This window comes from Taudactylus pleione, unplaced genomic scaffold (assembly GCF_031769625.1).
Source record: "Taudactylus pleione unplaced genomic scaffold, aTauple2 ptg000218l, whole genome shotgun sequence".
NCBI lineage: Eukaryota > Metazoa > Chordata > Amphibia > Anura > Myobatrachidae > Taudactylus > Taudactylus pleione.
This window is the reverse complement of record NW_028284620.1, coordinates 5,546,221-5,690,399: the sequence shown is the minus strand read 5'-3', so window position 1 is coordinate 5,690,399 and position 144,179 is coordinate 5,546,221. Positions and strand designations below refer to the sequence as shown.

The following is a 144,179-nucleotide window of genomic DNA, read 5'->3' as shown; positions in this document are numbered from 1 at the left end:
GTGTGCTTTCATATCTAACTAACATAGAACCGATATATATGGCCTACTTTCCGATATAACTAACATAGAAACAATCTATATGGTGTGCTTTCCTCTCTAACTACCATAAAACCAATCTATATGGTCTACTTTTTGATCTAACTACCATAGAACCAATCTATTTGGTGTGCTTTCCAATCTATCTACATAGAAACAATCTATATGGTGTGCTTTCCGATCTAACTAACATAGAAACAATCTATATGCTTTCTGATCTATCTAACATAGACACAATCTATATGGTGTGCTTTCTGATCTATCTAACATAGAAACAATCTATATGGCCTACTTTCTGATCTAACTACCATAGAACCAATCTATATGGTGTGCTTTCTGATCTATCTAACATAGAAACAATCTATATGGCCTACTTTCTAATCTAACTAACATAGAGCCAATCTATATGGTGTGCTTTCCGATCTATCTAACATAGAAACAATCTATATGGTGTGCTTTCCTAACTAACTAACTAACTAACTAACTAACTAACTAACTAACTAACTAACTAACTAACATAGAACCAATATATATGGCCTACTTTCTGATATAACCAACATAGAACCAATCTATATGGTGTGCTTTCCTATCTAATTAACATAGAACCAATCTATATGGTGTGCTTTCCTATCTAATTAACATAGAACCAATCTATATGGCCTACTTTTGCAGGTTTGGCAGATGCATCAGAGAGTGACCGTAGTGGAAATAAACATGTACTGCAACATCAAAGTCCAATCAACTTTCAATTTAGGGCGAAGCCTTTCAGTGAAAACTGTTTGTTCTAGTCTCATGTTCAGTATGAGCTTTATGTAAAAAGCGGACTTCACAGCGTGTTTCAGGTGAATATTTAAAGCAGCACTCACATTAAGTGTAAAGCCTGGCATGATTTACACGTTATGTGAAGTGTTGTTTTACATTTTTACCTGAAACCCATGAGAAGTGGCAGCTTGTAAAAGTGCAGCTTCATAAATATAGCCCTAAGTCTTAAATTAATCATGAGAGTGAGGAAGCAGGTGTAACTGTTTATGTAACATTTTTGTCATACCTCGAAATGTGTTTACCAGGGAACTATGGCTAGTATATGCAATATGTATCCCATTATATTGATTCAAACACGTCATTGGTTAATGCGCAGTTTTACACTACAGTATGTGTACCATATTTATTTCTTGCATCAACATACCCGCAGGAGTGTGGACAGATAACATTGACTATCAAACTTTAAAAAAAGTGTAAACATTAAGGGCTTGATTCACGGTTGGATGGAAGTGGAAATCCCGTGGATATCTGCATACTGCGCAGATGCCATGTGGATGTGTGAGACACGGCGTTGGCACACGCATAAAGATAACAAGTGAAGACGGTCTGTCCATGGAGCACTCTTTCAGTGAAATAGGTGTTTATGGGCATGCGGACACACAGAACTGTACTGTCTCATGGGACTGCAGTGCACAGTATGTGCAATCTGACTTCCGTGCTTGATTGTAGCGTGGAGAGGGCGATCTGTTTCAGAGGGAGCTTTTGCATCCAGCATGAGGTGGTTACAAGTCCAGATACTGATGATGGCGCCTGTAGAGGATTAAACAGTGGGCGGGAGGGTCTTCCACATGCAGACACACAGATTTTTGGCAGAACGGGTGGATTCTCTCATTAGCATAAGGAAGTAAGTAGGCTGCCACCACTGCACGGAAAAGTGTCCACGATGCATGCAACCCAGAATTAAGCTGTAAGGGGTATATTTATTAAGGTGCAGGTTTTTAGAAGTGGAGATGTTGCCCATAGCAACCAATCAGATTCTTATTACATTTATCTAGCCCCTTCTAGAAGATAATAGCTAGAATCTGATTGATTGCCATGGGCAACATCTCCATTTCTAAAAAACATCACTTTAGTAAATATACTCCTAAGTCTTTACGGCTACTATTATTTACTTACACAATCCTCAAATTAGTACTACTATAATTTTTGTTTACATGACGGGTAAATGTCGTTTGCACATCGTGCGTGAACCTCAGCCACTCATTTGTAATTGTCCTCCTGTTGTTACTCTTCTCTGCTGTTTACTTGCTCACTGCATGGAAATGTCTTTGCACTCACCAATAGAGATTTGTCAAGAAATCAAATAATGATCCATACGGGTTCTGCAAATATTTTTCCTGCCTACAGTATTTATTTTGCAAAGTAATAAGCGCTTGAACAATCAATAGAACTAAAGTTAGGTAGAAGCTCACTTGGGCCATTAACTCACGAATAATTGTTAGAAAAAAGCACATTACTGCGCTCATTGATTTAGAAATAAATATGCTTCACAAATATAGCACTAGTTATCTTTTTAGAGACAGAGGATAGAACAATTAAAAAAAAGAGAGTTTAGTTGTAATGCCAGAAAAGTAATTTTACTTCCCTTTACGTATAGATTTTTTAAATTCAAAACAACGGTGTCATATCGAGATACCTGTGTTATTGTAGCTAATTGTAGCAAATAATGGTGAGATGACATATAACTAAATATGTTATTGTTAATGGATTATATATTTATGATTGAATTGGTGGATTACAGAAATGTCAATATTTTTACCACCAACAGATAATAACCTATTTACTCACAATGTAGTTGTAGCATTTGTTTAAGTACTTTTCTAATACTAGGGAATAAAGAAATCTGGCGCTAAACAAATGCGAACGATCATTCAAAAATTCAGTATTTTAGATATAACTGCAAATATTGTATTTAAGACCGCTGCTTCAAACCAAAACAGAAAAAGTACTCCTGTGTATAGGGGCACACCTCTACATAAAATATACCTTTTAATGAATTAATCTAAAATCCTGGAATCAATATATGATACACACAGAACACACATGAGATCCTCAGCAAGATCCAGATGTAATGTGACAGTACAGACAGAAAAAAGAAAAGAAAACAATGTACATTAATAATAATCACACTTAAAAATGTTAAATAGACGTTGAAACAAGCATCTGAGCACAAAGTGCCAGTGAGTGTAATAGATCACCACAGCCATGGGTAACGGCGAAGATATAAGAAAACATACATAAAGTGACAGAAAATACATACATTTAAAATTGCACCAAGACCAAGGCAATCTGCCCTAAATAATCTAAATATGCATGTATCATACAGTTGAGGCGTCCCTCAGATAGTTTGGGAAATGTTTGACCTATTCAATATCTGGTGTAAATTTAGACTATAATTCGGCTGCTGCTGTAAAAGATGAAAATAGACTGTGCATTTACATGCACTGGGATCTGCTTTCCCCAGTCCTGCAAAGCATCAGACTATGAATGAGAGTCCCGTGCAATGGCACAGTGAAGAAACAGTAGACCTGTTTTCTGCTGCCAGCACTAAGATTCTGGGCTAAACCCTGTTGCAAAGCATTGCAGAGTGTTAGCCTAGATCGCGGCTAGTAAGAGAACAGGAGAAGAGAATAAAATACCTGTAGTTAAGTGATGATAGAGTTCCCAAAGGGGCAGATGGTCAAATGGTGCAGGGGTCCTCTGTGCGCACAGGGGAACCCTGTGAGCAGTGCCGAAGTGGTGTTTCGCCGGGGGATTTTTCAAGGCACCGCTCGTCTGTAAATTTTATGTAGAGGTGTGCCCCTCTCTCGGATGCAAATGCAGAAGGAGCTGTCAGACATCTCCTTGCTGCATTTGCGATCCCAGCACTGTGACCGATGTCGCAGGCTGGGGTTACCATCGCTACCACCGCTACCGATGATCGCTCCTTTGGTCAGGCTGTGGGAGCTGAAGCCTCCAGCAGCCTGATCGGGGGCTGGTCACTTAAGTTCCACAACTAACTTGTAGTTCCACAACTAAAGAAATACGTAAATAAACAAACATACACCGTGAATGTAAAATGTTATTAAAAAATTACATTCACACTCACACTCACACTCACACTAACCTAGTATCCGAAGTAATCCATAGGGGTGTACCTGAAAAAAAAAATCCATACTCACATCTCTTATGCGTAGATCACGTCCACTTGTCCAAGTAGGCAATCCAGGGGTTAAAATAAAAAAACGCAAAAAAAACCGATCCATGCCGGACTGAGCAAAGGTATGTGTGTACACATACCTTTGCTCCGCGTAAATGACCGGGGCACACGTGTGCCCCGTCAGTGAAGGGGCCACCAGCCAATCAGGGAGCATCTCCGTCGGAGCAGCTCCCTGATTAGCTGAATGCAGCCAGCCTGTGTCTCCCATAGACTTCTATGGTGAGAAATCCCCATTGAAGTCTATGGTGGGAACCGCTACATCGTAGCCGCAAGATTAAAAGAGGTTAATCTTGTGGTTACATCAATGATACAATGTCGCAACATTTCTCCAAATACCAGCATGCAGGTAAGTACTTGTGGTTCTACAACTAAAGACAATATGGAAACTTAATTTTTACACTTTACAATAACACTATCAACCCGGCACCCACGGCCATAGGGTGCCGGGGATAGGCCTGGGCTATCAGTCTAGGCCTGGGGTGCCCTGGAGAGGGGTACCCCTTTATTGGGGGGGTACCCAACTCCCCAGGGATCCCCAGCCTGGACTGACTAGCGGTTGGGGATAATGCTTTGGCCGGGAAACACGTGAAAGGTTTTCCCTGGCTGTGGCATTATCCCCCTGCTAGAAAGAGTTCGGTGCTGGTTCTGTAATTTTCAGGGGACCCCTACTCGTTTTGTCCCCTGATTTTCCAGAACCAGCTCAGCAAAGCCCTGTGCTGGTTCTTAATATATTTTTAGAACCAGAACAGGCTTTATAAAGCCCGGGGATGGTTATGCTTTTGGAGAGGGGGTGCACTTTTTTATTATTTAAAAACATTTAACATAAGTACACACAGAAACATGTACATATCTCATGGATATGTGCATGTTTCAGTGTTAATCTGACCTGCTCAGGATGTACTCGCTAGCCTGAAGCAGGTCTATTATTTGGGGACTTTTGGTAATCTTTTTTTTGCTAATCTGAAGCAGACACTCTATTACATTGGGCGAGTTGATTGCTTTCAATGTGAAAACATCTGGATGCGAGTTTGAGAATGGAGAGTTTTAGTAACTCTGAAAAATGCGAGTTTTAGTGAACAGACACCCTATTACATTGGAGAGTTGTGAAAAATTGCGAGTTTAGCACCAAACTTGCAATTTACCAAAACAGACTACCTATTACATTTGGCCCTATATGGTAATAGAAATTCAGAGATATTAGTTGAATGTATTTGCAAATACATGGGAGGCTGCTAGGCCACGTCACGGGTTCTCTGTCACTAGCAGTCCCTAACACTAAGGAGTTCTAGTAGTGCTAGTTGGAGTTCCCAGGGGTGATTCCCAGGTAAGCTGGCTCTCAATTTCTATGCATTTATGTACGTGCCTTTATCATGAGGCCTTACATTTGACAAAATATATATGTGCCTTTATCATGAGGCATTACATTTGACAAAATGTATATGTGCCTTTATCATGAGGCCTTATAATTGGTATATATTACATTTGGGGTGAGCGTTTGAGCATAGGGCCCCCGAGGCTGCTCTGGCTGGGCCTCCTCAGGGCATCACAACTTGATACACATAGTTACTTTTCACATCACCTTTTATGTTTGTTTTTTATTCATGTCATTTTTTCATATATATTTACCCCTTTTTCAACATTTATTAACTACTCGCACACATCTATACTTTACACTGCACTGTCACTGTTTTTCCATTTTCGTGTGATGCCCTGGGGGGGTCCTGGGCTGGATGTTTTTTTGGGGAGCACTGCACCCTGGAAGTGAACCCCTTAGTGTTAGGGACTGCTAGTGACAGAGAAGCCGTGACGTGGCCTAGCAGCTTCCCATGTATTTGCAAGTACATGCAACTATCTATCTCTGAATTTCTATTACCATATAGTCTTCATATATTGTTGCAAGTATAATTCAGTGTGCTGAGGAACAATAGGGGGTTAACCCCCTCCCCTTTTTCTACTTGGTATGACCCCTCCTTTTCATGCACCTGAAAAGTACTGCTAGATTGATTGAGCAGCTGTAATTTTTTGACTGACATCTGTGTACCTTATTGCACACTATGCACTGTACAAGCAGTACTAATGTATCTGTGTACTGCATTGCACATTACCAATATTATACCCCTTTTGGTGTGTTCCCCCGTAGGAGAAAAATCCCAAGGCTTATATGTAGATCAGCTGTAATCACCAGACATTGTTACTCAGCGCAATGAAAAATATATATGTTTTTCGTGTATGGGTAGGAGGGTACTACATGCCCTCATATGCTCAATTTCACACCTGTACATGTGAGGCATCCACATTTGCATGAAGGGTGCATATCAACTGTGATCACCAGACAATGCTATGTGAAATATATGTCTTCTGTATATGGATGGGATAGTGCTATGTGCCCTCTTACATTGAATATTGCACCTGTACATGTGGGGGCACAAACATTTGAAAGATGGGGGGCCATTTTTCAAATGATGTGGCTCCCTTGTAGCGTTTGTCAGATGATCCCCTGTGATAACCAGACAATAGTAACCGGTGCTACTGCAGCGTATGTAGAAGGTAGGGGGGGAGGTGCTGGCCTTGGGCCCCCGCCGGGCCCCTCCAGCAAGCCCGGGCAATTTGTACCCGCTCCTCCCCCTCTCAGCACCCCTGTACCCCAGAGCAAACTATGGGGATGACTGATGTGAGGGCTGACCACCAGAAAACATTATATATTTCAGATATATTCTACTTCAGTGGTTCTCAAACTCGGTCCTCAGGATCCCACACAGTTCATGTTTTCCAGGTCTCCTGGCAGGTGCTCTGGTGTAGTCATTACTCACTGACACATTTTAAAAGATCCATAGGAGGAGCTAATTATTTCGCTTGTGATTCTGTGAGTAGACCTAGGAAACATGCACTGTTTGGGGTCCTGAGGACCAAGTTTGAGAACCTGTGTTCTACTTTATGCATTGTTACAGTCAAGTGACCTTTAATTCTTCCCATAAACATGGTAAAACAGCAGTTTCCATATATTTTAAGGGCAGAATTATTTGATAAATAGGCCCCCTGAATAGGTTGAGTTGCTCAGCAGCTGATCACATAATTTTACACCTTCTTCAGCCAAAAACCATCCTGGCTCCAATTTCCTCTCATAGTATTATGATCATGTACTCGGCCAAGCTCTTGAAATTTAACAGCATCACTTCAATCTTTGGAGACTTTTTTTTGTGAGATCAGGGCAAATTTATTTTCTGCTCTGTAGATGTTTGGTACTTTAAGCTTCATGTATTAACTTCTGTTAAACCTTTCCAACTTTTATATTTCCCTTTGAATGCCAGAATAAATTGTTGTAATTTCTCTAAGACTCCATTACTTTTGATAATAAGTTTTGCCATTTAATTATATGAATTCCTGTCAGAAGCTAGTTTGACATTTGCTATTTGCTGACAACTGTTCATGGCTTTTAGATAGCAAATTCTATAGGGAATATTGGTGCTGCTACGAAAAATGGCTTGTCTGATAAAACCCAATTGACTGTTTTGTCACTTTGCTCAATTTAATTTTTTATACACGGTAAATTGCTTCTGATTATTTCATTTCTGATAACTGCAGTGGGTATGCGTTATGCAATTTATTATAGTTATTATTATTCTGAAAGTTGTTATGTGGGGCTTACTAGTTCACTTTCTGTGGACTTTGACAACTTATCATCCATTATGTCACTGTCATTCATTTTACTGGTGTTCTGTAAATAGTCAAAATATTTATTTAACATCTATGCATTATCTGAGACATAACATGCATTTTTAATTATTTCTATTAATTTAGTTGCATAAAATATATTATTCTTTGCATACAGTTCCACTCATCTACTTATGTAAATCAGCATGTTTTTGTATCACAGCTCATTTCCCCCTTTATAGAATTTACTGACATTAGCCTGTGTTGCCTTTAGAAGACATATTACCTGACACCCAGATGTCCCAATTTGGTGGAAGACTACAACTTTTTATTTGTTACAAGGGGTAACCTGACAGGAAAGAACCCATGGTCATGGTGTAAAAGGGCATTGCATGTCTGGCACAAACTGTGATTAATATTTTAATAACAAGTTATTTAAGTGTCTGGTGTCTCCTGGTAAAAACAAAACAAAAAACTTAAAAATAAAAATAAAACTAGAAAAATGGAGGTTGAAAAAAGGTCAAAAGGAGTTATAGAAAGCCCAGTTTCTGTAACCCCTTACAACCTTGAATCCTATTTTATGGGATTAGTCAAATGGGGTAAAATTAACCATTATGCAAATTATGACTTTTTTTTTAAATTTGCTTGTTTTTTCCTTTTTAAAAAAAAAAATAATAATAACAAAAGCTCTCTCTATCAACATGAAACAAAAATATGTGTTCTTAAAACAAAATGTGTTGATTAGATTAATCAATTAAACAACAATTATAGTGAAACCATGAAAATGGGTCTGTCATAGAGGTGTAACTCAACTCCAGTTTTAAATCTAACATCTTTATTGAACAGTCCTTTAAGAAAACAAAAGTAGTAATTGTGTATGCATCAGAACATAAAAATGAGGATGAATAGTTAGCTTTTGGTGGCACATGGGAAATCAGACAGCTCTCTGACTGCCAGGTTAAGATAAGGTCTGTGGGAGACAGGTTTTAAAAAATAAGTAAATAAATAAATAACATATAACAATGGTGGAAGGTAAGTGCATTTTGTTTAAATGAATATTAATTTAAATAATTTTTTATGCCTTTAATATTAATATTTTTATTTGTCACTGCATTAAAAATATAGTGGTTAAGAGTATATGGATCACAATTTTATTATAAGTAACAAACTGACCTTGATATTGTTGAGAATCACATTTTTCTGCTGCAGTTTTCTTTTTAGCAGCAGTGATTATTGTTCAACCTCCTTTCCCTCACCGCGGGTATGTGTGCTCCCGATACACGTGGTATCCAATTAAAAAAAAGTGGTTGCGGGGTTTTCAGCTCTGAAAACCCGCACCTTGAAAAAAAATAAATAAATAAATTCTGCACTTACCTGCCCCGGGGTCTCCGGTGGTCTCCATGGCTCCCGGTGGCCTCCCCTCTATCTTCTCACTGTAGAGGGGGCTGCTGGGAGTCCAGGGGGCTACTAGGATGCTCCAGGGGTTGGTGGAAAGGGCTAGGGCTGCTGGGAGATGTAGTTCTCCCAGCACCCATTCCAGGAGGCACATAGACCCTGGGGGGCCACACACACTGGGGGTCACACACACACACACTTACTCATACACACTTACAAACACTAACATACACTCACACACACTGACATACTCACCCTGCTGCAGAAGACCCAGCTTCCAATGCTGGATGCAGAAGAAGATGCAGAAGACAGCACTGCAGAAAGTAAGTAATTATGGACTAATTAAGATAATTGGAATCTTCCAATTGCTTAATTAGTCCTCAGGGGGGGTGCCGCCAAGGTCCCAGAGCAAGTCCTGCTGAGTTTGCCTAAAATTAATGATTTTAGGAAAAATCACACTTGCTCTGGAGGTGCGAGAATAAAAATCTCCCGGAGCACCCACCCTGAGGACTAATTAAGCAATTGAAAGATTCCAAATAGCTTAATTAGTCCATAATTAATTACCTTCTGCAGTTCTGTCTTCTGCATCTTCTTCTGCATCCAGCGTCGGAAGCCAGGTCTTCTGCAGCAGGGTGAGTATGTCAGTGTGTGTGTTTGTTAGTGTTTGTAAGTGTGTAAGAGTAAGTGTGTGTGTATGAGTGCTGTATGTGTCTGTGACCCCTGGTGTGTGGCCCTCCAGTGTCTATGTGCCCCCTAGACTGGGCACTGGGAGAACTACATCTCCCAGCAGCCCTTGCCCCTTCCACCAGCCTCCCAGCAGCCCCAGGAACTCCCAGCAGCCCCCTCTTCAGTGAGAAGAGTGGATGCCACCGGGAACTGCAGAGACCACCGGAGACCCCCGTGCAAGTTGACTTATTCACTGCTCTGTCATAATTTTTAGAAGCAGATACAGAAATGTTAATGGTTCCCAATGAAAATATTAAGGGAATGTAAAAAATGTTTAGGTTGAAAAGAATTTTAAGATGCTGTTGATATTCTTTTCTTAATTACTTGATATATTTGAACACAAATATTATAGGAGCGGAAAATAAAATATTTATTTATTTATGAAAGAGATTTAACAGTTACTTTTTTTTTTAAGAGAAATATCTCGGTATATGAAACATACAACAACAAGAGAATTATATATATGTTCAAGAAATATATGTGCTTCTGCTTAATATTTACTTACTTGCAACTTCATAATAATTAATTGAAAAATTGTTCGTAGGCAAAAAAATTGCAACAAAACAATTATGTTACACAAATCAATTTAATAGCACATCAATTTGATAAGACTCAATAAAGTGCAATTCATGTGCAATTTTGTACCTCCTACGTTGTTTAATTATAAAAAGTGGTATAATATGTTAAGACCTTAAAAACATGTTTGCAAATATAATAAAGAATTTATGCAAGGGGAAAACAGTGATGTACAATGGATGAGATAGTAAGATGCCATAAAAACAGCAATAATATACAACATTTTATTCAATTCAACACAACATTTTAAAAAGAAATTTTCATCATCTATATCTTTTTTCAGGTGTTTATTAACAGAAAAATTATTCTTTATTATTAAAATATTTATTCTTTAAAAATGAAAAATCAAGTCTAAATAATATGATACAGCTACTAAGCTAGTATATCCCTCAAACAAATGCAGCACATTATAGGATGCTGAATTGAGAATTTACTGTGAACTATGCACTTCATATCTTTGAATGCATTTGTAAAACCATTAACAGTAAAATTGTATTATTTGTTGGAAACTTTCAAAGGATTATTAATCACAACATGTGATTATGTATGAGAATCTGCAATACCATGACACTGAAATCTTAAACCAATTTGAAGAATTTGCCTGCTGGACAATATTTTCAGCTATGGTATGCAAAATGATATTAGTAATCTGCTGAGGTGAAAGTAGTCTAATTTTAGAATATATGAGTATAAACAATAAAGGCATGGTTTTCCAAAGATGCTGAATACTGTAATTCTGCAATGCACCTTCCTAATCTTGCTGGCTGATTGCACAGGTTACATGTTTAAGCAATATTCCTAAACTATGTCATTATATTAATTTTTTTTAAGTAATGAATCTTAAATCCATACCTTTGCACTTATGGACTACACGGAATCAATCATTTATTTTTAGGAAGGTCCATGTAAGAGAAATAATTTGCTAAATTAGATATTTTCTAAAACGTCTCTCTCTCTCTCCCTTAAACTTTCACTCCATTGTAGTATAGTGCTAGTGAACATTTATTTAATTTTTATTTATTAATACAGTAGTTATTTATATAGTGCACACATATCACATGACACTTTTTACAGAGAATATTTCAGTCATTCACATCAGCACCAGACCCAGTGGAGCTTAAAATCTATATTCCCCATCACATGAAGACATATAGACTATATTTAATTTATTTCTCAGCAGCCAATTAACCTAGGGAGCACCCAGGAGAAAACCACGCAAATATGAGAGAACATACAGTACTAGTGCCACACAGATCGGCCATGACCGGGAATTGAACAAGACCTGAGTGCTTTGGGGCAGTAATGTTACCCTCGATACCAACCATGCTGTACTGCTATACTTCCCACATAATGTGTTGTACTGCTAGGTATACATTAGAATACAATATATGAGTTTGCTCATTAGCACTATACTATAATGAGCTTATATATTCCTGCTGGTGTTGTTGTTATAAGTTAGATAAAATACAGTGTATTTTGTCATATACAATTGCAGACATTACTTGTGCTGAGTGTGCCTGACATCATATTGTCTATGCAGCAATACATTCAAGTGCATGGACAAGTGAATGCATTGGGGTGAACTCAGCACAAGTAATGTGCCACCAGACATCGCTGCCATGTTCGTTAGTTCACGTCCACCATATACAATGGCTGCTACCGTGTCAATGTTCTTGTGCAACTATATGGGTGTAAGGCAAAACCTGAACATGATGTGCATCAACTTTGCCTGTAATTAAACAAAGTGGTGGAAGAAAGTATCATAAAAATTGTATCAATTATTTTTTCAAAAACTAATAAAAGGTGTAAAAGGCATCCACTGGAAAAACATATTAGCCATTTGCATATGTACAACAACTCTATATTTTTCAATTTCATTATGTTTTTTAACTTACTCTTTTACAGGAATGTAAGACCAGCTGCACTATTGGTATATGGATGACAATTACCTGACAGAGATAGTCCCTATATAATCAAGTGTCTGCCCTCGGCATCATGCACTTTGCATTGCTACATAATGTAACCTTTGCATTACTAAATAACAGTGCTGTATTTTGAAATTATTATTTTTTTCTTACCAATGTAAAACCAGTGATTTTCAACTATTACAGCAAAATTGAATCTTAAAAGACAAGTCAATCCCAACATCAAAGGACACAGTTTTGCATAAGCCATTAGAGCAACATTAAGGTTTTTGATGAAAGACTAAACTTAAGTCAGTGACATTCATCCACAGTGTTCTCAATAGGAGGGTGTCTTTTATTCGCCTTTAGCTGTAATAGCAATCAAGAACATGATGACACTAATATGCTAAGAAAGAACCTCAGAGTTTAAAATAATATCTCAATTATTAATGAGTACACTGACAGAAGCAGAATGTGCTTTCTCCTCATAATGGTAATAGATAGACAAATGTATAACACACAAATTATCACCATAAAAAACATTTAGAAAATTTTTAACATTAATGAGGTTAGGAACTAGTATAGGGCAATAAGGCCTGGCTCAAAGTCAGCATTACAATTCATCACATAGATGTTCAGTAGGGTCCAGCTCAGGGCTCTGTGCAGGTTAATCAGTTCTATTTTTTTAATTGGCAACATATATCGGCAGGAAGTGGTCTCCTGGCAGCTGCCAAACCCTGATCTGTCCATCAAACTGCCAGGTTGGGAAGCCTGACCTTTCACTCCAGACAACGCATTTCCACTGCTCCAATGGCAGAGTGCTTTACACCACTGCAGCCAACATGTGGCATTTCAAATGACGATCTGTAGCTTGTGTGTAGCTGCTCAGTCATGGAAACCATTCAAGCTAGAATTGTTGCCTTCTAGCTTTTGAATTGAAGATACAGTAGTGACATTTAGATAATTATTTTAAGGGGTTCAGATACTGCACTTAATGTTCTTAAAAATTAAGATTTACTGTATAATCATCCAATAACACTGAACTGGAATATATTTGCCCACTTCTTTGTGAAGCTGTGGGATCTCTAGGAGGTGAGTGTGTCACAGTACTGTCAGGATTGCAAGTTAAGTTAATTATTTCGTCCTGTACAAAAGCAAGTTGGTATTAGAAACCACAGGCACAGGCTACTCTACCCATGTTTTCTTAGAGCTCATCTCTTCTCTCCTCCCTAGAATTTTGGTAACAACAATTAAATCAATGTCTTTACACCCACACTCCGCACTTTTCGCCTCTTATTTCTAATAAGTAAACTTATTTTTCCCATTGCCCTTATATTCAACAGGGCTGTACAATAATAGTACTCACCATCTGCATCACAGAGATGTGAGCTCTCTCTACCTCTCACTGTGGGTGACGTATATCAAATATTGGAGAGAGATAAAGCACCAACCAATCAGATTCTGTTATTTTTCTAGCACAGTATGTAAAATGACAGAAGCTGATTGGTTGGTACTTTATCTCTCTCCAAGATTTGATAAATCTCCTCCCATATAACAGAACATTGTACGAAAAGTCTATTAGACTCATAATGGTTACACAGTAAATATGGTCTAAGACAAGCATTATCATCACACAGCAGTTAACTTATTAACCTAGCAAAATAAGCTACTGTAGGTTAGAACATCCTTTTATGTCTTAAGGAAGAGAATCACCAAGAACATAAATAGAGACAGGGCAGCTTGTATCCATGGACGCCAAGACTTGAAGACGGGTGACTAGCTCTCCATCTTAGGGCCGTATTCATTTAGCTGCGATAAGTCCGTTTTTGCGGAAAAGTATCGCGAGTGACGTCATTTCGCCATGCAAAAAGTTTCCTCCGTATTCAATTCCAAAGACTTTTCGCCGGTGCGGAAACTCAATGCAATGGGAGATGTGAAAAAGTTTCTCCTATGAATAGGTGCCGAAAAAAAGTGCAGAATTGGGGTTTTGGGGTGCAAAGTTGCGGGAACCCCACTGCACCCTTGGGACAGTCCCCCAAAGGTAAACTGCGTTAATAAAAGTTTAAAAAAGTTTTTAGATCACCCCAAAAAAGTACTTTTGTTTTGGGGCAAAAAAGTCCAAAGTTGGGGAACAAGCTTAAAAAGTATCAAAATAGACCTCAGGGGGGTCCCCAAGGATGCCCCAGGTGTTTTTAAGTTTGCAGGTGCTTGTGGCAGGTGGATTTTTAACGTTTTTAAAATTACACTTTAGCAATTTAAAAATATGCTAGCACCCATTTTTAGGTACTCCAAATTTGCTGGGACTAGTTATTTTGAGCCTAAAAAATTGCTAAATGGCTATTTAGCAGAGATGCTAAATAGCAGCTATTGAGAGCATTTAAGTACCCCAAATACCTTCAGCAGGGCTATTCCGGGGTATCTACAGTGATCCCCAATGTCAGTCCATCTTTTGGGGGGTGTCAAGCTGATTTCCCCAAATCTGACAGTACTTTTTGCATGTTACAGCTCCCGTTTCTTAATTGAATACGGTGAAAAGCGGGCACGCTCGCGATCCTTTTTCGCATTGAAAACAGGTGAAGTAGACGAAAAGTCCAGCATGTGATAAGTACGTGACTTTTCGCCATGAATTGAATATGCCCCTTAGTTACTTAGCTATAATGACTATCTGTTGGGACCTAAAGTGCCAGGCAGGCACTGTAAGTAATTTGCGCATGGTGCAGATGAGCAGCCATGATGATGGATAAGTCCTTCATGCCGATACTATCTCACTCGAGTTGTTTTGGTTTCTAGTAAGTATTTCCACCTTTACAGTGTATATTATAACATATATCAGGAGACAGTTGAATTTGCCTCATACCAGACTTTGTTGGAAAACAAGCCCTGAGCAGCCTCTGAAAATGAGCACTTGTATAATCACAGGACCATACCTACTCAGAGTAAGGTTTCAGCATCTGTTTATTTCCTCGCAGCTCCACAACTTGTTTTGACCTTAGAGCAGTGGTCCCAAACTGTGTGCCGTGGTACCCTGGGGTGCCTCAGGACACTTGCAGGGGTGCCTCAGCTTGGTGGTCCAGAACCAAATCTAGTTATTTATGGTCAATGTAATGTAAATATGTGGACAAACAGAAGCTCAAACCTGTCCACCACCACATAACTGACCCTAAGGATGACAGGTCAGCACAATTTACTTTATAAGTTTTTTATCTGAATTTCTCATTAACAAACTTTTAGCTTAGGGGTGCCTTGAAAGCATTCCTGATACTCTAGGGTGCCGTGATTCAAAAAAGTTTGAGAGCCACTGGCTTAGAGTCTTTGTCAAGGCAACAGGGGTGTTATTTTCTCTTCCTATTTACAGTATGCTAAAACTACCCAATCAAATTCACAAAAGAGCGTAGAGTGGAAGAGGAAATGACACTATCCCATTGAATGCAACCAACTGTTTTGTACACATTTTGCAACAATGTTTGAACCAACACTGATTAAGGCCCTCTTGTATCAGTAATTCGATTAACTGAAGAACATCATTGAATATGTGATTTGTGCTTTTACAGCCCCAGTTCAGTAATAATAGTAATTTTTTTTATTTGTGTGTGTTTTTCTATGGAGTCCTGTCTATTGTTATTTTATTATGAATTAAAACAACTTTCTGCAAAGTTGACACATTTCCTGGATACTGTCCATGTCAGACATTGCTTATCTGTCTTTTGCCTTAATTTCTGCTAGTTGTAAATCTGCATTCCCCCTGTTCTGATATCATTACTAGTAATATGGGACCAAGTAGTGCTGCAATCCCCAGGTACAAATAATACATTAATTCTATAAATAATAATCAAACCCCAAAATATGCAATGTACCTTTCACACCACCATTTTTACTAGTAGCAGTCAGCAGGATGCAAAGAGCCTGCATGGATTGACATATTAAAAAAGAGGTGGACAACCTGCTTGATTGTAGCATTGGTGTCGCTTTGGAGAAATTCCTTTGACTTTTATCTAAATTTTTTTTACAAATTCTTTTTTCATTTCATTTATTTTATGTGTTTTTATAATCCTATATCTGTGTTTTGAAATATTGTTTGGTTGTTAGAAATCCAATTTTAAAAAAAAAATATTTCACCACTTGAGTACTAAAACTTTTACAATTTTTATTTGAGGAACACCAAGCTCATTTTTAGATCTGACAACAGGTCATTTATTTTTATTAAATAACCTACAGTATTACCTAAGGATTATTGGGATTACACATGTCCATGGGCTGAACATAACAACCAAATAGAAATTTGTTTCACTAGTCTTAAGGCTAACATTCTGCCAAGAACTATTATAGCAAGGCAGTCAAAAATGCCTTATTTTCTGTTATTCATCATTGACATTGGGCACATAAAGGAATGTCCATGGCACTTTGAGGCTCAAAAATCAGAGGAAAATGCAGTGGACATCAAAAAAACATCTCTTTGTTTCAAACAGTGTAGATTTTGTCCAATGCATGAAGGCTACCTATCATAAATGAGTTGAATAGAAAATTTATTTGTTTCTAATTGTATCTACATTCACCAGGTATATACAGTGTATCTTTTGTTTTTACTTTAAATACATCTTTGAAGAACTACTATGACAAAACAGCCCATCAAAAGGTGTATTTACAGTTACCCCAAAAAAAAAAAATCTCTCTGGGAACCAGGTTGAAAGCTCCTAAGATTCTAGACATGCCCTACTTACTCTATTCTGCCCATAAATGCCCCTGCAGCCATGGAGGCACATACATTTGAAAGTCTGAATACCCCTCTTTGTAGCGATGTGGTCCCCAAGTAGCTATTGTCTGATGATAACCTGACAAAATTACCCTGTGCTACAGAAAACACTTAATTTCTGTAATGAAAAAGGGTAATTTTATCTTTCAAATGATGTGGAGCCTTATCTATTATCCAGTTATCATCTTCATCATCAACTACATCAGTACACAACATGTACACAGGAGCTACATCCATGAAGAGTTTCATTAAATTAAAGGGTGCAGAGAATTACACTACATAGAAATTTGCAATGGAGATGCAATTAAAGTGTGAAAGCTTGTGAAAAATTACAGTTGACCCAGGTGACAGTCCAAGCCCATATGCTATAGAAAGAGCCATGGGTATGATAGGATTAAGTGTTGAACAGCACATGTACTATCAAACATCAGAAAATGTCAGATAAACACATGTAGACAGCACTTCAGGCAACATATAATCTGAGGCGTGTATTATATAATATTAAGTTTAGTGAATGCAGAAGTATGAGTGACTACATTGATAAAATTATGTCCATATCTAAGCAGTTAAAACCTGTAGGAGTCCAAGTAGATGACAAAGAGATTGCCATTGCAATGCTATAGAACTTAACACTTACGTTTGACTTTCCTATTAGTAACGTAAGAAGCTAACACAGCCAAGCTAACTACAGAAACTGAACAATATAAAAAGGAAAAGGGGAATTGGGAAATAGGACCCTGCACAGGATAATGATTATAAATTAGTCTATAAACCAACTGTATCGCGTTATTATTCAGAGTTTAATTGCATAAATAACAGTGTGTTGGTGGTGCTCCCAGGAATATATGAAAGTATATATGTATTGTATCGTATTGCAAGAGCAAAAAAGAAGAAATTCCTTTTGTACAATTGTAGTGGTTGTAATTATTAAAACTTAACTTTTATTACCTACTTATATATAATATGATATACACTGATGAGAATGATAGTATGTTTTGGGCGAATATAATTATCTATAAATCTCCTAGATAATATAATATCTATATCTAGGTATTCCCCTCCAGATGTTTGATAAGTCAGCTGAAGTTTATGAAATACAAAATATACTGCTCAGCCAAGATAGTAAAAAACTGCAACATTGTTGTCAAATCATGGTTAGAGAAGGCATGCACCTGTAAAATAAATGATGTATCCTACTGGGTTGTTAATTCAAAAGGTAATAAATCAAAACACTTAATAAAAATCTGGTCAGGTCAAGTGATGGTACCACACATCTGATAAATACTCAATAGTCAAACAATCCTATCAAGCACATATCATATGATCATGAGAATCAGAGGTCAATATCATCGGTATAATCAACCAGAAAATTTTGTAACATCACAGTTGATCATTTGTATTGCATATGACCCTTATAGTCCATATTAATACATGCAGAGCATTAACCCAACAGATTAATTTGCAAAGATTGTATAAGCAAAGTATAATATTATCAAATTACCAACAATGATGAATCAATCTTTGAATAGTAGCATCACTCAATATGTTAATTTAGCCGACACAATAACCATGATATTTTTCACAAAATGAAATCATTAGTCAGCAATAAGCATGTATAAAAAATAAAAATAAAACTATGTGAGTTACCTATAATAAGTAACATCCGAACACTACTAAATTAGAACACAAATCAATTAAATCACTGTATAGATAAAGATTTAGTAAGACATTTTAAGTGTTCCTCACTTCTACTTTTACCTGTTATTCGATTCCTACGTAGTGAACAGGTAATGAGAGAGTGAGACAACTAATGTCTATAGAAAGAAAGATATAGTGGTATTGTGTTAAAGGTCTTTGTAGTGGGAGTTAGATAATCCCTGGTGCCAATTGGTATTGCAGGTGTTAAATTCACCCAGACCAGTCAGAAAAAAACACTTGAAAAAAGTAAAAAGAATAACAGTGTGTGCAATACGATACAATACATAACTACAGAGACTGTCAAGCTACAAAAGTTGGGACATACACTACCCACTTTAAAATAGAATTAAAGTCACAGAAATCAAAGATGTGATTTATATACCAGATATGGGGACAAACCTCGTAGCGCATAAGTATCCTAGAGCAAAGAGATTAAAGAGTCCGGTTTGCAAAAGGAAAGTGCTTTATACTGAACAAAAGAGGGACTGTAATAAAAACATGTACAGAAGGCCGTCATTTATATGTCCTTGTGTCACAGTTGGAGTCTGAGAATTACCTGACTCAGGTGTTGAAGTGGATTCAGCGGAGACCGGCTTGACTGGAACCATCGTTGAGGTAAATAGCTCTATTTGTATAAGAATTATATGGCAGTGAGAACTGCCTTTGATGATAAATGACAGGAACAGGTAACGCTGGAGTGGAGCCAGAGGGACACTTGGAGGAACTGGACTGGGACCGGCAGGAAGGCTTGCTGAGCTGGATGGGATATCAGTAGGTAGACTTGGTGCAGCTGGGAAGCAGTATGGGGAATGAACTTGGAATTGGCTCCGGACTGGAGTAATGTAGATTGAACTTGGAACTTGGTATAGACTCCGGACTGGAGCAATATGGAACGAACTTGAAGCTTGGCGTTGGCTCCGGACTGGAGCAATATGAAATGAACTTTGAACTTGGAGTTGGATCTGACTCCGGACTGGAGTAGATTGTAATGGATAGCTTGGCACTTGGAACTTGGATCTGACTCCGGACTGGAGTAGAGCAGAATGGGTAACTTGGAACTTGGATCTGACTCTGGACTGGAGTAGAGTGGAATGGGTAACTTGTAACTGACTGCACTGGAGTAGCATGGAATGAACTTGTAACTTGGAACTGACTCCGCACTGGAGTAGCGTGGAATGAAATTGTAACTTGGAACTGACTCTGGACTGGAGTAGAGTGGAATGGGTAACTTGAAACTTGTAACTTGGAACTGACTCCGCACTGGAGTTGCATGGAATGAACTTGTAACTTAGAAGCAAAGGTTTCACACTAGGAACGCAGGAACACAGGTCATGATGCAGCAGGACCTCTGGATATGCCTGGTATTGCTGTTAGCAGGATTTCTGAATATGCCAGGTATTGCTGTAAGCAGGATTTCTGGATATACCAGGTATTGCAATTAGCAGGATTTCTGGATTTACCAGGTATTGCTGTAAGCAGGATTTCTGGATATACCAGGTATTGCTGTAAGCAGGATTTCTGGATTTACCAGGTATTGCTGTAAGCAGGATTTCCAGATGAACTGGTCTAGGAACCAGCAGGAGCAGGAGCCTGGGATAAGTAGCACGAACTATACACCACGGGAAGTAACAAGATGTTCAGGCCCTGAGTGCTATCAGAGGAGGATCTTTATACTCTGGGTCTGGCAGGAATTGATGGATAAGGTCAGGTGGTCTGGTAGTAGCAGTCTGAGTGGTGGAGGGCACAACATGCAGAGGGAGCAATCATCTCTGCAGTACTGAGAGTCAGAACTACACCTGCAATTCCAATCAAGACTAGCAGTGTTCACAGACAGAGGAGGGCCCAGGTGAATAATCACTGTGGAGAGCACAGTCCAAATGCATACACAACACAGAAGTGTTACAGCCAGTATGATTTAAAGCAGATCTCCCAGGCGAATTGCACACACAGATCCATGGAGCAGCTGGCAGAGGTAAGTCTCAAGGCAAAAGGTAAAAACTAGCCAGGGTTGTGACACCTTGACACGCAACAGTGTTATGTGATAAGGACCTTTGATAAGTCACCTTGGCTATGACAATGTCCAGAAACTACTGAATGGGATGGTTACAGGAATATCAGTGACTGATACAGAATCACCCCTGTGTGAAAGCTGTATAACAGGTAAACAAAGCTATTGTTCATTTACAAAATCAGCAATCAGAGCTGAGGCACCCCTGGAAATTGTTGCATACAGATGTGTGTATTCAGGTGGAAGTTAAATCAATAAGTGAATACAGATACTTCATATTGTTCATCAATAATTTCACAAATCAATTTGTCAACAGCATAACAACACTGTATTTCAAAAACATGGTCCATTTGTAGCCATAACACAGTGTGGCTTATCTGATGTTTTGAACACTTACCTTTTTTATGTAGGGTTTTTTTTTTAAGTGTTTGTCTTGATACCATTACAGTATATATTATTACACCAATGCTTCTTGATCTTTTCCATATTGAATATATAATATACTGTATAATATACTGTATATAAAACTGACAATACACTGATGTAGAACCAGTTGTTTTTATAAAAATAGTTCAAGTACACATACGTATGCATATACAATATACAAAGCAATACGTAATGTGACAACTTGAATAAACCATGTCTAGCAGGTGTGGTAAAGCTGTAGGTTTCTTAGTCACCACAACTCAGTGGCTACTGCACAGCATATGTCAGGTCTTCCTCAACAGCAGGTTACCAATATTTTTATAATAAAGCAATCGCAGCAGTGGGTTTACACCTTTGGTCACAGCCCATGTACACAAGATCAGTAGACCCTCCTGGTCCCAGCACCCTGATGCTAACCACACTCCCAACCAGCCTATCACCTAGCCGACTTGATCAGCATCAGCAGCTCTGAAGCTTGTTCTCAGGAGAACTTTAAGCCAAGCTCTCAGGTGCTGACTATTACCTGGCTGTTAATCTCAGTAAGCTGCAAGATTTGCACAGACCTGTCAAACACCCTCCACCCAGGTAACCAGGCGGTGAGTATTTCCCAACTCACTCTGTACCTGAAAACCATCCTGGGCCAATCTACTCAGTTGTGGCTCCATGGCCCTCCTGTCACATACCTTCCCCCTGAGCTTCAACTCCTTTGGTGAAGCTGACAGACTTCCTGGCGAACTCACCAGTTCCCCTACTCAGATGTTAAGCCACATTTGTGATCCACCTTCTTTGCTTCCTTCACCATGGGACTCTCCAGGGGAACCTGAGGTGCACACTTTTTGGACAGGGCATCTGCATTACCTAGCTTTCTTCCCGACCTATGTTGTACCACGGAATGAAATAGTTCTAATGCCAGAAACAAACGGGTTACTCTGGCATTAACCTCTTTGTTGTTATGCATCCAGAGGCGCATGGTCTGTTACCAACAGAAACTCTCTTTCCAATAAATAGTATTGTAGGGATTCTATAGTCCACTTAATGGCCAGATATTCCTGTCCCACTGTAGTATATCTCCTTTCATGCAGTAACAACTTACGGCTGAGGTACAGGATAGGTCTTTCTTCTCCCTCTACCTCTTGGGGACAATACTGCTCTAAAACCTGTTCCAGAGGTGTCAGTCTGAAGAATAAACTTATTTTAAAAGATTAGACTTGCAACACCGGAGCGGAAAACAATGCTCCTTTCAAATCTTTCTAAGCTGCCTCCATAGCACCAGTTCAGACTATTTTATCTGGATTCTTTTTCTTTAACCATTCAGTTAGTGGTGCTGCTTTGGTAACAAAATCCTGAATGAACTTGCGATAGAAACCCACTAACCCGAGAAACGTCCTAAGTTGTGTTTTCCTTTCTGATTAAGGCATGAGGATACAGCCTCCACTTTATTATATTGGGGCTTTACCTGTCCATGGCCAACCACATATCCAAGGTACATACCTTGACGTACCGATGTCACATTTCTCAGGGTTATCAGTAAACCCATGCACCCAGAGGGAGTCAAGACCAGCTTCCACATCTGAGAGCCACAAACGTGCACACGCATCATGCCACGGTATGCTATGGCGCATCCCCGATTGCGGGAGTGGGTCTCCATTCAGTCCTATGGAGACGCAAGTGTACATCTCCGATCGTGGGAGTGTGTCTTCCATATATTCGTATGGAGACGCAAATGCACATCTCCAATCATGGGAGTCCATCTCACCACTGGCATGGTGCGAGATGCTGAACTATGGACAAGGATGCAGCTGGGCATATCTGTAAAGGAGGTACCCTGATCGGTTAAGACCTCCTAACCATCAATACTTGAGCATAGGTACTAGATTTAATATTTCTCAGTGGTAGTGCTTCAGGATATCTAGTTGCATAATCTAATATCACCAGTATGTTTTGGTGACCTCGAGCTGACTTCTCAGCCAGAGTAACCAGATCCATTCCAATCCATTTGAATTGGATTGAAATGACCATCAGGGGTACCAAGGGAGCTTTAAGTAGTGGCCTGGGGTTGTCTTCTGACTGATTGAACATTCCTGGCAATATTTCTTTACCGCTACATATATGCCAGGCTAAAAAAACCTACATTGTATTCACTGAAGAATTTTTCTACCTCCAGATGTCCTCTCCAAAGCTGCATATGAGCACCTTAAGTACGGATGGTTCATGTACCCAGGGAACCAACAACTTGTCTACCTTTTTACATTGCACATAGGCAACCCTATACAATAAGTCACCTTTCAAGGCAAAATATAGGGTGTCCTCTGGAGGTAGGGCAGTCCTCATCTTGTCATTTAGCTCAACCACATTTTGGAAAGCATTCCCCAAGTGACTATAATTTTTGTTGAGCCTGTGAAAAGTCTTGCAAAGACACGTCCTTTTCTAAGGGGGACCAGTCATTGTCTGAACCATTTTCCTCTGCCCATTCTGTGGCCATTTCTGGTTTTGCTATGCATTTAAAGGAGGGACGGATGATATGTCAGCCAATTCCTTGTCTTCTGAACTGTTACTGGGTCTTCTGTTCTCCTCTGTTCCCACTTCATGAACATATTCAAAGGTACTGGATTCTAAGGGCGTCTTTCCCTGACTGTTGGTCTCTGGCTTACCTGCATTGGCCCAGCCGGCCAACATTTCCAGTAACAAGGGAAAATCCAGTCCCAATATCAAGGGGGGTATGAATTGTAATACACGTCCATTAACTATCAGTGGAAATTGCACTCTGGAATATTCTTCCGTGGCCCTAGTACACACTGTAGGGGTGACAGGACCAGCAAAGAGGTGACAGGACAGAGAGGGAAGGATAGGCCAGAGATGACAGTCCCAGGACAGCAGAGACAAAACTGGGACAGAGGTGAAAGGGCCAGGACAGAGGTAACAGGAACAGGACCAGGACAAAGGGTACAGGACCTACACAGAGGTGACAGGGACAGTGAGGGCAGGGGTGACAGGGCAAGGAGAGAACAGAGGGGACAACAGAGAGGGTTCACAGGAAAAGGACAGAGGTGACAGAGCCATGAAGCAGCGACAAAACCCAGACAGAGGTGATAGGAACTGGACCAGGACAAAGAGGACAGGGACAGGATAGTGGCAGGACAGAATAGAGGGGTCAGAAAATAGGGGTGACAGGGACAGGTCAGAGGTGACAGGGACAAGAAAGAGGTGACAGGGCAGGCAAGAGGTGACAGGGCAGGCAAGAGGGGACAGGACAGAAGTGACAGTGCTAGGACAGAAAAGACAAGTACAGGACCAGGACAGGGGTGACAGGGCAAGGTCAGAACAGAGGGCATAGGAGAGAGGGGTCACAGGGACAGGACAGAGGTGATAGAGCCAGGACAGAACAGAGGTGTAACAAGGACTGGACAGAGGTGACAGGGACAGGACAGAACAGAGGTGTAACAAGGACAGGACAGAGGTGACAGAGCCAGGACAGAACAGAGGTGTAATAAGGACAGGACAGAGGTGACAGGGACAGGACAGTGGGGACTGGCCAGGAGAGCATTGACAGGACCAGGACAGAGGTGACAGGAACAGAACAGAGGGGATAGGGTCAGGACAGGAAAGAGGGGGAACAGGACAGAGGTGACAGGGACAAGAAAGAGGTGATGGACAGGACAGTGGGGACTGGCCAGAACAGCATTGACAGGACCAGGTCAGAGGTGACGGACAGGACAGTGGGGATTGGCCAGGACAGCATTGACAGGACCAGGTCAGGGTGACAGGCCAGGACAGAGGAGACAGGACCAGGACAGAGGTGACAGGCCCTGACAGAGGAGACAGGACTGGGACCAGGACAGTGGGGACAGGGGTGACAGGGCCAGGACAGAGAGGACATGAGAAAGGTGTGACATTAACAGGACAGAGGTGACAGGGTCAGGACAAAAATGACAGAGCCAGGATAGAAGGGACAGCACTGGTGGGAGGAGGTAGTTGGCAGGTGCACTCACTGTATATATTGTAACTGATGGTGTAATCCATCCCTCCAGCCCAACTAACCACTTGTGCCATTGGGGGGACAGTGGTGAAGAACCACTCAGGGCAGGCTCAGCTCGCTCATTCAGATTGACAGCACATCAGGTCAGGTGCAGCAGGGAGGAGAGGAGAGGAAGGAGGGGACCTGGCCAGGATGGAATTTAGCAAGGGGTGGGATTGTGTAAAGAGCCACTAAGGCTCTGCCACGCTTCTCTGCAGCAGGCTGCCACTGACTGTCAAAAGTTCGACAGGCGCAGCCAGCAGCAAAAACAATGGACACAGCAGTAGCTCTAGGGAGAGTGCCTCTCCAGCCGGGCACCTCCCTGAAATATATGTTAAGCTGAGTGGGTTGTGCCAGCCCTGACAGCAGGTTACCAATATTTTTATAATAAAGCAATCACAGCAGTGGGTTTACACCTTCGGTCACAGCTGATGCACTCAAGATCAGTGAACCCTACTGTTACTAGCACACTGATGCTAACTACACTCCTACCCAGCCTATTGTTTGACCGATTGTTCAGTATCAGGAGCCCTGAACCTCATTCTCAGGGGAACTTTAAACCAAGCTCTCTCAGGTGCTGATTATTACCTGGCTGTTGATCTCAGCAAGCTGCAAGACCTGGACCAGACCTGCCAAACACCCTTCACCCAGGTAACCAGGCGATGAGTATGTCCTAACTCACTGCACCTGAAAACCATCCTGGGCCAATCTACTCAGCTGTGGCTCTGTGACCCTCCTGCCAATGGAAATATATAAATACTTGCAATTTGGACCTGGAATACATTGGGTTGCCCCTCTCTCCTTCTGTCTCCGGGCTGCTGTTATACATACTCTGTGCTTGGGCTGCAGGCCTCCACACTCTCCCCGTTCACCCCTGGCCGCAAACTTGTCCTGTCTCCTTTGTGGTGATGGGAGTCATTCAGGGATGTGCAGTCGGGGTAGGCACCTGACATACTCCCTCCCCTATACATATATACATGTGCGCCATTGGGGATAGACATATATATATATATATATATATATACACTGTATATATACTGTATGTATATATAATATATATATTTAGAAAAATGTAGAAAAGAGAATACAAGTAAACATATGGTGGATTGCATGCCAGTGCTTTATTGCACCTTTGTTTGAAACCTTGGGTTTTTTACACCTTCTATCTGAAAACCTGATATGTCAGTTGTTTGTTCTTATTAGCATCAAATAGGCTAATAGTATAAGAACAATTTGATTAGACACTGCAAATGAAGCACAACTAAATTTACTACAATCAGCTATTTTCCAGGCCTGTCAGTGGCAGAATGAATTAGCTGTAGGTGTGAATGTCTTTAGGTAGTCATTTGATAAAGATTTCAAGCAGAATTTACATAAACAGCAGTTAAACGTTAATTAAGTATAAAAGCCTTGTAGACTGTTTCAAGGATTGAGCAATCTTTGCTAAATTAAATGGAGTGTTCATTTGACTTTCTTGACTAATTCTGCTAACTTATTTTAGTACATACTGTATTGTACTTTCTCATTCATTCATCAAGTTAGGACATTTGTAATAGATTCCAATCACAATGATGCATGTTTGGGAAAACATTTTATTTTTTACTATATCAGAGCTTACTTTAAATATTCTGCTATTTACTAATGATGGGACTGAGGACCTGATTCAGAGATGGGCGCCGTGCTGATGATTTAGCAATGTTATCCTACTGCACATACACAAAAAGACTTGAGATCCCATGCTGCGCACGCAATCCAATGTAATAGATGCCATTCACAACTGTGTATGGAGTCGCTAACGCCATGAGAAGGGATTTGTATCAGGGTGGAGACTGGGAGGTGACCTAAAGTGATTGCAATTAGTGTGTTTCATGACGTCATAGGGGAGTGTCACAGGCGTGTCCGGGAATGCTGCTGCGTTCCCAATCACACATCCAATGCTTCAGAGACCATGTTTAGTTGGGTTAGAGGAGAGTAGCTAGAGTAAACCCTAGGCTTTTGTTCTTAAGTACAGAGTGTAATTATTCTGAAAATATGGTTAGGGGGTGGGGCACCAGTCCCTTACTTTGCCACGGGCATTATGTGTATAAGGGGCACTACTATGGACATTATGTGTATAAGAGACACTACTACTGTGGGCATTACGTGTAAGGGGCACTACTGTGGACATTGGACCTGATTCAGACCCGGTCGATAAGTTGAGCTTGCTCGCTCTTAGCGATTTTCACCCATCTGCGCATGCATATAATTCGCAGTGGGCGTGCGCAAGCCAGTCATTGCGATCTGATTTTGGTTGCACATAAGCCACTATCAAGTTGCTGCTTAGAGTGACAGATAGTGCCATTTGTGGGTGGTAACAGGGGAAGGTGCTTGTTAACGGAGGAGTGGAAGTGCGAACGCAGGCATGTCAGGCCGCCAAAAACACAGTTTAAAGGGCGTGCATAATTAGGCAAGTAGCGTCATTGTACACGTCACCTGAATGTATTTCAGCCAGCACTGATCGCTGTGCTTGCGGCGGGTTAAGGCAACCCCAAGGGCTGCGAGCAGCTCCGATGGCTCACGATGGTCCCGATTAATCCAACATTTCCCGGAGATGATGTGTGTTGTGAGCGCACTTTGCCGTAGCTTGCTAAAACATAGTGGGCGTCCTTACGTGACGCAGTGCGAGCACTTCATTTAAATATCCAGCCCCTTTTTGGCAGCGAGCGGCCGCAACTTGTGAGTGGGTCTGAATGAGCTCCATTATGTGTATAAGGGGCAGTGGAGTCACAAAAGGGTTGCGGGGGGTGCGGGCCGCACCAAGTGTCACCTTCCAAGGGGGTGACACCAAAAGCCTCACAACTCATGCCCGCAGCCCACCCCCACTACATTCCTGTGCGCACACCCCGCACATGTTGCCACATCAACAGTCCTGCCCGCACCCGCCAGTCCGCTGCCCGCTACCACCCATGCCGCGGAGGCGGGGGCCGTCATCATTGGTTTTCTGCCGTCCCCCTGTTAGACACTGTGACTAGAGAACCAGGGCAGCTGGAGAATGGTCTGTCACTCAGGCCCGTCTAGCACTCCTCCCCTCTGGTCACCATTGCCGATCTCTCTTTCCCACAAGAGGGAGCCAGCACCTGGGGCTGGGCTGCCAGAAACCCTGAGACGAGGACTGGGAAGGAGTGGGAGATGCCTGCACCGCTATCACAGGTGAGAGTGCTGGCTGGGGGCCAGGAGAGAGTGCTGCTGCGGGAACACACTTCCACCGTTGGACACATGCACTGGTCTACCCTCACTTAGTATCTTCCCTGGTTACCTAGCCTCTGCCCTGGGAGTTCACCCCTCCACTACTTTTCCTCCTCTCTGCCTCTCTCTGCTTTCTCACTGGTCAGAAGGGGACTTGTGTGAACCGCATAGCACACTGCCCAGGAAGAATGCTTCAAATGCAGCACAGTAAGTAGTGCAGTAATCTCACCCCCTATGTCTGCAGTTCTGTCTATGGGCCTGATTCAGCAAGGATCGCAATTGCAAAGCTGCATGCAGGCTATAGATATGATGTATGCACGCAGGCAGCTTTGCAATGGCGATCCTTGAAATATTGCATATGCAGCAGGAGGTGTTTGACACCCCCTACTGCATTTTCAATCCCAGCAATGCGACAGAGGTAGCAATGCTGAATCAGGCCCTTTGTCTCTCTCTATATTATGTACAGTAGCTTTGTATGTGTGATGTTTCCCTCCCCTCCACATGGGTGATTCTGCCCACTCCTCCATGAGTGCCTCTACCCCTTCCACTCCTCATGAGTGCCTCTGTCACACACACCATACCCATGTGTCCCTCTGCTTTCTTTTACCCACCCATGTGTCTCTGCCCAACACTCCATTTCCTAAGTGTACCTATGCCCTTCTTTACCACCTCATGAGTGCCTCTGCCCCTCCTCCACTCCACATGTGTGTCTCTGCCCCCTGTAACTTTTTTCTTCCTCTTTTCACATTATCCCATCTTTCTCCATATCCCATCTGTTCACAAACATTATCCTCCTACCTGCTCCCACATTCACTTTGCTATTATTCCACCAGACACCAAGTTGTCTTCCACTTTTGCCCTCTTTATGTGTTTCCATCCTCATCTTCTGAATGTTGTACAGAGAACCATGGCTGCTGATCAGAAGAGGCATGGATGAACACAACCACGTTTGGTGCCACATAATTGAACCTAAGGATGGCAGGTTGGCACAATTCTCCTTATTAAATCACACAGCACTCCACGCTTGGGAAGGGTGTTTGAGGGGGTCAAGGGGTGGGGCTCTTCATGATCCACTGGTACTGGGCACCATGATTCCTGATAGCAGCCCTGGGGGGAGGTGCGGGCGGACTGGGGGTGGTAGTATTTTGGTCCAGTCCGTCGGACCGTCGTCTCTTCTCTACCAAGGTCCCAGAATGGAGGGCATTCTGGGAAGAGCACTGCAGTGTGAGTGCTGGGCTGGTCAGGGGAGAGAGAGAGGTGAGTGGAGCTGCATACCTTGGTCCTGATTTTTTTTGGGGTGAAAGAGGGGGGTGTCACCGTGAGTTACAGCATCAGGTGACACCCATTCTAGTGACGCCTCTGATAAGGTGCACTACTACTGTGGACATTATGTGTATAAAGGACACTACTACTGTTTTTATCATGTGTAACTGGCACTAATTGGACATTATGTGTACAATGGGCACTACCGTTTGATTCTGGATATAACATGGCGTCAAAAATATTTATTTTTATTTTGTAAGTAGGAGACAATATACTATTGTAGGAAATTATATAAAAGTGAGTAAGGGTTACCAGGATTTACTTATCAAGTGCATAATATAGAGTTCATACTATAGGTAGATGTCAGGATGAATGAGTGTTGCTAAATTGTATGGTGAAATCAGTCAACAGTCATAGGATTCTTGAGAAAAATTATGTGGTTATTACAGGAACAAATACAGGAAATGGTCTGATACTGATTGCCATGGTGTCTTCTGCTTACTGTGGCAGAAAGAGCACTTGATTTTGAAAAGTTTTGCTATGTGAGCATTACTGTTGACTTGTAAAATATTCTGATTGAATTTTAAACACCCAAAAGGCAGATTTGAATAAAATATTATTGCTTTTTACAAACTTAGGGCCTGATTCAGCATGGATCGCAATTGCAACTGCGTACGCAGATTGACCGATTGTTGTGTACTGCGCATGCACGTCACTGCGCATGTGCGCCGATCGCAGAGTGAGTGACAGGCTGTGAGCATTTGGGGGTGACGGGGGAGTGGATGCACAAATGCAGGCGTGCCTGTCCTTTGGAGCACCGTTGCATGGACGTGATTAAATTAGCCACTGCGATTGCCTACGCAGCTTGAGTGCTCACTGTGTGCGATGAGACTTGCAAATTCTGAGACAGGTCAGAGCTGCTGTAATCGTGTGTGAGGGGCCGATGTTCTGTGATGTTACCGATGTATGCGCAGAACTGTGAGGTATTACGGATGTGAGAGGGCAGCAGTTGGCGTCTCTATGCTGGCTGAACGGTGGCAGACATTAGCATATTTTTTCAGCTTCATTGCATGCGATTACACAGGGGTTAGGGTTAGGCACTAGGGGGAGGGTTTAGGTTAGGCACCAGGTAGGTTAGGTTTAGGGGTGGGGTTAGGTAAGGATACTCATCTCTTCACATCGGGATTGTAACCTGGTCGGGATGCCGGCATCAAGATTCTGACCGCCAGGATCCCGAGCGCCGGCATCCCGTACCCAACCCATGTGTTTAGTAATCTAGGTTCAGTAGGGTGAGTGATTATGTGTTACATACTGAATTACCATAGCACTCCTCCCATATATCATATAAAAATGAATGCCTTAAGTGCAATACACAATCATATTTCCTTCACAGCCCATAATTATTTTCAGCAAATATCTAGAACACAAACTTGTTCTTTAAAAATGTAAAATAACCAGCAGTGGCTCCTGCCCTCTTACCTGAGGGGGGCTGCAGCTGCTTCTAGTCTGACCGTGGCCGGCTGGGTCCCAGTGCCTGCACAATGAATCTGGCAGGCGCCGGGACCAGCACATGCACATGAGTGGTGTTGGCGCATCACATGCGCATAACACCGTTTTCTGGGGACTGACTTGTTTGCAGTTAAGAGAAGCCCTGTAGGGCTGCTCGAAGGGCAGAGCAGGGGCTTCTATACTGCCTGTCCTTAACATGGCTGGCAGGTGACGCTTCCAATGGGAAGCCACCTCCAGTCACAGTGTAGCCAGTTGAATCACGGACTGCACTGGCTCACTGAAGTGGAGGATTTTACTGGGGGGGGGGGGGGGCTGCAGTCTGACAGCCCCTAGGTGAAATCCGCCACTGAAAATAACCCTACTTCAAAAAAAGAAAGTAGTGTATGTAATATGTACACATAATGATAACACTGCATAAAAGTATTAAGATCTGCAAATAAGGGACATCTGTGTAATCATATTTAGCTAATCTGTGATTTTCCTGATCTACAGTTTACATAATTTTGATATCTCAGTTTAGTTATCTCAGTTTAGTTATCTCAGTTTAGTTTCAGGAAGGCACTTCTCCCCAAAATACCCTTGCTCTGTTGTGAATGGCCCTTGTCAGGTCCCCTGTGTAATACTAATAACTTGCTTGGCAAAAGTTTGTGATGCAGGTTTGATACTTGCAAGTAAATCTAGGGCCAGTGCAGTATTAATTTTGACAAGGATTTTAAATTTAGTTTTAGTCATAGTCTCTTATTTAAAATTAAACACAGATTTCCCCGTAATTTTTATCATTAAAAATTATTATATTATCATTTTTTTCGTTACAATTTAGTCCTCAACAATAGTCAAAATTTACATCGACAAATTAACACTGGCCGAGAGGGGGGGGGAGCGAGTACTAATTATCCAGGCCTGGGCTTGTTGGAGGGGCCAGGCGGGGGCCCAGGTCCAATGACGCCCCTCCTCCCTCTTACCTGTCAACAACCTGGCACATGCTGAGCAGCAGCAGCAGTTTCCTCTCCTCTGCCTGTGTGGGAGCGATCAAACTGATCATGCTCCCCCTGGATTTGCCCTTGGCTGAGGAGCTCAAGAGCGACCTTCACTTCAGTATGCGGCACTGCAAATAGTTATTTTTATTTTGTTTTATTTTCTAAGGCGGGAGTAGCCATGCCTTCCATGACTAGGCTAGCCCCTGCCCCCCCCCCCCCAGAGTAACGGAGCCCAGGCCGGTTCTCCACGGCCCTGGGTAAGGGACTCACATGGGTGTATCTCTATTGGGTGCAGGGAGTGTGGTGAGAGCAAGTCTCTGGCTAAAGAGGGCCCACACCACATACCCATAGATGATACTTACCTGTCCCTCGGTGCTTCATAAATCACCAAGAAAATGGCACAGGTGCCATGTTCCCAGAGATCTGAGCATGCTCAGTAGACTCTGGTACACTGCTGGAGTCTACTCAACGAATGTGCCTGCAAGAGAGGAATGTCCCACAGAGACTATGCACTGGACCTCTGTCTCTCTTAATCCATCTCTGGGAACTCACTTTATAGTCTGGCATATTCTCCTAGAGTATATCTGTGTGAAATCACACTTTTTTACTCCTCAATACTTAGTTGTTCCCACCAGGACATTTGTCTCAATTGCCAGCAACAAACCTTGCATGCTCTGGGCAGTTGAGACCATACAGTACTTGCCGACACTGGCAACACTCAGGGCCTCATTTATCATTGAGTTTTATCATTCATGACGAGTGATAAAACTTAATGCGTATGATAATGGTGCTCCAGCCAATCAGCTCCCAACTGTCATCTGTTTGAAAAATTGCAGTTGGGAGCTGATTGGCTGGAGCACCATTTATCATACACAACAAGTTTTATCACTCATTGTGAATGATAAAATTTGTTGATAAATAAGGCCCTCAGTCTGGGAGAAAAGGAGGCAGGTGTATGGGACAGTGGTGGAGCAATGCGAATCGTAACATTTCAGCCCTTCCCCTAAGGGCTGTATTGTTGGAATTACTACTGTTGATTGCACTGCTTTGGGAAGGGCCTTGATGATGTGGTGCATAGTGAATCATGTCATTAACCCCAGCATCCTGCCCACTAAATTGGCAGACCGCTGGGTGCAGAAGATTTGCACACTGTACTAGGACCCGGGAGACTCTGTCCCAAATTTGGGAGTGTTTCAGAGTTTCCAGGAGACTGGGCAAGTATGGTTCCCCCCCCCATATACACGCACTCTAATCATGAGCATTGTGTGAACAGATTTTCTCAAACAAGAGATAGATTCCCTAATATCCCTCCCTAACACCCTTCCGTTCTCTCTACAACCTGCAATAACTGGAAGCTGCTGACAGGAAATCACTGTCTATCTCCCAATTACACTCTCTGCCATCACTCTCCAACATCCTTCCAACCGCTTCAAGCCTTTCAAACTACACCTCCGTCCTTTGCACCTTTGCTTTGGTAGAATGACTATGAATTATAGAAAAGCAGAATGGGTTTACAGAAAACCAAACACACCCAAACTATGGTGTTCTAACTCGGATCATTTTGAGGTTCTGAGTAGAACCAAGTCCTGACTTGGGTCTTCTCAACAAGTTCGAAACTTGGATCTAAAAACTGCATCTTGCGTCTTTTGAATTGCATGTACTGTAAGTCCCTCCCTCGTGATTTCAGGTGCTGTGAGGTGGGCAAAATTGACAGGAAATGCCTGGAAATTAATTCTATGATGTTAATAATAATATAGGAACAAAAACAAGTTGCATGATTTTAGCTTTTTTTATAACATTTTAAAGATATCCAAAACCAAAACTGAAACTGAACTAAAACACTTGAGGGTGGTTTTGCCAAAAGCAATACTCAATGACTATTTAGAACTAAAATACGTGGATCCGCACAAATCTCTACTATGAATTTTTGTGACAAAGGCAAAGATAGTGGCAAAATGTAAGTGTAAAAGTTGAAGGACGACCAAGGTTTAAGTACTGCCAGTGTTTCATTTATTTCAACCTTGTTGAGAACTATGGGGCTCATGCAGAGAAGAATGTTCACCCTTTTGCGTAGCATATCTTGTGTGAACACAAACTGGACATGTTAAGAAAATTAAATCTACATTTATGACAATAGAGACTTAATGGAGGTCTGAAAGGGTATTCTCACTTAGAAAAACTCCAGTAAGGGCATGCTCACCCAAAGGCAGCTCAATCAGACCTGCAAGTAAGCGTATATGCTTCTAGCAGGAGATGTACCTTTTGCACCTAGTATAGGACAGGTGCAATACATGATTGCTACTTCAACAACATTGAAAGACTGGATGTCAGGTCTAGCATTACTGCCTTGTCTCCGGATTTCAGTGTGCGAAGAAAAACAACCTGTTGCCTAGAGAGGTACCCGTCTCCTCTTCTGTGACCCAGCGGTGCCCTGCTATGGTGCTGATTATTTCTGATTTCCTTGGCCAACAAACCTATGTCCAGATATGTATTTACATGTGGGTCTGCCATAGTGCACAGTTAAGCATTCATACTTTTACATTACTTTGCTTGATCTGCGTGTATACTGTACCTGAGACTTCCCTACCCTATTCTGCCTCTCTAAATGTAAGGATGTGTAAGTACCAAATCTGTATACATATATACAATACAGCATGAGCCCTTAATTTACCATTTTTTTTAATTATTTTTTTCCTGTAGATCATGTCTACCAACTGTCACTATATAGACAGCACATTCCCGATTGGACCAGAGAGCTGGGAGGTATATCCAATTCAATGTGCTCCTGCCATGGTACATGCATCAGAAAAGGTAGTCTTTGTTGGAATATGGGAAACACTACTGCACTGTCTCCATCCATGGCCCATAAGGTGAAGTTTACAGCCTTTGCCAAGATGGCAACCTTCTGTAATTCTATGCATGCGTGGCACCATCTTGTTGCTCTGTATGATCGCCACCGTGGGACACAGATGTTTTCCACTTAGCTCTATGAGATCCTGCTATATACCAGAAGATACCCGCACCAACAGCATACTGCTACAGCTTATTCAAGCAATGCTACCCTGGTGACCTGTATCTTCCACACAAGGGGCTTGATTCACTACGGAATGTAACTGCGAATGCAATAGCGATTACACCCGCAGTTCAACTGTGATAGTATGCTAATCCATTGCGCTCGCAATGCCGCCACTGCACTACATAAGGACGCCCACTTTACATTACACACATCCGTAATGTTTAGCAAGACTGCAAAACCATTTCTACAATCGAATACCATCGCAGCATCACGCACACTTACACAAGCTCTGACCTTATTCAGATATTGCTAACTTCAGAGCACGCTATCAGGCCTCAGCCTGTGTAGGCCATCTCAGTAGATAAATTTAAGCATGCCCCTGCATTGGCGTTCAAACACACTGGCATGCCTAGGTTCACCCTACCACCCCCTGTTACCACCCACAAATGGCATTTCCTGTCAATCACTTTGCAATGGGTCTGCATAGCCGCTGCGATTGCAGTCCCGATTTCAATCGCTAGTTCGCGCACTGCGATACATACGCAGTACTACAACAATAGGCCAATTGCGTGCGTATTAGCAACTGCATTCCTTGCTGAATCAGGTCTATGCTTCACTCAATGCTAAGAGTCTGTGAATGCATAACTGTGAGTACGGCTGTACTAATCACATTACTGCTAAATAAACCAACCCACTGGTTAAGTACTGGGCTGTTGCGTGACTCAGAGGGATCCACTGGAGTATACTATTACTCTGCCATACCATCACCAATAGTATATAAATTTTTCAACAGGTTGTTTACGCAATCCTGGCACTGATAATGGCAGCAGTCAGAATCCCGCCAGCGTAATCCCAATGGTGGAAATCCTTATGCATGCGGTAAGTATTCTAACCCTTTCCCCAAATCTAACCCACCTCTTCCGCAGCCTAACCCTTTCCTCTCGCAGTCTATCCCTAACTCCCCTGCAGCCTAACCCTCCTCTCCTGCAACCTAACCCTAACCCCCCCCCCCTAGTCCCTAACCCTATCCCTAATACTCACCGTTAGGATCGCAGCCGTTGGGATTCTGGAGCCAGGCTCCTGACTGCTTCAGAATTCCAGCATCGGGATCAGGGGCATTTTTAGAGAGGAGGGGGCCCATGTGCAGTCTCTGTCACAGGCTCCCTCCTCTCAGTCCGGCGGCTAGCAGCGCACTGAGCGCAGCACGGCCAGCGCCACGCTTATAGACTCTGGGCATTAGAGTGTGCCCAGAGTCTATAGAGCATAAGCAGGTCACCGGGAAAATGGGCGCAGCGGCCATTTTCCCTACACTGTGCATGCGCAAAAAAAGGCGTCGACGTGGGACTCCGGAGAGGTAAATATAATATGGGTGCAGGGTGTAGACCCAGGGGCCTGTGTGCACCACACACCCTGCACCCATTATTAATACGCCCCTGACTGGGATTCTGTCCGCTGGCATTGCTTGCGCAGGGATGACAACTACATCCCATTCCAACAGTCTTAGTGGAGCAGAAAGGGAAAGGTGGTGCTTGACCAATCCCACTGTCGTGACCACACTGAAGTGACAATGAAGCGACTTCCCGTGCTCAGGATGATGTGTTGGGAATTATGGGTATTTGTTTAGCGGTTTGTACCAGTGAGGATAATATATTACTGCACTTCATACAGTATTAATAACAAAGCCAGTGATTTTATGTGAACAACAGAGTCTTACCAATTTCCCCTACTTGTGGTTTTGTACAATACATAGAGTAACGTTTCTATTTGCCCATTGCATCGCATTCCATAGTGTGACGGTTCCTGGTTGAGAACTAAATCACAGATAATACATATTAATTATCTGTCACCCTTCTGAAGTATTTATGGTTTTGTTCTTTTCTGTGCATTTTAATCCAAAGTTCTACTGAGTTTTATTTGTCATATCACAGCGAAAAGTACTCTAGTTGTGACAGAATTAGATTTCATGTCTAAAATTATGCAGCCTCTGATTTAAGATGTGACCAAGCTTCTCCAACGTAATGTTTTCTCGTGTACAATGTGGTAAATTTTGACCTTGTCAGACATAGACATCTGAATTATGATTCATGTCCTGTGATAAATATTATGTCTACAATATTAAATTCAGTCTGTGTTATGCTGTACACTTTGTAATATCAAATCTTGTAAGTGTCATGTTTATCCATCATCAAGCTGTATTTTTACCATGCACTTTATTCTCACACCTAGGCTTTCAGGAGCACTTTATCTGTGTTTATGGGCATTAAATCTAGTGTCCTTATAAATAAATATTATTAACAATAAGGATATAATAATACTCCAGTACGGCAAAATAACATTTACAACTGTACCTTATTTAGATAATTTAAAAACATACTGAAAGTAATACACATATACGTTTCACTAATTGAAGGCAATGAAATCCCCTATGCCTTATTGCTATTTATTGTAATCAGCTGCAACAGACTGAAGGAACATTGCATATTATTTGGCCAAAGAGCAGAGGATGCCATTCATTTTATTATAACGGGTTCTATTTATGATATTTATTTTATAAAAAAAACACATTTGGTGAAAATAATATAGAGCTTCTCCAGATTTTTAAGAAGCCCCCAGGCTAGTAATAACTTTAGCCAACTGCCTCTGGGGTTCCTCATGCTTTGCTAATATTATTTATCAAAGACTGCAGCAATGCATTTACTGTCAGCTGTCCTATTGTTGTTGCATCTGCAGTGACACCACAGAGGAAAATATACTTTACTAGTAAAGCAAAGTATTATTTAAATGTGCTTATTATATTACAGTAAATCTGCTACTTGAAGCCTCAAGTCTGGTTATGTATGTGCAGATTGGACAGGACTGACCAGTAATGCAGCAAGTGTCTTCTTACCACTGCCAGTCAGTATTGCCAGGGAGCTGAGCATCCCACAGCTGCTCCCATGAAGTTCTATTGTTATGCTGCAGCGATAGAGACATTTCTCCACAAATTGGTTGATACCTGTATTGGTGATACTTTTAATGAATGCTATAATATGTGAATGCTGTCGTCATAGAGCTCTGCTGTTCTTGTGCCAATTCTCACAGCAGCTCTCACCTGTGTAATTATGGTAACTATTATGCATGACCTCTGTGGAACCATCTCCTCCTTCTCAGTCACAACCCTCGAAAGGGAAATGCACTGAAATACTCACACTCTGAAGTCTATCATGGGATCTTGGAACTTTTCTGCTTCTTCTGTGGACTCAATAGCTACCCCATACATCACACATATTGATGAATCATGCACCTCTGACGGTAAGCTTTATTATGTTGTTTCATACATGTGATCAGGAAGGGACAACCATAGTATTCTAATTCAGAAACCTGAGCAGCCTGGTCCTAGTAATAACTGGAATCCACTATAGAAAAATGAGGTGCTGTCAGGCTACATGCTTTCTGCAAATGTTGATTGCAGAATAAAATCTCACAAGAAGAAGGAATAGCTTCAATGAGCCTGCTCAGTAGATATTCCTGTGATACTCCCTTATTTAAGCTGTCCCTTGTTCTCCATAATTAGTGCACTACTAAAGGAGCCACCTTTCTTACATTCAGTGCATAGTTAGTAACTAGTCTTTATACAGTATCTATCTCTGTAAAAACTACAGTTCCTGATTTTGGATATATGCTTTCCTGACCCTTAGCTTCCCTTTACTAGACATACTGAGATTCCCTGGAGATACTCCTGCCTCGGCCAAATTCCCGGGATTTCGCGTATGTCTGAAAGGTACCTACCTGGGAACACGTTCCCGTGTAGCAGACCCTGCAATTGACAAGGGAATTTCCCAAGACTACCCGGGTCATGTCTGAATGGTGATACCCGGGATTTTACTCCTGGGCTGCACCAAGCAGCTTTTACATTGAGTGGGCAGCGCTGAGCATCCTATAGGAAACTCAGCGCTGCCGCTCCACCACCCCTGGCACCGATGGCTGTGGCGCTGGTCACCAGGACATGCAACCTCGGCGGGGTTCTCATCAGGCACAGAGGACCCCAGCCGGATGCCAGGGACTCAGGTAAGGGAGCTGCATTGGTGCGGCTTCAACAGCTTGATCTGGAGACCACCGGCGGGACTCTGACACAGCAGATGGCTGGGCTGCCTGCATTCCTGCTGGACCAGAGGGGCAAATAGATATTGGAGGCTCTATTGTGATTGACCTGCTGCATGATGATGACATCATCAGTGGCAGCCAAAGAGGGAACAGCAGAGACGCTGGACATACCCGTGATATAAGGTGGAATAGGTGAGGAGAGGGGACAGGCGAGGAGTGGCAGAGTGCAGAGGAGAGGCAGGTGCTGTGTAAAAATCTTAAAAAATGAAAAACCTGGCTCTCTGTACATATATCTGAAAGGTGTCTACCCGGGAATTTCCCCAGTAGAAGTTGTAGTGTGATAGGGGGGGTCTCGACCAAATACGCGAGATTTTGTACGGGAGAAAATCCCGGGTCTGAGCAAGAAATTTCCCGGGTCGTATGTCTGAAAAGGGTTTTAGTTGATTTTCTATTTTTCTTTTGGATTCCTGACCTCTGCATTATTCTTTACTGTCTTGTCTCCTCAGAGTCTCTACATGCTCCACAGTATCTCTGCTGCACCTTCAATGGGTGAGCATTTGCCACAGTCCACTGAGTCTATATACGTGCTGCAGCCTATGTAAAACTCTGCTATACCCCAAGTCTGTAACAAGCTTACACAGTTCACTGGGTCTCTGACTTTACTGTAGCCTCTGCAGTGTTTCTCTACCTGTGATCATCTACCACGTGTTCCAGCTCCAAGCCCGTATACAGGTGTCACGCCACCACATTTTTCTCAAGCCTATCAGGTGTCCACACAGTTGTCTGTATATCGACCTCTCCAGAATGCTTGTTCTGCCTGGAGACTATCCATTGGGCTCCATCCACTACTAACTGCACATAAAACCTCTGTTCAACCCAGTATCTGGTCCAGAGTCATTGGTTATATGACAGGACTAGTGGAATAATACTATAGATTCTTGTTCTTTTCTGCTGATGAAGCTACTGTATTAATAATATAAAGAGAGGCTAAGAATAAAGCCAATGCTAAAAAAGGGGATCTGAAGAACCTTAAAAATTAAATCCATCTCTAAAGTGATGATAATATAAGATATATATGAATATAGAGAATAATGAGAAATACTTAATTGAAGGGAAGAGCAAGATATCTATTCATGGTTGAAAATGAGAGTGACAGAGAGCAAATTAAATAAGTTTTTCTGAACCAATAATCACCAAAATTGTGAGATTCCTTATAACAGGGGTTCCCAACCACAGTCCACAAGGCACACTAACAGTCCAGGTTTTTAGGGGAGCCATACTTGCACACAGGTCTGTTAATTACCATAGTTATTTTGATTTAACCATCTGTGCTCAAGCATGGATATCACTAAAACTTGGACTGTTGGTGTGCCTTGAGGACAAAGGTTGGGAAACGCTGCCTTATAAATACTGTAAGAGTATTAAATTACCAATTAAACAGAAAGAAATTTTTTATATTAGAGCAAAGAAAGACTACAATTGCCAATAAGAGACATGGACATAGGCAACAAATTGAAAAAGGTTTTCAATCAGAGATGTATTAAGATTTAAAAAAAAAAAATAGGCAGAGTCAAGCTGGTGACGAGAGACAAGAGAGGATCTGATGCTTGGCAAGCTGAAGAGTGGCGCCAACCCCTGCTTGGAAGGACCGGTGCACACCCTATTCCACCAGGATGTTGAGCATAGTTGGTAGGCGAGTGCTAGGCTGGTAGCCCATGGTTAGGAGGACACTAGGCCCATGGGTGATTAGATCAGTCACTAGGCTCGTGAGCATATCTATCATACCTACCAACTGTTACGCTTTTTGAGGATCGTCCCACCCACAAACTACAGCGTCCTGAGGAAGAGAGGGGAAGTTGAGGGAGCACTCTCACATGAATGGTTTGCATAGGAGAGCTCTGGGTAAATAGATGTTCATGTTTGCCCAGCATCTTCACACTGTAGAAAGAGCATGGGGACAATAGAAACAATGCAATAGCAGCACTGATATAAGTAAAAAAAACAATTTAATATAATGAACAATGAATAGTAACTAAAAACTCAGTACTGAGAAATTCAACAGATTATAAAATCATCACATGAACATATGTGATATATGTGCACAAAATGCATTCATAAAAGGCACTGGGTAATGCAGCATGACAAATGGACATGCACCGTATATAAAGTCATAAAGGGGATGGCAAAGTCCAGTATTAGTGTAGGTATATTACCAGCCTGTAATCATGATAGTGAGGAGTTCTTTAAATAGCGATGGTCTTCATACACATTGATGGTCCAACGCAAACAGATGAAGCCTCGTGGTGACCAGATGCTGGATAAATTGCACAAAGTCCCAAAATCAAAACAGTGGCCCTCATTCAGAGCCATACGCTCTGAGCAGAGCGCACGCTCTGAATGAGGGCCGGGCTCCATTTTCATGGAGCGTCCTCCTGGACGCTCGTATAGCTGTGGGTCACCACCCACAGGCTATACGAGCGTGCATTTTGATGGCCGCGATGGTCGTGACCATCGCGACCATCGAAATTGCGAGCCGGAGCCTGCGGTTGAGGTTTTCAACCGCAAGCTCCGGAGTGATTTTGGCTCTATCAGAGCCAAAATCACTCCCACTGACATCACTAGTGATGTCAGTGGGCCGGCTTCTGATGGGAGGCGTTCCCATGGGAACGCCCCCGTCAGGGAGGCACGCCCCCGGCACGCCCACCAAAGGGGGCGTGCTGTCAATCAACATTGACAGCACGCCCCCTTTGATCGGACACAACGAGCGAAGGAAAGTCCTTCGCTCGTCGTGTCTGGCGCATGCGCACGACGGAGCTCCCTCCGTCGTGCGCATGCTCAGTGCAGACCGTCGACCCACTTGCGAGCGGACAGTCGCTCGCGAGTGGGTCTGAATCAGGCCCAGTGTCCCAAAGGGTAACAGGGTGCTGAAATCCAAAAGGATGAGTGCCAAATACCAGGGTGAATACCACCAACGCATTTCGCTGCACTAGGGCAACTATATATCTCTGGGAGTGCTGGATATGCGCCCAGAGTGATGGAAAAAGGGGTGTGTCACGAGGCCATGCCTCCTTCCATGAGACCACATACTCTTCTTGGGCACAGGGGAGGGGGGGGTGGTCGCGCACCAGCTAAAATCTTGCCTAGGCCATCATAATGGTCAGGGCTGGCCCTGACTGTGGACATAGTGAGGGTCGACCTGATGACCAAATCCCCAGTCTCTCATAATAATGAGGGCCTGATCCAAAGTTACTCAACATCATTCAGATTTTTTAGAGAAATGTCTGAAACAATTGAATCAGCAAGCAATTTACTCTGACAAATATGGAGAGTTATAGATACAGAGAGAGAAGAGAGTACGAGAGTGGCCAAAACAGAAAGACCACTGGTTACTAGTGGGATATTTAATTATCATTTAAAAAACTGATAGGTGGCAAATTACCTTTATTAATCTTAAGAAAAATACAATCAAAAGCTTTCCATTATATTGGATTCTAAAGATCAAGAGAGTTTAGATTTATTAAGAACATTGTGTGAAGAAAGTATCATCATAGATAATGATTCTAAAATGGAAGCGATTTTAATGTATTATGTTAATAATCCTTTATCATCTAAGGGTAATAAATCTGTCATATAACTGTAGAATTTAAATCATCTTCTAAAATGTTTCACTTTCAACATAAAACAGCCTTTTGTGAGAGCTCTTATAAAATATGTAGGGTATACTTTCATAATATTAGTTCTAAAACTTTCCAAAGGAATACAAAATGTAATCTAAGTAAAGATGAAAATAAAGCCTCCAAGGAGATGACAGTGGATAATAATATGATTATTGAAAGCTGCTGGTAAATGGAGAGGAAATGGTATAGTAGATAAATGAGATTACTAGACTAATCATTTTTTATATGATCTTTTATATATAAATACTAGTATAACAGACCTGGTACATGCTGGGTCACCTCAATCTATGCCCTCATTCAGGACCTCATTCAGAGTCGGTCGTTGCGGCCGCACGGTCGTACGCCACCGATGTTCGCTAAACTGTGCATGCATAAAGTTCGCAATGCGCGAGCGCAAAATAGCTGCTACGATCACAAATTTCTCTCTCCTTGAACACAGCCAGGTCGGTAGTTTGAGTGACAGAATGAGGCGTTTGTGGGTGGTAACAGGGGAAGGTGCTTGAAAACGGGGGAGTGGAGATCCGAACGCAGGCGTGCCTAATTATGCGAACGGCGTTTTATGGGAGTGCATAATTAACAAAGTAGTGTCATGGCACACGTGACATGGGTGGTTTGTACACTGACCTGATCGTAGTGCTTAAGAGAGGGTGTGGTCAACCAGTTCCGATAGTCTCGATTAATCCTTATATGGCCGGAGATGACGTGTAATGCGTACGAGAAGGGGGCGTATTTTTTGTCTTACGGCCGCATCCTCCCCTTGGTCGGCCAGCTAACAATCCGATCTTAAGGACGCAACTTGCGAGTGCATCATTTGCATATCCGGCCCCTTTTCCCTTACGACCGTGCGGCCGCAACGATTGACTCTGAATGAGGTCCTCAGTCCCGCCCCATCTATGCCCACCCCACCCTCTTTCTATTGTTCCCCTTGTCTCGGCTGTGATACCGACCCTGTTGCGGCTCAAATCATCCCTTTCATCTTATTGACCCGCCCCCTTCCTGCTCCCAAACTTAACTCAGCAGCTAGTCCTTCTCTTCCAGGTCTGCCCCATCTCCCTCTGTCACAGTGGGAGATATTGGGGTGTGCATTCAAGCTTCCACTGTTTGCACATTGTGGAAGTGGGACAGCCTTACACAAATGACCCGATTAATCTTGATTCCTCCTGGTCTCTGATTTCTCCTCCACCCAATTAGATCTAGTCACTTCTAGGTCAGCAGAGAGGACAGAGTCCACTATTCTCTTTTGTGGACTAAGCGGGTGATTCAGTAGTGGACGGAATTGCAAAGTTGCACGCAAACAGCTTTTCAACTCCGTCCTTGCAAATATGCAAATGCATCAGGAGGTGCCTGACACCCTCTGCTGCAGTTGTGATCTTAGGACTGCGACCGAGGTCGCAGGCCGGAATAACCATTGCAACCATAGGTCGCAATGGTGGCTGGCTTGGGAGGCCAGGAAACAAATGGGGTCATATTGCATTAATTATGCATGCTATGTAAACATATTTTATATTGATTATATTTATATATAATAAATATTCTAACATACTACACTTGGCCTTGTTTTGGGTATTTTCTGGTGGAAGGGTCTAATAACAGGATCAGAAGGAATTTAAAAAGACATTCATCCACAGAGGAATAATTGTTTTAATGATCTGGTGCAAATAATTTTTTTTCCATCTCTTCATTTGTACAAGAAGATTCCTTGGTGGTGAACTCATAAGACGTATTAAGAACTACAGATAAGCCCAATGAATTTGCTAAGACATTTATATAAATTAAGTTATTGATCTGAATAATATATGCAAAGAACACCATTGAGTGTAGACATTTTTAGAAAATGTGTTATTATTTTAGATCCTGGACTGACGGGATCGGTATGATTTACCGGCCGCAAATCCTGACAGCGGAAGCCCGGCAGAGGTGAAGATCCTGACAGCAGCTAAGGTGAGTACATACTAACCTAACCCACCCTCCCCCAACCCTAACCCTCCCTTAGGGTTGCCTAACCCTAACCTCCCCCCAGTGGCAGAACTCCCAGAGACAATGGAGTCATTTGTCGCCGGGCACCAGGCTCCATTGTCATCCGGGCCGGCCACTGCTGAATAGGAGCTGCATGGAGAAGGAGCGCTACAGATCGGCGCTCCACCTCCAGTGGCGCATCTACGGAGGATACAGAGGGTGTATCTTTCATTTGCCGGGTGCCCGCTGAGTGTGTTACCAGCGGGCCCCCGCTCCTTCATTTCTCCTCCCCCCCGGCACAAGCGGCAGCTGGAGCTCACTCCTGAGCTCCGGGTCCCCCAGTGCACTATGGGAGTGATGTCATAATGTCACTCCCATAGTTCCGAGGAACGGGCACTGGGGACGGAAGGCAGCAGGCACTGGAGCGGGGTTTAAGTTTTTTTTTTTTGGTATGTGTGTGTGTGAGCGTGCACAATACTGGGGGCAGTTACAGGGGGCACAATACTGGGGGCATTACAGGGGGCTTACTACTGGGAGCACTACAAGGGGCTTAATACTGGGGCATTACAGGGGGCTTACTACTGGGGGCAATACAGGGAGCTTTATACTGGGGGCACTACAGGAAGCTTAATACTGGGGGCACTACAAGGGGCTTAATACTGGGGTATTACAGGGGGCACTACAGGGGGCATAATACTGGGGCATTACAGGGGGCTTACTACTGGGGGCATTACAGGGGGCTTACTACTGGGGGGACTACAGGGGGTTTAATACTGGAGGCACTACTGGGGGCACTACAGGGGGCTTCATACTGGGGGCTTACTACTGGGAGCACTACAGGGGGTTTAATACTGGGGGCTTACTACAAGGGGCTTATTACTGGCGGCATCATATGGGGGCACTACAGGGGGCATTACAGGGGCCTTACTACTGGGGGCATCATATGGGGGCATCATATGGGGGCACTACAGTGGCATTACTACTGGTGGCATCATATGGGGGTACTACAGGGTCCTAACTATTGGGAGCACTACAAGGGCCTTACTACTGGGGGCACTTCATAGGGGGACCACTACTGGAGGTACTGCATAGGGGGACCACTACTGGAGGCACTGCATACGGGGACCACTACTGGAGGCACTGCATAGGGGGACCATTACTGGGGAGTACTACATAGGTGGGCACTGCATAGGGGGACTTCTACTGAGGGAACTGCATAGGGGGACCACAACTGGGGGCATTGTATAAAAGGAACTGCATAGGGGGGCGGTGGCAGCTGGGGCTGTGGGGGGTCAAGTTTAATTTGGGGGGGGCACCAACATTTATCTATTTATCTTGCCTCCGGGCACCTGGGATGAAGTTATGCCACTGGCTCCCCCCCAAAGTACCTAACCCCCCTCTAAGTGCCTAAACCTAACCCCCCCTTCCCCGCTTCCTAAACCTAAGTCTCCCGGGGGGGGGCTGCCTAACCCTAACCTCCCCCGGGAGTGTAAAACCATAACCCCCCCTTCCCCTAGCCTAACCCTAACCCTCCTGGGTGGCTGCCTAACCGTAAGTCTAACCTAATGTGCGGCTGTCCGCGCCCCGGCTTATCCTCGATCAGGATGCCGGGCTTCGGCCTCCCGGCGTAGGTGAAATGACAGGAGTTGGGATTTCGACGCCTGTCATTTGACCCTTGCCGGGATTAGACAGTCGGGAAGCTGATGGTCGGGATTTATACCGTCGGCATCCCGACTGCATACTGGACTGACAGGTGATCTGTCTGGAGGAACTTCTTACCTATATGGTTGATTGCTGTCTAAGAATTTATCTACATATAGCACATGAGAAGGAAGGAAATTCTGGTTGTTATACTTGTAAATATCCCATCTTTTTCAATTTAAAAGAGCCACCATTTTCAGTCACAAAGCAAAATGGTTGCCATAGCTAACTTTAGTGGTAAACTGAGAATCACACAGCTCTCTTTACTGCCTTTGTTGTCATTGACAGAAACCTAGTCAAACCTGTTTTTAGTTTAAAAAAGGTACTAGACAAATCAGTGCCCACAGGTTGAGTATGACATCCCGATGGTCAAAATCCCGGCAGTCAAATTATGACACCAAAATCCCGTTCGGACCTAAATCCCGACAACCATAATCCCGACATGGACTAAATATTGATAATCAACATGCTGACAGTCAAAATACTGACAGGTCGCTATACCGACATGGACAAAATACCGACATAAACAAAATCCCAACACATCAAAATCCCAGCAATGACAAAATCCTGACATTCAAAATACCAACACATCAAAATCCCGACAATTGATTTATGCTCCATACGGGTGGCAATTGTGCAACAAAAGAAAAAAAATACCTACAAATGCTTCCTCTTCCTAGACATAGCCTAGGTGGGCTACAGCAGGAATGATTCTTATTTCAATTCTAATATGGGAACCAGCAGATTTATATAAAATAATTCAATTTATGTTTGCATTTAAATACATTCTATATTCTCTACTCTCTCTCACGTGTATGACACTTCAATACATTATTAATTATGTATAATGCTACCATGCTACCAGCATCGGAGCAGGGATCACCGTGGCCTGCACCACCCCAGCTCCCAAACACGTGATATCATGTGAGGGGGCAGGGCCGCTGGCAGGGGAAAGAGTACAGCTGCCCGAATGTTACGGGCGGCTCTACACACTGCACAGTGCGTACCCGGAGCATCCTTTATATGCTCCGAGCAGCACTGCAGCAGTGCTCTGGGGTGGTGAAAGTAGGATGGAGCAGGTACTAATTACCTGAATCCAGGCTTGTTGGAAGGGCCCAGGTACAACTTCCATCCCACTAACCTGTCAGCAGCCTCTTTCCCCCATACACGCCGCTGTGTTATGGGCTGCAGTCGGGCCAGGGAGGCTGCTGCCGCTGAGCAGTGGCAGCAGTCTCCACTTTTCTCTGAATGGGGGGGGGGACTGTGTGATCACCCTGATCGTGCCCCCACCCTGGATTTTCCCCTGGCCGAGGGGCTCACAGCGCCCCTTTTTTCGCACTGCTGCAAATATTTTTTACTATATTCTAAAGAGGGGCATGGCCACGCCTCCCACAATTAGATCATGCCCCTGAAAAGTCCCAGGATCCAGATCTCTAGGGGCAGTGGCGTAACTTCTTCCCAGACACCCGGAGGCAAGTTATAATTTGGTGCCCCCACTCCCCCGTCACAGCCGCTGACACTGTAATGTAGCAATTCGCATGCAGGCTATAGATAGACGAAGGAACCAGCTGATGGTCTGACATGGAGCTCTCCTCTAGTGTCTTGTGGCTTCTCAGTGCTGGGAAGAGGTGCCATGTATTGGGCGGCTGTGACGGTACACTCTGGGTACATAGTTACAGCCCTAAGTGGGGTGAATATATTGTGGACAATGGTGGAGGTGCCCCTTCAGAGCTGGAGCCCGGCGGCAGGCGCCTCCATTGTCTCCCATAGTGAGTCTGCCCCTGTCTAGGGGCCTGGCAGCATTACTGGCTGTAGGGTGCCCGGCTAGCCAGATGCAGGCACGTTGCTAGCCAGATTTAGATACCCTGCTAGCCAGATGCAGAGGCCGTGGATCATGAGTATACATTCTTTCATGTCTGATGTATGTCTGGCACAAATGCTGCTACATAATAGTCGGGGCATATTTGTTACAAAAAGAGCCCAGCTCCCGAAAATAAAGAAGTGAAGTGATCACTTTATTTCTGTGTATCAGAAGTGGCCAGGCCACTGCACATGGATGGTTACCCAGCTGCACATGCAAATTGCTCCTTTTTTGCGCTTTTTTATTATTTGCTCCTAACACTGAATCAGGCCTAATACATACTACATTAGAGCTTACTGAACATTCCTAGGGGACGATTCAATTGTTAGCACCAGTGGCTGTCAGTGTTGAATAGTTGCTCTGTTTGGGCGTGAACAGCCGCTGGCACTATCATTTCTGCTAGCCCCAAGCACACATGTGTGAAAAGTCCATGGTTTGGGCGCTCTAACCAGGACTTTAGATGGGTTTAGCCGTTTCATGCGGCTAAATCCGGTCTAATTAGACATGACTAGAGCGATAATTAATGGACGACCAAAAACAATTGAATCGCCCCAAAATTTACTAAAATGTGATGAGTGAAGGTTTATAGGGGTATATTTACTAAAGTGAGAGATTAAAGAAGTGAGTTTTAGAAGAGTTGTTGCCCATAGCAACCAATCAGATTCTACTTAACATTTAACTAGTACCTTCTAGAAGATAATAGCTAGAATCTGATTGGTTGCTATGGGCAACATCTCTTCTAAAACTCACTTCTAAAATCTCTGACTTACCCCCTAGAGCAGTGTTGGCTAACCTTGACACTCCAGCTGTTGTGGAACTATATATCCCAGCATGCCCTGCCACAGTTTTAGCATGCCCTAATAGCAAAACTGTAGCAGTGCATGCTGGGTTATGTAGTTCCATAACAGCTGGAGTGTCAAGGTTAGCCAACACTGCCCTAGAGTTTGCTTACGCAATGAATGTGACTAGAGCTCACTCACACTGACTAACAGACCATCGCTGAGTCATTTCCTCCACATAAACCAAAAAAGTCACAGAGAAAACTTGCACTTTTGTATACAAGTTTAAGACGTTTTATACATTTCTTCCAACTCTTTATTTCAACCTGAATTAAAGGTGAGGCTTTCAATATTTGTATTTTACAGAAGTGGATAGACCTGTATCACTTATTTGTTATACTGACAATTAGTTACAGAAATGAAAGATAAAGGAAAGAACAGAAATAGAATAATGCTTTGTTACAGTAGCTGAGTCTGGTACTTAATGGGCAGCTGTCCGAAGGTAGAATCATAACATATTCTTATATTACAGCTTGTTAAATGGCAAAGTGGTCAAAAGCATCTGAAAATGAGGAGGACGTTAATTCCCTTATTCAATTTGAGAATTCACATTGTGATAATTTGTCCCCAAAATCCCCAGCACTGCCAAGTAAGTACTGAAGTATTGCTGTGAAGTGTTGTTAAATTATTAACTTTACTAACTTCTAATGTGACATACAGATAAGTTCATCCTTTATTTACACTATGACAGACTTTATAATCAATTCAGTGTCTCATAGACCAGTGTTGTCTATATAATGTAGTAGATGCAACCTGTATCCACAATAGGGTTAAAAAGAGAACCCTAATGACACAAGAATCTAAAAATCACTAGTGAATTTACAATATCAGTTCATATAATAGTGCTTGTATAATACGCCCGCAGGATACAGGGTTTCTTTTTTGTTATTCCCTATTGTTATTGCGATTTTACTGAGAATGTTTAGATCTCTGTATTATTAAGCTATTCGTTTTAGGTTTATTATTTTACTGATGTATAAATGTATAGATGTAAGTTAATTGAGCTACTGTACACTAAATTGTGTTACCTTTATTCTTAATTTATAGTTAGTTTTTAGATTTTAGACCACTAGGACAGCAACACCAGGTAACAATGTCTAATTATGAGTGTTATATGCATAAAGTACATACATTGATTGCTTGTTTTACAGTAGCCAATTGATTGTTTTTGTGGTTGAAAATATCTGGATGACTATTTCAAGCTGCCTTAAAATGTGAATATTACTTTAGCATTGCATTTTATATAATAATGTACTAATAAATCAACAATAAAATGTTATTTCTTCTAGCCTTATATAATAATGTACTAATAAATCAACAATAAAATAATATCTTATTTCTTCATACTTTAGGTAAAACTATAGAAACAATTGAAAGAAAACTGAAGATAGCAATTATTGCACTTGTGCTTCTATATTGTATTGTCCTGGGTCTTCTAATATTTACACTCAGACAACAAGGTAAAAAGATAACCTATAATTTAGCAATTTCACTGATGGGTTATTTATGTAGGTGCTAAAGTACACAAGTGCATAGCAATCAATCAATCAATCAATCAATCAATCAATCAATAATTCACTTTGAGAAATAAAATGCAAGATATACCAATTAAATTAAATGGCTGGTTGGTTGCTGTGAATTATTGCACCTAAGGACATTATCACCTTTGTAATACCCCTTTTACACCAGAGCTAAAACCCGGGTTATTGCAGGTTTAACCCGGGTAGTTCCTTAGTGTAAAAAGGTAAAGGGTTGGATTGCCGGGTCGAGTGACCCGGCAATCCAACCAAGGTAAATTGCAGGGTTTAACATGGGAATAACCCGTGAAACCCTGCTGTGTGTATGGCGCACTCCGGGTCACTCCATTGGTCCGGCTTCAGTGGCGCTTGGAGATGACGTCATCTCCAAGCGTCCACTTCAATGCCCTAAAAGCCGGGTCAATGTAGACCCGGCTCGGGTGTGAACGGCGCCAACTCTGGAATATCCTGGGTCGGCGCCGGGGAAATTCCGGGTCTGATCCGGGATGGAACTCTGTTCCAACTCTGGGCCAGACCTGGAATTTCGGTGTAAAAGCGGTATGAGTAAATAAACCTCATTGTAACCATATATGGATCATCTACAAGGCAAAGGTAAGATATATAGCTATTAATTATATATGAATGATCTCTGCTTACCGCAGACACAAGGGTAGATGCAGACACGTGATGGATATGTCTGATCAACATCTGTCTAATAACGTCTCTCTGGTATATAAAAGATGCATGCTCTGGCAGTGCTAGTGTTAAAATATAAACTTGTAGGAAAATACATCATGTAGAGTTGCACTGAACAGCACATTCACAATACAGGTTTCTAGACTGGACTTCATACTAGATTTGTACTTGTTAGAATTATATCACTGCACACGGATTTTAGGGGAAACAAATGTTGTAATGCTTTGAGAACCTTATGCCCTGCAGCCGGCAGCAACAATACACATTTGAAATGGGGCTGGAAATGATACTTTGATGGGAAAAGGGGGTGTATTGTCACAAAACTTTGCAGATTGAAGTGCATTAATAAATGAGGGGACTGTGAATTTCCATGCGTGTGTGAATTGAGGACTGTAAAATCAGGGATTGATAATATATACATTTAGTGTATGCAGGTAAAACTTTTAAATAATGTCTTTCCTCTTCTCTTTTGAAGGTCATAGCTCTCATTCTGATAAACAAGTGGGTGGAAAAATTGTAGAAAATAATGGGGAAGAAGAAAAAAAAGAGGATGATAAAACTGTTATTCTAAACCAGCTTATTGAAAACTTCTCCAACAGTAAAAAAGAAATTTCAATGAACTCAGCAAAACTGCATTTGTTATATGAAACATTAAATAACAGCATATCACAGAGTCAAGTACAGGACAAATTTGTGCAAAACATTCAGACAGCTGTAGAACACTTAACAACTACACTGGATGACAGTCAAATGAAAATGGAATATATAAATACAACATTTACTGAAAATGTTTATATACTACGAGAGGTAAGAATTGCAAAATAATCTTCACACTGCAAAAGTAATTATGTTCCTTGAGAACAATATGGGCATTGCCTGCATGTATAAGTACTTTAAGTCAATGCAGGCCCTATGTTTTATTCAAATAAGGCTTAGATATGTTGAACAAGTAGTGTTATATTTTAGTTTTATTTTATTAAGGTGCGATTTCCATTGATGTCTTTAAAGTGGGAAATGTACTAAGCCTTGAAAAATGATAAAGATGAAAGTGATAAAGTACCAACCAATCAGCTCCTGTTCCTTTACAGGCTGTAGGGGAGATGTATTAAGCTCTGGAAAGTGATAAATTGGAGAGTGATAAACTACCAGCTATTCAGCTCCTAACTGTTATGTTACAGACTGTATTTGAAAAATGACAGTTAGGAGCTGATTGGTTGGTAGTTTATCACTCTCCAATTGATCACTTTCCAGAGCTTAGTTTATCTGTCCCTGTGTTTGAAGAATGGCAGTTAGTAGCTAATTGGTTGGTACTATCACTGTCCACTTTATCACTTTTCAAGACTTAGGCCCTGATTCAGAGCCGGACGCACTGACCAGAGCGCTCGCTCTGAATCAGGGCCCACGTCCATTAATATGGAGCGTCCTCCTGGACGCTCGTATAGCTGTGGGTCACCACCCACAGCATATACGAGCGTGCAAAATGATGGTCGCGATGGTCTTGACCATCGCGACCATCGAAACTGCGAGCAAAAGCCTGCGGTTGGGTTTTTCAACCGCAAGGCCAGGAGTGATTTTGGTTCTATCAGAGCCAAAATCACTCCCACTGACATCACTAGTGATGTCAGTGGGGCTGGCTTCAGACGGTAGGCGTTCCCTTGGGAACACCTCCGTCTGGCAGGCACGCCCCCGGTACGCCCACCAAAGGGGGCGTGCTGTCAGTCACCATCGACAGCACGCCCCCTTTGATGAGACACTCCGAGCGAAGGAAAGTCCTTTGCTCGTCGGGTCTCGCGCATGCACACGACGGAGCTCCCTCAGCCGAAGCTGCTCAGCCGGGTTTTATGACCGGACCGGCCCATCAGGCCATTGGCTCTTTTGCCATTTGGCAGAAAATTATTGAAATGTTTTCTAATTTCTATTATTATTTTACTGGGATTACAATATAAGTATATGAGTGGCTGCAGAAATGGACCTCAATGATATATAGTAGTTTTTCTTTAACCAACATGTGTCGCCAAATTGGATACAGGTCTGTCCATTTGGTATTCAGGTGAAATGTCTGTATATTAATGTGTGGTCACCTTGAAATACAGGTTTCAATATACAAAAATAGATATAGATTTAAAAAAACGTGTAAAATTCTCTTTGGGGATGGAATATATTGTGGTGATAAATTGCCATTGTAGAGTTTCAGTAATCTCATAGAATGACGAAATCAGAAATCAGAGAGGTATCTCCGACATGTGCTGCAGTCCCTCCAGCCGCACCCCCATAGTTACTATAGGGACTATTGTGCTGCCGGATTTACTAAGCTTCAGAAAACCTTTTCCTGCTGATGACGCATGCGCCAGCCAACGGCCATGCATGCTCATTGGCTGCCAAATACCTGAACTAGGAAGCAGTGAGATAGCGTTACGCGATGGACACTTATCGTAACCTGTCTCCTTGCAAGAGCATTTTAGTAAGTTTGCGTGAAAAAATATTTATTTTCACATTGCGAATTTGGACAAAAAATATTTATCACATATGCATTAAAAGGTTTGTGATAAATATGCCTCATAAAATTAAACAATGTAAAAGAAACCCATTTTTCCAAAACTGCCTTCAAAGTTGTATCAAACAGTGACATTGAAGAGAATACAGTCACACAAAAACAAATCCTAGAACTCGTCTTTATGAGTTGTCAGCTGCCACTTGCCCCTTTTATCAATAGTTTGTGTCTGACCACAAGGTCGCTGTTTGTTATTTTTGGAGGTGGTCTCGATATACAAGTTATAATATCTTGGTGTGAACATGTTAGCAATGTTTTTAATTCTGATACACTTATGCCATTAATGTGATGTATCCTTACAAAATTATTTATTCTCTTCCATTCTTCTCTGAATTGCCGACGCATGATCCATTGTTATCTGGATACCTTTTAAATGCATGTTCTACAGATATCACGTCAGGAAGTACAAGCAAATAAGGATGTGCTTTTAAAAGTGATTTTTTTATTTTTTATTTAATCATTTTTAATTTTATTCTTTAACCATTTGTGTTTATAGGAGGTTGTGCAAAAGAGTGCATATTTTCAGAATGCATCTGTAGACATATCTGATGTAAAACAACGATACATTACCCTGGAACAAAAAATTAAAGAGGAAGTGAAAACACTTAGTAAAATCACTAATGACCTGCAGTTAAAAGATTGGGAACATTCAATCACATTGAAAAATTTAACAACAATTCAAGGTAAAGTATTTCAAAAAAGATCTTAAGGGTACTGATGGAAAGCAGTTAGTCTAAATTATTTGTTATTAATTATTTACTAATTATTATTTAGAAAAACAAATGAAGCTTTCACAACCATACAACAACAATGTATCATTTGTAGATGAACTTTATGAGCAAGCTACAACATATGATTCTACCTAGCTATGGGTCTAATTCAGCTTGCTTTTCTGTGTAGGTATTAATTATTAATACTAGTACCATGTCACCTAGCTTCAATGATTGATTAACTGCTGTTTTGTCATAATATTTTTTTTGTCGACTTTGGGCGAGTTGCATTTTCTGTTGCAGAAGAGGCTCTTTGTTATATACTGGTAGAGTTGGGGCACAAACTACACTACATTGGGTTCTGAGGCCAACTGCCCCTCCCAACCTTCCTTTAACAGATAGAGGATACCTTGAGGCTGCCTACCAAAAAAAAGTTTAAAGGCACTAAATCCTATAGTTGTTTGAGGTACGTCTCTAATAGCAAACATAAGTATGGGAGCAGTCACGGCTGGATTGGCCATCTGGCACTTCTAGCACTTGCTAGGACAGATGGTCTCTGGGCCGGTTTGCGGAGGGCAGAAGTATCCCCACCCTCCACCGCACGCCACCGGATACATGGTATTAGCTCCGGGGGAGGGAAGGGGTGGCAACAGTGGGCCGGGAAGAGAGGGGCTTGTGCTGTGAGGCCAGGCCTCCGTGACTCACGGCATGCCCCCCTTGAAACTAAACTACACCCCCTTCATGAGCGCGTGTGCACAGGGCTGACTGCCAGAGCTGATGTACAGCCCCAGTCAATCCCTGAGAGCAGTAGATCCCTGTCTCGCTTGTCTTGAGCTACAGCCCGCCATATTATCTGTTTCAGGGTGTGGTTGAACCTCTCAACCAAGCCATCCATCTGTGGGTTATACACAGAAGTTGTAAGTTTCTTCACACCTATCAATTTGCACATATCCTTCATAAGCTTTGACACAAAGGGCCTCATTCAGAGGCAGTCGTAGGATGCAAGTGGTCGTTCTGAAACAGGGCGGCCGCTTGCATCCTGAACGGCCGCCTCCATGTCTGTCGTTAGGCTGTGGGTTAACACCCACAGCTCTAACGAACGCTAAGGGTGATGGACCATCGGGGCTAACGACGAGACCCTAAGGTAGGGTCTCGTCAATCTTAAGCCCCAGGGAGCTTCCTGCTCTGTTTGAGCAGGAAGCTCCCCACTGACATCACTGATGATGTCAGTGGGGCCGCCTCCAAATGGCAAGCATTCCGACAGGAACGCCTCCGTTTGGCCGGGCACGCCGCGGCCCGCCCAGCAAATGGAGTGAGCTGTCACTCAACATTGACATCTCTCCCCATCTGCTACGAGACCCCTAATGACATGATCACCTGTCGTTAGCCAGGTCTCGCGCATGCGCACGTGGAAGCTGGCTCCGTCGTGCGCATGCGCACTGGAGCAACATCGACCCGGTTGTGAGCTCGTAGAGCTAACGACCGGGTCTGAATAAGCTCCAAAGTGCTTTACCTGGTTGGTAAGTATTTCCTTCGGTATGCCCAAACAGGAATACATCATTAATAGCTCTCGGGCTATAGTACTAGACTTGATGTTTCTTAATGGGATGGCCTCCGGATACCTGATAGCATACTTGAGTATCAACAATATATATTGGTGTCCCCAGGCGGATTTGTCAAAGGGCCCTACTATGCCCATTCCAATCCATTCAAAGAGAATAAAAATGACAGGCAGGGAATCCAATGGTGCACGGAAATGTGGGCGGGGGCTAGTTCTTTGGCAGACAGGGCACTCACGACAATACTTTTGAACTGCCTGTTGTACTCTTTGCAGGGTATTTTCTTCCCCCAAATGACTTCCCCATAGTCGTGTATGAGCCACCTGAAGAACTAGTCCTACATGTGCCTGGGGTACTAACAACTGATACACTTTGATAACCCGCAAGTATGCTACCCGATACAACTAATCACCTTTCAGAACAAAGTAAGGGGTTCCCCCAGGGGACATTGTTAAAGGAATTCAACAAATTATTGTCATTCAATTGGTCACATCCAAAGTCTGATAATGACACCCCCGGACAGTCCGAAACCCAGTAACCCTCATTGCCATTCATTTCCTGGAGTTCTGAAGTAGGGGTCTGTTGTTTTGGTGACAGTTCCCTATGTCCAGGAAAACTCTGTATTGGAAGGAGGGTTGTTTGTTTGAACAACTGGGGACTGCATCTCCTCCCAGAAATAAATAATCTCCCTAAGAAATGGGAAGTCTTGACCAAAAATCAAAGGATAAGGCGACTGGGGAGCCACGCCAGCTACCAACTGTACCTCCCTTCCTTGTCAACTCAGTGGGAGTCTTATGCAGGAGGACTCTTCCACTGTTCCATATACGCACACAACTTTCACAGGCGGTAGGTCCCGTGTGAGCTACTGGGGACACCAGGTCAGCCGAGATCATGGATAACTCACTCCTGGTGTCCCAGTGGCCACTTGCTAGCATCAGGAGCACTGACCACTCTCTCTAGCTCAGCTAAATAGGGAAGCTTCTTTCTGCAGTATGCAGGGTGTAATCCACCCCTGCTTCCAGGGCACCCTGGTTTTTGGACTTCGGGATGGAGTTTCCCCACTAACCTCTCTCAGACTACACCTAGGTTTAAGATTGTAATAGTGGGTTTTCCCACCCGGGTAGATCTTAGATATTTAATGTTTCCATTTTTATCTCACCTCTCCAGTAACCCATTAACCCTTCACCTCTATAGTGTCACGACCAGGGTTTCTCGGCACGGCGGTCAGCTGGTGATGCCTGTGAGGACGCTATGGCGAGGGGCGTCTGGCGGTGGTGCTGGTATCTGGCAGGGAGCATTGGCTGTATGTGGTCCTGTGCAGGCATGTTGTCATTCTGGGCTGGTTAGGCCTGGCGTCGTTTCCGTTCCGCTCCGGCATGGGTGCTGCCATCTTGCCTCTGGCCATGTGACCTAGTCGCCCTATCCTGGTGTGTCACCTGCTCTCTCTCTCGCCTGTCACGGCAGAGCACTGGGTATTTAAGGGAGTTCAGAGCTCCCTTCCATTGCCAGTGCAACGTGTTTTTCAGCGGAAGCTGAGAGAGAGAGTTCCTGAGCTCATACACCAGTCATTGGAATTCCTGTCTAGCCTGCTTCACCTTGCCTACTCCAACTCCGTTGGATTCCCCTGCCTCCTCCAATTGCCTCTCCCTTGCCTGAGTACCTCAGTCTCCTGTACCCTGCACCTTGCCTCCACTTGCATTCCACTGGATCTTGTTTTCTTCAGCCTGCACTTCACTTCAGCCTCACAAAACCTGGAATACTGGACTGTCTTCTGCCTGTCACTACCTGGACTTTTTCCCATTGCCTCACTACAGTTCCAAGTGCATCTTATTACTACCTGGACTTTATGTTGTCATTTCCATGTCTACTAAACCACTCATTAAAATTTCCATGTTCTCTTTTAAGCCTGCTTCAGTGTCTGCTCCTAATACCACCCCGGGTCCACAACAAAACCAGAACCTCACAGTTTGCACTGGCCCCATGGACTCGGCCACGGGACAGGAGTCTGGAGCAGATTTATTCCGGTTCATCGCAGGCCGTTTGGAAAACCTGGAAGCTATGCAGCACCAAATGGCTCAATTCCTGCAAGAAATGACTAAACAACAGGATAATTTGCAAACCTCTTTATCCATCCCTAGTGTAACAGTAGTTACACCCACTTCTTTGTCTGAAAATACAGGTTGCATCAACTTGGTTACACCTTCCTATGTCAAGTAAATTTAACGGCAACCCCAAGTTTTGTCGGGGGTTCCTGAATCAGTGCGATATACACTTCACCTTATAGCCTGATAATTTTCCCACTGCAAGAACTAAAGTGGCCTACATCGTGTCACTGTTGTCCGACTCAGCCTTGGATTGGGCTTTCCCACACTGGGAGCATTCAGATTCTCTACTAGATAACTATACCAACTTTGTAACATCATTCAGGAGGATTTTTGATGAGCCTGGGCGTACTGTATCAGCCTCATCTAGTATTATGACACTGAAACAAGGAACCCGTCCTTTCAGCCAGTATGCCGTACAGTTTCAGATTTTAGCATCAGAGCTCAAGTGCAATATGGAAGCCCTCACCTTGGCCTTTTGGCTTGGGCTTTCTGATCGACTGAAGGATGATCTGGTCACCCGTGAGCTTCCTACTACTTTGGACGATATCATTTCTCTCTGTAACAAGATCGATTTATGCTTCAGAGAATGTCAGGCTGAGAGGCATAGAGCTGAATGGCAGAGGTCAGTTGCTCCTCCCTCTAATGCCCGTTCTCCCCCTCCTTCTACAGATGAAGAGCCAATGCAGGTGAATCATACCCATCTCTCCAAAGAGGAATGTCAGAGAAGAAAATTAAAAAACCTTTGCCTGTACTGTGGAGAAATTGGATCACCTGGTGGCCTCCTGTTCCCGTAAGTCGGGAAACGTCCGTTCCTAACTGACCCTGGGGACATCAAGTTAGGAGTAATGACCCAGGGCCTGATTCACTCGTAAGCGGCCGCTCGTTCGCTCCGAGCGATGTTTTTCGTCCGCACTGACTGGTTTGCGCATGCGTATTACGATCCGTACGCATGCGCGAACCAGTCAGTGCGGCCGAAAATTGTGTGCTCACAAAATAGCGAATGCCTGCTATTTTGAGTGACAGAATGAGGCGTATGTGGGTGGTAACAGGGGAAGGTGCTTGAAAACGGGGAGTGGAGATCCGAACGAGACGTGCTTAAAGGTCAAAATGGGCGTTTTAAGGGTGTGCATAATTAATACAGCAGCATCATTGACCACGTCACTGGGTTATTTTATAGCCAGAACTGCTCGCAAAATTGTGGTAGCAAAAACCAACCACAAGAATAGCGAGCAGTTCATACCCTGGTCGATGTACTCGATTAATCTAATAAATAGTGGACATGACGTAGGATGCGAGCGGCCAGGGGGCGTATTTTTTCAAAAAACAACCGCAAGTTTTGTTCGCTCGTTCATACATAGAGGCGTGAACAGACCGCAAAGAGCGAACGGTTGATTTGAATAGCCACCCCTATTTTCTGGACGAGCGAGCGTCCGGCTCTGAATCAGGCCCCCAGTCCCCAAAATGTAAAGATTTCGTGCTGACCTTAGCCATAGATTTCAAGTCAAAACCTGTCTTTGTTGCTGCTTTACTAGATTCAGGAGCAGCCGGAAACTTCATGACTACCAGCTTTGTTGACAAACTACAGATTCCTTGCTCTCTCCTCGATCACTCAATTTCCCTGACCGCTGTAGATGGACGGCCTCTGGCCAATGGAGTTGTCACCAAAGAAACTCAGCCAGTACTAGTCCGTTTTGGAGCTCTTCATTCTGAGCTTCTGAAATTCTTAGTGATACCTGAGGCCTCCCAAGAAATAATTTTAGGGCTACCCTGGTTACACCAGCACAATCCCAGGATAGATTGGTGCTCAATGCAAGTTCTTTCATGGGGGGATTGATTGTCAGAAATCCTGTCTTCCCAAGATACGGCCTGTAAGGAAAACAGTCTCATTAATACCTCCAGCAATTCCTGAGGAGTACCAAGTGTTTACTGACGTCTTTTCCGAACAACAGGCAAATGTCTTACCTCCTCACAGAGAATGGGATTGTCCAATCGATTTGTTGCCTGACAAGATGCCTCCTTGTGGTCGTACTTATCCTCTATCCCTGCCAGAGACCAAGCCATGTCTGAATACATCCAGGAGTATTTGGAGAAAGGGTTCATTCATCCTTCCACCTCTCCTGCCGGAGCTGGGTTCTTTTTTGTCACCAAGAAGGATGGTGGATTAAGACCGTGCATAGACTACCAGGACCTTAACGATATAACAGTCAAGAACCGATACCCGCTTCCATTAATCACAGAGCTATTTGACAGAGTCAAAGGATCCGTCATATTCTCTAAATTAGATCTACGAGGGGCTTATAATCTAATTCGTATCCGCTCAAGTGATGAATGGAAGACCACTTTTAATACCAGAGATGGACATTTTGAATACCTCGTGATGCCCTTTGGATTGTGCAATAACCCTGCTGTCTTTCAAGGCTTCCTTAATGAAATTTTCCGGGATTTATTATATGTTTCAGTAGTTGTCTATTTAGATGATATATTGATTTTCTCATCTTCCCTAGAAGAACATCACAAACATGTGAAGCAAGTGCTGAGGAAAAATCACCTCTACTGCAAACTGGAGAAATGTGTCTTTAGTGTACCCAGCATGCCATTCCTTGGCTATGTCATCTCTGGTTCCAGTCTAGAAATGGACCCCAAAAAGGTTCAGGCGATTCTGGATTGGTCTCGACCTCGAACCTTGAAAGCTATCCAGAGACTGTTCGGATTTGCCAACTACTTCCGGTGCTTTATCAAGGGATTTTTGTCTTTGATGGCCCCCATCACGGCTCTAACACGTAAAGGCGCTAATCCTGCTCTATGGTCACCTGAGGCAGAGACAGCCTTCCAGCTTTTGAAACAAGCTTTTATTACAGCCCCAGTTCTAAGACAACCAGACCTGGATAGACCCTTTTTATTGGAGGTTGATGCATCATCAGAGGCAGTGGGAGCTGTCCTATCCCAGCGTTATGAAGACAACCGAGTTCACCCATGTGGCTTCTTTTCCAAGAAATGTTCTCCTGCTGAGAAGAACTATGCTATAGGAGAACAGGAGCTCTTGGCAGTTAAGTGGAGATACCTGCTGGAAGGGGCTAAATTTCCTTTCACTGTCTTCACCAACCTTAAGAGCCTCCTCTTCCTCAAGAATATCCAGTGTGTGAGTCCTCGTCTGGCCCAATGGGTAATATTTTTTGCCCATTTCCAGTTCACTCTGACCTTCCATTCAGGAGCCCTTAATCAGAAAGCAGATGCTCTGTCTAGATCTTTCTGCTGCAACAACAATTCTGAGATGCTATGCAGTACCCCCATGTTGGACTCAAGGGTGTTTACCATCATACAAATGCAGCCTCCTACTGGGAAAACCTTTGTGGCCCCGGAGTTAAGGAAGCAGCTCCTCACCTGGGCTCACTCCTCATGCTTTGCAGGTCACTCTGGTACTCAGAAGACTCTGGAACTTTTAAAGAGAGCCTACTGGTGGCCATCAATGAAAGCTGATGTGTTGGAATTTATCTCTTTGTGTACCCAATGTGCTCAGCATAAATCTTCTCATCAAGCCCCACCCGGAGAGTTGTTGCCCCTGCCTATTCCGTCACATCCATGTACGCATCTCTCCATGGACTTTATAACAGATTTGCCGAGTTCTCAGGGTTACACCACCATCTGGGTCGTGGTAGACCGATTTTCAAAAATGGTCCATTATGTACCTCTAAAGAAACAACCTACTGCTTTGGATTTGGCTCATCTGTTTGTCCATCACATATTACGTCTTCACGCACTTCCTGCCGAAATAGTCTCAGATCGTGGTGCTCAATTTGTGGCAAAATTCTGGAGAGCTCTGGGCCTGATTCAGACCTGCTCGCGAGCGCTGAGCGCTCGCAAGCAGGTCGATGTTGCCCAAGTGCGCATGCGCATGATGGAGGCGGCTCCATCGTGCGCATGCGCGAGACCTGAATAATGACGGCCAAGCTGTCATTATGGGTCTCACACCAAAGGGGTCGTGCTGTCAATGGTGATTGACAGCACCCCCCCTTTGGTGGGCGTGTCAGGGGCGTGGCTGCCCAGACGGAGGCGTTCCCATGGGAACGCCTACCATCTGGGGCCAGCCCCACTGACATCACTAGTGATGTCAGTGGGAGTGCTTTTGGCTCTGCTCTCTCTCTGGCATGTCATGGCAGAGCACTGGGTATTTAAGGGAGTTCAGAGCTCCCTTCCATTGCCAGTGCAACGTGTTTCTCAGCGGAAGCTGAGAGAGAGTTCCTGTGCTCATATGCCAGTCGGTGGAATTCCTGTCTAGCCTGCTTCACCTTGCCTACTCCAACTCTGCTGGATTCCCCTGCCTCCTCCAATTGCCTCTCCATTGCCTGAGTACCTGAGTATCCTGTACCCTGCACCTTGCATCCACTTACATTCCACTGGATCTTGTTTTCTTCAGCCTGCACTTCACTTCAGCCTCACAAACCTGGAATACTGGACTGCCTGTCACTACCTGGACTTTTTCCCATTGCCTCACTACAGTTCCAAGTGCACCTTATTATTACCTGGACTTTATGTTGCCATTTCCATGTCTACTAAACCACCCATTCAAATTTCCATGTTCTCTTTTAAACCTGCTTCAGTGTCTGCCACCCCAGGTCCACAACAAAACCAGAACCTTACATATAGTAGTGCATCACTGCTATAGTAAGACATCACTCGCCCCCTATGTACTAACACATTCCACTCCCTGACCTCTGTAGCAACACCTTTCCCTCCCTACCCATGTTGTTGTAACACATTCGACATTCCCCTCCCTCACCTGCGTGGAAATACAAACCATTCCTCACACCTGTAGTAACATATTACCCTCACTCACACCTGTAGTAACTTATTCCCCTCCTTTACCTCTGTAGTAATATATTCCCCTCTCTCTTCCTCAGTAGTAACACATTACCCCCACTCACCCCTGTAGTAACATATTTCCCTCCTTTGCCCATGTTGTAACACATTCCCTTCCTTCACTCTGTACTTACACATTTCACATTCACGTCCCTCTCATGTGTAGTAATGCATTTCCTCTCTTACCTCTGTAGTAACACATTCCCTTCCCTCACTATTCAAATAGTGGAGCCACACCAACTGCCAGTGATGTTTGGCAGCACTAGGGATGACAGTTGGTGTTTGAATATGAACTGTGCTGCAGCCATGATGAGACAGTCAGTCAGGTCATTGCACAGGGGGAGGAAACATTTTAGCCTTTTTCACCCCTTAGGAGTTGAATTTCTAAAAATCCCTTGTTAGTGGGAACCAATGTCATGGAAGGAATATATTCCCCGATTTTCATGTTTCTAGGTCCAGGGGTTTGGGCTGGGCATTGATGAGTCAGTCAGTCAGTCAGTCAGTCAGTCAGTCAGTCAGGACATTCAATTTTATAGACATATGTGAAACCACATTCAGCTAAACAGTCAGAAAAACCCATTTGAAAATTACTGCTAATGTGATAAGTCTTAGGGCCTGATTCAGACCCACTCGCGAGCGGCTGTCCGCTCGCAAGTGGGTCGATGTTATGGACTGAGCATGCGCACGACGGAGGGAGCTCCGTCGTGCGCATGGGCCAGACGCGACGAGCGAAGGAAAGTCCTTCGCTCGTTGTGTCCGATCAAAGGGGGCGTGCTGTCAATGTTGATTGACAGCACGCCCCCTTTGGTGGGTGTGCCGGGGGCGTGCCTCCCTGACGGGGGCGTTCCCATGGGAACGCCTCCCGTCAAAAGCCGGCCCACTGACATCACTAGTGATGTCAGTGAGAGTGATTTTGGCTCTGATAGAGCCAAAATCACTCTGGAGCTTGCGGTTGAAAACCTCAACCGCAGGCTCCGGCTCGCAAATTCGATGGTCGCGATGGTCTCGACCATTGCGACCATCACAATGCACGCTCGTATAGCCTGTGGGTGGTGACCCACAGCTATACGAGCGTCCAGGAGGACGCTCCATGAAAATGGAGCCCGGCCCTCATTCAGAGCGTGCGCTATGCTCAGAGCGTACGGCTCTGAATGAGGGCCTTAGTTACAAACATTTGCAAGTACATGTGTGAGCCATCCAACACATGCAAAGGGGTGCAGTAGATATTACCGCCGGTTCAAATCCCAACAGCGCCAGCCCAGCAAGGGTGAAAATCCTGATCGTCCCTAAGGTAAGTATCGCTAACCTCATTCTCCCACTTAACCCTAACCCTCCCTTAGGGGTGCCTAACCCTAACCTCCCCCCAAGTGCCTAACCCTAATCCCCCCTCTAAGTGCCTAAACCTAACCCCCCCCTTCCCCTAGCCTAAACCTAAGTCTCCTGGGGGGAGTGTCTAACCCTAACCTCCCCCCGGGGGTGCCTAACCCTAACCCCCCCTTCCCCTAGCCTAAACCTAACCCTCTCGGGGGGGTGCCTAACACTAAGTCCCCCTGGGAGCCCTAAACCTAACACCCCCCCCCCAGCAGCTGCCCGCGCCCGGCTTACCTTTGTTCAATATGCCGGGCGTCGGTCTTCCGGCGTCTGGTTAATGACAGGCGGAGTGGTCGGCATTTAGACCGCCGGCTTCCAAACTACATCCCCATGCAATTGTGCTTGTGCTAATAGCATGTATTCAATAATAGCACCATCATTGGGTGACATATATTTTATATTTTTATATTAAGAGCAGTGGCCAATCTTATTTACCTTAAGATGGGGGCTGCCGTGCTGCTTTCTTGTCCCGAATCCCGCACAGCAATGGCAGACTACAGTGCCCATGTCTTGCCGGGACCACCGCACAAACAGCGGCAGACCAGCATATGTGCACAAGCCAGCTTCTACAGCCTGCATCAGCTGCAGCCCCTAGGAGCAGGGTAAGGCTAATGGGAACAGAGCAGAGTGACTTCTCATTGGAAGCACAGTCTCTGCTAATCCCATCCCACACTGGCAGTCCCAGTGGGAGAATGCCCCTCTCCCTGACACTGCCTGTCCTGTAGGTGATTAGCAGGTTGTGCTTCCAATGGGAAGTCACTGCCAACCACAATATAGACAGTGCACTCACAGACTGCAACTGGCTCACTGGAGGTAGCAGATTGTACAGGGGTTTTCCCAGCCCTCCATACAGGTAACACATCCCAGGCCCAAACAAACCAAGCATTAAATCAAGAGCAGGGAATTTCTTCTATTCTTTCTTTAATTTCTTTTTATTACTTTTATTTTCTTTCTTCCCCATTCCTCCGTCATAATTCAACTCTGGAATGTATTAGCGCCATAAGCCTGACTTATTGCTTACTTTAAAGCAAACAAACCAAGAGAGCTGCAATCCCCCTGGGTATTTTTCCAAACAGTGCAGAAAAGTTATTATTTATAAATATGTATTCTTATAAGTAGCAAACATGGGAATCCCGTTTCTTTTATTTGTTTTTCAGACCTTGTGAGATATCATAGATAATATATTTCACAGCTGTATGTATATCACTTATGCATCATACTATGATGAAAGCTATATGTGTAAGAGTCTAAAGTTATGTCATTAGCAGAACCAATTCATTATGGGATTTCATGTTGCGTACTGTATGTCAATGGTCCCTTTGAATATATTTGCAAGTACTGAAGTTGTTATATTTTATACTGTAGGTCCTCCTGGGCCAAAAGGAGAAAAAGGAGACACAGGTGTAAGAGGGGTACTTGGCTTACAAGGAACACCAGGTACATTATCATGTGATACCATTGAAATGTTTCTAAATTCACCAGCACATGATTCAGTGACTCAGTGAGGGTGACCAATCAAACCAGATGGGGAAACAGCGCTCACAGGAAATAGTCCTAAGTAATTATAGATCACTCAGACTATTTTTACTGACTCCCGGGGTCCAGCTAAAGTGTCAGCAGAAAATCAGACCAAACACTTTTACAATTTACACGTACTATGAAGTCCTAAAAATGATTCTCACCCAATGAAGCAGTACTTCATACAATTGAAAGGACTTTTGTTGATATAGGAATTTAGGTTAGAGTAAAAATGCTTCTGCATTAGACCAGATCTTAGAAATGCCTGTTATGTAAGCCGATACCTTTCACATAACTCGGCCACCCAAATAATATAACACATATAGGGGTCTATTTACTAAGCAGTGTTAGGAGACAGAGTGAAAAGTGATAAGTGATAAGGTGCCAGCCAATCAGCTCCCAACTCTCATTTTTCAAACACAGCCTGTGAGATGGCAGTTAGGAGCGGATTGGCTGGCACCTTACCACTTTTCATTCTGTCTCCTAACACTTCTTAGTAAATAGAAAACAGAATATGCTATTAGATCTTTTTCAGCTAGGTAAATTTCCTGCCATGCTTCATTTTTACATTTTGTACTACCAAAGGTCATTAAAAATATATATATCAAATATACATATGTCATAAAATGTGGGGATGTTAATGACATTTTAAACTAAGAGGTCTATTTACTAAGTCTCAGATGGAGATAAAATGAACAGCGATAAAGTACCAGCCAACCAGCTCCTAACTGTCATTTTTCAAACACAGCATATGACATAGGAGCTGATTGGCTGGTACTTTTTTGTAATCTCCGTTCACTTTATCTCCATCCAAGGGTTAGTAAATATATCCCTAAGAGAGAGATCTCAAATAAGATAAAATATCTAATCAATAGTAAATACGATTGATTAGATATATGATTGATAAATGGCTAGTATGTAATAAAATAAACCAAAATGAGCTAACAAAAAAATAACCTTTTTAGTGATCTTAACATTTTGTACTGGTAAAGATTTGAAGATAGAAAAGCGGACAGTATAGTCACTATTAAGGGGCCTACACATGGTACGATTTGCAAACGATCCAATCTTGTTTGCGATTTCTCTTGAATTCCAGTACACTCCCGGACAAACGATATTGTGCCTACACATGGACCGATTGTACAAATTATATAGATGGGTAGTTAACGACTGCAGATCATTAACGATATATATCGTTTGCAGCAAACAACTTCATGATGTTGGCACAAAATAGTGGAGGGGAGTGGCCAGTAAAAGTGACAACATATCGTCCATCGTCCATTGCATAGTTCATCATGCATACACTCGGAACGATGTGTGCCAAATGGTGAACAATAGGTTGACATTTTTCTGCAGGTTCAATTGATCAGCGACCACGATCAACGACAGCGGGAGCGCGCATCAGCATCGTTATCATGCCCACACATGGCACTTTTTAAACGATTTATCGCTCCAACCGGTTGAAAACGGCCAAATCGTTAAAGAAATCGTACCGTGTGTGGGGTCCTTTAGCCGTACCTGTGTTTCTAAATAATAACATTGCATATTAAACTCATGTTAGGAATATCACCAGACTATCTCTGTAACCAATGTGTCTTAATGCTATGTACTCATCATTCTCAACTGGGAGTTCTGGATTTTTATATCATCGTGGTAAATACATGTTATTAGTGTTAATTGACGTTGTCCCAATATACTGTACACCACACGTAAAGGTCAATTTAATTACAAGTAAACAACTCCTAGCATAAAATTAAAATAATTTGCTGCTATTGTCCACAACATGCACACCCAAGAAATGCAAATTTAAATTAGAAATGGAAATTTGCAGGCATCGTGGTGATTTCTCCACAAGTATCGACCTGGGAAAAAGTGCATGAAAATTTTGGGAAATCATTCTGAACCCCCCAAAAATGGCACCTGAGATAGCAGGACCATGTAGAAAGTGGCTATAAGCAAAGTATTGGAGTATGCTAAAAAGGCGTCAAATGGTTGGATTTTACTTTTTTAACAATGGTGGAAAAATGATAGCAAATTAAGTGTTTTTCAGTACATTGCAGTATTTGGGGTACAACAACATGTGTTTCATATGATTTTTTTAGTGTTTTAATACAGGTTTGTAAAATGTTAGAAAAAACACTTCTAACTCCAATCTGCAAGTTGAAGTCCCATCAATGCAAAACCTCCAAATACCTACCCCACAGCATTTAACCCATTTTTGAAGAATAACATGACGTTATTGACTAAACCCCTCCAAGTGCATTACTATTTATTGGGAAGGATGCACTACAGGTTCTGTACTGTCCAAACGTATTTAGCTTTGAATAAGATTTGTCTAAACATTTTCACCTGCTCAGGGAGGTGCTCACAAATAAAATAATACAACATTGCTGGCAAAATGTGATCTTGGAATGAAATTGCAGATGAAAATTGCAGTGAGACCAATTTGCTCCTAATTGAATTGAACAAAGGGTCTTTCCAACCCCTCCCCAAGCTGTGTGGACTACATACATTAATTTGCTACTGGAATATATGGTACAGGTTGAGTCTCCCATATCCAAAATGCTTGGGACCAGGGGTATTTTGGATATCGGAATATTCCGTATTTTGGAATAATTGCATACCATAATGAAATCTGTTGGGAATGGGACCCAAATATACACACAGAATGCATTTATGTTTCATATAAAGCTTATACATAAAGCCTGTAGGTAATTTTATACAATATATTTAATAATGTTGTACCTTAAACAAAGTTTATGCACATCGAACCATCAAAAGCAAAGGTTTCACTATTTCAGACATGCTAAAAAAATTCTGTATTTTGAAAAAATCCTTATTTCGGAATATTTGAATATAGGAGACTCAACTTGTAATAATTATGTAGTGAAAACACCTAGTAGCATCCTAAAAACACATGTCTAAAAAAAAAGTATATGATACAATAAAATTAGCTGTTTGTGCCAGAGGCGTAACTAGGGTTTTTGGCGCCCAGGGCAAATTGAAAAACAACGCCCCCCAAAACATCTTCTATAAAAGATTAATAGAAATGAGTGATCACCGTAGGCCGGTGGCAGGACAGGGTGCTGAGGAGCGAGTAGGGCTTCCCTGCGATCCTGGAAAGTGAGCATGGCTGACTGGGGAGGAGGCATGTTCTTGTGACACATTCCCAGTTCATCACTCTTAGGGGCATGCCCACACAGTTCAAGTTTTCCAGATCACCTAGCAGGTGCCCAAGTGTAGTTATTACTCACTTACACATTTTAAAAGAACCACAGGAGGAGCTAATTATTTCACTTGTGATTCTGTGAGTAGACCTAGGAAACATGCACTGTTTGGGGTCCTGAGGACCAAGTTTGAGAACCTGTGTTCTACTTTATGCATTGTTACAGTCAAGTGACCTTTAATTCTGCCCATAAACATGGTAAAACAGCAGTTTCCATATATTTTAAGGGCAGAATTATTTGATAAATAGGCCCCCTGAATAGGTTGAGTTGCTCAGCAGCTGATCACATAATTTGACACCAGGAGACCTGGAAAACATGACCTGTTTGCGGTCCTGAGGACTGAGGGCCTAATTCAGCAGTGCATGTTAGTGCACTGCTGAATGCAGGTTCCCAATGTTGGGAATCTGCGCAGGCGCCAGACCCATTCTACTCATGTGGGGTCTGCGAGCCTACACGTATACTGGCAGCAGACTGTCAGTGATTGACAGTCTGCTGACGTTTGGGGGTGGGGAGGTGGTGGCAATGGCCTCCAATTCCTGAAATGGAGGCATGTCGCCGCCATTGAGGGGCAGGGAAGAAGCCAGGATCTCTGTCGGCTGATGGAGATCTCCTGGCCTCTTCCTCGCAGCTGCAATGGTCGGCTGCGTGACCCCATGGGTCACCTTAGCCGGCCGATGGTGCACAGAGTATCCGATGCTGCATTGGATAACACAGCTTGGGTCCATAATGCAGCAGGAGGCGTGATACCTCCTGCTGCATTACATATAAGAACAGACGGAATAGCTAAGCTGCTTGCGAGCAGCTTAGCTATTCCATCTGAAGCTGAATCAGGCCCTGAGTTTGAGAACTTGTGGGTTAGTGTACCCCATTATACTCATAAAATACTTTAAAAAAGGCTGTTCTTCATAAAATACATTGAAAAAGCCAGTCCCACATAAAATACATTGAAAAAGCCAGATCCATGTTAAATTATATGTACTGTAATATAATTACCCCAATTCACATTATGCCACACAGTGCCCAAAATTCACATGCCACACAATAGTGCACCCAATTCACATTATGCCACACAGTAGTAGTGCCCTTATGTACTAAGCAGGCGCCCAAGATGGCTGCCTCTCCCTTTACATGCTCCTGAACATCTCCATAAAACAGCTTAAATTCTAAAAAACTGACATCAGAAGCACCACAAATATCCAAGGACTTACCTTTTGCTTGTACTGCACTACAAGGACATCTCTCCAAAATCAATGGCTTGCATTCCTGCACTGAGATTCACATTGACTTGGATTGAAACTTCTGCCTTTTCCAGCACATCCCAAACTGGCATTACCTCTGTAGACACCGCAAAGCAAGGTACTGTGCAAAATAAACACATATTTGGCTCCATTCAGCTCTCCCCGTAGATATCATTATCCTCTGTTCTCTGCTCAGCAGATGCATTAATAATCTAAATTCATAATTACCGACTTTGTATGAATCCTTTCCGGGAGCAGCCTGGAGAGCAGAGCTGCTCTCAGCTTCAGGGGGCTGGGCCAGACCATAGTCATTTTCCCTTTACAGGAAAAGCCAGCGATTTGCAGGTTTGTGGGGAGAGGGCGGGACTAAATGAGGCAATTTGCATAATTTAGCCCTGCCCCCTCCCTACGGTTCCGACAATTTATTGTAAAATCTCTCCATACTGTCAGAGGTGCGGGATTTACCCCAAAAATCGTGAGTCTCCAACGACTCCCAGGAGAGTAGGCAAGTACTGTATGTCTAAAGTACAGTATCCCCAGCCTCTGAAATCTGAAGGTCTGTTCATTTTAAAACACAGGTTCCCATCTTTTACCCTGGAGACATGTTCTCTTTACCATTTCACGGAATATCCACTTCAAAAGGAGTCTCACACCGGGAGTTTCACTCCTACACAATAGGAATGGCTTCTAACACCTTTCCATAAGCCTGCTTTGTCCTGGAATAATTTGTATGACTCTAAATCATCAACTGAAAAGAAAAGTTAGCTTATTTAGATACTCCTTGTTCAAAATATACCTTTTGTTCAAGATAGAAGCAACTGGACATAGCAACAGCCAAATTAAATTAGACTGTTCATGAATCCTATTATAACTTCTGGATCACAAACAAAATTGAGAAAAAAATAAAGAAAAAACTGCTTTATCTTCTCTCATCATCAAATGCAATTCATACTTAGGGGTATATTTACTAATGTTCCATTTGGATTTTTGAGTGATTTGACATTAGATTTTCATTCGATTTTGCATTTGGATATTTACTACTAAAGGCAAAATCGAATGTGAAATCAAACCTAAAACCGAATCCCACTCAAATCCCACTTCAAATTGAACATCGGAAAAACATTGGTACTGTTACATAGACCAATGTACAAATCCCACATTTACTATGATTCAATTAGAAAAGGAACATTCAATTGAATTTAAAAATGAACATCAAAGCCCCAAAATAATAGACCTGCTTCATGCTTGAATGACACAGATGCATAAACAGATCAGTGAGATCCGTGCATTCATCTGTGTGTAAAAAGCTTGTCAAGTGTTACAAAAATAACGCGGGGTCCCCCTCTAAAAGCACAACCAGCACCAGACTTTTCAGAGCTTGTCCTGATTTTGGAAATATGGGGGACAAAAGATGTATGGGTCCCCTGTGTTTTCCAAAACCAGAACTAGACTCTTTCTAGCGGGAGTGTAGTGCCACAGCCAGGGGAACCCTTTCATTGGGGAGGTGGGGACCAGATTGTGTGTGTTTGACAAGCAGCATTTATTTTTACTTTATTAGGATGTTGATGTACTTTTGTATCTTGCAAGACCATCCATCACCAGCTGTCATAACCCGGGCTTGTTACCCCTGCTGCTGGGTCACTTACAACTCCTGTGGCCAGCCAGCTCGCTCCCTGAACTATGTCCATGAGTCCCCTGTCATCCCAGGGAGACACAGGCTCCATCGTTTCTGGCCCGTTAGGCCACAGCTCACATCCAGCCAGCCCCAGAGTACTGCTGTCCCAATCACCTGATCGATCCGGCCAATCACCAGCCAGGCTGAATAAGCCGGGACCATCTGACGCTGCTCCACCAATCCTGGCTAACTCTGAGGTATATATTCCAGCTGCTGGCTCTCATTCATTGCCAGCACAATGTCTAGCTCAGCCCTTACTGAGTGAAGCTTAGCTGTGCTCCGTTTACAGTCATTGTTATCCTGCTGGTGCAGTTCTGTTTGTTCTTGCTGCACTAACTATCTATGCCATTCTGTTCCTGTGTAATCAGCATCTCAAATTGCACAGGTAATTCCAGCTTGTTTCAGTATGCTGAATCTGTGCTACACTTGTGCAAAGCATTCACCTGTCTACATAGGTTTATCAGCCTGCTTCCCTGATTCCGTGCCAGATTATACTACTTTTACCATCCATTCCAGTGTTCGGTCTGTGGGTCTCATTCAGACCTGCTCGCAAGCACAGGACGCTCGTAAACGGGTCGATGGTACCCAAATGCACATGCGCACGATGGAGGGAGCTCCGTCGTGCGCATGCATGAGACCCGGATAGTGACAGCCAAGCTGTCGCTCCGGGTCTCGCACCAAAGGGGGCATGCTGTCGATGGTGATTGACAGCATGCCCCCTTTGGTGGACGTGGCTGCCAGACGGAGGTGTTCCCATGGGCCGTTCCCATGGGCCGGCCCCACTGACATCACTAGTGATGTCAGTGGGAGTGATTTTGGCTCTGATAGAGCCAAAAACACTCCAGGGCTTGCGGCAGCGAGACCCTAATGCAGGGTCTTGTCGCAAGCCCGATGGTCGCGATGGTCTTGACCATCGCGACCATCATCATGGACGCTTGCATAAGCTGTGGGTGGTAACCCACAGCTATGCGAGCGTCCAAAAGGCCGCTCCAAATTTAAATAGGACTGACCTGATTCAGAGCGAGCGCTCTGGTCAGAGTGTCCGGCTCTGAATGAGGGCCAGTGTCCGGTCCTGTCATCTTAGAGTGCTCCCAGACTACAGAGAAAACCCAGTCCAAGGTAAATACTCCTATCAAGATCTGCCACTCAAGTAAGAAGACTGTCATATTATTATCAAGTAATAACCCAGTTCAGCCTGGTAAATCTACAGCTTCACTCTTCTCTGCTACATACATCATACCATCAACAACACCGATGTCCCTTGTGGTCTAGTGGATACGATCCGGCATCTCTCTGTCGAGACCCGGATTCAATTCCCGGTCAGGGAAGCATCTAATTATATGTCAAGAGGTCTCCTCAGGCCTACCAGCTTTGCATATATACCTCCCACTACTAAAATAGACATCTACCTGACTACCACAAACAAACACAAGTGTGACACCAGCTTCTCATCCAGGCATATAGGGCTCGTTTCCTGCAGCTTCTCCAGTAGTATCATCAAATCATATACTCTTCAAATCATATAATCATATCATTAAATCATGTGACTCTGCCTAGAATCACCTGTATTGGCTTTAAGCCTATGATTTTGAGTTTGGTTGGATTCAGTTTCCTTTCCATTTCCAAAATCTCATTGGAATTTTGGAAGCTTGTTTCATAATATTTTCTTCCGTGTCTCTGATTTAGTTTTCTTTACAGTTATTACTAGTAATCAATCAATCAGTGATTTTCTTGGCTTCCACTACATACTGTAAATAATCCACCTCCATTTACCTGTACTGGCCTGTGATCTACTATATAATTAATGAAAATATTTTATAGGTTTTTATAGTTTATTAAACTGCAATCCTATTAGTACCAAAACCATCGTGGGGCAGAGCAAAACATTCACATTTGTAGAGGAGTAGAGGTTTGCACAGTGAAAGAATACAAGTTAGGTAGAGTGAAGACATTACCTCTAAAGCACCAATGCTCCTAAAGCATAAATGAGGTTTATTTAACCATTTAATGAGGTTACTGAAGTGTCAATAAAATGTACAAATAACAGCAATTAAATACATTTCAATTGGTGTCTCATATCCTGGCTGCAGCTAAAAGTGTTCTGGACGGGAATTGGAAAAACCTCTCCAGACCACTCTCTTAGAATTCACATTGCAGCTATGGAAGAAATCACCTGCTACATTCATGACAAAAGCCACCACTTTAGTCAGGTTTGGGCCCTATAGTTTCTCAGGAAAAGCCTTGACCATTCCTGGATCCTTCCTTAATATTCCCCCACCATTTCTGTGGATTGAGGATCACCCAACCGGTACCTTTGCCAGATTATAACCATACAAAAGTACACTTGTCTATTTTACAATATTATGTTGATATGGAGTGCGCTACTGTGCTATCGCCATGATGCTCCTACTTTAAGCATCTGCACCATTAGTAAAACTGCAGCCATTCTGTACACTGCTCATGCACAGCACCATTTTGTCACTGTGTTTTGAGCGCCACAGTGGTACACAGACATGTACTACTCAGCTCCGCAGGGGATCCTGTATAATCCTGCCTACATACATTACTAGCTTGTCCACTGCATGATCCGCTCCATCTGCACTGCATGTATATATAACTGAGTGCGGCTGTGCCCAATCTGTGCACTACAATGGATACAAGCTCCTGGTCAAGTCTATCTGGCTGGCATGTCTACCAAACTTCTTTCCTCTGGTGTCTACTATTTAACAACTGTGTACAACACAACATAGTATACACATATCAACAAGTTATGGACACAGCACCCAGATACACTAGATGCCATAAAACATTGCATGATAGACAGGTTAGTCAGTGAAGCTGCAAAGTGTCTCAGTATAGAAATATGCACACAGTAGCTGCATCCATGATGAGCTTTACTAAACTTAAAGGCTCAAAGAACTATACTGCTTGGAAGTTCTCAATGTAAAAGCAACTTAAGTGTGAGAGGCTGTGGGAAGTTACAAGTAACCCAGATGACAGTCCAAATCCAGATGATATAGATAAAGTCATGGGAACAATAGGCTGTTGAAAAACATGTTTATTCTATCATTCAATGGAAAATGTCAACACATGACATGTGGACAGGACTGCAGGCAACATATGAGGATAAGTTTCTCATTAGAATTAATGAGGCGAATACTGTATAACACTAGGTTGAGTGAATGCACAAGTATGAGTGACTACATTGATAAGATGATGTACATATCTCAGCAATAGATATCTGTAGGAGTCCAAGTTAATGATGAGGAGATCGCCATGGCAATGCTACAGAACCTAACATCTCAATTTGATTTTCTAGTGGTAGCTCTAGAACAGGCATGGGCAATAAGCGGCCTTCCAGCTACTGCTGAACTACACATCCCAGCATGCCCTGCAACACTTTCAGCATGACCAAATAATAAAACTGTGCCAGGGAATGCTGGGATGTGTAGTTCTACAACAGCTGGAGGCCCGCTTATTGCCCACCCTTGCTCTAGAAGCTAATATAGCCAAACTATCCACATAGTTTGTTAGGACAAAACTGCTACAGTTCCAAGAATGTGTGCTAGTTGTCTTAACTGCTCAGAATACTGTATCACAAACTAAAGATGCAAAGCCCAGAAAATTCAAGTACTATGTATGTCATAAGACTGGACATAAAGCATCTGAAAGCAAACTAATAATTCTACACACAGAGGAGATTGCTCGTATATTGACTCAAGTGTCATGAGTCATTTCAGTTGCAATCAGGAGTGTTTCACTACATTGAATGATCCTGTCACATTCAGAGGAATAGGAGATAAGATACTTACAGCTACAAAAAACAGTCACAACCCACCTGAGTATAGGAAGGTGAAACAAAAGTCATGGAAATCCAAGATGTGTTGAATGTACCAGACATGAGGACAAGCTAAAAGTGTCCTAGAGCAGAGTGGATTTTAAATCCAGTTTGCAGAAGGAGAGTGAGTTGTGTGGAACAAAAGAGGACTGTAATGGGTACAGGTACCCAGTGCTGACAACTGTATTTCCTTGACATAGAGGAGTTTTAAGTGCTGTTGACTTCTGACTCTCAAACTTTGGAACTCCGACAGAAGATTAGTTCATCTTGAATATGACAATGCCCAGAAACCTCAAGATGGGATGGTGACTGGTACAGTATGTCCATGATTTAAACTGAAAGGCAAATGTGTGAAAGCTGTATAACAGGCAAACAAAGCCATTGTCCCTTCACAAGATCAACAAGCAGATTGGAGGCACCACTGGAACTGGTGCATACCGATGTGTGTGGTCCAATAGAGGCTACATTTATTAGTGGATACTGATACTTCATAACATTCATTGAAGACTTCACAAGAATCACACATATTTATTTCATCAAAGAAAAGAGTGAAATGATGAGCAAAATTGCAGTCTACAAGAGATCAGTAGAAACTCAAACTGATTACCAGTTGAAAGCCTTGAGATCTGACAATGGAGGAGAATATCTAAACAAAGATGCTGAAACCTTTCTGAGGAAGCATGGCATTGATCATCCTGACCATTGCATACACGCCAGAACAGAATGGTGTATTTGAGCATGCAAATGGTACCATAGCGAAAAAAAACTCAATCTACAGACATAGCCACACTCATCATTGCCATGATGTGTATGCACGGACATATGCATTGCGGCATAGTGCAGCATTCACATGCACACATCATAGACATGGGCAAACTAGTCACTCCATCCATGCCACGATGTGTATGCATCACAGGATGGATGAGCATGGCTACATCTGTATGCTGAAGAATGCACAACTGAACTAATGTTTTTGGGAAGAAACAGTATCTACAGTGGTGTACTGTTTTTAAAGAATCATGCTTCCACATTTACCCTAAAGACAAAACACCAATAGAGGCACAGACAGGAAGAAGATCAAGATATATAGTCGCTTCAGCACTAAAAAGGAAACCTCTAGTTCGATTTTTTACTTCACGCAGCTGTTTAAATGGTGGCAAACCAAAAAGAGAAAATTAATACTTAAAAAATAGCTTTGTGAAAATTAGAAAATGTACCCACGACTTAATAAAATATCTTTTAATAAAACATATATCAACACTCTAGAAATGAATGTTCAATGCATAAAAGACATCACAATAAATTAGAATCATGTCAATACAATACAATTATGTAGCAATAATTTGATATATTTAAACTGTAACAACAATACCACTACAATCCCCACAGCTCTAATATAAATCCCAGACAAATGTATCAATTAAATCCTTGCAGCTGCGTCCAGCTGTACAGGAATGTCTCTGTGTAGAAATAATTGTTGGGTCCACACACTGGCTGTGTGTATTTGGTAAAAAATACAGTATATAGAATATGAGAAAGTATTCGTGACAGATCTCCACTGTGAGAATACCTGTTGTATCTATTGTTGAAATATCTGATCAGCAGAAATGTAGGTTTAGTCACTTGTTAGTATTTATAAAAAGTCAGTAAACAACCTTCTCAATGTATCAGCAGATGCTGTATATTGTTTTACCTTTATACAGCCATCACCATAGGGAACAGCCAGCAGGTGGTGAATGAAATGGCGTCTGCTGCAAGGTGGTCACAATGTAGTGGCTTAACAGGTCCCCCGTCCTCTATACCTCGATCCATAGAGAGTATGACCCCGGTGCAGTTACCACCGTAAGGTTAGTTGGCAGGTCTCTAGTGGAGTGGCATCAGCCGCGAGGTGCACCTGATGTAGTGGCTTGACGAATTCCCTGATTTCTGTTTCTCAATCTGGACAGTGACATGCTGCCTAATTAGCGTGTCCACTCGCGGCGGTACTCAGCCAGCAGCCTGTCCCGAATGAGCTCCATGGATCAGAGCAGATATCCAGCATCCACAGTCCCTTGTGGAAAATAGAGACAGCACAGTTTGGTGGGGATAATGCTGTGTATATAAAGTCCAGTAACGCATTTCTTCCCGTATGGGATTTCTTCAGAGAAAGAGGGAAGCCCAGTCCCCTTATATACCAGATCTAGAAAGCTTTAGATGACACACCTGGGTGTCAAAATTTATTAGGTTACAATTAATTTGTATAGGTTCCATAAATGAAACAGATACAAAAAAAATATGTATATAAATAAAAGGTACATTAATATAAAAGTACAATATAATCCATTAGATTTCAAAAAACATATAAAATATATATAATCTCTTCAAAAGAAATCAATTGAAATCAATTTAATATAGGAGGATGGTTAATCCTTTATTTAACCCATCACCGACAGTATAGCAATGTGGATAGCTGCAGGCTATCCGTGATGCCAATAGAATGCTATTTTTTGTGTGTACATGTGTGCAATAAATCTGAATAAAGGCATAATTATATTGGTAATAATTATATTATAATAATAACAATAACTAAAATAGTACTAATTTTTTGTTCTCATTATCTTCAATTAAAACCGAATATACTTCCAAAATAATTTCAAGTCAGTTCAGTATAACCACTTAATTTTAAAATAAATCTATGTATGCAGATAAATCAATTAATATGTGCAGATAAATTATATAATATATATATGGATAAATCATTTAATTTATACACATAAATCATTCAAACCCTACCCATAGTCCCTGTTATAATATACAGACAAAACAGACAGGAAGAAAGCCAAGCATAAATCATCTGAGAGTCTTTGGGTGCATTGTGTATGTGTACAATAGGTGGTTAGAGTCTGTGGATGGACCAGGACCACCAAGTAGCACCTGGTAACTTACTTTGTATTTGTTGAACCTATAAAGTATGACCCCTTCCTTTTTGTGTGTACTATTTTTGCACAGAGGCATTTACAAAGGTATTATGCTGTCTCATATGAATGACCATCAAATGTGTTAATCAGACTATAGAATGTGTATCATACAATCCCATATGAATGTTAAGCAGATGCTTGGATTAGGACATTAATAGTAAAGATGAGCTGTTTTAGTTATACTCAGTTCTTTTCACCAAATTAGCACAAGTTCATATTTATCTTATTGGCTATCCAAAACTTGTCATAGCTGGATAGCCAATAAGATGCTATTTTTCAGATTTGAACGTACCCGAGTAGATCCGAACTGCTCATCACTAATTAATAGCACCTGGTAATCTATATGGTTTTGGATTTGAAAAGTATTGCTATCTATGATATTCAGTGCATGGTGGATGCAATGTATTTCATATGTCCCATATGAAATGACTATGTGGTATGTTATCCTGGACAATGATAATTGAGAAGAACATACAGTATATCTGTAATATTCAATACATGTTATACATTTCATAGTGTCCCACACTTATGAATATTGAATGGACGTTGATTATAACTAAAATTGAGTGTATATGTTTGTGAGCACAAATGGACATATAATTAAGCCATATATCTAAATACATGACCTTATCTTTATTGGTGGACTCTCATTGAAATCCCTGTTTTTTAAACCCTGCACTGAGATTGCTCATCAGGGGAGAAAACAGAGCTTCCTTCAAAAGCAGATTCTACCATCTGTCTTTCTTCTTATCAGAATCAGACATATCTCTGCACTCTCATCCCCCTGTTCACTGCAATAGCACACAGGGGACCAGCAGAAACATGCCCATATGACTCTGATATATTTTTCTTTTTGCAATTGATAGCAGGGATCAACCCTTTTATCTACTTTGATACCACATTGATTATTTGACCACTCTAGAATTAAACTGTCTCAATATTATTTGTACTGAAATGTTAATAGCCATTTATCAAAAGATTATTATATCTGGATGTGGGATGAAATGTATATCTCAGTGTAATATCTTTCATTACATACTCTGTTACATATTGTAATACAAATGAAAGCAGTGAGGAAAATTGAATCTCCAACAAATCTGAACTATTTATTTACCTTTGCTATGTCCAATTTCAACGCATGTATTTGAAGTGATACATATTAAACCAAGTGCTCCATAGCAATCTACTGTAGATCAATGAACCTAAAATAGACAAAATAAATAACTTATTAGATTGCATAAATATTTTGCCACTGTTCTTTTAGCACATATTGACATGATTATGGTGATGTTAGCAACTATTAAGACAATCTATGCAATGTAGATTAATTAACATAATACGGGTAATATCTATATTTTTCTTAGGAGGTTGTGCGCTAACCTAACATAGGTAATTTTTATTAGAAAATAATTATTTTGAGATTGCATATATATTTTGCCATATATTTCTTATAGTAATCAGTATGAATCATCCTGTTAAAGTGATATTTATAGTCTTGTATAATAGTGCTTAAAGACAAACTAGTTTCATACACACACACTTTATTTTTATCCCTTGCCTGTTTAAAGGTCACACATGTATGGAGGACAGTTCCCTGTTCACGTAACTTGGTGTCCATATCATAACTGGAAATTAGGGATTCTATTTTTTCACTCAAAATGTTTCACTCATTATTTAAAAAAAAAAACCCTTTCTCTAAAAAAATAAAATAAAGCTTTGTACATAGGAGATATATATATATATATATATATATATATATATATATTTATTTATTTTATAAGCATATTTAAATAAAAGTTTTAACTAGCGTTCTCAGAGAACCGGACCCTCCCGAACTTCGCAATCCGAGCTCGGATCTGAGTCAGGCGCAGGTTTTCCCGTCTGACTCGGATTTAAAAACGAGGCAAAACGTCATCCTCCTGCTGTCGGGTTCTTGCGGGATTTGGATTCTATAAAGGTCCCGGTGAACGGCGCCATTTTCACCCCAGCTGTGGAGAGTGTGCAGAACAGATGTGCTCTGTCTGTGCTGCTGTTGTTCAAGTGCAGTGTTGTCGGGCTGGTGGTCTGTGTTGCTGTTGTTCAAGGGTGCAGTGTTGTCAGGCTGAGGGTCTGTGCTGCTGTTGTTCAAGGGTGCAGTGTTGTCGGGCTGATGGTCCGTGCTGCTGTTGTTCAAGGGTGCAGTGTTGTCGGGCTGATGGTCTGTGCTGCTGTTGTTCAAGGGTGCAGTGTTTTCGGGCTGGGGATGCGTGGGCTGCAGTACATAAAGGGGCTGGGTCTGCAGTATATAAAAGGGTGCTGCTGTGTTGTCCTGCCTATCAAGGGGCTAGGGCTGCAGTACATAAAGGGGTGCTGTGTTGTCCAGGGGTGCTCTGTCAATCCATGGGTGCTCTTCCCCAGTGTTAAAACAATAAGAGTTAAATAAAATTATCATTCCACAAAAAAGAAAAAAAATCTATTTTGATTTTTTTTGTGTGTGTGCAACTGTAGCTGGTATCTACGTTATTATTGTTCGGTGACACTGCCGGCCAGACTGCAGTTTATCATCCATGTATTTGTGACTCTGCAGGTGGTCCGTCCGTATTCTGCAGTGGTGCTTTGTTGTCCATAAAGGGGTGCTGTGTTGTTCATCAAGGGGCTGCTGCCTCGTCCAGGGGTGCTCTTCCCCAATGTTAAAAAAGTTAAATAAAATTATCATTACACAAAAAATAAGATCTGTTTTGATTTTTTGTGTGTGTGTGTGCTACCGTAGCTAAAGCCATGGCCAAAAGTATTGAGAATGACACAAGTATTGGTTTTCACAAAGTTTGCTGCTTCAGTGTTTTTATTGTCAGATGTTACTATGGTATACTGAAGTAAAATTCCAAGCATTTTATTAACAATTACATTAAGTTTATGCAAAGAGTCAATATTTGCAGTGTTGACCCTTCTTTTTCAAGATCTCTGCTCTTGGAGGTTGTTTTGGTACCATTCTTTATTTATGGCTGTGTTCGTAGGCAGAATTGTGAGTGTGCCCAGTCCCTTGGCTACGAAGCAACCTCACACATGAATGGTCCCAGGAAGCTTTACTGTTGGCATGACACAGGACTGATGGTAGCGCTAACATTTCCTTCTCCGGACAAGTGTTTTTCCAGATGCCCCAAATAATCTGAAAGGGGATTTATCAGAGAAAATAACGTTATCCCAGTCCTCAGCAGTCCAATCCCTGTACCTTTTGCAGAATATCAGACTGTCCCTGATGTTTCTCCTGGAGAGAAGTGGCTTCTTTGCTGCCCTTCTTGACACCAGGCCATCCTCCAAAAGTCTTCGCCTCAATGTGCATGAAGATGCACTTACACCTGCCTGCTGCCATTCCTGAGCAAGCTCTGCACTGGTGGTGGCCCGATTCCTCAGCTGAATCAACTTTAGGAGACGGTCCTTGTGCTTGCTGGACATTCTTGGTGATCCAATAAATGGTTGATTTAGGTGCAATCTTACTAGCAGCAATATCCTAGCCTGTGAAGGCCTTTTTGTGCAAAGAAATAATGACTGCAGGTGTTTCCTTGCAGGTAGCCATGGTTAACAGAGGAAGAACAATGATTTCAAGCTCCACCCTCCATTTAAAGCTTCCAGTCTGTTATTCTAACTCAATCAGCATGACTGAGTGATCACCACCCTTGTCCTTGTCAACACTCTCACCTGTGTTAACGAGAGAATCACAGACATGATGTCAGCTGGTCATTTTGTGGCAGGGCTGAAATGCATTGGAAAGGTTTTTGGAATTAAGATCATTGTCATGGGCAAGAGGGACTTTGCAATTAATTGCAATTCATCTGATCACTCTTCATGACATTCTGGAGTATATGCAAATTGCCATCATAAAAACTTAAGCAGCAGACTTTGTGAAAACCAATACTTGTGTCATTCTCAAAACTTTTGGCAATGGCTGTAGTAGCTATGCTATTATTGTGTGGTGTCACTGCCAGCCAGACCACAGTTAATTATCCACATATTTGTGATTCTGCAGGTGGTCCGTCCGCACTCCACAGGGGTGCTTTGTTGTCCAATAAGGGGTGCTCTGTTGTTCATAAAGGGACTGCTGCCTTGTCCAGGAGTGCTCTTCACCAGTGTAAAAAAAATAAAAGTTAAATAAAATTAGCATTCCACAAAAAATAGAAAAAATATATTTTTTCTTTTTTGTGTTTGCTAGCTATGCTATTACTGAACGATGACAATGCTGGTCAGACCGCAGTGTAAGTTTGTTGATATGGAGGACGATCAAATGAGAGGAGAGCAGGAACCACATACTAGTGCTGCCAGCAATCATGATGACGATACAAGGCCATCAATGTCATCTACGAAGGCCGATGCCCAATGGCTTAAGTCAGGGCATGTAAAATCAAACAAGCAATGTTTTACAGTGTTAAAGAAAAAAAAAATCAAAAGCTAAGTTAGCTGCAGAGAAACAAATAATTAGCAATATGCCATTTACTATGCGAAGTGGCAATGAAAGGATAAGGCCTTGGCATTTATGTATGACTGGTGTTTCTGCCTCTTATGATGTTGTAAGCCCTTCTCCCTGTAGAAGTGTCAAAAAAATGAAAATCATTAAAGCACAGGAACCAACTGTGTGCTCAAAGTCACAGATCCCAGAGGAGAGTCTAGGGGGTAAATTTACTAAGATTCGAGTCTGATCGAGTTTTTTTTTTAAATTGATTAGCCTCACTGAATCTCGGGTGATTTGAGGATTGTGAAATTCACAAACTTACTAAGAAGTGAGTTTCGCTGAGAGTGAGTTTTCCGTTTGTGATGCAGATCGAGATTTCTCCCCAGAGTAGCAAGTTTAGATGAGATTACTCACCAGAGACTGCAGTGTTTTCTCTCTGCAATACTCTCTTGAGCAAGCAGCCTGCACATATCAGTGAGATATGTGAAGGCTGCTAGTGTGTTGCACCTGTAAAAAAAGGGTTAAATGTAAAAAAAAATGATGTAATGTTCCCCCCAAAAGATATAATCAGCCCTGGACTGCTCAGCCAGTCCTGGTTCATAAAATTATGGCTAAAAAAGCGTGTAGGGTTCCCCTGTAGTTTAGGAACCAGCACCTGGCTTCAGGGACAGACCTGGTTTTAAATATAGGCGGGAAAAATGCATAGAAGTCCCCCTATAATTAAAACCAGCACCAAACTCAAACCAACCGGGGTGTAATGCCACAGCCAGGAGACCCTATCACCGGGTCTCCACGGCCAAAGCATTCACACCCCAAGCCAGTCAGCCCAAGCTGGGGATCTCAGGGGAGGTGGGGACCCTCCCAAGAAGGGATCCACCCTCTCCCAAAACCCCAGGCTTAGGCTGAAGCCTGGGACTCTTCCCTGCATCACTAGGCTGTGGGTACAGGGGTAATACTCATAGTTACAAACTATTGTATTTTACAGTGGAACTACAGGTGCCAGCATGCCTGCCCTTTGGCATTTGTGGAACTACAAGTGCCAGCAGCCATCAGGCACCCATACCCGCACTGTAAAATAGTTAAATAACCACAGTGCACACACCATATACAGCATAACTGTAATACATACACCTATCTCACTCACACATACTTACCTGTTGCCAGCTGTTCACATCCACTGCTCCATGTAGAATCCAATGGGAGTACCTCGAATAAAGATCCCATACTCACCTACATCCTGGTGCCAGTCTCTGTAGCATCCCTGGGTCTTGGCAAAAAAACAAACCGAGTGACCATGACCAGACACTTACAATAGCTGTGTATGTGTGTGACCACATACACTGCTAACTGGCTCCTGACTACTCAGTGTGAACTGTCACGAGCCAGCAGCCAATCAGCAGCCACTAACTGTAAGCTCAGGCTCCTGACTGACTGACCAGCCCATGTGGGAAAGTTAAAGGCTTGGGGTGTGAATGCTTTGGCTGTGGAGACCCGGTGATAGGGTCTACTGGCTGTGGCATTACACCCTAGTCAGTTTGGGCCCGGTGCTGGTTTTAAGTATAGGGGTCCCCTACGCATTTCCCCCCCCTATATTTAAAACCAGTACTGGCCCTGCAGCCAGGTGCTGGTTCCTAAATTACGGGGGAACACTACACATATTGTTCCCCATAATTTTAAGAACCAGGACTGGCTGAGCAACCCAGGACTGGTTATGCTTTTGGGGGACAACAAACCTATGTCATTTAAAAAAAAAATTAGATTAGGTATACAGGCAAAAACATACACAAATAACACTGATCTGTGTATATTTCTGGTAAACTTGCAGCTCAGGAGGTGGAGTGTTTTAAACTTCAATTTCACAGCGAGTTTGCTACAATCTCACCTGAGATTGTAATCTCGATTCTTGGTAAATTCCTGAGTTGCTTTTTTTTCATGAAAAGTACTTTCAAGTTTGCTCGATGGTGAGTTGTTTTGAGTTTGCAAACTCACACAAGTTTTACCTTTGAGAAAAGAGAAATCTCTCCCAAACTCTCCAAGTTTATCTTTAGAAAATTTGCGAGTTGAAAAAAATGGCTAAACTCACCCAATATTGCCATCTCGACCAAACTCGAATCTTAGTAAATTTACCCCTAGGTGTGTCCATGGTTGCCATGTGTGTCTGACCTTTCCAATACTGTACTTGAAGAGAATCCTCCTTCCACCATTTGTTTTCCCTCTGCAAATGTGGGGATGAACAGAACAAGTCAACATGCTGACATAGAAATTGAGGATGCATCTGTGGAAGTGCACCAGGAGGATGAGGATGTTGATGATGTGGATGTTGATGCTGAGGATGTTGTTTGTGTAAATCAGGCAACAGTTGTTGCTCATGGTATGAAAAAGCCCATTGTCATGGCAAAATACAAAAAAATTCCACCTCTCATGTGTGGAATTATTTCCACCCAAATACGGACAACAATTGTCAAGCCATCTGTAACCTTTGCAAAGCATGAGGTAGTAGAGGTAAGGACATTAACCATCTAGGAATCTCCTCCCTGTTACATCGCTTGCAGCGCATTCATCAAAAGTGTAGCAATCACTCCAGTGTTACCTAGCTGCTCTCTTCTCTCTGTTATATCCAAGTGCCAGCAATCACCACCAACACCTGCATCATCAACATCCTCAATCATGATCGGAAGTAGTCTGTCTGTGATTCCTCAGAAGGATGCTTGAGTGCTACGCCTGTTGCTGCTGCTGCTGTGAATGGATCTTCATTCCAGAAGGAAGAAGACTAATTTTAGTAGTTCAACAAAACAACTGACTGTCAAACAATCCTTTGCAAGGGGCAACAAGTATGACAGCAGTCACCCAGTTGCACAGCAGATTACTGACGCCATAACAGCTACGCTGGCATTAGATGTGCGTCCAGTATCTGCCATTAATGCAGTAATTTTTAGACTGTTAATCAAGGTCCTGTGTCCCTGCTACCATGTTCCTTCTAGATTCCACTTCACTAGAATATTAATTCCCAGTCTGTACAAGGACATTAAAAAAAACCTTATTAGTGTCCTCAGAAATGCCGGTTTACCCATTGTCAACTTAACCACAGATATGTGGACAAGCGGGACAGGGCAAACTAAAGATTACATGACTGTGACAGCCCACTGGGTAGATGTATTGCCTCCAACAGTGCAAACAGCAGCAGCATCTAACAAATGCAAGCTCATTTAGAGGCAGGCTACTCTGTGTATCACTGGTTTCACTAAGAGGCATACTGCTGAGAACCTATTAGAAAAAGTCAGGGAAATCAATACAAAATGGCTTACCCCGCTTGGACTCTGCCTGGGATTTGTGATTTCTGACAATCCCTGCAATATTGTCAGAGCATTGCATCTGGGCGAATTCGAACACATCCCATGTTTTGCTCACACAATTCATTTACAGGAGATGCTCTCGGTAGTCTGAAAAATTTCGGGACATTTTCGACATTCAGCAACTGCATATCATAGCTTGCAGCACCAGCAAGTACTGTTGAATTTGCCCTGACATCAGCTGAAGCAAGTGGTAGTAACTACAGATGTGCCCAGCTAGTTTGTTGCTCATCGCGTGGCGTTCAGGCCTCTGAGTCGCGCCATGGAATGTTACATGATGGCTGGACTTGTGGTGTACTGTGGTATTCTTCAACTAAGCATATGCTATGGCATGTAATACAGTGCTTAACTGCTGGGTGGCTAGTGCTCCACTGTTGTAATTTGTACTGAATACCATACTGTTACAGTGGATGCATATCACATTCACGCACTGTACAGTATTTGCATGTTCGCACAACCAATATTTTTAATGTCACATACATACAGTAAGCTCTTAGAATGGGATGCAAATCAGTACACATATTGTACATAACTGTACAGTAGTGAAGTTGCCCAAGTTGTTATCACGGTATAACCGATACTGTAGATTAATGAGATGCACGCACAGCTTTCACTGAGATGGGATGAATTATTATCTAATGGTGGAGTACTGTATAATATTTGGAAAGGAAGACAATTTTTTTATTATTAAAAACAGCAGCGGGTGGGTGTAGTGCACAAAGATGAGCCCGCTATGTGCGGTTCTTAATATAGCTGGTTTGTGGGCTAGTGGTTAGATGATCACTTTGCAACAATGCTGGTTCCGGGTTTGAGCTCTGGAAAATAATATTTTTTTTTTGGCACTGTCGGCTCTGGACACTATAGTGAAACTACTGTAGTAGTGTTGTTGTTTAAAGGCTGCTTAAAAGTAAGACATTACAAACTGATTGTGCGTTTAAAAAGTGCAAACTTGCGTCAATGTCTGCGCTGTGGTGGCTGTCATCTCCGAGGGGTTGCAATGGGATTACTTGCGCATGCCCAGTGGAGGGGTTCCAATGGGATCTGTGGTGCATGACCAGTAGAGCCAAGCCATACGCCATGTAGCGCTATGCCATGGCGCATGGAAGATCATCACTGTGCATGCCCAATTGTCTGTATTACTACAGTATGCTGTTGAATTTTCACACTTGCACCACTCTGCACTGTCCCAGACTTGTACACAATAGTCATTTCATGACTTCAGGAACTGCTACAGTAGTGGGCTCTGTTTGAGAGAGAGGTCTCTGCATTTCAAACTGACTGTGCATTTAAAATGCAAACTTGCGTCAATGCTGATGCTGTACCAGACTTGGACACTCTAGTGATTTCTCAAGACCAGTAACTGGTAGTGGGCTCTGTATGAGAGAGAGGTCTCTGCATTACAAACTGACTGTGTGTTTGAACCACAAACTTCCGTCAATGTCAGCACGGTTGGCGCTGTGGTGGCTGTCAGTCAGCTCCAAAGGGTTATAAATGGGATCTCTGGTGCATGCCCAGTGGAGGGGTTGCAATGGGATTACTGGCGCATGCCCAGTGGAGGGGTTACAATGACAATGGAATCTGTGGTGCATGCCCAGTGGAGCCAAGCCATACGCCATGTATCACTATACAGTATGCCATGGCGTATGGAAGATCATCACTGCGCATGCCCAGTTGTCTGTATTACTACAGTATGCTGTTGAATTTTCACACTTGTGCCACTCTGCACTGTCCCAGACTTGTACACAATAGTAATTTCATGACTTCAGAAACTGCTACAGTAGTGGGCTCTGTTTGAGAGAGAAGTCTCTGTATTACAAACTGACTGTGCATTTAAAGTGCAAACTTGCGTCAATGTCGATTCGCCTTGGACACTATAGTGATATTTCATGACCAGTAACTGGTAGTGGGCTCTGTTAGAGAGAGAAGTCTCTGTATTACAAACTGAGTGTGCATTTAAAGCACAGATTTGCATCAATGTCAGCACGGTTGGCACTGTGGTGGCTGTTAGCCAGCTCCAAGGGGTTAGGCATCTCTGGTGCATGCCCAGTGGGAGGGTTGCAATGGGATTTCTGGCACATGCCCAGTGGGTTGGGAGTCAAACACAATGCATCAGGTCCCTTCCCCAAAGCAAGCAAGAGCCTCTCATTACCATAATAAAGGATGCTCTGTTAGCCATTTACTGTAAGCAATCAGCTCTGCCCTTGTGTCCTGAAAAGGCTATGAATAGTGACCATTGCCAAGGACACCATCCCCCATCTGCTAGGACAACTAGTGTGCCGCTATGAATGTGTCTGTACCGTATATTAAAAACTGACGGTGCGGTTGAATTTGCACTCTTGCGCCACTCTCTGCACTGTCCCAGACTTGGACACAATAGTGATTTCATGACTTCAGAAATTGGTAGTGAGTTGGCTCTGTATGAGAGAGAGGTCTCTATTACAAACTGACTGTGCATTTAGAGCACAAAATAGCATCAATTTCGATGCTGTCCTAGACTTGGACACTGTAGTGATTTCATGAGTTCAGTAACTGGTAGTGGGCTCTGTTGGAGAGAGAGGTCTCTGTATTACAAACTGACTGTGCATTTAAAGTGCAAAATTGCATCAATTTCGGCGCTGTCCCAGACTCGTACACTATAGTCATTTATCATGACCAGTAACTGGTAGCTTTAAATGCACAGTCAGTTTGTAATGCAGAGACCTCTCTCTCAAACAGAACCCACTACCAGTTACTGGTCATGAGAAATCACTATAGTGTCCAAGGCTGGAACAGCATCGACAATGACGCAAGTTTGCGCTTTAAACACACAGTCAGTTTGTAATACAGAGACTTCTCTCTCAGAGCCCACTATTGTAGCAGTTTCTGAAGTCATGAAATGACTATCGTGTACAAGTCTGGGACAGCGCAGAGTGGCACAAGTGTGAAAATTCAACAGCATACTGTAGTAATGTAGACAACTGGGCATGCACAGTGATGATCTTCCATATGCCATGACATAGCGCTACATGGCGTATGGGTTGGCTCCACTGGGCATGCACCATAGATTCCATTGTCATTGTAACCCCTCCACTGGGCATGCACCAGAAATCCCATTGCAAATCCTCCACTGGGCATGCACCAGAGATCCCATTTATAAGCCATCCCAGGCTACACAATGGCCTATGACATAGGGAAAGGAGCAGGAATGCACCTTAGTCAAGCTCAGTGGGGATTAATTTCCATGTTGTGCAAGGTTCTCAAACCCTTTGAACTTGCCACATGTGAAGTTAGTTCAGACACTGCCAGCCTGAGTCAGGTCATTCCCCTAATCAGACTTTTTCAAAAGCAGCTGGAGAAACTGAAGGAGGAGCTGAAATGCAGTGATTCCGCTAAGTATGTTGGACTTGTAGATCAAGCCCTTCATTTGCTTGGTCAAGGATTGTCAATCTGTTGAAATCAGATCACTATATGTTGGCAACCATAGTTGATCCTAGGTTTAAGTCATACCTCATGTCTTTCTTTCCGACAGACAGAAATCTGAAGAGATGCAAAGAGCAGTTGGTGAAAAAATTGTCAGCTCAAGCAGCATTTGACACGGCAGCAACTCCTTCAGTTTCTGCAGCTGCCAGAAAAAAACTTAATTTTCCTAAGAGACCCACTGCTGGTGATGCAGATCAGTCAGAAAAACCTTATGACATCTGGTTGGGTCTGAAAGAATTGCCTACAATTAGTGACATGTCTAACATGACTACGTCTGATATGGTGACCATTCAGAGAAGGGTTGATGATTATTTTAGGGATAGCATCCAAATAGGCATGTCAGACAGTCCATTTCAGAGGCAATTTGGAGTCCCTTACACAAACTGGCTTTACTTTACTTAAGTTGCCCACCCTCCAGTGTGTACTCTGAAAGAGTTTCCAGCGCAGCCAGAAACTTTGTAAGCAATCAGCATAGGAGGTTACTTCCCCAAAATGTGGAAAAGATGATGTTCATCAAAATGATTTACCAATTACATGAGGAAGACCTTTGCCAGCAATTAAGTAAGCAAAATACAGAGGTGTCTGTAATTGTGGATTCCAATGGGGACAAATTAATATTGTGTGTAGAAGATGATGTACACACTGATGGGAATGATGATGATGATTACAACATCTGATCTTACCTAAGTTGTAAAGCCAGTTTGTGTTTGTAAAGATCATTGCCACCAATGTCCACTGTGCATTGGTAGCTTGTCCCTGTCACTCAAGTGATTAGTTTGTTAAATTGTGAATTGTCCTGTTTCATAAATACAACATAAGGGTGGGTGGGAGAGCCAAAGGACAATTCCATCTTGCACCTCTTTTCTTTGCATTATGTGCTGTTTGGGGCATTGTTGCCTGACAGTTTTAATTTTATAGTTTATTAAACCACCATCCTGTCTGCCACTGCAGTGTCATTTTCTTTCCTAGATGTGCCATGTTAGTAATTGAACTGCCACAGTTGCTGAAGTCTTTGACATGCAGTTGCTGAATGCCAAAAATGTCCAGAAATTTTTATGGCCACATAAAGCATTTCCCGCATACCCCTTTCATTTTTTAAAAAAATGCGGAACCACCAAAGAGCTCAACTGGGGCAAGGACTGATGTGAATGAGTAAAATTTCTTTGTAAATTACTCCCCTCCTGCCTCCCTCATAAATTTGCTTCGGAATCCAAAACTTTAATTAAATTTACTACAAATCAACCCTTCCTTTTCCTGCCTTTAACTAAATACATACTCCAACTCCCTCAGGCCTCAGTCTTGATTAATAAAAAACATTTGTTTCCTGATGTGCCATGATGGAAGCTGAATTGTAAAATGTTAGTGCCACCCAATGCTACCGCTTCGCTTAGTCAGCCAGCTAGCTCAATGCAACCTTTTGGCCTAAACTGGATGAAATCAATATTGTGAGCTTTGAGGCGGTCTGGAAATAAATGTTATTGAGCTTAATAATACTGTAGGAACAAAAACAGGCCCAAATTATGTGATTTCAGCTGTTTTTATGAATTTTTAGAAAAAATACAGATCCAAAACCAAAATACGCAATGGTGGTTTTAGCTAATTTAAAAAGCGGATTCAAAACACGAAGGAGATACAGATCCAAAACCAAAACACTGGGGTCGGTGCACATCCCTAATTTTAACTGAACTAATTGTAAGAGTGCCCCACTTAAGAGTCTTCTTTTTTGTCTAGCAATGTTCTATGTACCCATCCCTAAGAAAAGGAGACATATGGGTAGCATAGATGGTGTAATGGTTAGCATTACTGCCTCACAGCACTGAGGACACGGATTCGATACCCACTATGGCCCTAACTGTGTGGAGTTTATATATTCTCCTTGTGCTTGCGTGGGTTTCCTCCAAGTACTCTGGTTTCCTACCACACTCCAAAAATATACAAGTAGGCTAATTGGCTCCCAACAAAAATTAACCCTAGTGTGTATGTGTGTGTGAGCATGTGGAAGGAACTATAGAGTGTAAGCTCCACTGGGGCAGGGACTGATGTGAATGGCCAAATATTCTCTGCAAAAGCGCTACGGAATATGTGTGTGCTAAATAAATAACTGGTAATAAATAAATAGGGGTATATTTACTAAAGGCTTTTTGGTGAATTTTCGGTGATTTTCTGTGTGATTTGCAAATCTGGGATTTACTAAAGGCAAAATCAACTATAAAATCGGCCTATAAAAACAAATAGTAAATGAGAGAATCCTGTAGTGGTTTATGTGAAAGTATTGATGTTTGATTGATGGTCAGTTTTGGTCACTATTCAAACATCAATACTTTCACATAGACCACTACAGGATTCTCTCATTTACTAACAGTTGGATTGAAAATCGACTACAAAATCAACAGAAAAATACCCAAATATATAGACTATTAAAAAACAGGTGATTTTAGCTTCTAAACACCATGCTATTGGTAGGAACTTTTATTGTGATGCCTATAAAAGGAGGCACAAGCATGTGGTGCACTGTGGCATGCACGTTTACTCCTGACAGCAGTTCCTGTGGCATAATTCCCTTGATCCATTCCTCATAGTCATTATAATCCACCTCCACAGGTGACTCTCCTCCAGTGCTGCATGTAGAGCGCCTTTACAGCGCCATCTTGATTTGACACAGCGTCAGATGTCTGAAAAACGCTTTACACACTGACACTTGTCGCTGTAAAAATGTCCAATAAAATTTAGTTCATCAACTGCTGCCTGCCACATGGCTCGCTTTCTTCTTGCAGATGTGCGTTGGGCACAGTGACCAAATGAATCCTCACAGTTAGATAACAAAGAGTTTACCATGCACAATTCTCCTTAAAGTTAACTGACATTATGGCCACATTTACATTTGTCAGGTTGAGGCTCCTCCCCTGACTTGGAATCCTGTCCCTTTGCCTCCTCCATCACACTATCCTCCCCAACTGGATCCCTCTCCCACACCTCCCTTGGCGCTGCTCCTTTGTTGATGCACGTGAAGCCACAGTGCACACAATTCACAAACACAGAAATTTTTTAACATTTTGTTTGTAGTGCCCTTTGGGGGTTACAGCACCCTTTAACGGACAAGCCAGCCGGCCTTTTACTTATGGGACACAGGCGCACGCTTGGCGCTGCTCCTTTCTTGATGCACATGCAGCCACAGTGCACACAATTCACAAACACAGAAATTTTATTTTTATTTTGTTTGGAGTGTACTTTGGGGGTTACAGCACCCTTTAACGGACAAGCCAGCTGGCCCTTTATGTATGGGACACAGGCGCACGCTTGGCGCTGCTCCTTTGTTGATGCACGTGCAGCCACAGTGCACACAATTCACAAACACAGAAAATATTTTTTTATTTTGTTTGGAGTGTACTTTGGGGGTTACAGCACCCTTTAACGGACAAGCCAGCCGGCTCTTATGGGACACAGGCGCATGCTTGGCGCTGCTCCTTTGTCGATGCACGTGCAGCCAGAGTGCACACAATTCACAAACACAGAAAATATATATATTTTTTTTTTGGAGTGTACTTTGGGGGTTACAGTACCCTTTAATGGACAAGCCAGCCTGCCCTTTACTAATGGGACACAGGCGCACGCTTGGCGCTGCTCCTTTGTTGATGCACGTGCAGCCACAGTGCACACAATTCACAAACACAGAAAAAATATTTTTTTTTTGCCCTTGGGGGGAGCACCACTGACGGACAGAGCACCCCCTTGACAACACTACAGCACCCCTTTAGGACTGGGACACTGCACAGGACTTTGGAGTGGACACAGCCCCTATGGACAACTGACTGCACAACACAGTCCAGCCAGCCCCTATGGACTTTGAAGGAGTGGACACAGCCCCTATGGAAAACAGCAGCACAGCGCAGCACAACACTACACTGCACTACACTACACTACACTACACAGCCCAGCCAGCCCTAACTCCCACCCTCCCTCTTCACTGTCCACAGCCGAGTGAGAAAATGGCGCTGACGCGGGTACCTTATATAGGATCCAAAACCCGCGAGACCCGGAAGGCGGGATGATGACATTTTGCCTGGATTTCAGATCCGAGTCAGGTGGGAAAAGTCGAGCCTGACTCGGATCGGCCTCGGATCGGGGGAGCTCGGGGGGGTTCGGATTTCAGAAATCCGAACCCGCTCACCCCTAATATATATATTAGTATTCTTTCTAAAGAGATTTTTGACTGGAATATACTTGAAATGTTGATATGTTATTACTTGTTTAACCCTCACTTTCATTTCAGGTTACTGCAAATAACCAAATGTTTTTTTTTCCAGCATTTTGAGAGCGTGCAGCGTGGTGGGGTGTTGATATATGGTGTGTGCTGCTGCGCTACCTCCATGATGCTCCTACATGAAGCATCTGCATCTTTATCAAGATGGCCACCGTTCTTTACTCTGTGCATGCGGGCCGCAATTTTGTCACTGTGCACCACATTGGTACACAGACGTGTACCACTCAGCTCCATAGGGGATCCTGTATAATCCTGAATCATGTCTACATACATGACCAGCTGGCCCGCTGTATGCTCCGATCCATCTCTATTACATGTACATATAACTGTTAGTGCGACTGTACCCAATCTGTGCACTACAATGGATACAATCTCCTGATAAGTCTATCCAGCTGGTGTGTACACCAAACTTCTGTCAAACTGGTGTCTACTTTTTAACAACCGTGTACAACAAAATATAGCTTACATATGTCAATGTGTTACTTTTTTTAGTTACTATGTGGATCTGCAACCCCTAACCCTCCTCCTCCACTGCTGTATTTTTCAGGATAATGTTTTTTTTTGCTGTCAGTTTTTACTTTCTTTACTGTGTTATGCTTGTTCAGACTGTGATTATTATTGCAAAATCTAGGGTCTACTGTGCTCTATTTTTCTGGTCCTTTGTATTGTTTGTTATCCAGACCTGTGTAAATAAGGAGTTTAAAGACAATCATTTATGAATACTCTGTATATCCACCTCTGAGATGGTGGTAATATTTTAAGATGTTCGAGGACCTGGACGGTGCACTGTATTCTGATCCAACCTCCCCCACCCCATCCCCCCCCAGTGACGAGTACTCACCTCAGTCCCGGTTTCACTTAATCCGCCTGCTTCAGACAGTGGACCTTATTCAGAGGCGGCCGTACGGTCTACGACCGCACAGCCGCCTCGATGTTTTGCCAGTGCGCATGCGCACGGGGGAGCCGGCTCCCTCGTGCGCATGCGTGAGACCCGCTACGACCGACAGTGCCGGTCGTAGCGGGTCTTTTTCCAAAGGGGGCGAGCTGTCGATGTTGATTGACAGCTCGCCCCGTATGGAAGGCGGGCCGGGGGGGTGGCAGGCCAAACGGAGGCATTCCCATGGGAACGCCAGCCGTTTGGGGGAGGCCCCACTGACACCACTAGTGATGTCAGTGGAGAGCTTCCGGCTCTGACAGAGCCAGAAGCTCTCCGGGGCTTACGACAAGTGAGACCCTACCCTAGTGTCTCTGACCATCGCGACCATCACCCGAGCGGTCGTTAGAGCTGTGGGTGTTAACCCACAGCCTAACGACCGCAACAGAGGCGGGCGGTCAGGATGCAAGTGGCCGCCCAGTTTCGGAGCGACCGCTTGCATCCTCCAACCGCCTCTGAATGAGGCCCAGAGTCGCTCTGCATGTGTAGGAGGTCTGATGGGCATGCAGGAGGGTTTAATTTTATTGACCATCTACATTTTTTTCCTGTGAATGGGTGGGTAGGGGCTCCAGTGCATTGCTTTGCCCAGGGCCCACACTGCTCTTAAGACAACCCTGCATGTGTTAATAAGTGGTTCCCAAACTGTGCACCGCGGCACACTGGGGTGCCTCGGGATACTTGCAGGGGTGCCTCAGGTTGGTGGTCCAGCACCAAAACAAATTATTTATTGTCAATGTAATGTAAATATGTGGAGAAACAGAAGCACACAACTGTCCATCACCACATAACTGACCCTAAGGATGACAGGTCAGCACAATTTACTTCACTCTACTACTTCACTACATTTTTTCTGAATTTCTCAATCATAAACTTTTGGCTTAGGGGTGCCGTGGAAACAATGCTGATACACTAGGGAGCCCTGATTCAAAAAAGTTTGGGAACCTGTGTGTTAATATATTACGCCCTATTTTTTGCATGTCTGATCAAGCTTGTCGATTATACAAAATATGACAAATTAGACCATGTTTCCGTCAGCCTCGCTATCTTACAACTGATGTTGGGACAGTATGACTGATATGAGGCACGGTCTGACGGCCGTGAGGGGAAGCAGTGGTCTATCTGCTTTGGCCAGGCGAGAAATTAGAATGAAATAGTGAACATTACACACGTGAGAGGTCTTGTTACCCTACTTATTAAACCACCGTATAACGATTTCTGAATAAAATGGACATTGTTACTGATATTATATTCCAAGTAAATAAAATAGCAACACAGAATATAGTTAGATAACATACCTAAAATAAATATTAGATTATATATTTATGACTTTCAATTCCTTTTCAGGGCGTAATGGAGACAAAGGAATTAAAGGATCATCTGGATTATCAGGTGAGTACTGTGACATTAAAGTACAAAAATATTTATTATTTGTGTAATTTACAAAAGGTTACATGTGTTGCCTCCAAAAAAAAATATTATTTGTAAAGTGAACAACCACTAAACCTTTAAGACGGAAGTGAACTAGTTATAGAAATTTGAGAATTCCAAAATGTTTCTCATTATTGCATATTTAAAAATATAAAAAATTATAAATTATAAAATGCTCACACCATTAGGGGCTGGTGGTGTACGCATCGATATAATGTTCTGATGCAGTCTCAAAAAAAGGTAGTTCTGCAACACACCACTTAGCTTTGCCCAAATCCACCGGAGTTGGAAGTGTGCGTTCTGCCAGTGGGAGCCAGTATCCGGAAGTAACCCCGCGTGGTGTTTCCGGCAAAGGCAATACGTGAGTCACAGCTTGGCTTAGATCCTACATATTTGCTCCTTTTCAATGGCGGTGAAAAGACTCTTCCTGTGAATTTGGTCAAAGCTAAGTGGTGTGTTGCAGAACTTCTGTTTTTTGAGACTGCATCTGAACATTATATCGATGCGCACACCACCAGCCCCTAATGGTATGAGCAAGGAATATCCTATATATAATTTTTCTTTGTTATGTTTTTCCAGATGTAATGAGATGTATGCAATGTTTCATCATGTGGTATAATTAGTATATCTAATATGTCTCTGCATTTTTACGTCTATTTTGGTAATTGCATTTTACCTATGTTTACAAAAAGCTGTGCACTGTGACAGTTTATTTATGCTTTAAGTATAAGTTTTTAATAAATACATACCTTTTTTATACATATAGTGTTAACCATCTTTCAAGAGTTCAGCGCATAGATTTTTTCACCAATTCCTTTTATGAAAGAACAAAATTTGACAGTATTGGAAATTCATATAAATTGTTCTGGTTGGAAGGACCCAGGTAGTTTAGTTGAATGAACCAAGATTTTACTAAACAATTCATTTGTCATGTCAGAAATGCAGATAATATCACTGTCACCATTTTATTGTAGAATGCCACCAGAGAGGCCATATATTTATTAAAGTAGACCAAAACTCCTACTGTAATACTGACATAAAAATCAATGATTGTTTATGTATATAATTATCACTATTAGGTTGCTGACTTCATGGAAGATTATAATTCATATTGTCATTATTTTAAAATACAGCACTTTTGTGAATTGGTGGAAAAGTTGTGCTTGTGTCAGGAGGAAGCCAGCCTTAGGGGAGGTTACATAATAGGTTCCAAGACTATGAAACTGTTGTGTTTTCGGTGGGTTCGCCACTTAATTTAAAGCGGCATTTATTTATAAGGCTGGTTTTGCTTTATAACTAACTGGAACTTTAAAATTAATGGTGAGTTCTACAAAAAACCTGCCAATTCCTAAAACTTGAAAACTATTACATAATCCTTTCAGTGTTTATATTTCTATTACTTATTTATATTTCATAAATAATGTATTTCACAGAAAACTCCTGAAGAAGGCAAATTAGCGCTGCAGAACGCATTCCCCCATTTTTGTGAATGGGGTCTATGGTCAGACCCCTATGTAGGGGTTTGGACATCCTCAAACCGCTTTAAGCCTATGATGGCTCTCTTTGGGGTCTATTTACTAAGCCTTGGGTGGAGATAAATGCAATGGAGATAAAGTACCAGCCAACCAGCTCCTAACTGTCATTTTTTAAAACACAGCCTGTGACATGGCAGTTAGGAGCTGATTGGCTGGTACCTTAACTCTGTTTACTTTATCTCCATCCATGGCTTAGTAAATACACCCCTTTGGCTCTTGAACCTGACACTGTGCACATGTCTAGTGTCAGATTCCCATGGAGGACTCTTTCCCAAATGTAAAAGACTCATCCAATATGCCAGGGATGTAACTCGTAGTGACAGCGGTTAGCGCTACTGCTGTCCCTGCTAGTTACAGTTAGTTACAGTTAGTACATACAGTAGCAGATATATCTGTCACGATACAGGCAGTGCAGCAATTATTAATACATAGGCCCCTTAACTAGTAGAAATAGAAATATTTTCATTTAGCGTATGACTGTCCACATTTTTTGTACAAATGTTGTAATTATGGTATTGGGGTCTATTTAGTAAAGAAAATAAGTGCTTTTCTCCAGCTGGAGAAAGCTTTTAATTCCGTTTCTCACTATTTAGTAAACAGAAAAGTGTGGGGAAATCCACATTTTTTTCTCTGTAATAGCAGTTCTGTAGCTACCCTAGGCTTCAATGTGGACTGCACAGTAACTCTATTTAAAAAAATTAGCGGACGTTATGTACATCCTCAGGGAATATAAGCAGGAAGAGACAGTTCTCTTCCTGCTTTCCCCCATACTGCATTGCCTCCCCTGGTCCCTTCGGCAACAAGGATACATGTCATCTTTTGCAAAGGCAAATGATGGTCTTGGACTCAGGGCCGTATTAAGCCAGCTCGGAACCGGGGAAGGGGGGCTTAATCGTGGCAGGTGTGGCCACACCCCTTAAAAGAATAAAAAATTAACTCTATTGCAGCAGCAGCCTCCCAGTGCAGCCAGCGGGTAAGAGGGGGGATGCCTCAGGCCCCCGCCAGGCCCCTCCAGCAAGCCTGGGCCCGGGTAATTGGTACCCGCTCCCCCCCCCCCCCTCTTTCAATGGATTTTCTCCTGGCTGAGAAGCACACAGCTATTTTTTCTGGGGAGTTTTGTGAGAGGGGGGCTTATATTATTCCATGCTCTCCTCCTGAGTGATTGATCTGGTGGTGACCTTAAAGTTCTTTTTCAATGGTAAAGTGTGCTTTGCATGGTGCTGGATGCACATGACAGGACATAATACATATATTTATGGCACAATAATGTTTACTAGATTTTGCAAAACCTGTTTTAAAGGGTTACCAGGCGGTAAAGGTGAAAAAGGAGAAAAAGGGGAAAAGGGAATGGATTCTTCTATGGCTTTTTCTACTCCTGCCCCTCAGAATGGTATGTGATGTTCTGTAACATTTCCCAACCTTTTTATAGTATTATATTGTCCAGCAGTGATTATGGATGTTGAGAAAAGTGAATTATTACATGAAAAAACTATGTTTGGTAAGAAATATAAGAAAACTTTTACTAGTAATTCGGTTTATCTGTCTGGAAATGATAGCTGCCTGAGACAAATTAGAGAGAGTCCTTTATTACCGACAAAGTGCAGATGAATTAATCTCAAGGCAATCTGACATACAGATGTAGCAGGTATTAAATGTACAGTACACCTGATGTATCATACTGCCGTTCATGCAACATGCTGTAGTTTAAGGAAACACGTTGCATTGTGCAAAATGTTCTTCTCAAAATGTTAATTCTTAATGACCTTTCTTAACTCAAATGTCAAATCATTGGAAATTCCATTGAAATATATATGAAATCTGATTCATATATAAATAAAAATGGACAGCTTACTACAACCAAAGAAAATCAATAACCGGCCACAGAGCATAACAACTGAATGCTTTAGAATGGGAGACATCTCTATAAACTAGAATTACACCCAGAGATAGAAAATCTGAAGAGGTGATCAGTGTAAGGGGTAAATTTCACATTCCAAGGAAAGTGACAGAGGCACAGCTGACGAAGGTATCAAAGGCGAGCTGGTGAGAGTGGCAAAGGCACATATGGGTAGGGAGGGCAGAGGCACACAGATGGGGGACTTCTGAGTGCCGGTTGCTTTCCCATTGGAAGAAGGCCGAGGAGGTGGAGATGAGAGGCAGAGAGCTAGGGGTGGAGATATGTGTTAAAAGAAGGAATTAGAGGCAGTATAGAGACAGGGGCCTCTGCTTGTGAATAAGAGTCTGTTTGCAGCAGTCATCAACACAGACAGGCCCCCCTGTCAAGCTGGTTCCAGTACATCTGTACTCCGTGTATTCCCCTGATGGCGGCCCTGGAGTCAGATGAAAAATCAATCATTTCCCACTCTCCACAGTCTTCTACTGTGGAAAATCCATACCAACATGTCATTCTTATCACTAGTAGTCCTTGCTGGCACAACACCCAAGTCACCATTACTCAGATTTTCAATAAGAAAAAAGTATGTTGAAGCATAAGCCAAAGCAACATTGCTAAATGGCAAACTGTTAGTACTGTAGAAGGAACTGACGAATGCATAACTTGCTGTAGTGCTCTTTTCTATACAGTATGTCTTAGTTTTCATTTACTAGACAGATTCTATGTTACAGAACATTCCAATAGTTATATAAGGAAACAATACATCATTGTTTTCTCTCTGATATGCAATGCTGGTATACATTATAGCAGTGTTTGCTTCGTATTAGCACTTTATTGCATTTCTTATGTAAATAAAAAATAGATATTTTGGAAGTGTGTATAATAAAAATTAAATATGTGCACTCCTAAGTTTTTATTCTTCTTGAATGCAGAAACTATTGTCCGTCTTGCTGGTGGGTTTGGATCTTACCGAGGAAGAGTTGAGGTTCTTCATAATGGAGAATGGGGTACTGTGTGTGACGATCATTGGGATGTGCAAAATGGAAAAGTGGTGTGCAGGATGCTGGGATTTTCGGGTGTTTTTCAAATCATGGGTAGTGCCTTCTACGGTCAAGGTAATAATCTTATGTTGAATATTTCAAGCACATGACATATTTTAAATCTATTAATTTCATTTCAGTAAGAAGACAATTATATATTGTACGAATAAAGTGGAACAATAGGGGGGGGGTGAGGAGCTTGGGGCTTCTCCACTTACCAGCACTGGGCTTACAACAGGGGGACACAAACAGTTTTTTTGAAGTGTTGCTTAGTACAGTAAATCTGGTCATTTCTATAATTGTAATGGTGAAAAATTGGGATGGCGTTTTTGGTTCTAAAGTTGTTCTAAAATGGGTCTAAAGTTCGGCAGGATGCAAACCCACCGAAATTTCAAACCATGTCTTAGTAAATTTCCCCCATAAATTCACATGCTCTATATTTACATATATGACAGATACGGGATGTAGTTATGAGACCAGAGGCTGCATGGGTGCCGGTCTCCATCCAGATATCGGAATCCCGGCAAGGGATTTAACATAGGCCTTGAAATACCGATGTCTATGTTAATCCCGACGCCGGAATGCAGAGGACGCCAGCCCGAACGCAGGTAAGTCCGGGGCGCCCTTCAGAGCCGTAACTAGACTTTTTGGTGCCCTGTGCCAGAAAGAGCATTGGCGCCCCCACTATTTTTTAAATAGGGATATAAAGCACCCGAAAAAGGACCATGGTCTCATGTGGAAGGGCCAGGAAGGAGATAGGGGAGGCCAGGAGATGCTGGGGATAAAATAAGAGGAAGCTACAAGTGAGAATGATAATAAACAGAAAATTGACAGGCCCGAACAGCGCCCCTTGTCCTGCGGTGCCCTGTGCCATGGCACTGGTCGCACTACCTTTGTTACGGCCCTGGCACCCTTAGCGTTAGCCGTTTTAGGATTAGGGAGTCTAACAGGGTTAGGGTTAGGTTTGGGAGGGGGAGATTAGGTTTAGGCAAAGATTAAGTAAAGTGGATGCAATCTGCTGCAACTAGATTTGGAACCATATGCTAATGTTACTATACCCACATCTTCATGTGTATAGCCATGCCACCCACTGTTTTTCCATCCACAGTCGCTGCCTTTATACGTAGTATTTGCACTTACATCTGTCACAAGTCGCCAGCGCGCCTTGTTACATATCCGTGCTCCGATTGTCTCTCCTCCTTCGGGTCGCCAGCCACACACCTGGACTTCTGCCCTTCTGCAACGTACATGCCGTACTGAGACGACAACTTCTGTTGCTATGAGACTGGGATGCTGGATTACTGCACGTGATGCTGTATGATGTGTCCTCCTCACCTGTGGATTACCATTAGTCACCTGCCCTGTTACTTCATTGGTTCAATTCCTTTCTTAAGCCTGCTGGTTCATTGGCGGGTTGCCGACTATAGCATGCCTGTACATGTCCTACCGGTTCCTGCTTGTCTGTGCCTTTTTCTACCACTACCTTGTGGAATCTCAGTCCTAACTCTCATTCCTCTATCTAGAGTTCTGATTTACTGCTATCTAAGGAGTGCTTCGGGTCATGCTGTGCCTAAGGCCTACCGCTCCTGTAGCCATCAGTTACCATCTCGGTTCTCAAACCGCATCCTGGCTGTCATAGCCACACCTCGGCCCGAAAGGCCGAATCACAGCCTGGTACCATCTCGGTTCTCAAGCCACATCCTGGTTGTCACAGCCACACCTCGGCCCGCAAGGCTGCATCACAGCCTGTTATCATCTCGGCTTTCAAGCTGCATCCCGGCTGTCATAGCCGCACCTCGGCCCAAAAGGCTGCATCACAGCCTGTACTCATCTTGGCCATCAAGGCTGCATCTTAGCCTGAATACTTATCGGCTCATTAGCCGCATTTCGTCCCTCAAGGCCGCATCTCAGCCTGAATACTCACTGACTCATTAGCTGCATCTCGGCCCTCAAGGCAGCATCTCAGCCTGAATAGTCACCAGTTCATTAGCCACATCTCGGCCCTCAAGGCCACAGCTCAGACTCTGCGCTCACATCGGCACTCAAGCCACACCTTGGCTGCCAAAGCTGCTCCTCAACCCTCTAGGTCACATTCTGGCCCTCAAGGCCACATACTGACTACTTTTGTCTATCTGCAATAACGCTCACCCTGTCACTATCCATCAGTTGCATAACATCCTGTGGCCTTAGGATAACCGTGTAAGCCTCTACTATCCCGAGTATAAGACCAGGGGGCCACATTAGTACTGGTGAACGTGCCGTGTTCTATGGGAACAATGGGTGGTTGCTCTTGGCAGAAGACTTTGCCTGAGCATGGTGATTCCTAAGAAACCATAACAACATCTACCCCATGCTGGGTGCAAGAAATCTGACTGAAACAGGTCTCTTCAAGGCTGGTGTAATCGTGGTGGGGAGACCCCACACTGAGGGACTCCCCTTTATGGTTAAATCAGTCCTAACTGGTCATGCCTAGTGTTGGTTAATGAAAATTCAGGGGGGCTCCATGCTCTCTTTCCTCCAATTTTTTTCACTATCAGCCTAGGTGCTGGTTATATTGGAGACGGGGGCATGCCTTTTATTTTTAAATGTTGGAGATTTATTTTTTTCATTTTTATCACAAGAGATCTGTGCAGTGGTTTCTACAAATGCACTTTTATATTTTGGTGGGTTTGGTGGTGGTTTTTTGGTGGTTCCTAAAGCCACAATGTTCTTTTGTTTACAAAAGTCCGGCTTCTCAGTAGGTTTTCATCGGTTTGGCCTTTAGTGAATCGTGTAGATGCAATCCCACAGACAGGGCCGCAACTAGGGGGGGGCTGGAGGTGCATGTGCACCGGGTGAGCCGCTGTACCTGGTGCCAGTGACCTCCAGCCCGGCGCTGCAGAGAGGCTCCAAGCCGGACGTCCGCTGGTAATATTTATTACCAGCGGGCGCCCGGCTCCTTCTCTGCAGCGACGCGGTGTAGCCGGAGCCGGAGGCTGGAGTTCTCTCCCGAACTCCAGCTTCCGGCTCTCCCCACGGGCACTATGGGGGAGACGTCATGACATCTCCCCCATAGTTCCAAGGAGCAGCCGGCGGACCGGACGCGACGCTGGATGCAGGAGCGGGGTTCAAGGTAAGTATTTTTTTTTTTAATAAGCTGCACTACAGGGGCATTATTATGGGGGCAGGGGCATTACCACAGGGGCATTACTATGAGGGCATAGGCAATAAGGGGCATTACTAATGGGGCATGAGCACTACAGGGGCATTACTATTGGGGCATGGGCACTACAGGGGCATTACCACAGGGGCATTACTGTGGGGGCATGAGCACTACAGGGGCATTACTGTAAGGGCACTACAGGGATATTACTATGGGGCATGGGCAATACAGGGGCATTACTATGAGAGCATGGGCACTACAGGGGCATTACTATGAAAGCGTGGGCACTACAGGGGCATTAATATGGGAGCATGGGCACTACAGGGGCATTACTGTATGGTGGGCACTACAGGGGCATTACTATGGGGGTATTAACATATGGGCATTACTATGGGGGCATTACAATATGGGCACTACTGCAGGGGGAATTACATGGGGGGTGCCAAATTACTGTCTTGCCCGTGGTGACAAAAATCCTAGTTTCGGCCCTGCCACAGATAAACCCAAGCCACAGGTAAAGCCACAGAAAACCCCAAACCGCTGCGTAATAAATATACTCCAGGGACTCCTATATATCACAACATTTGTACTCAGAAATGACATACAGTAATGATGTGGTGGGGGTAGTCGTGACAAAGGCCACCTTTAAAGATCTCAGGCCCAGTACACAGGAGTAGTAGCGCAATTGGTACTGTAAATGTGTTTGTTATGCTCCTTGCTTATATACTTTCAAAGAGGGTATGACCACACCATCTTGATTGTGTACCTGTGCCCATTTAGCAGGCCTAGGACTGAGTCGTGCACCCCTGCACTTGACATATCATTTGCTGTGGCTTATGGAGCAGTTTGGTTCCCTTTTGTAAAGGCCTGATTTTATTTAGGATTATCACATTGTAGAAGAAGGAGGTCCCAAGGGCAAGGCCCCAAAACCTGAAACAGGGGAGTTGATAAATAAAGGAAAGTCTTATTTGCAAAATTACACTAAACAATTACAAAACAATAATCCTTGAACAGTAGGTTTGTACTGTTGACATGTAGTTAAATGGTTAAATACTACAAGCTGTATCTTTAACTGAGAATTATTAACCATGACTCATCAGCCACAATAAACTCACATGTCTGTGTTATTGTGCATGACTCAACAGCCTCAATAACATCACATAAGTTCATATATTGAGAAGGTGACTACTTTGCTTCCTAATTAGAACACTCTGCTGCAGTTTTCTAATATAGGGGTCCCCCCTTTTAGGAAATGTAGATAGGGAAATTGATTTAAAAAGATGGTGCTGAATGTGGATATTATCTCTGATAGTACTTATATAACAGTATATAATAATGCAGAGAGATTGTAAATAGAACAAAAAATAGTTCAAAGTATGGTTCTAAAAAATATATTTTTATTCAAGTGCAGTCAGTGTTGTCTTATCAAGATACAATTGTATCCCTATAAAAAGTAACTGTGTCTAGCATTGCTTGCAGGACACAATTGCACACAGTGTAACCTGCACACATAAATAACCATACAAATTAAAATAAAATATTAGTTGTAGCGCATAGTATATAAACATGAAAACCAACATGTACATGTGGAAGCACAAATAATAATATATAAGAACAAAAGAGTATAAAAGATATGAATAGCCACTATTGTAATGATTTATAATACTGAATTGTATATTAGGCTATCTTGATTGAAACAAGCAGATTCCTCTTATAGAAAATATTGTCTCTCCTTAAGGCGGGTATCCACTTGCCGATCAAAATGAGCGATTGAATGATAACAATATCGTTATCGTTCAATCGCTCATTAATCGTGCACAAATCGGGCATGAAAATGACGGAAACGAACAGCGATGTGCGCTCCCGCTGGTCATTTCCGACATCAGTCATTGCCTGAACATGCTGGTCAATCTGTCGATAACGACAGATTGACCATATTCAGGGAAGAAGGAGGGTGCCTACAGTGAGCGACATATCATTCAGTGTAGGCACTGTAGGGGATGGGGAACGACTGTACAATTACAATGTTGTAATCGTACTGTTGTTCCACTATCTACTAGTGGATACGCCCCTTTAGTCTGCTTATATGATAGGTGTTTGTCCCCTATCCTTATAGAAATAAGTAACAGAAGTCTCTTAGGGGAGATCAAAAGCATTACCGGCTCCTCATTCACTCAGAGTTCTATTTGATAGATCGGAACCAATCTTGTGTAATTAATCACCAACCCAAGTTCATTAGTGTATGTCAGACCCCTGCATTACTGAGATCTCAGGAGAGGCAAATCAAGATACATTCATCAGTCGTGTGTTCAAAGATTGCTCTGACTATATTTGCGTGTAGACAATAAATAAAGCACAGTGGTCTTGTAATTGCAACATATCAGAATATTGACACATTATATCTCACTGCAGCAGTCTTTGTTAGCATTCATTACATTATTATCTTATACATGAGGGACAGGACTGTTCGGGGGGATAAGGGAGGTGAGCACACAGGAATATAGAATACACATTCTATTCATGCTTATCTTAGAAGAAGAACACATCTGCTGAAGTCAAGGTTCTTCAGCTCAAAGCTCTGCAGAAATCATTCTTTGTAATATTACACATTTAACGCTATGAATATTTAGAGGCACACACCATCTTGTGACAAGATGCAGTGGCGGATCTAGACTTTTCTTTTAGGGGGGGGATTTACTGTTTAGCACAGACTCCTCTCCTTTCCAGTCCCAACTCCTCCCCCTCCAATTAATTTAACACCTTGCCTTGCCAGCCAATGAAGTGGGTGTGATAGTGGTACAGTGCCCGATATTTCTTTGCCCTAGTTTGAAACCATGAGAAGCTATATTCACCATTTCCAACAAGCCTTTATATATTACAAACAGGGCATATGTTAAGACTTTGTCAAAGCGTGCACACACACACACACATATGCACACATAGATAACCACACATATACACACAGCCACATATGCACACAGATAGCCAAATATATGCACACACAGCCACATATATACACACAGATAGCCGCATATATACACACAGCGACATATGCACATATGCACACACAGATCGCCACATATATACACGCAGCCACATATATACACACAGATAGCCACATATATACACACAGCCACATATATACACACAGATAGCCGCATATATACACACAGCCACATATGCACACACAGATCGCCACATATATACACAGAGCCACATATATACACAGAGCCACATATATGCACACACAGATAGCCACATATATACACACAGCCACATATATACACACACACAGATAGCCACGTATATATATATATATATATATATATACACACAGCCACATATGCACACACACTGTTAGCCACAAATATACACACAGCCACATATGCACACACACCGTTAGCCACAAATATACACACAGCCACATATGCACACACACTGATAGCCACATATATACTGTAGACACAGCCACATATGCGCACACACTGATAGCCACATATATACACACAGCCACATATGCACACACACTGATAGCCCAATATATACACAATATACACACACAGATTGCCACATATATACACACAGATAGCCACATATATACACACAGCCACATATACACACACAGATAGCCACATATATACAAACAGCCACATATACACACACAAATAGCCGCATATATACACACAGATAGCCACATATGCACACACACACAGATAGCCACATATATACACACTGATAGCCACATATATACACACAGATAGCCACATATATGCAAACAGCCACATATACACACACAGATAGCCACATATTAATACACAGAGCCACATATATACACACAGCCACATATATACACACAGATAGCCGCATATATACACACAGCCACATATGCACATATGCACACACAGATTGCCACATATATACACAGAGCCACATATATACACAGAGCCACATATATGCACACACAGATAGCCACATATATACACACAGCCACATATACACATGCAGATAGCCACATATATACAAACAGCCACATATACACACACAGATAGCCACATATATACACACAGATAGCCACATATATACACACAGCCACATATGAACACACACACAGATAGCCGCATATATACACACAGATAGCCACATATATACACACAGCCACATATGCACACACACACAGATAGCCACATATATACAAACACTGAAATATAAGTAACTTATTTGCTGTTATTACCTTGTTATGGTGCCTGGGCCGGGTACTCTCCTGTGATGCACTTTAGAACTTCTACAGCCAGCACTCTGTTTGTCTCTGCCCCAGCACTCTCCCCCACCAGTTGCTCGCTTCCCACAGATCCTGGACCTAACCTACTATAGCAGAGATGAAGGAAGGGTGGGTAGGTTGATGCGGCATGCTACCCTGATGGGGGCTGGTCCTCAGGAAAATGGCCACTGCTCCTTATATCTTGCACAGACACAGTCATGGGACACCTGTTACTACACTAGGTCACACTCTAGTGCCCGGATCTGCCCCTGATCCCTGCAGCAGTGTCACATGACCAGCTGCTGGATGTGGAGCACTGTCCTGCGGCAGTGGAGTCTGACTTCTAGGGGGGACGATCGCCATAATTGCCCCCCCCTGGATCCGCCAGTGACAAGATGGAGTCTTATGCGGATAGCTTAGTAAAAGAATTATCATTTTCCCATCTTTTATTCATAACTTTACTCTATACTATCTACCTAAGAGGAACATGATCTTGCTATACTAAGTATAGGTACATTTATGCACAAGTCCCATCTACAGGAACCTATACATAGGATTATGCATTGATCCATTCGCAATGAAGCAAGTCCACAGTCCTCAGTCTCTAATTGTCTCTTATTCAGTCCATCTTGTCATGAATATTCAGGGAAAAGATGATAGTCTTGCATTGTCCACATGTTTGCTTGTCATCCTCAATGAGGCTGGTTCCAAAATGGTACAACTTGGAATGTTGTCTTAGGCACAGATGTTATCATAGACTTGAGTCATCATCAAGGCCTTTAGTGTATTTTCCTTGAAGAAACAACAGTCAAGTGTAAGTAACTTCTTAATCAGAAAAATAGCAAGTTTTATATTAATCTAAATGATTACAAACAAAGCTAAACCTTATCAATAAGTGAAATAATTCTTGATATCCATCTATTGAATTCATTAGACCATTTAGCTGGGTTTGATTAGGAAAACCATTCACAATGTGTTTTCCTAGACTGGTCTTTCAGTTCCTTGATTTTCTTCACGTGTCCATGTATCAGGTCAGAAAAGTTATCAGCTATATACTGTACTGTGATACTTGGGGTTAATTAGCTCGGTAGACTGGGGTCAGTGGCGCAGTGAGTAGGTGCAGAATTAGAGTCCACACATAGCATTCCAGTTAAATAAACATAGGTGGTGCTTTTACTTCAGCATAATCAGGAACAAACAGAAAAATAATAAACAAATCTAGCCCTTGTTTAGGGCACCAGCTCCCTTCTTGAACCCTCTCTACAGGAGCAGCTACTCTGCATGAAAGTCTCTCACAGTCTCTGAGATTGGTGGTCCTTCCTGCCACATGCAGGACTGGACACTGGCCTCCTGGCCTGGTATAGCTTCCTTAGCTTGTTGGCTGCTGCCTCTCACAGTCTGGCCTGCTTCCTTGCATGTACCATAGCTCAGTCCCAGAGTTGGATAGCCTTCCCTGTATCTCACAGGTCTAGGCTCAGGCCTCCTGGCCCTCACTGGCTTGCTAGCACAGTGAGCTCTGTCTGACTGGTCTGCCTCAGTCCTCCCTGGACTGAGTTCCCTCGGAAGCCCTTACACCTCTTCCCAGAATCCTTTTCTTCTCTGTGTGGGCCGATCTCTCCTGCCCCACACAGAATCTGCTGCTCACCAGTGCCATCTCTGGTGGTACTGCCACATTACAATACAGCAGGCTAGTCTCACTATTAGACACATCTTATCAAGCAGCTGTAAGGTACTCAAAGATCAGTCTAAACTGTCCAATAACCTTTACTTTAAATTGCAGTTCATTAGAGATCATTTTAAGCACATCAAATATTTCATTTGTAACATTATCAATCAATTTGGCTAAAGCTTCTATATTGTGAACATACTATACATTGAGTCTAGATATTGTTGCTGCTTCATACTTGTAATAAAAAGTCAAAGTCTTAAAGCTAAAATTAAACTTATAACAAAGCAAAGCAAAATATACATTTCCACAAGCCTTTGTCAGGCTTGGGGCCTAGGAACATGTATCTACTGTATTCATAATATCAAATTACTCCAACTCCCCTCGGATGAAGATTTTGCAATAGAAGGCATATATTCAGGTGTCCGTCCCATGAATTTTCACTGAAATAAATGTACTTGTCAGGATTTGGAATAAACTTTCAAATCTGGACTCAGTAGCCTTCCTGGTATATTTCCAAATTATCATCCAATCTCCTGGTTGTAAACAGTGGGTTCCTGTATCAAGATAAAGGACTGGAATAGAAGAAAACACCTAACTATGTATTTTAGTTAGTTGTGTCTGTAAGATTGATACATAGCACACCATGGCCCTAATTCAGAGCCGGACGCAATTAGCGCTCGCTCGTCCAGAAAATAGGGGTGGCTATTCAAATTAGGGGTGAGCGGGTTCGGATTTCTGAAATCCGAACCCCCCCGAGCCCCCCCGATCCGAGTCTGATCCGAGTCAGGCTCGACTTTTCCCGCCTGACTCGGATCTGAAATCGAGGCAAAACGTCATCATCCCGCCTTCCGAGTCTCGCGGGTTTTGGATCCTATATAAGGTACCCGCGTCGGCGCCATTTTCTCACTCGGCTGTGGACAGTGAAGAGGGAGGGTGGGAGTTAGGGCTGTGTAGTGTAGTGTAGTGCTGCTGTTGTCCACTACTTCAAAGTCCATAGGGGCTGGCTGTGTTGTGCTGTGCTGCTGTTGTTAATAGGGGCTGTGTCCACTACTTCAAAGTCCATAGGGGCTGGCTGGACTGTGTTGTGCAGTCAGTTCTCCATAGGGGCTGTGTCCACTCCAAAGTCCTGTGCAGTGTCCCAGTCCTAAAGGAGTGCTGTAGTGTTGTCCAGGGGGTGCTCTGTCCATCAGGGGTGCTCCCCCCAAGTGCTAAAAAAATAATATATTTTCTGTGTTTGTGAATTGTGTGCGCAGTAGCCGCACGTGCATCAACAAAGTAGTGCCAAGCGTGCGCCTGTGTCATAAGTAAAGGGCCGGCTGGCTTGACCGTTAAAGGGTGCTGTAACCCCCGAAAGTACACTCCAGTCCAAACCAAAAAAAAAATATTTTCTGTGTTTGTGAATTGTGTGCGCAGTAGCCGCACGTGCATCAACAAAGTAGTGCCAAGCGTGCGCCTGTGTCATAAGTAAAGGGCCAGCTGGCTTGACCATTAAGGGTGCTGTAACCCCCGAAAGTACACTCCAGTCCAAACCAAAAAAAAAATTATTTTCTGTGTTTGTGAATTGTGTGCGCAGTAGCCGCACGTGCATCAACAAAGTAGTGCCAAGCGTGCGCCTGTGTCATAAGTAAAGGGCCAGCTGGCTTGACCGTTAAGGGTGCTGTAACCCCCGAAAGTACACTCCAGTCCAAACCAAAAAAAAAATTATTTTCTGTGTTTGTGAATTGTGTGCGCAGTAGCCGCACGTGCATCAACAAAGTAGTGCCAAGCGTGCGCCTGTGTCATAAGTAAAGGGCCGGCTGGCTTGACCGTTAAGGGTGCTGTAACCCCCGAAAGTACACTCCAGTCCAAACCAAAAAAAAAATTATTTTCTGTGTTTGTGAATTGTGTGCGCAGTAGCCGCACGTGCATCAACAAAGTAGTGCCAAGCGTGCGCCTGTGTCATAAGTAAAGAGCCGGCTGGCTTGACCGTTAAGGGTGCTGTAACCCCCGAGAGTACACTCCAGTCCAAACCAAAAAAAAAATTATTTTCTGTGTTTGTGAATTGTGTGCGCAGTAGCCGCACGTGCATCAACAAAGTAGTGCCAAGCGTGCGCCTGTGTCATAAGTAAAGGGCCGGCTGGCTTGACCATTAAGGGTGCAGTAACCCCCAAAAGTACACTCCAGTCCAAACCAAAAAAAAAATTATTTTCTGTGTTTGTGAATTGTGTGCGCAGTAGCCGCACGTGCATCAACAAAGTAGTGCCAAGCGTGCGCCAGTGTCATAAGTAAAGGGCCGGCTGGCTTGACCGTTAAAGGGTGCTGTAACCCCCAAAGTACACTCCAGTCCAAACCAAAAAAAAATTTATTTTCTGTGTTTGTGAATTGTGTGCGCAGTAGCCGCACGTGCATCAACAAAGTAGTGCCAAGCGTGCTCCTGTGTCATAAGTAAAGGGCCGGCTGGCTTGACCGTTAAAGGGTGCTGTAACCCCCGAAAGTACACTCCAGTCCAAACCAACAAAAAATTATTTTCTGTGTTTGTGAATTGTGTGCGCAGTAGCCGCACGTGCATCAACAAAGTAGTGCCAAGCGTGCGCCTGTGTCATAAGTAAAGGGCCGGCTGGCTTGACCGTTAAGGGTGCTGTAACCCCCGAGAGTACACTCCAGTCCAAACCAAAAAAAAAATTATTTTCTGTGTTTGTGAATTGTGTGCGCAGTAGCCGCACGTGCATCAACAAAGTAGTGCCAAGCGTGCGCCTGTGTCATAAGTAAAGGGCCGGCTGGCTTGACTGTTAAGGGTGCTGTAACCCCCGAAAGTACACTCCAGTCCAAACCAAAAAAAAAATTATTTTCTGTGTTTGTGAATTGTGTGCACTGTGGCTGCACGTGCATCAACAAAGGAGCAGCGCCAAGCGTGCGCCTGTGTCCCATAAGTAAAGAGCCGGTTGGCTCATTTCTTAAAGGGTGGTGTAACCCACAAAGTGCACTACTCTCCAGCAAAAATAAAAAAATATTTTCTGTGTTTGTGTGCGCTTTAGCCGCACGTATATATATCAATATAACATAAATGGAGGACCAAACTTTCTCCGATAAAAATAAAATAGGGAAAGATCAAGAACCACTTCCTCCTAGTGCTGTTGCTGCTGCTGGGAGTTGTTCATCATCCCAGAGAGGAAGTAGGAACATCACTACTTTTACTAAACAATTGACCCTCCAACAGTCCCTAGCGATGAGGATGAAGTACGACAGCAGTCATCCTGAAGCAAAACGTATAACTGAGGCCTTGACTGCTATGTTGGTGTTAGACGTGCGTCCGGTATCCGACATTAGTGCAGTGGGATTTAGACAATTGATGGAGGTAGTGTGTCCTCGGTTCCAAATCCCGTCTAGATTCCACCTGCATCCTCAAAGCAGCAGCGACAAGCGTGCGTCTGTCTGTTAAAGGGTGGTGACACCCTCAAAGTGTGCTACACAAACAATTAAAATATTCTTCTTCTTTTTTCTGTCTATGTGAATTGTGTGGGCTGTAGCCGCACCTGCATCCTTAAAGCAGCAGCGACAAGCGTGCGTCTGTCTGTTAAAGGGTGGTGACACCTCAAAGTGTTCTACACAAACAATTAAAATATTGTTCTTTTTTTTTCGGTCTTTGTGAAATGTGTGGGCTGTAGCCGCACCTGCATCCTTAAAGCAGCAGCGACAAGCGTGCGTCTGTCTGTTAAAGGGTGGTGTAACTCTCAAAGTGTTCCAAAAAATAAAAAACTATTTTTTAATGTGTTTGTGACTTGTGTGCGATGTAGCCACACTTGAATCCTCAAAGCAGCAGCGACAAGCATGCGTCTGTCTGTTAAGGGGTGGTGACACCCTCAAAGTGTGCTACACAAACAATTAAAATATTGTTCTTTTTTTTTGGGTCTTTGTGAAATGTGTGGGCTGTAGCCGCACCTGCATCCTTAAAGCAGCAGCGACAAGCGTGCGTCTGTCTGTTAAAGGGTGGTGACACCCTCAAAGTGTGCTACACAAACAATAAAAATATTCTTCTTCTTTTTTCTGTCTATGTGAATTGTGTGGGCTGTAGCCGCACCTGCATCCTTAAAGCAGCAGCGACAAGCGTGCGTCTGTCTGTTAAAGGGTGGTGACACCCTCAAAGTGTGCTACACAAACAATAAAAATATTCTTCTTCTTTTTTCTGTCTATGTGAATTGTGTGGGCTGTAGCCGCACCTGCATCCTTAAAGCAGCAGCGACAAGCGTGCGTCTGTCTGTTAAAGGGTGGTGACACCTCAAAGTGTTCTACACAAACAATTAAAATATTGTTCTTTTTTTTTCGGTCTTTGTGAAATGTGTGGGCTGTAGCCGCACCTGCATCCTTAAAGCAGCAGCGACAAGCGTCTGTCTGTCTGTTAAAGTGTGGTGTAACTCTCAAAGTGTTCCATAAAATAAAAAACTATTTTTTTAATGTGTTTGTGACTTGTGTGCGATGTAGCCACACTTGCATCCTCAAAGCAGCAGCGACAAGCGTGCGTCTGTCTGTTAAAGGGTGGTGACACCCTCAAAGTGTGCTACACAAACAATTAAAATATTGTTCTTTTTTTTTTGGTCTTTCTGAAATGTGTGGGCTGTAGCCGCACCTGCATCCTTAAAGCAGCAGCGACAAGCGTGCGTCTGTCTGTTAAAGGGTGGTGACACCCTCAAAGTGTGCTACACAAACAATAAAAATATTCTTCTTCTTTTTTCTGTCTATGTGAATTGTGTGGGCTGTAGCCGCACCTGCATCCTTAAAGCAGCAGCGACAAGCGTGCGTCTGTCTGTTAAAGGGTGGTGACACCCTCAAAGTGTGCTACACAAACAATAAAAATATTCTTCTTCTTTTTTCTGTCTATGTGAATTGTGTGGGCTGTAGCCGCACCTGCATCCTTAAAGCAGCAGCGACAAGCGTGCATCTGTCTGTTAAAGGGTGGTGACACCTCAAAGTGTTCTACACAAACAATTAAAATATTGTTCTTTTTTTTTCGGTCTTTGTGAAATGTGTGGGCTGTAGCCGCACCTGCATCCTTAAAGCAGCAGCGACAAGCGTGCTTCTGTCTGTTAAAGGGTGGTGACACCTCAAAGTGTTCTACACAAACAATTAAAATATTCTTCTTCTTTTTTCTGTCTTTGTGAATTGTGTGGGCTGTAGCCGCACTTGCATCCTCAAAGCAGCAGCGACAAGCGTGCGTCTGTCTGTTAAAGGGTGGTGTAACCCTCAAAGTGTGCTCCACAAACAATAAAAATATTCTTTTTTTTTTTCTGTCTTTGTGAATTGTGTGGGCTGTAGCCGCACTTGAATCCTCAAAGCAGCAGCGACAAGCGTGCGTCTATCTGTTAAAGGATTACATCGGTGACAGCATCCAAGTCGGCATGTCAGACAGTCCGTACCTGTACTGGCAGGAAAAAGAAGCAATTTGGAGGTCCCTATACAAACTGGCTCTATTTTACCTGAGTTGCCCCCCCTCCAGTGTGTACTCCGAAAGAGTGTTTAGTGCAGCCGGGAACCTTGTCAGCAAAAGGCGTAGGAGGTTGCTTCCACAAAATGTGGAGAAGATGATGTTCATAAAATTAATTATCAACTCTTCCAGGGAGACCAGCCTCCAGAACGTACAGAGGGACCTGTGGTTCCAGCAGGGACGAATTAATACTCTGTGAGGATGAGGATGTACACACTGAAGAGGGTGAGGAATCGGTGGATGAGGAGGATGAGGATGACATCTTGCCTCCGTAGAGCCAGTTTGTGCAGGGACAGATAAATTGCCAGCTTGTTTTGTGGGGGCCCAAACGAACCAATCATTTCAGCCACAGTTGTGTGGCAGACCCTGGCGCTGAAATGATTGGTTTGTTAAAGTGTGCATGTCCTGTTTATACAACATAAGGGTGGGTGGGAGGGCCCAAGGACAATTCCATCTTGCACCTCTTTTTTTTCTTTGCATTATGTACAGTTTGGGGCCTAGTTTTTCAATGCCATCCTGTCTGCCACTGCAGTTTCACGCCTAGATGGGTCACGTGTTTGTGCCGCCCACTTGTGTCGCTTAGCATAGTCATCCAGCTACCTCGGTGCAACCTTTTGGACATAAAAACACTATTGTGAGGTGTGAGGTATTCAGAATAGACTGGAAATGAGTGGAAATTAAGGTTATTGAGGTTAATAATAGCATAGGAGCAGAAAAACCTACAAATTCTGTGATTTTAGCTGTTTTTATGCTTTTTTAAAAAAAAATACAGATCCAAAACACAAAACCCAGAACCCAAAACACGCAAGGGTGGTTTTGGCAAAACCAATCCAGATCCAAAACACGAAGAAAGATCCAGATCCAAAACCAAAACACAAAACACGAAAAGTGGCCGGTGCACACCCCTAATTCAAATCAACCGTTCGCTCTTTGCGGTCTGTTCACGCCTCTAGGTCTGAACGAGCGAACCAAACTTGCAGTCGTTTTTTGAAAAAACACGCCCCCTGGCCGCTCGCATCCTACGTCATGTCCGCTATTTATTAGATTAATCGAGTACATCAACCAAGGTATGAACTATAAAATAACCCAGTGACATGGTCAATGACGCTGCTGTTTTAATTATGCACACCCATAAAACGCCCGTTTTGACCTTTAAGCACGCCTGCGTTCGGATCTCCACTCCCCGTTTTCAAGCACCTTCCTCCATTACCACCCACGTATGCCTCTTTCTGTCACTCAAATTATCAGGCATTCGCTATTTTGCGAGCACATGAATTTCGACTGCACTGACTGGTTCGTGCATGCGTATAATGATCCGTAAGCATGCGCAGTTGGGCAAACATCGCTCGGAGCGAACGAGCGGCCGCTTACGAGCGGCTCTGAATCAGGCCCCATATCTGCAGTTGACCTTAATCATGATTTTCTTAACACACTGGAGAAAATAATTTTCTTAATTACCTTGGCCATTGACTTTGCATCTGCCCTCCAACACGCCTACCCTCCGGGCTAGTGACTAATGAGGCTCATACAAGAAGTCATCACATTCTGAACATATTCTACAGTGGTATAAAATCAATTAGTATCATCTGTAAGGAACACTGAGTCTGGGGAGCACTTTTCAAAGGGGTTGGGACAGTCTTACCCGGATTGTCCAATGCACATTTTAGGCATCCTGTTTCAAAGGCCTGTGCTGTCTGTGCAAAACCCGGAGCTATCCAATTATGGTTGGTGATAGCCACCATTGTGTCCTTCCCCATGTGCACCTCACAATGTATCATTTGGGCCAAAATTGGGTAAAGTGTTTTTGGTAGACCTAAACGTTGACCTTCCCCCCACTCACCATTTATCTTTAGCTCCTAGCTTTGCTTTTCTCAGCCTCTGGAGCTTGTACCTGGAGCTTTGTGAGGGTACTTAAGTCAATCTTTTGGGCGGGATCTACCACATAATTGGGTTGCCCTTGGGAGCAGTGACTTATGGCAGCAACACGTGCGGCCTGGTCTACCAGTCTATTGTCTTCAGCTTCAGGTGTAGTCTCTCAAGTGTACCCTCATTTTTATCACTACAAGCCTTTGGGATAACTGGAATGCAGTAGACAGTGCTCTGACGTAGCCAACATATCTTGTGTATGGAACTCCTTCTTCAAAGGAAACATTTGAAAAGTTAAATAAGGACAATGATTCCTGCTTCATTAGTTCAATACAATCATGATCAGGAAAATAAAAAAATTGTATATTTTCAGTGTCCTCCTTGACACTGACACTATTTACTTGTATATTATCACTATACTCTCCCATTTTTTGAAACCTGCAAAAGTAATGATGACGCAGGGTTTCAACATTGTACCTTTAAGAGTGACATTACTTGTACAACAAAGCTACTTCGTATTTCGTAAGCTTAACAACAGATAAATGCTTTCTTTAAGCTTTAGATTTTATAGCTTCATGTGATACTATAAGAGTTAAGGGGTGTCCTAACACTATGTCAGCACTTAACAGTGTCTAGGTGACAAGAGTTTCATTGTGATTGTTCAATGACCCCCTAAGCATGTGAGTTAGACTCATGACTAAACAGTATAAACGGCTTACTATAATCAGGTAAAACTAATGCTGATGCATTCAGAAATAACTTGTTTTACGACATAATAAATTTCAATTAATTCATATGTTAATACAAGGGGATCCTGTTGTATCAATCCCTTTATTGCATTATATAAAAGTTACAATTTATTTACATAAAGTTCATTCCCTACAATATGTAAATACGTTTAAAAAGGCTTTAAGCTGTTTGGACATCTGCTTTCTGAATTACACTGATATACGATGTCCTAAAAAAAAATAATCAAATTTTTGTCTGTATGGATTGCAATTTATCTTTAAATACTTTATAATTTTGTTTTACTTGTGCAGAATACTCAGTACTACTATTGTTTCATGCAAACAATTTTGCTCTTAATCAACACTAAATCATCCACATATCGTATAACGATTATGATTGCACTGGCAAACAGCCAATTTTTTTTAACATTAGAATTTGCAGTACACCCTTGTGGCAGTTTAGACTAAACATACTGCTTCTTTTATTAGGGACTAAAAGGCAGTAAAATCTATGAGGTGGATGGTATGCCATTCAACAAGGTGTGCAGATTAGGTACCGTTAGTGTATTAAACCTGTAATCTTCTACCTATTTGGTTACTTGATCTGATCTGACCTGAAAGGGTATTGTTTAACTGGTCACACATGTTAGCTTTAAGTTTGATTTAAATGGGCAGTAGCCTTATATCTATTTTACCCTGTGCCCATAACATATCAGGGACTTTAGCAAACATTTCATTTCAGTATAGACTTTCAGTGTTAACAACATTAATGAGCTAAAGTCACTTCCCCATTTCTGTATTCTATTCTGACAATAGATCTGCCCCTAGCAGATTAAGCGGGCAGTCATCAGAGACTATTACACCATTATTTACAACAATCTGCAATGGATTTGTTTTTTGTAAATACTGTATTTGACCATCCAGGCCAGTGGCTGGGACTACAGGGGAGGTCAAATGTTCTGGTGAGAATAATTTGAACTGAATAACATTTTTAGCAGCCCCAGATGGGTACAATATTTTGCAGGCATATTGAGAGGTAGATAATTCTGAGGGCTACAGTATCTTCCTATGAATGTTTGGCTATGCATGTTCTATTCTAATACACATACATAAAGGTTTACTGAGATGAGGACAATCCTTATGTTATTAATGTTACCTTCTCAATAATTGTTACATTTCAACACTTGTTGTAAACACTTCAATGTTGCAATCCAATTTACTCCCTGTGGGTAACATATAAGGTTATTGTTATTTACATATAAATCCTTGTACAGGATTAAGGTAAAGGTGGACAGAATTACTTACACTGTCCCCGTAATACCATAACCATACAACACTCATACATATTTATGTAGTATCATTAAAACAAAGGTCAATAAAAAAAAAACACTTTTGCAACAAAACAAAGGCTCATATTAAAAGTAAAAACAATTGTGATTTGCTCACTGGCCCTTGGAATGTTACTCCTCTCTTTACAGAGAAAAAATATCAGTAAGACAAAACTTAGCATACACATAGATTTTTTTACTGAGCCTTTTGTGAACAATTATGTCATAGTTTCAAATATTTGAATATCTTACTAACATCACATTTAAATGTAATTGAATATACATTTTAATTTATGCATTTTTGTATGTTCAAATCATCAGACTATTTAATTTTGAAGGTCCTTTGCATTGCAAGCTCATTATTTTCTGCAGAAACTACTGAAATTTCAACTTCTTCTGAACTTTCACTCCCCCTCCCTTCAGAATGTCTTAAAGAGAGATTGTCAGATCACAGACACACAATAATCAAACCTTCAGCATCTGATTCAAAATCAATTTCTTTTAAAACTCAACCATTACATTGTATGGGTGTCCCCAAACATGTTGGATTAAACTGAGATATTTTAACACATTTCTGAAATCTACCTTTTGCAATTTTTTACATGCACTTATCTTTACATTTAAAATCATAAACAAATTAGCACTCTCCACAATTTATTTGAGGATGGTCACATTTATATGTATTTTTCTTATTCTTATTTAAAATTTTGGTATCTTTTCTGGGTTCAATTCAAATCATCACATGCTTTACAGTCTACATCCAGGCATAGCTACTTATTTTCAGCAACATTCCTTACTGAACAATCTAGACCTACTGTCCTTACAGAGGTTACTTGAAAATAATCCATAGAGTACATACAATTAATTTCTTATTCCCTTTCTTGTGAATCTTTATTTAAGAAGATCTGGTTTATCGCTTTTATCCAATTTAAAAGTTTGCCTTCAAGTTTGTCTTCAAAATTGTTACTCTTTATGCAGGAGCCATGTAACTTAGGTATCTGTTGAAATTTTAATCAGATTAAGTGCGCCATTTCCCTTCTTTCTGTCACCCCAGGACCTAACACTATACATATAATATCCATGGGGATCTGACAGCTGGACAGATGCTTACTGTCTGCACTACCCATATCTGTGGGTTCGCCAAACCCCTGGTCGGTGGGTTTTACCAAAACCCTCGTCTGTGGGTTTTATAAAAAGCCTGTCTGTGGGTTTTACAAAAACCCTGTCCCTTCTGTTACTAAAGTGGGTCTCCTTAGTAGTTCTGAGCACACTATGACCGTACCTTTGGGATATAAATTGATTGGCAAAGTTGTTATAAACAAATCCCAATACTATAGTCTGGAGATAATCTCCATTAATATGGCAACCTACCAACATACAAAATGTACTACTATGTCTATGCACTCTGTAAGTATAAAGATCACAAGATTTATCAAAGGACATTACTTATGCTAATCAGGGAAACCAATTATAAGACTGTTAAACCCAATAATGCATTGCTAATATTCAAATATATAAGGACTGTTATCTGTATAAATTCTTAAAGGTTCATTGGACATGTCATTTCATAAAATAAAACCCAAAACAAAAACCAAAAACAAGAATCTGAGATACACAGATTTCCGTACCTGAATCCCTAGACAGACACAAAAATTCCCCAAAACAGTGCAGTCCAAGTTAAGTAAAAAAACTACTGATCCCGGGATGATAGTTAGAATCCACTGTTCTGGTCACTCCCGACATGTCTGTCCACGGATCAGTGCAGGAAATCTCGATGGGACCTCCAAGTCATAGATCGGAACCAATCTTCTGTAATTAATCACCAACCCAAGTTCATTAGTGTATGTCAGACCCCTGCATTACTGAGATCTCAGGAAAGGCAAATCAAGATACATCCATCAGTCATATGTTCAAAGATTGCTCTGACTATATTTGCATGTAGACAATAATATAAAGCACAGTGTTCTTGTAATTGCAACATATCAGAATATTCATACATTATATCTCACTACAGCAGTCTTTGTTAGCATTCATTACATGAGGGAAAGAACTGTTCGGGGGGATAAGTGAGGTGAGCACACATAGGAATATAGAATACACATTCTATTCATGCTTATCTTAGAAGTAGAACACATCTGCTGAAGTCAAGGTTCTTCAGCTCAAAGCTCTGCAGAAATCATTCTTTGTAATATTACACATTTAAAGCTATGAATATTTAAAGGCACACACCATCTTGTGACAAGATGGAGTCTTAGGTGGATAGCTTAATAACAGATTTATCAGTTAGATGTAGTGCAGAGCATTTGTTTATTGATAGAGGTTATAGATCAGATCCTTCCTGCTGGTGGTGTGGACAGTGTGTGGGTTAAGATACTTTCCAGCTAAAATGCCATTCCTGCTGTGTCCACGGTGATCTTTGTCAGTGGTGTCCTGCTGATTAGACTTACCTGTACATATGGAGACCAACCGATCTTCTTCCAACCAAAGCAGCCACATACCCCCAGAGGACTGGACCAGTTTTATTGGGACTGCCATACCAAAGCAGGAGGGACAGAGAGGAAGGCCAGGGATATTCACTGCAAAGCAAAGAAGAGGAGCAGCTACTCTTACAGGTATGTCTAATTAGGAGGACGCCACTGAAAAAAATTACCGTAGATAAGCAGGAACGGCATTGTCACCGGGGAACTACTAGGTACTTTAACCCACACACTGTCCACACCACCAGCAGGAAGGATCTGATTTATGACCTATAACAATAAAATAAATGCTCTGCACTACATCTAACAGAATTCTGATTGACTGATATTCTATAAGGATCGCGGATAAACACCCATTGTATAATCAGACTAAGGAGAGACAATATTTCCATAACAGGAATCTGCTTGTGCTAATCAAGATAATCTAATATACAATTCAGTATTATAAGTCATTACAATACTGGCTATTCATATCTTTTATACTGTTTTGTTTTTATATATTATTATTTGTTTACAGTATCCACATGTACATATAATCAAACAAATAACACAAACATTGTGATCACAGCTGACTGATAGAGTGACTATGCATACAAATATACACAGAATAAAATTGCTGAATGAAATAATCTTTACTGGTAAATGATAACATGTATAAATGCTAAAAGATCAATGGCGATCTTGACATAAAAATTGAGAGACATATAACACACAAAACATATATAATTGGCAATTGAAATTGAACTCTGGTAAAGTAAAAGTCTGATGCAGATATGAACTGATTACACTGTTGCTATAACATGTGGAAAAGTTCAATTCCGGTTAAACAAATTATTTGTTGAATGTATCCTTATATGGAATTATGTGCTGCTTACATTTGCTGCATTCGGACATCCATTAATATAAATAAAGATTGTAACTTGGTGTAAGTTCCTGTGAGCAAGATAAAATATCAGTGAGCTGCGCTGGCGTCCCAGCATGAATGGCAAGCTCTATTGACTAGGTATGTGATCTGTAGCTCCGGATGAATGAATAGTGTCCCTGTAGGAGTCTGTAACCACCACCACAGAAGCTGTATGCCGTGACAGACAGGAGATCCTGCTCTCTCCGAAAAGGTGTGAGTGAGAGAGTGTCTCGCCGCTGTGAAGGGCTGGAGATGGGCGCTTAGAGCACTGCGGCTTCAGCTATCTGTATCTCCACGGTCGGTCAGCTCTGGGGGTTTCTCCATGAAGGCAGGTAAAGGAATGGCAGCAGGAGGATAGGAGGCAATGACGTCAACGCGTTTCGTCTCTATTGATGAGAGACTTTACAATTTACAATTTGTTACAATTTAACCAGAATTTAACTTTTCCACATTATAGCAACAGTGTAATCAGTTCATATCGTCATCAGACTTTTACTTTGCCAGAGCTCAATTTCAATTGCCAATTATATGTTTTTTGTGTTATATGTCTCTCAATTTTTATGTCTAGATCGCCATTGATCTTTTAGCATTTATACATGTTATCATTTACCAGTAAAGATTATTTCATTCAGCAATTTTATTCTGTGTATATTTGTATGCATAGTCACTCTATCAGTCAGCTGTGATCACAAGCGCAATGTTTATGTTGTTTGTTTGATTATATTTATTTTTGGGAGTTCACACTAAACTCCCAACATTTGCCGCAGATCACTATTGACGATTTATTCAATTTAATATTAGCGCCGGGAGTGGGGTAGACTTCTACCATTGTTTAGTATCCACATGTACATGTTGGTTTTCATGTTTATATACTATGCGCTACAAGTAATATTTTATTTTTATTTGTATGGTTATTTATAGATGCAGGTTACATTGTGTACAATTGTGTCCTGCAAGCAATGCTAGACATAGTTACTTTTTATATGATACAATTGTACCTACATAAAATAACACTGGTTGCACTTGAATTAATATATCTTATTTAGAACCACACTTTGAATTAATGATATTTATTTTTCTATATACAATCTCTCTGCATTATTATATACCATTATATACAGTAGGTACTATCAGAGATAATATCCACACTCAGTGCCTTATTTTTCTATCCATTTCCCTATCTATATTCAATAACATCACATGCCTGAGTCACCAGTCTTAAAGGTCAGGCTAATTATACTGCAGGTGCAAGACATTTACTTGGCTCTTTAAAAGGATCTGCATGTGCCTAAGCCTGTCACTATGTTATTGGAGAACCATAGTCCACTACGCACTTAGCAATTTGTAGGCATCTGCCGATAGGTTATGGGCCCAGTGCAGCAGCTGTGAAGGACATGTTTAATGGGATTACAACTTTGTATTGAAGGTGAAAATGTATACTCCATGCGCAAGTGTGAGCTTCATAAAATTAAAAGTCTCGGAGAACTACTCTACTTAGAAATTTACCATAGAAATACAGTTAAAGCATGAGAAGCTGTGGAAGGTCACAATTGATCCAGGAGACAATCCAAATAATTAAGAGATGTATAGAGCCATTGGAATCATTGGCATATTCCATCATCAATGGGATATCAATTGGATGGCATCCACAAAGGACATGTGGATAGCCCTGCAAACAGCTTATAAAGATAAAGGTCTTATGAGGACAATCAACCTCATACACATTTTGTAAAGAACTAAACTATGACAATATAATGATATGAATCAATACATTGATAAGATATTGTTCACTACCCAGCAATTGACATACGTTGGTGTCAGAGGTAAATGACATAGAGGTCGCTATGGCTATGTTACAGAACCTGACCACAGAATTCTATTTTCTGGTAGTGGTATTGGAGTCATATACCACTTCATTAACTGCTGATATTATAAGGGCAATGCTGCTACAATTCCAGGAATGGATACCTGTGGACAATATTGCCTGAACATCTACCTTATATACTAAGGACACTAAGTTAAAAAAACGAAGTACAAATGCTTTATTCGTCACAAGGTAGGACACAAGGCTTCAAATTGCAGACTAAAATACCAAAGTGTGTCAGCTTTGAACATACTGTAGCAGATATTCATAGGAGAGCTTGGTGGTATTTGGACTCTAGGGCTTATAGACATTTTAGTTGAAATGAAAAATGGTTCAAGTCTTTGAATGAATGTGAACTCATCACAGTCAGAGGGATTGGGGACAACGTCTACATCATCTAAAGTTGGGACAATTACAGTGAACCTAAAAATAAAAGGCAAAACTATAGTCACAGATATTGAAGAAGTGTTTAGTACCAGACCTTAGAACTAACTTAATCACCCTCAGTATCCTTGAGTAGAAAAACTCAACTTTGCAGAAGGCAAGTGTACTGTGCACAATAGGAAAGAGACAGTAATGGCTATTGTTACCCAATGCCAGCAACTATATGTCTTAGATACTGAACATCACATAACATCCTATTATGTGATGACTGCTGCTGACTCTAGTCAAACTATGGAACAGTGGCATAGGCAATTGGGACATTTAGGATATGAGAACATACATAAAATTCAAGTAGGGATGGTGACAGGAATGACTGTAAGCAATCCTGATCGTCCAGAGTGTGACAGTTGCATCAAGGGTAAGCAAACCGGATGCCCCTTCCCGAAATCAGCATCTGGAGCTGAGGCACCAGTATCATTGGTACACACATATGTATGTGGTCTTATGGAACATGAGTAGTTTAGTGGATTCAGGTGTTTCATGGCACTAGTTCAGGTATTTCTAGTAGATGATTTTACAAGGATGACCTATGTGTACTTCCTAAGAGCAAAAAGTGAAGTGATAAACAAAATTGCGGACTACACTACAAGAATTTAGTAGAAACTCAAACGAGTTACAAACTAAAAACTTTAAGAACCGACAGTGGAGGAGAGTACCTACACGTTTTTGGACTTCATGAGAAAATATGAGATCAAGAATCATTTAACCATGGCATATACACCAGAACAAAACAGTGCAAGTGCGCGTGCAAATGGTACTATAGTGGAAAGAACGATACTGGCATTGAAAATAAATTCAAACAGCAGTTTATCTAAGAACAATGCACCTGCTGTTACAGTGAATGAGAAAACATCGATTGAATTGTGGACTGGTAAGAAGAGTATTTGGTTGCAAAGCTTATGCACATATTCCAAAAGAAATAATGCTCAAGTTAGATTAAAAATCAAAAGACTGTATTTTTCTCGGCTATTGTCTTGAGAGCAACGGATATGGAGCCTGATTCTGCAAGGATCGCAACTTCAATTGCGGCTGTGATTACGCATGCATACTCACTACGATGATATGCTAATCCATTGAGATTGCTATGCCATCACAGAACAACATAAGGATGCCCACCTTTCCTTACACCCATCCGTAATATTTTGCAAGGCTGCGAAACCATTGGTAACTTTGAGTACCATCACAGCCTCATGCACACTTGTACAAGCTCTGACCTTACTCAGGAACTGCTAACCCCATCGCACACTGTGAGTACTCAGGGTGCGTATGGCATCGCAGTGGATAATTTATGCATGACCCATGCAATGGCGTTCAAACGCACTGGCACACCTGCATTTCACCTACCACCCCCCCATCACCTCCCACAAATGGCACTTCCTGTCAATCACTTTGCGATTGGTCTGTTTAGTCACTGCGATCGCAGTCCCGATCACAGTGGCTGGTTCACACATTGCGATGCATATGCATGCACAGAATGCAACCAATCGGCCGATTGCTTGCGTAATCACGGTATCGATCCTTGCTGAATCAGGTCCATAGACTTTGGGACTTTGCTAAAAACTTGTTAAATCCTGAAATGTCATATTTCATGAGTCAAACTTTGAAGTGCCTGAGAAATGTGTAATGCTTGAACTATCTGTGAATCCCAATACTTATAACCAAAAAACTTTAAACCTTGAAAGCCAACATCAAACAGGGATATAAACAATACATAACAAGGAAAAACCACCAAAGCGGTATAGTGAGGAATTTGACAATATTGCCTCCCCAGACCGCAAAGTTTAGAAGAAGCAAAACTGAGTAATACAGTACGTATTTGCATTTCTACAAATCTCTTGCATTCTTATTTCATTTACATTTCCAAATTTAATTTCTCTTGTTTACTTATAAACACCATGATAAGGTTTTCATCAACTCCCTCCTTCACTCAGTCTCTACCTAATCCTCTGTTCTGCCCCCTGCTTCCATCTTTATCCTTTCCCCCTTTTATCTTCTACCTCCTCCTCCCCTTCTCCCCCCTCCTCTGTCTGCCTATTCTTCCCTCCTCTCCCATTACTCCACTTTCTTCCTGTTCTACCCCCCCTCTGTCCTACTACCCCACCACTAAACCCTCCTCCTACACTTCTCTCCCTGTCACTTCACCCCACTACCATCCACATCTCCCTCCCTGCCCATCTCCTACAGGTTCCCTTACTAGCTCAGGTGCCCGCACCATCACTAAACTCTATTCATATCGGTCCCCCAAATGAATCTTACATCCACGTTAAAGCAAACCCAGATAATATTATTCAGATCTCCCCCACAAATGCTATCTCTCTATCCTGCACCCTCTGGAATGCCAGGTCAGTCTGTAATAAACTGGTCCCCACCCATGACCATTTCATCTCCAACTCCCTGAATCTCCTAGCCATTATTGAAACCTGGATCTCACCCTCTGACACCACTTCTCCTGCTGCTCTATCCTCTGGGGGCCTTGCCTTCTCCCACACCCCCTGGCCTGGGGGTCACCATGGTGGTGGTGTTGGGGTCCTTCTATCCACCAGTTATTCCTACCAGCTAATACCCTCTGAACCATCCCTTACATTGCCCACATTTGAGGTTCATGCTATATGCCTCTTCCAACCAGTAAACCTCAGAGTAACTGTCATTTACTGTCCCCCTGGCTCTCCTTCCAAATTCCTTGACAACTTCGCTTCCTGGCTCTCTCACTTTCTCTCCACAGATCTTCCCTCCATTATCCTAGGTGATTTTAATATTCCTGTTGACATTCCCACAGAATCCTCTGCAGCTAAACTCCTTCCCCTCACCTCTTCATTTGGTCTCGCCCAATGGACCTCATCACCCTCCCATGTGAGCGGGCACTCACTTGACCTGGTCTTTACTCACTGTTGTGATATTTCTGATTACTCCTATTCCCCATTCCCCCTCTCTGACCATCACCTTCTCTCTTTTAACCTATCCCTCTCTCCTTTCCCTCCTTTACCTCCTAAGGCTACCATTACTAAGCGTAATTTTGAGGCTATGGACATTGTTGCTTTTTCCTCCCTGCTGGACTCTCTTCTCTCCCCTATCCTTTCTCTCTCCTGCACTGAACAAGCTACTTCCCTGTACAATTCATCCCTTACTTCTGCTCTTGACTCTGTTGCTCTGGCAATAACTACTCACCCTTGCAGATCCACTCCACAACCCTGGCATTCCAAATGTACCAGATACCTGCAAAAGTGTTCAAGAATTGCCGAGCGTCAGTGGAGAAAATCACGCTCTAAGGCTGACTTCCTCCATTTAAAATTGATTCTCTCTTCCTACAGTGCTGCCCTGTCTCTCTCCAAACAAACATATTTCAATAACCTCATCTCCTCCCAGTCCTCAAACCCCAGCATCTCTTTGCCACTTTCAACTCCCTCCTCTACCCTTCCCCTCCTCACCTCCCCTCCTCGCTCTCTGCCCTTGACTTTGCCACCTACTTTACATCTAAAATTTACTCCATATGTGAGGACATCATATCCCATCAGACCCTCAGCACTCCTCCCCCTCCTTTCCCTGACCACCCCTCCCCTTCTGTCTCACCAACTCTAACAACCTTCTCTCCTGTTTCTGGAGAGGAAGTCATGGCCCTCATCCGGTCCTCCCCACCTTCCACCTCCCGTCTTGACCCTATCCCTTCCCATCTCCTCTCCTACCTGTCTCCTTCTGCCTGTTCCCATCTTGCTCACCTCCTTAATCTCTCCCTATCATCTGGCACTGTCCCTTCTGCATTCAAACATGCCCTTGTCTCCCCCATTCCTAACATACTTTCCAACTATTGACCCATCTCTCTTCTCCCTTTTGCTTCCAAACTCCTTGAGCGTATTGTCTACAACCGCCTAACCACCTTTCTTTCCTCCCACTCCCATCTTGACTCATTTCAATCTGGCTTCTGTTCTCTCCACTCCACTGAAACTGCACTCACAAAAGTCAGCAATGACCTCCTTGCTGTCAAATCCAAGGGCCACTACTCTGTGCTCATTCTCCTTGATCTCTCTGCTGCATTTGACACTGTAAACCACCCTCTCCTCCTGCAAATCCTTTACTCTCTCGGTTTACGTGGCACTGCCCTCTCCTGGCTTTCCTCCTACCTCTCTGATCATTCCTTCTCTGTGTCCGCTCATGACTCCTCTTCCTCCCACTTCCACTAACAGTAGGGGTTCCCCAAGGTTCTGTTCTTGGACTTCTCCTTTTCTCCCTATATACATCCTCTTTAGGTGAACTCATTAACTCCTTTGACCTCCAATATCATCTCTATGCTGATGATACCCAAATTTACCTTTCCACCCCTGAGCTCTCCCCTCGCTCCTTACCCATATCTCCAACTGTCTCTCTGCTGTCTCTTCATGGATGTCCCAGCGCTTTCTTAAACTTAACATGTCTCAGACTGAGCTGATCATCTTCCCACCCTCTTCCACTACCTCACTTCCCACAATTTAATTATCAATTGATGGCACAACTATCTCCTCTAGCCCCAAAGTGCGCTGTCTTGGAGTTATCCTAGACTCCTCCCTCTCCTTTAAACCACACATTCAGCACCTCTCGCAGTCCTGCCGTTTCCACCTAAAAAATAACTCCAGGATTAGACCCTTCCTCACTCAGGATGCCACTAAAACCCTCATGCACTCACTGGTCATCTCCATATTGGACTACTGTAACCTTCTCCTACCTGGCCCAGTGTCTCACCTTTCTTCACTACAATCGGTTCTCAATGCTGCTGCTCAGCTCATCTTCCTCTCCAGACGTTCTACAGCTGCTTCCCCTCTCCTTCAAGCCCTACACTGGCTCCCCTTCCCCTTCAGATGCCAATTCAAGAGTCTTACACTCGCCTACAAAGCCCTCACCAAATCCTCTCCCACATACATTTCTAACCTTCTCTCCCTTCCCGCCCATCCACTTTGCTCAACAAATGCATGCCTCCTCTCTTGCCAACTGATTACTTCCTCCGACTCCCACATCCAAGATTTTGCCTGTGCTGCTCCCTACCTTTGGAATGCTCTCCCTCTCCCTATCAGACTCTCCACCTCTACAAATCTTCAAACGGGCTCTCAAGACCCCCTACTTCATCAAGGCCTTCCAGCACTCATCCTAACCCACCTTATGCTCTTTCCTCCTTATCTTCCCCTTGTCATGCCTGTCTGTCTGCCCCTCCCCTTTAGAATGTAAGCTCTCATAAGCAGGGACCTCTTCCCTAATGTACTTCTCTTTACATTTTCTTCTACTCTTTACTCCCCATTAGGGCACCTAACACGTGACTGCCAACTCCCGGCTGCTTATTGTGAGTGCTTTAATCGCTATTGCAGCAATGCATATAAATCGTGTCCTTGTCCTGCACTGTAATGTACTGTAAGTTACTTGTTTCTTGTTCACTTACTAGTTCTATGTACTATATAAGGTGTTATGGAACACTTGTGGCGCCATATAAATAAAGGCTAATAATAATAATAATAATAATAATAATAATAATAATAATAATGTGTTTCGAATGGAAGTCTGTTGTAGATAAAGAAATGGCTTCTTTTAATGCATCAATAAATTTATTGCAATCAACCAACAATATATACAACCGACATATCTTAACTTAATACTAAATATAACCACATGGACACAGACTGTATTGGTTTAAAGATCATAACATTTTTTATTAAAAGAATGACCCTGATTTATTACTTAATTAGGAAGAAAAGAAGGACGCTACAAAATATTCAGCTCCAGCTTAATATATTTTACTAAATTAGGGAATGAATGATATGCCCCCCTCTGTCAAATGTAAGATGAGATGCGAAGACTCACTATCCCTTATTAAAGCATAGTACAGTACGGGCGTGTCTGCAGAGACATACACCCAAAGTCCTCCCGCAGAGGTAGATAACATAGACGCCATGCTAGTTATCCTTCAAAGGGTAAGTGCCACACAACGACTTCTTACATCCTACATGGCCACTGGTTTGTAGCACCTTCCCACCAATCAGTACCTTAAGAATCAAGCATTAATAAAATGAGAACAACAAGAATGAAAATTACAAAAGGACACTGGGAGGGACAACCACGATCCAGGAAGATGGCTGCTAGGATCACCAACAGTCCTATATCAGAGGAATAGCCACTCCCCAAGGATCCCCCGTAGGCCAATTCTGACCAATAACAATCCCCCCAGCCTAAATGACAGTACTTAGCAACTGTTTTTAAATTCTGAACCAATTACAAAAAACTAAGGACTCATATAGTCTTAAGCTTAAACAGCTCTCGTCTAACCTAAGGCATCCATACATTTATTTAAATTAACCAGCAATATATACAACCAACATATCTTAACTTAACATTGAAAATAACCACAAGGACACAGACTGTGTTGGTATAAAGTTCATAACTTTTTTATTAAAAGAACAACCTTGTTTTTTTACTTAATTGGGAGGCAAACAAGGATGCTACAAAACACTCAGCTCCAGTCTAATTTATATATGGCAACTGATATGCCACCCCCCTCCACATGGTAAATGTAAGCTGAGCTGCATTGGCTCACTATCCCTTACTGAAGCATAGTATGAGCATCAAGATCTTCAAGATCAAATTGATGCCTGTTGACTGGTCAATTTGCCCCCTAGATGAAGCACCAATCAGCCTGGATGCCCCAGGCACTGTTCCTGTTGAAACACAAGGTCCAGCAGGGCAGTCCAACGCACCTCCCATACCCCAAAAACACCTAACCTGATGACCACCTAACAATAAAGATGTCTTGCTCACAACACCATGCTTCTCAACCCAATAAATAAATGAATGGCCCTCCAGCCACGCTTGCTTAGAAGACACAGACAATGTTGTAAAAGAAAAATATGGCTCCCAAATGTCAGTACAGCACAGTAAGGAAAACAACAAAACAGCAATATGTATGAAAGAAGGAGAAGTTAGTAAGAACCCAAGTGGAGGAGAAAATCTAAAAAAGCTCTCGTGGACCATGAGAAATATGCTAACTGAATTAAGGCCCCCAAGGAGATAAAAATTAAAAAATTCCTTCACATCCCCACTTCCAGAATGCTATCCATTCAAAAACTGGCGGGTGAACAACATTTTTAGGTCAAGCAAAAATGCAACTAAAGCTTATCAACTCCAGATATCCAGATACATATTATTTCCTGACGTGTTAAACAGCCCAACTACCGTGGCATGACTCGGTAGCCATTACCGAGTTATGCAGTGCTCATGCGTTATGTTTACCGTGACTTGTAGTGCATGGAGGTAAGATTTATGTGGACACATCTGTAAGACTTGTAAGAGGATTCTTTCCACCTTCCTATAGCTTGAATGGCGGTAGTCCACTAGCCACTGCGCATGTGGCCGCCCCAATATAAAAAGAGTATGCATCATACAGAGCACTATCCAAACCCAATTGTCCCAGACAGCACATAAACACTGCCGCAAACTGAAATTTGTACAAGGGAGAAGCATCAGCATGCAACAACCATTGAGGACCCACATAGCTAGCAACCAGCAAAGCAAAATGAACAGATCTCAGGGATAGCATGAGGCTTTATAGTTGCCCAATGCCCCTGCCCTAACTGCTCCAGTTTACAAAGGATGGGCCTAGCCTGAAGCACCATGTGCTTATGTAACAAACCCGTGCCCACAGATTTTTTTACTAGCCGCAAATGACTTGCTGATGCAGAAAGTGCAGAAAAAAAGACAAAGAAAATGGCAACTGAAACAAAACAGCTTCAAACACAGATGAAGCTACTAAAAGAACCACTCCAACTAAATGCTGCAGCAAGTCCATATCAACAGGCCGCCAAAAATCCTCCACAATAGGAAAAGAAAAAGAAGATAATAAAGGCAACAAAATAAACCATCCATGGCTAAGTAACTACATGTAATTAACCAGGGATGGATGCCCAAGGACAACCATGATCCAGCAAGATGGCTGCTAGGATCACCAACAACCCTATGTCAGATAGCCCTATATCAGAGAAATAGCGACTGCCCTTGGATCCCTCATAGGCCAATCCTGACTAATAACAAAAAAATAACCCAGTCTAAAGTACATAGCAACTGTTGACACATCCTGAAGCACTTGTAGAAAAAACTAAGGACTCATAGGGCTATATTTACTAAAGTGCTGGTTTTTAGAAATGGAGATGTTGCCAATAGCAACCAATCAGATTCTATTTAGCATTAATCTAGCACCTTCGAGAAGATAATAGCTAGAATCTGATTGGTTGCTATGGGCAACATCTCCACTTCTAAAAACCCACACTTTAGTAAATATAAGTAAAGATTTTGATTCTGCATTTCTTAATAGTGAGCTAGCTGACTAAATCTTTATGGAGCCACCAGAGCACTATGATAAAACTTTGTTTCCAGAAAAAAAAAGCTATTCCTTATCGTTGTGTACGTGAGTGACTTGGTACTAGCTGGTCAAGAAAGTTACATTGAAAATGTTAAGAGACTTTTAGGATAAAAAATGTTAATTGAAAGGCCTAGGTCCTGCAAATCACCTGCTGGGTACACGGATTTTGCAAAATCTAAAAGCTGGAGCCATCAGTATAGATCATCAAAACTATATTGAAAGTGAAATATGGTATGTCAGATGCAAAACCAGTGTACTGTCATCAAAAGTACAAAACTAACTAAAAGCATGTTACCAACTTCAGAATCTGAAACAAAGTGGGTGACAGCTATCCTATACTATCCCATACCAAAATGCAATTGGGAGTCTGATGTATGCAAGTTTTGGCTCTATAAAAGGGACTGCTTGTGCCCAAGGCTGTCACTGTGTTGTTGGGGCATCACAGTGCTGCATGCCTGTACAGTAATTAGCCCAAGAGAGATTGATACCTTATCATATTGACTGCTGTTTATCTTCTATCACCTGTATCTTGTTATCTTCAATAACACCTAATCGGGTTTGGAATCATGTGGACTAACCTCCTAGCTCACATCCACTACGTACCTACTAATGTAGGAATCTGGCAATAGATATTGCATGTATATTTTAATATTAAGCTGTAACTTTGCCATAAGTGGAGCCTCTACTGATTTCAACATGTCCTCCACTTCTATGAAATATTACATTTGATAAAATGCATCATGTTCTACATTCCATTAATATCCATACATTTGTTTTTAGGAACAGGTCGAATATGGATGGATGATGTTGATTGCCTTGGATCTGAAACTTCCATCGCTCAATGTAAATTCAAAGGCTGGGGGCAGACAAATTGCCAACATACTGAAGATGCTGGAGTGCTGTGTTACGGATAAAATCTTTTCTTTTTATTCCTTCTCAATGTTATTGCTCATTCTCTTAATACTATGTACAAATCAAAAAAACATAAAAAATTTTTTATGGAAAACCCCAGTTCAGGATTGCCGCCCTACACTCTCTACTAATAGAGAATTGTGGTCACTGTTATGATCAAAGGGATCCGCACGCAAATATCATTGCAGCTAAGATTTCGCAAGGATCACAATTCTGCAAATATGCTAATGACTCACCCTCCGTCCAGTGCTTAGAGACGCCCACTGAAATCATCTCATATCTGCCTCTTACACACAAAACCAGAAACATCGAACGCAGATCAAGTGGCTATTAGCCCTATGGGTAAGTCTAACATGCCATAGACTTAGCAGGTCTGCAGACACACAGAGGGCTCTCCTGCTGCACACCAGGACACAGTGGATAATTTGGCTCGCTCTGAGAACAAGGCCAGCCAAATTATCCTCTGGGGGATGATTACAAAAATGGTCCAACATGCCTGCATTTTTGTAATCATCCCCCATTACCTCTCCCAAATGCTGACTACCTTTCACTAACTTTGCTAATGAATCATCTGTGTAAGCGTAATCGCAAAGCGATCGCTGTGTGTGAGAAGTGTAGTTTACATGCATGCGTAATGGCAAACAATAGTTTAATCTGTGTAAATATCGGCATTTTGTGTGGATCTGAATCATACCCAAAATCTGACAAGCTCTAAACATATTTTTAAAATCCACAAGAAAAGAGGAATAGGGATGATATTATGATGTTCACACAATCTAAACATAATTGCAAAATTGGGATGACATCGGAAGCTGACGGTCAGCAACCATCGATGGTCCCAATCTGATGGAAGTACTTTTTCCATCGAGTTGTGGGTATTGGACAGTTGGCAGCCATTGGATGCAGCTTTCTGAAGCCTATCCGTTGGCTGACTTTTTCTTTTTCTGCTGTGGACAAGCGGAAGTGATCTCCGCAGCTCAGTTATTATGTGCACGCACAAAGCTGTGACTGCTTCTGCGCATGTACACAATACAACCATCAATGATTATACCATCAAATGGTTTCGATACAATAGCTAGTAGCCATCACAGTGTGTGATTTGATGTTGGATGGCTGTCAACCATTCAATGCCAATCCCGCTCGCAAAATAAATAATTACACTAGCTTTATATTTAAATTTCTATTATTTTAGCATGTGAACGAGGTTGACTTTTTTTAAAATCTTGCACTGGAATTTTCCTAATGACGTAAAACATGGTGTGGTCTAACTGTGCACTATTGCACTATAAGGGCTATATTTAATAAATAAAAGTGAGAGTTTTTAGAAGTGGAGATGTTGCCCATAGCAACCAATCAGAATCTAGCTATTATCTTGTAGAAGGTGCTAGATAATTGTTAAGTAGAATCTGATTGGTTGCTATGGGCAACAACTCCACTTCTAAAAACTCTCTCTTTATTAAATATACCTCTAATGCTCATGGTGTCCTCAGTAGGATTATTGACTCCTTCCAAGGTTGAAACGTGGATCATATTGAAAGATTGAACAAAGTTTAATCTGAAATACATTTAATGCTGTAGTAAATACAATAAAATGTTCCTAAATTGTGTGGTTAAGCTCCATTGGAGGCTGCCTGCAGATGCTGAAACCAGCTACAAGGGCACGGCTATGCCATTTTGGAGTGCAATGTGCCGCAGAGAGACCCGGGCACATGGTATTTGCCACCACTTCTCCTTTGCTCTACTTCTACTCCAGATTATACTGTAAGAAAAAAAAATCTGCTCTATTCATGAGAAACACTTTTGCTCAACAAGCATTTCAACTTTAATGTGCATGCACTCTTTACAAAACCATGCTTCTTTTTTTGAGACATGTTAAGCTGGGTACACATGTAAAGATTTTCTGTCCAACCATCCAACTAGTTGATTGGTTGGAATGAAAATCTGGTAACGTATGGGAGTAACTGATGATCAGCTCCTATATGCCAGAAAACAGATGAAAATGGTCGTTCAGACAAGTTTGTTAAATGTTTGAGCTAAACAGTTTGTTCAAACAACAGTTTTTGTCCATTTTCTGGCTTTTTGGAGCAAATTCCTGATTGTCAGTTACTCCCATACCTTACCAGATTTTCATCCAACCAATCAACTAGTTGGATGGTTGGACAGAAAATCTTTACATGTGTATGCACTATGCAGCTTAAGTGATTGAATTTTGCAAGAGTAAAGCTATTTGAAACTACTCTGCAGATATATTACTCACCTGGAAAACTGACACATACAGAAAGTTAATGTATTTGTTTAACAAAATGAGGAGATGCTTGTAAAAAACAGTAGTATGAGGATACTATTATATCATACTTGCCTACCCTCCCGATTTGGCCAGGAGCCTCCCGAAAGTCGGGTTCCGCTACCGGCCCCCAGGAAAGGCAGACAAGCCTCCCGGCAGCTTCCGACCCCTCCTGTTCCCCACCCCCAGCGATAGTATGAGAATCCCTCGCAGCAGGGGCCAGTGACGCGAATCACGCCGAATCGCGTAATTTTAGCCCTGCTGCACAATGCCGGAAATCTCGCATTGTGTAGTGGCAGCGGGGCCAAAATGACTCAATCATGTGGCAACGCCCCCGCTCAGCTCGCAAATGCCAGTCACGCCCCTGATTTTGCCGATCTGGCTGCCCCCTCCCGGAAGGGGCAGCCAGAATGTTGGCATCTATCTATTATATAGGTTAAATAACAGTGCTGAAAACAAAAGTGTGCATGCGATCAGGTAGTCGGCATTCAAAATATCAACATCAGCACGTCGACAATGACACCGACATCATCAATGTCAATGCCTGCAAAATATCGACATTCACAGAATGTCGACAAAGGAAATGGTGCATTTCAATTAGGGTTTGTGTTCGTATAGGGTTACTGTTAAGGTTAGCGTGAGGGTTGAGGTTTGGGAAAGAAATAGACGAAGAGAATGGTGTCGACATTTCAACAATGTCGACATGGTTAATGTCAACATCATGAACATACCGGCACATTCAATGTCAACATTACATACATGTCGACATAATGATTGTCTACATGATATACCACACCCATGAAAATACCTCCCATGTCTTACATTTTGCATGAGAAATGTTAATAATTATAAATACAGAATTCTCTTGATTCTTTCAAGTGGTCACATCCAGGTGAATTCCCCAAAGAAGATTTTATATTAGAAACCAAACAAATTCACTCAGCATATTGGAAACATATAAATATCAATGTATATTTGTTTTACATCTCAGTTGCATTTGCCAATGTATTAAATAGGCCTGTGTTATTGTATCAATACATCAGACTAGGAAAGCAGATATTCGATTTCAGTGACGTCAAAGAAATTATTTATTCAAGCTTCGCTAATTTATTGTCATTTCCAGTTATTTAGTGAGTTTACTGGGCTAATAGTTTAATAGCAATTTGCAATAATTAAGCTATTTACAATCATTACTGAAGCAAAATGATGTTTAAAGTTAACTGGGATTACAAAACACAGCAGTTAGATGGAACTAAAGTAATTTGAAAGCAGTGATTTAGGAAAGCCTGTTACCGGAGATGTACAATGCAGCACAGCGGGGCAGTATATACTGCAGTAACGGCTATGCAAGGAGCTATTTTCTTATTGTGTAAATAGTCCATCTATTTACTATGATATACAGTGTACATAGGATTTATAATTTGAAATGGTACAAATGGGATGCGGTCAATATCCCAGCGTGCGGGATGCTGGCGCTTAGAATACCGACGCCAGAATCCGGACACCTGTCAGAATCCCGGTGCCAGTTTCCCGACCGCTGGCATCCCAAAGGTAAGTAGTGGGGTTAGGGTTAGGCACTAGTTGGAGGATTAGATACTAAGGGGGGAGGGTTAGGTTTAGGGTGCGGGGAGGGGGAGGTTAGATAAGGGTGCGGGGTTGGGGAGGTTAGGTTGAGGCACTAGAGAGGGTGGTTAGGGTTATGCACCGGGAAGGGAGGGTTAGGATATCGACTGTCAGTTGTCAGTATCCTAACCCAGTTGGGATGCCGGCATCAGGATTTTGATCGCCGAGATCCCAAACGCCGCCATCCAGTACATCTACTGTATCTACCTATCTATATACAGTGGGGTCTATGTATTAAGCCTTGGAGAAAGATAAAGTGGAGAAAAATAAACTACCAACCAGCTCTGTCTAACTGTCATTTTTCAAACTCTGGGGGAGATGTATTAACGGCAAAATGCGGTAAAACCCCCGAAAATGCAGTTTTCGGGGGTTTTACCGCATTCCCCGTATGTATTAAGCAGCAGAATGCGCTGCATTCTGCTGCTTCGAGTCGCTAGGTAACGCCACCTTCAGGTGGCGTTACCCAATAGAAGCCTATGGGCTTCTTAGCGCGACGCTCGGGGCCGGGAGGGATCCGATCGGATCCCTCCCATGAGCCCCCGCGTCCCGCGTCCTTCTGCGCATGCGCAGAAGGACTTCTGGGTGTTCAACCCGGAAGTCCCTCTGCCCGGCAGCATCGCAAAGGACAGCGGTAATGAACCGCGGTATGTACGCGAAGTCGGGGGGGGATGTACCGCAACGGCGATGTCGCCGTTAATACATCTCCCTCTTAGCCTGTAAAGTGATGAGTGTGGATGATCATGGATATATATATACAGTCAGGTGCATAAATATTGGGACATTGACAGAATTGTCATATTTTGGCCTCTATTCACCACCACCTCAATGGCTTTGAAATGAAACAAACAAGATGTGCTTTAACTGCAGACTTTCAGATTTAATTTGAGGGTAATTACATCCAAATCAGGTGAACGGTGTAGGAATTACAACGGTTTCTATATGTGCCTCCCACTCAAATGATGAGTCACACTAGCATTGGTGTTAATTCAGTTTCAAAACAGTTGGGTTTGATGTCGATATGAGTAATAATGGCAATGGACCACAGCAAGTAAAGAAAAAGTGTGCTGGATATTCATTACTGATTAGCCCTGGCAAAGGGAGCTGAGGCAAGAGATGGGGTAGGTGAGATAGCCAATAGTGAGACAATATTTAATTATGCTGTCTTGTTGCATACATTAATTTGCTTCACTGTATTTTCCGATTTATCTATTGTCCATTTCTCCTTCTGTTGTTAACTGCACCCTGTGAAGTGCAAGGAATAGCATTTAAATGTGGTATTTAGGTAGGAATACGATCCGATGCGCGCTCCCGCTGCTGTTCTATCGTATCTTAAGATCAGGCATGCAGCCCATACTATACGTCGTAATCGTATGCAGATCGTGCCGTGTATTTGCACATGCAATGCATCGTGCGTCCGACCATCCGAGCGGCATCATTTAAATCTATTATGATCGCATGTTTTTGGTGAGGCACACAGTCGATCGCCTGGCTTACCTTCGTTCGGTATGCTGGGTGTCGGGCTACCGGCATAGGGATAATGATAGGCGCCTATCATTAGTCCCCTGTTGGGGTTGCACAGTTGGGAAGCCGGTGGTCAGCATTTGACCATCAGCTGAGTGCATACCGTATGGCCAGCATAAGTGGCAATTTGGTAAATGTTTTTGTAGAGCAGGCCTGGCCAACCTATGGCTCTCCAGCTGTTGTGAAACTACAAGTCCCAGCATATCCTCCCACCGATCAGCTGGTAAAGCATGCTGGGACTTGTAATTTCGATGGTGGCTTTCCAATGGCAGCTGCCATCGAATTGTGTGGAAGTGTTGGCCGTCTCAATTCAGCTGTTTATCATTGAAAACAGCCACAGGGCGGTATTTCATATGTGCAAACATGTTTTATTATGCATGCATGAACTACAGCAATATTTTTGTCATTTAATTATTTTGGTGCGATGGTTAGTTACCATTGCATTGAAAGTTTTAATGGAGGAAGCCAAGCCACCATTTGATGGTGGGCTTCCAATGTCCATCCCTGATTAGAAAAGAACTTAGGGACAGTGTAAAATCTACTCTTTTGAATACTCTATTTTCATGGCAAGTAGTTTGTAAACAGTTCCTGCTGTAGTGTACTCAATACAGTGTATTGAATACAGCATATATCGGAGTGTCTACCAAATACACATGCAGCATCTATCAAGGCTTCCTATTGCTATGCTTCCCATAGCAAGAGCACCCCCTGCACCTTCTGCAGTTATGTCCCTGCCAAGAGAAAGGCTAAGGCCATAGAGATGTAACAAGAATAAATATAACCTCCAATAACATATCAGTGTTGTGGTATCAGAAGTTATATTATTAAAAAGTAAACAGGAAAGAAATATGCCTGTGATTGGCTTTACCCACATGGTACCAACTGTGTGGCAATATTAATGCCAGAAATTAACACAAAACAGAAATACAAATTGTTGCCAGTGCTTTAATATATAAAAGTATGGGGATTTTGTTCATATTTTGATCCAAACACATAAACTTGCAGCCCCTGTCAAGGGTGCCCCAATCTCCACAGGTCCCTACACTAGCATAAATTCTTCAACACCATTAAACTGCACCCAAAACACTCTCACGTCCAAAATACAGAGGATAACACAGACAGGTGCTGATTCTAAGGGGTATATTTTCCAGAGTGCGGGCTTATAGAAGTGGAGATGTTGCCCATAGCGGGATGAAATTGGGAAACCGGCTGCCGTAATACCGACAGCTGGCTTCCCGACTGTCATATCCCGGCGAGGGTGAATCTAGATGTAGACGCCTGACATTTTCCCGACACCGGGAGACAGGCACCCGGCATCACGATCGAAGGGATGCCTGGCGCTGCGAGCGGACAGCCGCGGGGGGTGGGTTAGGTTTAGGGCACCTGGGGGGGATTTAGGGTTAGGCACCCCCCGGGAGGGTTAGGGTTAGGCACCCCCGGGGGGACTTAGGGTTAGGCACCCCCCAGGGGACTTAGGTTTAGGCAGCAGGGAAGGGGGGGTTAGGGTAAGGCACTTAGAGGTGGGATTAGGGTTAGGCACTTGGGGGGGAGGATAGGGTTAGGCACCCCTAAGAAGGGTTAGGGGGTTAGGTTAGTTTATACTTACCTTAGGGACGATCGGGATTTCCAGCGCTGTCGGGCTTCCGCTGCTGGGAACTCTGCTTCTGTCGGCCTGCCGATACCGTGAATCGAAGCGCCGGCCATGAGGTCGGTGGTATTTCATACCGATTCCCCCATTGCAACCAATCAGATTCTACTTATCATTTATATAGCACCTTCTAGAAGATAATAGCTAGATTCTAATTGGTTGTTATGGGCAACACCTCCACTTCTATAAACCCACATTTTAGTAAATATTCCCCCAGTACTCTGGACACACAAGAGAATGTGCAAAAACAGCACCTTTTATAGTTAGGGAGGTGGTTCAATCCTCATTCTTTGATATTTCTGGTTCAGTCACTACATGAAAGTGTGCTCTGATCCCAATAATAGCAGTGGAATCAGAAGCCAGCTTTTTCATCTTCAATCCATATATAGCCCAAACAATCCATTTTTGATTAAAAAATGTAATTAAATAAAAGTCAACCAAATATGACTATAGTCAAACACTGCCAAACTTCTTTGTTATACTGTGTTATGCAGTGTATGATGTTTGTATTATTCCTTTAAATGCGTTTTTATAAACTTATACAAGGTAGTTAATAGAAATTCTGTGATGCTAATACAGCTGCTGTATCAGTTCACCATCCTTTTGAACTTGACCATCGACCATCGACCATCGACCAAAACATACTTGTTTGGGATTTTTTACAGTTAACTAGAAAATTTTGAGAGTATTCATAATAAATTCTCAACCCTGTCCTTAGGGTCTGATTGAGAGATGAACGCAGTTCATATCATGTCTTTGGACGCAGCAGCGATGTGAAAATATGCTAACGCAGCCGGAGGTGTCTGAGGAGAAATCATCATTGCAGATCCGAGTGCTGTGTCCACGATGGTTGCAGCATTAGCCATCCGAGAAAGCCATAGGCTACTCAAAATGGCCATCTTAAATATGTAGCTGGGGCCAGGAAACCTGCATCTTCTGACGGCATTCCCATATAAGAGCAGCGACATGTTTCTGGAAATGCAGGCCGAAGCCACCCCCTCCCTGTCCCCAAACAACTGCCTGCGACTGGGAGACACTGCGAGCAAACCTGCAGATGGAGACCTGTACGGTACACATCCTGCGCACATGCAGTTCTCCCACCATCGGAGATGTACATAAACCATTGGGTTTGCGTACATCTATGAATGAGACCCTTATATACCATTCAGTGAAACAAATAGTACTATGCTTAATAATTCATTATTTAATACAGCTCCATAAACTCATTGAATTCATTTAGTGGTAGTTTGTGATTGCTGGTTTCAAGCTTTCTTTGTGTTTGTCACCAATTTAATGTTCAGTTTATGCAGTTTGATAATTATTTGGTTTAAGCAGCTCAACATATAAGTATCTAATTTTCACTGTAAAAATGTGTCAGCTACAAATTGTTTAAGCATTTCTGATTTTTCTTATAGTTACAACAAACATTCCTGAATATTTTACTGCTGAGTTATTGTGCGGCTTTATTTTATTATGAGATACAACATCCACAGGGGTCCTTTGTTTCTGAGAAAGATATAGAATGAGTAAATGGGCAAATGGTTCTCCATGTTGTGAATGCTCTATGGAAGATTGCAAGTAATTCAAGATACATTTGTATGTCAATGCAAAAACCTGTTGGAAAATAGAGAAGGTATATTGAAAAATATGAGATTCTGTCAGAAAAGTAACTTGATATTTCATGCTAAAAATGCAAGATATTTCATCCTGACAACAATGCAGTGATCCAGAAATAACACCTGATTGATGAACAGACCTAAATGCAAGGTTTCTGAATGCATTCAAAATATAATATTGCACCCAAGGATTCTTTCTGTCCATACAATTTCAGAAAAGTTCTCTCCTTGAGTGTATAAAAAATAATAAACTTTTCTAGACAATACTAACGCTGTTTCTTAATGCTGAACCTTAATCCCCCTATGAATATAGTAGATAACAGTACATGTGATTATTTCACCTTTCCATCTTAACAACCTGTAAACAATGCAATGTAAGGTGAAATGAAAATGGACACAATTCCCAATTTCTGCTGCTTCTAGTATATCATAAAAATAAATCTAAATATGTGTTATTATAAGATTTGATATGGGAAATGTGGTTTGGTATGCCTACAGACCATGCAAAGCATTGTTTCCAGGAATACGTCACTTTTGGAATAACTTTCTCTACTGTGACTGGTGTCATGTGCTAATTACATTTGTGAGACAATTGTGAGACAGTTTAAGCTTTGTA

At 42.5% G+C, this 144,179-nt stretch overlaps 1 protein-coding gene across 1 annotated transcript; it reads left to right on the top strand.

Annotated features, from left to right (window-relative positions):
* Nucleotides 1-49,793: 49,793 nt before the first annotated feature.
* MSR1 (macrophage scavenger receptor 1) lies at nucleotides 49,794-134,873 on the top strand. The gene is made up of 9 exons (XM_088478783.1): nucleotides 49,794-49,902; nucleotides 50,666-50,773; nucleotides 52,002-52,333; nucleotides 54,574-54,760; nucleotides 66,045-66,116; nucleotides 96,904-96,948; nucleotides 99,832-99,912; nucleotides 101,349-101,531; nucleotides 134,740-134,873. The coding sequence occupies exons 1-9, from the start codon at nucleotides 49,794-49,796 to the stop codon at nucleotides 134,871-134,873; spliced, it is 1,251 nt and encodes a 416-aa protein (XP_088334909.1).
* The last annotated feature ends 9,306 nt before the right edge of the window (nucleotides 134,874-144,179 follow it).

Coding starts and splice junctions, on each gene's coding strand:
- MSR1 (XM_088478783.1), top strand. CDS start 49,794: ATGGCAAAGTGGTCAAAAGCATCTGAAAATGAGGAGGACGTTAATTCC. Junction 66,117..96,903: donor TGGCTTACAAGGAACACCAG/GTACATTATCAT, acceptor ATTCCTTTTCAG/GGCGTAATGGAGACAAAGGA. Junction 99,913..101,348: donor TACTCCTGCCCCTCAGAATG/GTATGTGATGTT, acceptor TCTTGAATGCAG/AAACTATTGTCCGTCTTGCT.